General features: G+C 31.4%; 1 protein-coding gene across 1 annotated transcript; it reads left to right on the forward strand.

Annotated features, from left to right (window-relative positions):
• Positions 1-21,119: 21,119 nt before the first annotated feature.
• LOC147079015 (sodium- and chloride-dependent glycine transporter 1-like) lies at positions 21,120-80,570 on the forward strand. Its single transcript, XM_085948694.1, has 12 exons — positions 21,120-21,393; positions 23,264-23,389; positions 25,436-25,588; positions 46,506-46,734; positions 52,780-52,894; positions 59,651-59,830; positions 60,075-60,264; positions 67,489-67,688; positions 74,221-74,352; positions 75,958-76,092; positions 77,593-77,748; positions 79,815-80,570. The coding sequence occupies exons 1-12, from the start codon at positions 21,270-21,272 to the stop codon at positions 79,947-79,949; spliced, it is 1,875 nt and encodes a 624-aa protein (XP_085804820.1). The 5' UTR covers positions 21,120-21,269; the 3' UTR covers positions 79,950-80,570.
• The last annotated feature ends 63,609 nt before the right edge of the window (positions 80,571-144,179 follow it).

Genomic DNA, 144,179 nt, shown 5'->3' on the forward strand with positions numbered 1-144,179 from the left:
TAGGCATTAAGCAATTGGATACCTATCTATAAAATAGATACATACATTGAATGCAAAAAGCATGCCAAATATACTACAATAAAAAAATATGAGGCGTAGTTCGTGGTGTCAAGTAATTACCTAAAGAAATAAGTAGATATTTAGAGATAAAATCATCAATTTGAAATTGAAAGTGATCTCGATATTCACTAATATGTCTAATTTTGATCTAAGCGTTATACCCCGATTACACGTGCATGGATTAATTTACTGCTGACAGTATGTATTAAAGCGGCCATAACAAGTATTATCGTGCAAGTTCCAATATTGTATGCATGAATCTAAAAAGTTCAGAATATTCTGAATTTTCACGCAAAAATTGGAACCTGTGAGATATCTGCGCTTGCGCAGTAGAACAATACTGGCAAACCTGTCGGAAAATAAAACAAACTACACCGCGTAGAGCATTTTTCACATTTATCAATTTTCATACCAGTCAAATAGCACTATAAAACAACAATAACACGTTTCGCGTACGCTTAAAGAATGAGATTGGCGAGACAGTTAGCACTTTTACGTGAAAACAGTTATTATCACAATAGTTGAATTTACACACTATTGGTACCAGTAGCAAGTGTAAATGGGTTATAAGTATAAAAAGTTTTATTATGATTTCACGAAATATTCTGAATGTAGACATTGCAAAATTTATACACGTCTGAAAGTTTTACTACATAGAGTATTTTTTATAAATATTATTGACATAAATCTTTAAGATTTAGCTTTCAAAACATAACGCTGTGAAAGAGGAAGTGAAAATATATTGATAATAATAATGTATAAAATGATTCATATTGGAACATAATACGTATATAGCACTGTATTGTTTATATATTTGTATCTTTACCTTTGTATTGAATACCAAAAGTCAAGCTAAGATAAAAGTTTAAAAGGTTTTTCTCTGATCACAACAGTTTCACATAGACGTAATGTTTCTCTGGAATGAGCGACTGAGTCATTTTAAAAATAATTTTGATGCAATTGTCATGGTTATCTTGATAACAATTTAATGTGTATGTTATATTAATTATTGTTAATATTTTTTCCACATTTTTTTTTATTTCATCCAAGATTTATCATAACGGATATTTTCAATATAAAAGTGACCTTTTAAAAATAATACCTGTGAAAGAAAGCGTTTTTTTCAACTTCAATTGGACGGTATTATGCAACAAGGAACCAACCTTCAACATGTTAAAATATGAGTTAGTGCTATAATGTGCTTCTCATAAGAGGTAATTTATTAAGAAAAAAATGCCACGTATGTAAATGAACGTTACTACCATCCACCATTGTAAAAACCAACCAACATTTATCTATGGAATATTTGAATTTTGCAACAAAGAACCAATCAACTTTTTGTTAAAAATGCATTACTTTTTTCAGATAAAGCAAAAGTTAAGTAGTCAATATACATAAATAGTTAATTTCAATATTTTTGAACACTATATTCATGAATACCATATTGTTTACAAACACATAAAACTTAAAGGCATTTATCTCAGAAGTCGATTTTTGTGGATTGGTTCTTTGTTGCATAATACCGTCCAATATAATGTTACTTCATAATTAACATATCTGACGGCTTGATTAGATAAAAGTTTAAAAGAAATATTCGTAAGTAATGTCACTAGTACAAAATCCATCAAGTTGAAATTCCCACGTTTCATACGAAACAGGTGGGTTTTATATGAAATGTTGAACTATGTAACTGTATGATTTTGCGAGCATAACTATACATATATTATATATGAAAGCCGATGTTCAGTTGTCGGTCTCACGTTTCGGTGGTGTTTGTTTGCATGCTGGTCGGTATTATTTACATTCGGGGAATCCCGCGGGACGGTCACCTAATCTCTGAGAGCGGCTATGATTACTCCTGGGAGAAGCTTTATTTAATAATATGAGACGGGGATGTCCGGCCGACGCCGACGCCCTGTGGGGAGCATCGCGACGCCGCATGCGGGAGCTTGCGTATACATGACTCACCGGCAACTACATATTATATTATTATTTTGAATATAATGTTTTCTTAAACACAATGTTTTTAATTTTTTTTTATAAAGCTACGAAGTCTCAATTGAGTCTTATTTAGCTTTACGTTTACACATACACTGTTAATACATATTATTACAATTACTCATACAGTTATTACAATAAAAATTTACAGGAGAGAAAAAAAAAACAATAAAAATTTACACTTGTAGGCCACACTCCCTCAAAAACACTTGGACAAACTGGAACGCTTTAATATTCGACCGAGCCAAAAATATTGCAAGATCCAGTGTCAATTGGTACTTTAAGCCACTGTATCTGGGTATCATACAGAGGACATTGCCAAACAACGTGATTAACATCTTCAATCTCACTTCCGCAACGGCACCTAGGGTCATTTATTATAACCAAGCGAGCCAGGGATGTGGCAAGATTATAATGGTCTGCTCTACAGCGATTAATTGTGACAATTATTGTTTCCCTATTTAGCATTTTATTGGTATACCATATTTTGGTTTCAGAACTGTAATATATTTGAAAGTACATTTTCCTTTTTGTTAGACCTTGTTTTGTTTTTACTGTATTATATGTTTCAGTTTTGGTTATTTTCTTGAATGTTTCAAACAGTCTGTATTCGGTATGGGGTTTTAATATTATAAAAGTAATTAATTTTATTATTTTATGTAGAATATTACGGATCTTAAACGTCGTCAGTTTTAAAATTTAACCATAAATAAAATGAACGATATATTGTGTAACATATTTAAAAAAAATTAATAGTAAAACCAGACCATGAGGCCTAATGACAGTAGTGTAGTGACTAGGAAATGGTAGTTTAGTAATAGCATTAAGAAAATCACAGAAACACTATAGTTTTGAGAAAATCACTATTATATAATATGTATTGTGACTTCACCAGAACCGAATCGGGAGTCTCGGGATGAAACGCCAGTGACTTACGCATTGGGTTACTAAGACCGCTTCAATGGTTTTTATATTGAATGTGTCAATTGAATAAATTATTACATAAAATGCCAAGAAATATATACATAAGTTGTGTAAACAAAGCAACAGACTTCAAATCAGAACACAATCAGCCATTTTATTTTCGGCGCTGCCAATTGAAGAAGAAAAAATAATGATTTTGTTACTAGTATAACTATACGTAAAATCGTTAATATTTTTATTACGGAATACGTATGAGAGTCAGAAAGGACTTTCGATTGAACATCTAATAGATTTTACTAAAACGTAATTTTTATTTCAATATAATATTTACAGAAATTTATTTTTTATGCTTATTACTAAAAGCATAATTTATTTGTATGTAGGTACATAACTAAATGAAAATCACTTGATGACATTTTTTCATACAAGTTTTATGATATTCATCTAAAACCTTACTTTATATTTGTTTATACAAAAATACAATATACTTATTATAATACTGTATAAAAATATACAAATAATACTGTGTGTATGGTGTATCTCCCAACAAAAGCTTTTTCAAATAAAATAAGAATACAAGGTTTTCCATAGAAGTACTATTCATAAAATGTTTACACTGCTCAAAAGGGCAAACTGGAAAAACCTGTTTACGTTCCGTTTGAGGTACAAGATATGGAAGTAAATCAATAAGCTTAGAAACGCAAAGCCTTGTCGATGGGCAGGATTATACATGCGGTCAGTAGAAGCAAGATACATAACGTAGACCGTCTCCCTGGGGACATTCAACGCAAGGAGTCAGAGATGACAAATTATATTTCGCTCCCAATACAATACAGTGTTACCGCAGCGAAATATTGTGCCAAGTGAAAAAGATCTTTATTGGTGACCATACTAACAGTGATAGATAAATCGTTATGTAGAACTTCATTATGTAAATACAGTAATATAAATGAAACAAAATATATAATATAATAAAATACATGGTAGGGATGTTCGATTGAAATCGATTTTTTTGAAAATAGAGTTATTTCTATGGATATAATCATTTTTTTGTAGATTCTTTCCATAATGATCTTTTTTACAACGTTTTTATTAGCTCGTATTCTTGTTTATCCGGTGGTTGTTTGTCCAGTACAAATCTTGCAATCTATTTTTAACTAACTTCCTGATTAGCTAGATATTTGAAACTTTTAGAATATATCAGAACACGATGCCAATGCATTCTTTTAATACTTTTAGAATTGAATTCATTTTCAGTTAATTCTGTTTTGTATGGAAAGTTATTTCAGAAAAATCCGTAAAAAGTACAAGGTTGCTAAGGGGGTGGTCCTACCAACTAAATTATTTATATATACGTGCGTTACAATGGAAATCAAAATGAAATGTCAAAATGACATTTCAGTATTCTGTATTTGTTTGTTTGTTTTTTATTTGCTACATATCAAGTACAAGTTTGAGCATAATAATTCAACAGAAAATTTAAAAACGTTGTATATAAAAAGTTATTTTTATTTTGTAATTTTTTAAGTGATTTTTATGATAGTAGTAGATTTTATAGTTATTATTGAAAAAAAAACTTCATTTTTCTGCTAATGGTTTTTGTAGAATCATGTTTTTAAGTGAAACTTTATACCCGTGACACGGGAAGATTGATGATATAGTGAAATTGCTTGATGTGTAACAAAAAACCATTATTAAAAACGAAAATGTGTCTGATTCTGTAACAACAACTTAAAAGTCACGATTACTGTCAAAAATTCCGTCGTTTGGTACATTATTGTGCCTCTCGTTGCTACGATTTAAAGCGACAGAGCTACAATCCCAACTATACTCGATTAAAAGTTTAACTATATAATTTAATACTTTATAAGTTTTTTATTACTTAAATTGAATCGATTCTAAGAATCGATATTTTTGCAAGCATCGAACATCCCTAAGGCATTTAAATTATAATTTTTCAATTACTTTGTACGATACCACAATTATCATCGTGCATATATTATTCATGTGAAAAATTAACCTTTAATGCAAGATAAAACTAAAAAATGGATAGCGAAGGTTGGAATGGAAATGTGCAAGTTGGTCACGACGTGAAAAGACAATAAATAAACCAATGGAGAAGCAGATAGACAGGAGTGCGAGTCACTCAGCGAGTAAACAAATGCCGTCATGAAGTGGTATCCAAGGGGCACTATATGACAACAAGGACGTCCTAAAACCCACAGAATAGACGAACTTATAAAGTTCGGTGGATGTACCTGGCAACGAAAAACTATGGGCCAAGAAGAGTGTAGGGAGCTCCGGGAGGTCTTCATAAAGCAGCGAATTGAATACGGATGATGATGATATAAATCAAATTGTTATCGTCAGGTATCCATGCATGACTTGTATACTAGAATGTTTAGAAAAATAAATAGGAATTCGATAAATATATTACCAATACATTTTCTCTCAGAGACATTTAATTCTCCATCGCGTATAATTGTTTGAGTAAGAACGGACGCACATTGGTTGTAATGTTTACATACTCCAAGAAAGCACTCATGCATTTTTCATATTCCTTCATAAACACGTTTTGTTTGCTTACTGGATGCCATATTCGGGTTCACGAGCGTGCGTTTTAATATCAAGCATTACCAAGACAATAATTCATAGCAACGTTACTATCTTCCTAGTCATAAAAAACGTTGCGATTCAATTAGATAATTGATACAATCGAGTAAGTAACCTTTATGTGGGTTAAGTATTTTATTGTGGTATAATAATTGTATTATGAAATAAGTGGGTTTTCTACTTTTGAGTATGTGATTTGTGAAACGTATTTTATAATTTGAATTGTAATAATATTAATAATATATCATTATTATTACAAGTAGAAACAAGTGGGGTTATTAATTGAAAATTTGTTTTTATTATCTTATCTCATTCAGACAGCGACTGTCGTTAAATGAACTCTGGTATTTTACGTCTCAATAGCGATCGTCCGAGACTTCATCTGCGTGAAATACAGAATGAGTAAATAGATAGATACGCCCACGATGGCCGAGCGCTAACGTGGCGGCTTATAATGTTATGGGTCCCGACTCCCGAGATCGAATCCCGGGTTGGTAAATTCACACGTTGTTTGTTTAGACCTAGAGTACGGTCCTAATAGCTTGAGTAAGTGACTGACATATATTTTTCCAAAAAACAATTATTAGTAAGTACAACATGGTCATATAATGTGTGTGAAAACAGTTGGATTTAAGTGCGCGTCCCTTTAACCAGAACTTCAATTCCAGTTAGTGCCTTTAAACACACATAATGTCAGTATAACAACAAAGATAAACCGCGCGGTCGACAACGGTTAGTTGTAGGTGCGGTCGCTCTACTTGTACCTCACCTCACCAATTCACCGTTGCTATCTGGTCACTTTACTAACTCGGTATGAATTGTTGTAAATGTGTTATTTGTAAAAAGTTTTATCTTAACTTCGGAACCTTTGAAATATCAAGATGATAATTGATACTAGCAATAGCTGTGCAAGGTTTATCAATATGGGTGCGGTAGTTTTTGAGTTATAATGGTACAGACAGACCAAAAACAATAAAAAAAAACACTATATTTTGTGCGTGGGTTTCATGGAAATATTTAAAATGATGATCAAAGGGCAAATATTTCGAAATCACAGTCATACATTTCATATTTTGAGAACATGTTAATTATTGAATTCCTACTGAAAAAGCATAATATTATTATTATTAATATAATAAAATAAATAAATAAAATCAGATATTATCAGTAGTTTCTAAGGAAAGAGAAATTTTATTCATTCAATTAATGGATACGATTACGATCTCAAAATAAGATAAAGATTACATTTAAATTCAAATATATGATTGTAAATACATAATCGTCAAAGATAATGATTGTTTACTAACGCCGTGTTCTCACGACGTGTCGATTTTTGTTGCTCAACTGTGTGTAGGTACATGTTGAAAAATAAATTGAAAAGAATTTCACTACAGGCATTGATAGTATGAAAATAGGTAAAGGAATGTGCATATTTAGGCAACATATATGTGTAGGGTTTCAACGTCATTATTTGCTATTTATTTTATCTACAAAATGATCAAAATGCATCCAAACATAATTATAATTACACGAGTATATCTATAAATTCATTCGGCGCGTTTTGACTCGCGAGCATTCCAGGTACATGTGACCTCATTGAGTCTTCCACAAGTACTCGCGCCGTGACGACTGTTGCGCGCGGTCGAGGTACAGGCGACTTCATTGAGGTGTCCACATTCACTAGCGGCGAATCGCGGCAAGACACGCACCATGTGGAAAAGGCCTTACAGCCAACAAGTCGTCATAATATAATGACCTCACTCCTTACTTCCATAGTATCTTTTTCTCACAGTTGAGTTGTCTCTCTTTGTCGCATATAGTTTTAGATTTATCATATTGTTCGTAATATAATACGACGCTCTATTTGCAATGTGCATTTAAGACAGGTAAATGAAATTGAACAGATATCTATCAATTATAGTATACCTATGTACCAGATAATGCTATCGATTTTAAAGATTCTGGAAATGGTCGAAATATGAAAATGACGAAGTGCATATTAACTGAAATATTTGCAGTTTAATGGGCTGGGTAACCTAAGGTGACATTACCGTAACGGGAGTGTTAACGTTATTTTATCTAATCACCTAAATTATTTCTCGAATGAAGACGAAGTAATTAATTCAGAAGATAAAACAATAACACTCTCTGGCACATGAAAATTATCTATGTAATCGTATTAAGTCGAAACAAATTTTTCGTGCCGATGCAAGTTGGTATCACCTTTGTTGTTGTACGAAACTTGATGGACAACCAAATGATGATTCACTGTTGAATCAACTAAAGTAGAAAAAATTTAAACTTAGCTCAATTCAACTTGGTTGATATTTATGAAATAACATTCAACTGTCGTTCAACATACAGTTGAATGACAAAAATCGCCACGTCGTGGGAACGCGACATTACTCGTTGCATCACTATCGAATATTCCAATCGAAATTTATCTATGCACAGGTAAGTAAAGAGAAAAATTGATTCGATGTTTATTAATTGTATCGGTAGCTAAATTGGTAAAGCTCACCACCCAGAAAGTAATGGATGTAGGATTAAGTCTCATTTGGAAAATTTATTGGTAGATTTTTATCTAAAAGGTTGTTTTGAGATCGTTTCAAACTGTGTTTGTATATTCAATTAAGAATTTTGCGTGCATTATTCATTTAGTAAAAAATACAATAAGTATATTTATTGAATAAAAAAACAAAATATTTATTTATAGGTACCAACAAAGGATCTTAGAAAAATGAGTGACTATTTATAATAGGATTTATTTTGTAGAATGCTTTATCTATATATATAAAAGAAATTCGAGTTAGTTACACCATTTATAACTCGAGAACGGCTGGACCGATTTTTACGATCTTTGATTTGTTGGATTTGTCTCAGCCCCGAATAGCAGAATAACTATTAAAACATCGGAAAAATTCACGGAAAAGAAAATTATGAATAAAATTAATTTTCTCATACATTTTGATATTTTGAACAATGAACCATTCGCGCATTCGAAAATAAAAGAACATCACAAAAAAATTAAATCCGTATACAACGCCATCTCTGATACATGACAGAAACAATAAACAAGAAACAAACAAACAAAAGAAAGAATAATAGTCGAAATGTCTAACTGTCAATGGTGTAGTGTGCCCAACATTTCGTGCTTCATGTCAACAGCTCAATTTGCTTGAAAACGATACTCATTGCGATATGACAATCGCTGAAGCAATTGTTTCTGCATCTCTAAGTTAGATATGCACTTTATTTACTATCATTATTTCGACATGCTTCCCATCGAATCCACCTGAACTGTAGAAAAAATACAAGGATAACATGTCAGAAGACATTTTACATCGAATTTGTGTCAGTTCAGGGAATCCCGATCTCGAGGTGAATGAGGAGATACATAACCAGGCTTTGCTTTTGATCGAAGACATGTGTTACCTCACGTGCAGCAATTTGTTAGTTAGGAATGCCAACGCCACATCGTGGAATGTACGACGCTTTCAATCGAGAATTGGTACATGAATGTGAATATTATGATCGAGATGCATTGAACCAATCAGTTCGAACGAATGTACCACTGTTGAACCCCCAACAGAAAGAAGTGTACGATACATCAATGAAGGCAAATAATGGTGAAAATGGTGGCTTATTTTTCCTCGAGGCACCCGGTGGAAGTATGAAGACATTCCTCATGTCATTGATTTTGGATACTGTGAGTGCGAGATCTGAAAATGCTGTAGCACATGCTTCTTCTTAGATAGCGGCCACGTTGCTAGAAGGGTGCCGAACGCCTCATTCAAAGTTGAAATTGCCCTTAAACCTGAAAACGACTGAAAAACCGACATGCAACATTGCGAAACACTCAGTAATGGCCGAAGTTTTGTTAGCAAGTAAAATCATCACCTGGGATGAATGCACAATGGCGCATTGAAAGCACTTAATCGAACTATGAAAGATCTGCGTAACGACTCAAGAAGTTTTGGAGGTGCAATGATTCTACTATCTGGCCAATTTCCGCCAAACACTACTAGTCATTCCAAGATCGGCCGCTGCCGATGAAATAAATGCTTGCCTCAAATCATCGACTCTGTGGCGCTATGTGAAGAAACTTCAGCTGACGACAAACATGCGAATTGCTTTGCTAAACAATCCATCTGCCGAAGATTTCTCCAAGCAATTGCTGACTATCGGTAACAGCCGTGTTCCTGTCGATGAGTCGAACTTTAATAAAAAACTGAATATAATTCAGCTAATAAGTTAACACAAGTATATTGATTCTGAGGCGGTACGAAGTTCGTCGGGTCAGCTAGTATAAAAATAAAACACGATATTTAATTTTTTGTAGCTTATTTCTTCCTGAGTTTTTTTAAAGATCAAGACCAAAGGTTTTTAAAGTCTATTGCGGTATTGATAACCTTCGGATGAGACTTATTTTTACATTTTTGATATGTGTTATTTATAATATGATGTATAAATTTATATTAAGACGTAGTATATGATAAATTTGTAACGTACATAATATGCGGTCAGTATCTCCATGAAAAAAATGGAGAAGACAGGTAAAAAGCAGGAGTTAATTTAATGTATTGTTTTTATTACGCCTGAAAGAAAATAAAATGAACCTGAAGTGTAATGCTACTTACTAATGGTGATACCTAGCTACAGAATACTAAACATGTAATTTGATACAATTTACTGATACTTTATATTAAAATGTATTTTAATTAAACAAAAGATAAATTTTAAATTTAAAAAATTTAAAAATTGAATTATCACTAGTTTTACAATTATTTTTTATCACTAAATTGTAGTTATTTCAAATATGCAGATAAAGATTTATTATAATTCATAATATTATTATATTATACTCGTACTATATTTATTTACATATATAAGAAACTGTGTTTTACTTGAAATCCCTTATATTTATTTCAATCCGAGCTTCAATATTTTGATAATATCAGTATTATTTGATGTAAATTTTTAGTAATTTGAATGTTTTGTATTTCATGATTTCATTTCGACTGACTTTCTGTTATGTATGCTTACATACTGTAGCTTAAAGTTTAGAAGGGATCTTTTATCAGCTACATATTTTTTCTGACTTATACGCGGCGTAAATGGAAACTATGCCAGTCTTGGTAGTATTGGCTTATGTGTCTCAGCTGATAATTATCTTAGAAATAAGGGCATCCGTTGTTTGTCCTCCCAAGGTGCAAATAGTAGGGTAGCCAATACCAATTGGTAGGGCAATAACTATGTTTAATCAAACAATTCGGGCATTTATAAATTCCACTTACGTGAGAGTAAAATTAGGTGGGTGTTATTTTATAAGTCTATAAACCTAGTTCTTGCTGAGTGCTTCCATGTACTTTTATTTTTATTATTTTATTTTTGTATTATTTACTCATATTACCCTGTATTTTAATTTGAAAATTATTAACACTTACTTTATGTCATGTTGTCAAGGCTTTGAATTTATAATTTGTCATGTTCATTATAGGTATGTAAAAGAAATAAATTTGAATTTAAATGACTAGATGCGTATGATAGTAACTACTACACATTCCCCTTATTATTCATAATAAACCCGTTAATATGATTATTGAAAATTTTCAAAATGCATCTCGGAACAGTGACGTGTAGTATTTTCCAAATACATTGTAGATTTTTGATAATGAAACAATATTTTCATTGACGCATGTTTGGGTAAAATGCATTTTTGTGTTTGTGCTGTGATCAAATTAATGATAAATGTCCATCGCGTATGAATGCGTAGAATATTAAGATGTCAATAATGATAAAAATATTTATGAGATCTGTATGTACGATAAAACACGTTGACAGGAGACTATAATAAATTCACTCCATTCATAGTTAATACGAGGGGCTATAGACATACAGTAGGTACCTATATCTTAAAAAAAACTGTGTAAGATTATACGGTTGTATTGAACATAGCCTTTTGTACTGCACTACGAGAGCTGTCCGATTAGGTTAGGTTACATTATCCTTGATTTCATTAATTTTGCCGAAACCGGCTATGAAAATTGCCGCTGTTCCCGCCTGACTTCCAGTAAACATGGGTACTTGTACCGTAATCAATTTATCAATAAAACCATCCACTAGCATCAAGACTTTTATGAATAATTTAGAAGGAATGGATTCACATCATTCATTATAGGAACCACCATGCTTGAAGTACCGGTGGAATTTTGCATAAGGTCAAGTATGCCGCTTTATTAAACGATTGAAAAATACTGCATTGGGTGATTAAAATGAAATTATAGTTGATTTTTCGAATATTGTTACTTCGAATATGTGCCCAAAGGATGAGCATATATTATAATAGTTAACAATACCTCGTAACAAAAAGTCTGTTAATACCTTCATGTATGAGCCCCACATCGTGAAGAGGGCCCCCAGGCTAGGATCTTTGGCGGGCCTCACTCCCTATCGCTTAAAGATAAAGGCAGTGTGACGCTCTACAGTAGCGTTTTCCAAATGGTGTACGCGGTAAAATTAATGTGTGGATGTATCTTTAGTATTTTATTGTATATTTTAATACATCCATTTGAATAATGGAGTTGTCGAGTATTGATACACAATTAAAAATTGTATCGTACAACCACATAACTTTAAATAATAATATAATTGAAGGAAAATAGCGCCGCAGGTGATTTTTTTAGTATTAAAGCAAATTTGTGATGTGTGTTTATCTCACTTATTTGGTCGATTCGCCTCGCCGGGCCCCTCCTGAGCCCGGGCCCTCAGGGTAGAGCCCTGTCAGCCCCCCCTATGTGGGGGCCATGCCTTCATGCTGCGATGGTATATGATTCTATTGAAATGTTTTTTACATATTTTATTTTACTGATAAAGAGTTTTAGCATATTAAAATCAAAACAGTCGTATTAGTAATAGAAATTGTAAACACACCAAAGTTCGTTCTGATACATTATATTATTATAGAGGATTGCAAGTTATGTCATAAATTCATATTGCTATTGAATTGTTATTTTGTTGTTGAGCTATTACAATACTTCTACTTCTCTGTTTACCATAATTCATTATGCAACAGACGTGTGTAATGATATCCGTAATTTTCATTATCCTTAAAAGATTATTATCCATCGGTTTCCTAACATCCTGAAAGAATATCTATTGAATTTCCAGTCATGTAGCTCTCTTAAACATTACTCCCCTAGTTAATGTTACCTATTTAGTTAAATCAACAAAACAAACCTCTTAGTTTTATTAAATAATATAATCTACTGATGGTATTCGCACAAATAAACCCTTTATGAGATCATTACGATAAACTGATTGTAATCAATTCTTTTACGTGGTTATACATGAAAATGTTTTTCTTTGCTTAGCAGTCTTGTTGAACCAGTTTTGTCTAGGAAATTTCTACTTAGGAAATTAGACCGATGAGATTTGAATGTAATTTATCGATATATATATATATAATTGTTAGATCTATTCACGTCAGCTCGTTAATAATTCATCTATTACTTTCCGAAGCTAGCACTATCAACAACGGTCAGATGTACACGCCTCTCTACTTTAATCATACCTTACCATTCCACCGCTGCTTACTAGTGATTAACTATTGCAAGTATATTGTTCGACAACGGTTGGGTGTAGGTGCGTGCCCCTCTACTCGCTCCTCACCTCACCTGGATTGGTGCAAAAAACTTACAAAAACTAAGACAGTTCAAACGGAAAGTCATGACACATCATTCATAATGATGTCCGAAGAGACCTTCATTTATTATAAGCTCAAAATTGACAGAATTCTATGGCTAATAAATTGAAAAATTACGAGCGAGATGGGAATAAATTTTGAATAATCATGGAAAGTAGGTATATATAGGAGATAAGTATATATCACTCGGCGAGTGGACAACCGTAGGATAAAATGCCGACATACAGTGGTACCAAACGGGTACACAAAAGATCACAGGGACTACCTAAAACTCATAAAGATTGCTGGATGTAAATGGAAACGAAGAGTAAAAGACCGTGAAGAGTGGAGGGAACTAAGGAAGACTACTGCATTATTTATGGGCTAACCCTGTATTATTATAGCCAATTGACTGCTTGATTGTGCATTGCAAGTTAATTACAAATACGTGAGAAAATTGTAATGGTAAGATTAATAATTTATTAGTTTAGGTAACATAACATCTTCACATCCAATATATTAGATAAGTACTACGCAGCAATGTCTGTCAATACGAATACAGGCTGAATTAATACTCCAAGTATTGGGTAGTTCCTGTTATATCGATTGCAGATTACGTATGTCAAGTATTAACAATAGTCAATAGATTCAAGCTGCACGTTCAATTATAAGGCTTTCATCTCAAGCTTTAAGAGGGGTGGTGTTCGGTGCTTCATCGACGATTGGAAATACTCATTTCAAATCAAATTTCGAAAATTTTGTGTAACCTTTCACTAATTATTATAGCATTTTATTGCATGTTAAAATAAGTAAAGATAATAAAATATTTGAAATCATCTAATATATTAAAACTTCTTCTTTAGAAAGGCTTAGCGATTGTATTTAAAAAAATGTTGAGTTTAAATTAAATATATAATGGACGTGTTGACATAAAAATATTTCACAATTATGCATTTCTTACGGATATTTAATATACCAAAATATAATAAAAATGTTTATAATAAAATTATTCCTATCGTAGGGTGAGAAGAGATCGGGCATCATTCATACAAAAGTTTATAGATTGTTCTGGTATAAACCATTGATAATAATTAATGTTACACGGTTATTAATTATCGACTTATTAGCAGTACTACCCCCCTTAAGCTAAATGCTTTGCTAAGGGATTGTATGGAAATCGGTGTTGTTAAACGATTAATGATAATATAATATCTAGTATCGATTGAGGGTTTTGCATTTAACTTCTAATTGACGAGATGTCTTTAAGTAATCCAGGTGACGCTTTTGGGCATCTTTGAGTTTTATGTATGTCTAACAATGGTAAGTGTGTTACGTATACAAATAGTGAAGTTTTAAATAATCAAAATCGATTACAATGGTATATTACAAATTTATGACCGGTTGTAAACATTGCATGTAGTCAAGTTGTTATCTTGAATGATCATGACATGTCATAGTAAAGCAAGTCAGACAAGCAGTCAAGACAGCAATGTTCAGAAAATAGGTTTTAGGGTATTGGAGAAGAGCCAGGTTAAAAATATGATGGCTGAATGGAATACGTGACGACCGATAGGCGTAGAACGGCAGAATAATCGGGAGTTATAGCGATGGTTTAATTATGTATCTACCTAATTAGCTATAAGTTAGAAACCAATTCCTGTCAAGGACGTTCAGTTGACAGGATTAATTGTATATACAAAGTGGACATCAAAATGTACAATAATTCTGGAGTGTGGATAAATATGGGCTAAAACTAAACTAGGTATTCCAATAGTTACCCCAGTATAATAATATGCATTAAAGTTTGTGAAGCGAACAAAAAGCGCATAAAATATTGGTAATAGTTTAGGATTTTCACGCGTTTCATGCCCTGTCTGTCAGTAAGTCATAAACCAAAACTGCATTAAAAGTCTTGGTACATCGCAACAGGCTTTCTCATTATCTATTCTGTGGATTGGATATAGGCGCGCGCCCCTCTACCCGCACCTCACTCCATCAATCCATCGCTGCTATCTACCCACTCAACCTACCTGTATTCTTAATTTTGAGATGAAAAAAAATATAATAATATTTTTGTATATAATACAGACAGACAAATGTGCTCAGGTATTAAGAAAATAGCGCTGATTAAAAGGCATATTTATATATATCAAAATTACAGAGAGATATTACTTAAATATTATTATTATAGTTTCCACTACCTAGCTAGTCACTTCGTGAAGACGAATATCATTGTCGCTTTCCCTCCACGGATTGTTTAATATAACATTTTGTGGACAGAAAAATAGGGTCTACATCAAGGGTAGTCAACCTTTTTATACCTACCGCCCACTTTTGTATCTCTGTTAGTAGTAAAGTTTTCTAACCAACTACCGGTTCCACAGTAATGGTGATTTATAAAATAGGGAAGTACTTTACTTCATAAAATTTATAATTTATAAGTTAAAGCATATAATAATAAAGACAGCCATTTTTTTTATTTTTCTGTAGGTTTTGATATCCACTACTATCGTATTTATGTTTACTTTCTTCATCATATCTAATTTTTAACAGTTCTTCTTGGCAAATTGTATCAGCCTCTTTAATATTTGCGGTACAAGGATTTTTCATACAGTCATACACCTTCAAATGTTTTTAAAACCCCTACCACCCACCATGAAAGTTGGAACGTCCACTAGGTTGATGGCCCCTGGTCTACATTGATTAAAAGAACTGTTTTATCATTTATAGATGCTCTCATCATTTCAACCAGAGATAAAAAACATTCATTGCGGCAAGTGACATGCTATAAAAATTTGACTATAGTTTATATATTATATTATACGTTTAAGGCGCACATCAAATATTATCCGCATGTTTGACGCGCGTTGTAAAGACTGGAAACTTTACCCTCTTGCCGTGATGAAAAGAGCGAATTTTGTCGATATCTAATTAAAATGAGTGATGTAAATATTAAAAAAACCGTTGCCTTACGCCTGTCGTAAAATATAACGTAATTTCAAAGTTCAGCCTCCCGTTCGCTTGGATGATTTTCTTCCGGCGGAGTGGATGGTGGGCAGGGGGAGGGAGTAGAAAAAAGGCGAAAAGGCGAAATGATGATAACTCCACTTATACGCTGTGTTTGTGGAGAAGCGCTTTATTATACGCTAACGTTATCGCAAGCACCGGGGGATGTGAACCAATGATTCAACTCAACCACTTGTATTACTGCCCCATTAATGATTTTCTGATTACGACGCGAGCTTGATTAGCTCCCATCATAAACGGTGAACATTCCGTGAACGCGAATGAAAAATAACGGCAATCCAGATAAGCGACGAAATGGCGGAGTCAGGAGATTTTTCCGAAACGAACAATGACATTTATTTGTTGGTATATAGCTTATTTCAGTTATCAAAACAACGATTCCGCCTCCAAGAAAAAAGTTTCTATGCTAAAAGAAGTATTTAAGATTTTTATACTATGCAGCGTATTGTGGTTATAAAATAAGATGGCCAATTATTGTTTTATCTCAGAACATGTAATCGTAAAATAATATAGTAGATACTTAATACTTTTTCAATTTATTTATTTATTATTAACAACTAATATAAAATAAAAAACTCTCTTTTGTTTAAGATGACAACGAATTTTTTGTACCTTTTTCACATTTATATATTATATTCAGATAATGATTGATCAATTTTTCACGCTTAAATTTGACAATATATTTATATACTTTTCCCCTTTAAGGGCCGGAGCAATGTGTGAAGGTCTAGCAGCGTTTCTCAACCTTATTTGTGCCATAACCCATTTCAACGATTTAAAAATCTCCATACCCCTCTATCAACATTATATAGTTACCTAACAAATTCTGAAAAAAAATAATTACTCCAAATAAAAAATGCATATAAGCAATACTATTTTAATTTAAATTTCGTACAACTCGGAAGAAAATTAGTAAATTAGTGCGATCCTTGTGCTTAATGTGAGCTGCAAAGAGATTTTTTATGTGAGGTACTATTTTGGTCAATTTTAATCTTAAATCTCCATGGTTTGTGATATAAAAATAATTTTGTTTTCAATTTCAAATCATTTACAGTGCTAAAGTCGCATTCAACTAAATTATGATGATGGGATTGGCAACAAATTTTTATTGTTAAATTTGTCATAATTAGATATTTTGCTTGTGTTTTGACACAAAGTCACGGCATTTTATTTTTAATGTTGAATAGTGTTTTAAAAAAATCATCATTTTTCCAAAACCCTTTTGAAAAAACCGATATATCTGGCTTAATTAAATCCTACCTTACAGTATGATTTTTTTCTGGACTTAGCTATGAGCAGAGAAATTTCATAACTAGCTTCAAAAGTACGACTGTTGTTAGCATTTTGCCCAGAGAATAATGAATTTTAATTATTATCAATATTTTTTCAAACTTTTCTTTCATATTCGTTTTTTAACAATAAAAATGTAACACATACTAATGATTTGCGCATAAACGCCCCCTGATGGGGCGTAAACCCTACGTTGGTTCACTAGTCTAGATAATCTGTAAATTTAACTAAACTGTAAATTGTTGGAAAACTTATGATAACTTGTCTTTTTTATCTTAAAAAATAACATTTAATGACCACATAAAATATATTAATGCCATACAAGAATATTGTTTTAAACGTATTAAAACTGAGAACAAAGCCATATTTGATGCATCAGATGTCAGTGGTTATAATGCCTTTTCAAATTATTATTTTGTGAACAAACGCAGTAAAATTTCAATTTTCATCAACGTCATCAAACAGATAATAGTCAAATATATTCGATAAAATATTTAGTTTGATTCAAACCATTAATTATGAGATTTCTCTCTTCTGTGCTAATTCTCGATTTTCACCTGACGATGAGCCCAATATAACTTCAAACTATTGCAGAATTTTCTTGAGACATATTTTGAAGAGCTGGTGTTATATTTTTTAGTAGGGAGACAATCGTCGTTTTATTATTTTTACTATGTGGCCCAGTTTTCAACATCATAGAGAACGATCGAAAAGACTAGAGGCTAGGCGAACTTTGTAGTGTAAATTAATATAATTTACATTTGGATATTTATTATGTTTGATAATAAAGCGAACATGACGTATTTGTATATCTGTCCTTTGATATGATATGAATTGAATTTTTTGGTTGATTAGTAACAACCCGATCTACGGTCGTGTTTACTAATAAAGATATCAATCGTATTTCAATCAAAATTATCAGATAAACGATCAAAAAAAGTTTTACCTGAGTATATAAATAAAAAATATAATATAAATTATTACAGTCCCTTAAACATCATTTGTGAGAAATATTCAAACTTCCATTGTTCATTAATTAAATCCTGATGCTTGAAAGTTATTATTTCACAAATACACCTTTAAATTGTTTTATTTGACAGTAACTGAAGAAACTTGAGTAAGACTTATTATATTATTTTAAACTTTAGATTATTCTTTGATAATGATAATAATAATTGAAAATGTGAAATCTTTTAGTTATAATTAAACGATGAAATTATTTATTAGCTTTGAAATTTTATATTAAATTATTGAACCATGAAATATGAATTTAAATATTTTAGAATAATTGAATTAAGAGCTGACTTCATGAATTTTGTCAAAGATAACATCCGGCCTGGAGAATTTAAAGTCAATGTTTATTTAAAACTTGTTATAGTATTATAAAAGGCAAGGCCACTTTAGGATAATTATTGTAATATTTCAGACAGAATTTTTAAAAGACAAGGAAATTATTAACATAAATTAAAAACATATTTGTAAGTGTTTGATACTTTAAATTACTGGCTCGCAACCCGTGGGGGTTACGAGGTGTTTTTCTTTTTTTTATTCACTCTAAATAATGAAAAAGTCAATAATAAATTAATTTTTAATATCGAACTTCTTTGGATGGAATTTAAGCTTTATGTGTGTGTTTAATTATGTAACACTAACCTAATTTAATCAAACCTCGTCAACCGAGATAAATGAGAATGATCAATAAATATATTATTATACTTGCACAAATAAAACTAGGTGAAAAATATCTTGAAGTGATTAAAAAAAGTTTAGTACTTGACTGTAAACGAAGAAACCAGATGAAATATTTGATTTTAATGTAGAAACAAATTTAGTGTGAAAAAGTGTAATGTTTGACAGTTAACACCGTGTAGTCAAGTGAATAAGAATTTGATTGTTGCTTACCCACAAGTAGCATGACATAAAATGTGATGATTGTGGATTTAGATATAAATGTATACAAAGTGAGTGAAAATATAGTTCAAATGAAAAAATAACAGTAATATGAAAGAACGTGTATGTGATAATCTACACATAAGATATTATTTCAATGTGTTTTATTCATAATATTGAAAATGTGGTGTGAAGTCGCAAGTTAATTAAATATTATAAAAAGTGCTTAAAACGAAAATCTAAATCTATATAAAGAGAGTTTTATAAAATCCGTTTTAATATTAAATCGATTGCCGATATGTGATGGAAATTGAATCGCTTTAGTTGAGTTAATTTTATTAACTCCATTCATATTTTTTGTTGACCATAATCGAAATGTAAGCCAGATTTTCATGAACGTTTATCAATTTTAAACCAGTTAAATTTAGTGAATACAATTCAATTATTGTATTGCTTGTTTAAATTAAATATAAACCAAATTTTATTCGTTACATGATACAAATTGTCTAATAATATATAAAAGTAATGTAGGCAGTGATTACAAAAGAAAGGGTAGATTACAATTTCGCTCTTAGACAATACGATGGTCAGTGGCTAAGGGTGGAGTTAGGCTGTTAAGATCTGACATAAATATTGCACATAAAACTATGTCAGTCATGTGTATCTGTTATTATTGAACCAATACTACAATTAGTATGATTAGTTAGATGGTGGTAGTTAGTTTTGAAACATTAATTTAGCCCTGCCTAAACCAAACCATAATAGTTTTGGTATGTCATAGGCGATCCGACAATTCATCGTGTTTATCATATTTATTTCTTTTCGTTGAATTAAGAATATATTTTATTTTGCATTTATTAAGTCTTGCCTAAACCAAACCATAATCGATAAAATATATTCTCCTATTTATAAAATATTTAAAATGGTGTAATGGCATATTTTTAGATATTTTATTGACAAACGAGTTTGTTTTACTATTATCTACTTTGGTTTGAATTAGACAGGGTTTAATTGAATTTAAAAAATGAACAGACAATATCTACCCACTGTAGTCTAAGTTAAATGAAAACAAATACGTTTGACTGAAAAAGTTTAGTGTGCACATTTATGCCGGACCTTAGCAGCCCATCTCCGCTCTTCGTCACTGTGGCATAGTAATAGACCTTTTTTATTAAATTTTGTATGGCTGGTCCTAGTGGTATTCAAAAATGTGATCGGGGGGGATTGCAAGCACAATAATAACCACTGTTAAGGTTGGCCTCTGTTTATCAATACAAATTATATCTTATAATTTCATAAGGGGTAGAGCAGTGCGATATTATATAATAATTGGATAGACCGATAAGATAATTATTATGTTGATAAAAGACTTCATTTGAGCTGTTTTCAGTTCAACAATATGAAGCTATTAACAAAAAGAGACCATTCGATACAACACATTTCAATAGAAACATGAATTCTTTCCTTTCCATGCAAAAATGTCTTTTTATCAACAGATCTTATGATCTTAGAATCAACATTTATTCATAAATTTACTGAAAAAAACAAATATTACTTAACTTTATAATGATAAGAAATACGACAGATTTTTTATCTCGATAACTTTGTACTTAACTGTTTTACGTCAGTAAAATAAAACGATTTCACTGTTTATGAGCACGCTTGTATATAACTGTTCCACTGTGTGTCGGTTGAATAAATAACTAAATTATTGATGTGTTTCTAGGAGACTGAAAGCGCTGGCAGGTTTGCAGTCAGTGTGTCAGAAAGTTCAACGAAAACAATGGAAACCGTGGACAGGGGTGGATGGGGAAATCCACTTGAGTTTGTCCTCGCGTGTTTGGGTTACGCGGTCGGACTTGGCAACGTTTGGAGATTTCCATACCTCTGCTACAGAAATGGGGGAGGTAAGAAAACAACAATTCGATTAGATCTAGCGAATACTGATATGCGATGTCATCATCTGCAATGCTTTCCCTTAATCTTACTATGCTCTATTGATTATTTATAAATTATAACGTAAAACCATCTTATTGTAGAAAAAAATTACGATACCCGTCGGGATTTGAACATGTATCCGCTGGATTCATGCCAGTATATTTTTTCAATTACGCTACGAGCATCCTACGTAATTACGATAATTTTAACTAGTATTTGTTACATGAAATGCTTACCGAATTGCGTTATACTCGTAATATTGGCTATCGGTTTTGATACATTAAATTAAGGTAGGTATCAATCGATTCCTTAATTACTTAATCTTGCGGATATACGTTCAAGTCCCGTCGGATATATTCGTTGAATAAAAGAAATAGTTTATATTTCTAAATTATAATTATAACGTTAATAAGTATTTTTAAAAACCACATAATTGTTATTGTCTTAAGTTTAAAATACTTATGTTATTAACTATTTTATTGTTTAATGAGATTGAAGAATTTCCATACACTATTATCAGTAGTTTTTCAATTTATGACTAAATTATTGTGAAACGTAAATATAACGTTAAAGCTATGTCATATTTTATCTGAAATACTACCATGGTAACCAATAGATTTATTTTTTTTAAATTAAGGTATTTACGTACTATTTATTATTTATGACCATATGCGATTGTAATTAAAAATATTGATTAATTGTATAAATGCAAAGTATTTTTAACTTATCCAGAAAGGTTTCTTTTATACATTTATGTAAGTCTGTTCAATAATTTCAATAACTAATAGAGTCAAAAATAAAATATAGGTACATTGAAGTACTTGTTGAATATAGGTGTAAAAATATATAAAACTCGTGGAGTAGGTAATTATAATTATTTTTGAATTGGAATATATTGCGGTGTATTTTGTTTTTATTAAAATCTATCTTGATGGTAATAAGTAATGACATATTACCTTCAATGTTAAAATTATGATAACCCACGCACGGCAGCTATGTTCAGCCTTCAAACGAAAAAGCAAATGAAAATCTAATACATTTTCCTCTTTGAGAAAAACAAATGTTTTTCTTGCTAAAAAGTTCTTAACCTTGTTCGTTGAAATAATATATATATATATATTTTCTTATTAATCAAACATCTCAGTTGATAAATAAAATAGTAAAAGAAATATTTTGTTTTTAATTTAATTGTTATAAAGTTATAAAAAAAACAAATAACAATGTTCGCTTTTCGTCTGAGTTCAGATTATTTGACATAAATGAGATAATAGTAATTTACGGATAATCCAGAACTATTGAAAACACGTCATTAAGTATTGAAACATGTTATTTTATAATTTAATAGTTTACAACCAGTCCTCAAGAAAAATAGTTACAAGATAAAAAGGACTATTTACTACTAAAAGTTTCAAATGTCTAGCTAGTCGGGAAGTTAGTTAAAAATCGATTACAAGATTTGTACTGGACAAACAAGCACCGGACAAACAAGAATACGAGGTAATAAAAACGTTGTAATTAACAAAAGGTTCATAAGGATCACTTCCCAAATTATGTACTCTGCTTAAAATTATGAAATTGTGAAAAAAATAATAAGAATTACTTTGATAATAGTAAATTTAATTATCACTTAGGTATTTTTGTCCAACCCATTTGGTCGTTGCACTGGATCAAATAATATTGAAAAAAGCATATTGCCAATATATACGGCTCACGGCTTCTAAGACGGCCGATTTATCAACTTGGCTACCGTGGGAATGCTTCCATGGCCATAAAAATGGTTGTGAGTATCAATTTATTATCTTTACTTATCGACTAAAATAATGTGTTTTATATTCACAGGTGCTTTCCTGATCCCGTACTTAATTATGTTGTTCATGATAGGACTTCCCATATTTTACTTGGAACTATACCTAGGACAGTATACAGCTATTGGACCTATAGAAGTCTTTTATCGAATAGCTCCAGGTAAGAATGCTCTGTTATAGTTGATGTGTTTAATAATAAAAATGTTTAACAATTATATTTTGTGAGCGTGCATAGTGTCCGACGATGCCGAAAGGTGAAACCCGGGTTGTAAACTTACTATTAAAACGAAAAAGTACAAAATTTAAATCGATTGTAACTGTAATTAATACAATATATCCACTTTATCCAGTAATATTGTGAATTCGTATGCGAGTATGATATTATATTATTTACTTACACTATACCTCAGTTGAGGCATGGTCTAAAAAGGTCATGGCTAGGCGATGCGCGGATTGTGCAAATGACGCGTGCGAACGAAATATAATTTGTCATATAAATCCAACATGCGTACATTTAATGTTCTGTTTATTGTTCTATTTGTAACAATAATAATATATTAATTGACATGTTTTCTTTTTCAAGTAAATGGGTAACGTTTTTTAGTCATCTATACACGATTTAAGAATTAATACCCCCGTCGCCATCACAAAACAAATTTACGTGTTCACAGCTTTTGCTCACCGATTGCCAGCGAGTCCAAAATTTCGTCACACCTATAGTTGAAAATTAATTCAATTCAAAAATAATTAAATATACTGAATGATGTTTATTATATTCATATATGTAAGTATCTAATTAATTTACTATTAATCCTTGGTGAAAACAATAATTAAAAAAGCATCACATTTTTTTTATTTAATCTACTTCTCTAGTGGTTTATGTTATCTTTATCTGATTTGTGTGGAATTAATGAGCGATGAAACCAGTATTCAATTACGTACGTACTTTAAAAATAAAATGGAAACAGTTTAAAAATAGATATATTGTACTCGTATCCTAACGACATAATAGGTTCTAAGTAGTACCTCCCACACGTCTTTTTTTATTCTAGACGTTTTCGCCTGTCATTTTCAATTAATTAATGCCTGCGTTACAGGGAAAACCTCTTAAATATAAATTAAACCACCAGAAACAATAGGTACTGAAATGTTCCATTAAGAATAAAGAAAATAAAATAGTTTAGATTAATTCAAATAAATACATAATTTAAATTTAAACGAGGTATTTGATACATATTTTTTATTACCAATTTCAAAGATTATTAGGCAATATTTTCAATAATTGATATTTATAATTGACAACTGGTTTGTTTTTTTTTTTTTTTAAATTAATATCCCCCGAATTCGTGTTTCATTCACCTAGTAAACATTATCCCGGCGTATTATACCGTGTGTTTGCGTCCAGGATTCAAATCATGGGCCAGGCAAAATTCAGTTTTCAACGTGTATTTGAAGTCAGAGTATTAATATAATAGGTTTAGCAAGGGACTTACAACCATTTCTCAAAAGAACAAAAATCTGTTTATACAACCTCTACTCTGCGAAGGCGTATATGATCATTTAAGGATCGGATATGGTGATGTAATGTAATATATTTTCAAAATTTGACAACTCTCTCATCGAAAATAGCCATAATTCCATAATACCAAATTTAAAAAAAAACATTATCATGCAAAGAAAGTGGGGTTCAAAATTAATTGTTCAAAATGAAAACAATTAAATTTTCTTACTCTCACTTCCATATATATTGCGAACTACTTATATATTTGATAGAGTATGCTAAGTAAACAAAAGTAGTGTTGAATAAAATATTTTTCTATGTGGCGAATACGAAACGATGCATTTTATGTAGTTATCATACGAAGTAAATAAGATCAATCTTCTAAAGTCTATGAAAAAAATAATTTTCTACATTATTTAAAATCATGGAATATTATTCAATTAGCACAATGTTATATTAAGAAATTTAGTATGGAACTTCATTTATATCTAATTTAAGCACAATAGCAAAAAAATCATAGTATTATTGAATGTCCACAGAATTATTAACTCTTCATAATATGTACATAGAAAATAGTCATTGTAGTCCAATATGTTCTGGTTTCTCATGCCGTTGATTCCAGATTCTGTTCCCGGTGAGATAATCTGCATCATGGTCTGTTGAAGTGTTAAAAATACTACAAATATTATTATTGTATACTTGTAGCATTCTGGGGTCTTGGATACTGCACGTTGATGGTGATAACGTTGATTATCATTTACTTCATGATCATAGTCGCCTGGACGCTGTACTACACCCTGATGTCTTTCAATCCTAACCTTGGGTGGGGGTCTTGCGATAACAGCTTCAATACAGAACGTAAGAAGATTTGTTTATATTTTTTTATTACATACATAGTCTTAATTAGTTTATAATTATGTTGAAAACTTTTTACTTGTAACAACTGTGAGTTTATTTAATTTAAAATTAGCAATGGCTAATGACATAATGCACAGCTACCTATATATACTTATAAGTATTATTAGTTTTTTTTTCATTATAATTGAACTGTATTTGATTATTTAACCGGGTTTTATCTCACATAATCGCAAATGTCTTATGTCCGAGAAGTTTCATTTGAGATACCGACAATCAAAATTATGTCAAATAGCTGCGTACTGACTGAGCGAGCAGCCTCATGCCTTGGGCATTTGTTTCGCAAAAATTGCTGCGCGAGGTAGCTTGCAACAAAATTAACGTTACGCGAGGCAGCCGCGCGCAGCACCCTTGAGCATCGATAAACCGACAACGATTAAATCGGTCGCGGCAACGCTCGGACGAGGCGGCGCGTGCCTTTGTGTCGGGCGAATCGCGTACTGGCTGACTGAGGATTTTGCCTCGCGAGGCTTTTATGTATATTATCCATGGCGAGGCAGCTCGCTCAGTCAGTACGCGCCTATTTAATAATGTAAGGTTTGTAAGATTGGTCAACATTCTGTGGCCGGGGTGTAAAACTACATAAGTCAAAAAACAACATTTTTCAGGAGAGTGTTTTTTGTGAATATCTTTTTTTTTTTCAAGAAAGCTTTGCTATTCAATTATTTTTTTTTCAGTTTATAGTTATTTTATATGTAATGAATTCATAAGATAGTATGAAATATTTAAAATAAAGTAAATAGCTGACTTATGTGTATCTACACATGAGTTTTTTTCTTGTTTGGCTGACTTATGTGATTATGGCTAATTATTAGAACATTAAAAAAAATCATATTAATAATGAAAACATTTGATTTTTATCAAGGAATACCAGATTTATTAAATATAATTAATTATTACAAAGAGGAACCTAATTTATTATAACGAATGAGAGAGAAAAAAGAACCATCAGACATAAAAAACAAAATTTTAATTCAAAAATCCACCAAGATACAAATGAAAACCAAAAAATACATACATCATTGAAAATTAAATATAATTAATATTTCTTATAGTTTTCATGTTTCCACTAAATCTGGATGAATATCAGGTATGTTCCTGGAGGGCAGTTGATGATAAAAGTCATGAGATATACCTAGTTGGAATTAGCGGAAATAGAGATATAAGGGCATTCTTTTTTCTTGGCTTATAGGTAAAGGTGCGTTGGTTATCTGAAATAAAGTTAGATCAGTTGTTTCCATCCTTTCTGGAACACCTCGCCGTCTTAAACACAGTGTTTTGAAAGATTCTTCTGCTTCTAGGCTTGGTTTGAAATAAACAATTCCGATTTTTTTTTATATGGGTATCTCATCTATATCTACATCTATAGGAAACCAATCGTACGGGTGGTTAATTTGACTAATAATTTTCTTTTTTTTTTGTTCAATCATGGTCCGAATCAACTTCCGAAGTCTGTGAAATTCCTCCCTGTAGAGAATAGATACATAATTCTCAGTTTCCGCTTTGTTCATATTGAACATTTTTTAATGGTTAAATGTGATGACAACAGTATAGTGGCTTTCATAAGGTGGAAATTTATTTATGTGTTCAGAAACTTTCATCAAATTTTCATCGCTCCATTTATTTGAAAGGATATACTGATCTAGATTGGCAGTGGTTTGTGTGCCACCTACAGTTGCTTATTTTTTTATGGTGACAAGATTAACAAAATTGTCTGTTTCACCAAACGTTTTTGGAAAACAACCCTTGCATACTTTAATTTTCTTCTTCTTATTGTACCATCCCCTAGCGGAGGTCGGCCACCATCAAGGCGTTCTTATCTTTGTCGTCACTACCGCTCGTCGCTACCCGAAACAGTTCTGTGGAGCTGCACTCGTACCAATCACGGAGGTTCTTAAGCCACTAAATGCGGCGCCGTTCTCTGCTACGCTTCCCATTGATCTTTCCTTGAATGACGAGTTGGGGAATGCTGTATTTTTCTCCTCTCATAATGTGGCCGAAGTATTGTAGTTTCTTGGTTTTGATACTACGTAGAACTTCTCGGTCCTTCCCCATTCGATTGAGAACTTCAACATTTGTCACTCGGTCAGTCCAAGGAATTTTGAGGATGCGTCTATACAGCCACATCTCGAAAGCTTCAAGTCTCCGTTACATCTCTTGGTTTAGCGCCCATACTTTCATACCATAGAAAAGAATTGAGAGCACAACAACGTACCATACGCAGTCTCAGACCTAGGTTAAGATCTCGATTGCTAAGGTGGCGTCTCATTTTGAGAAAGGCGCTCCTTGCGATCTCAATTCTAGTTTTTATTTCCTGAGACTGGTCCCATTTCTCATTGACCCATGTACCTAAATATTTATAATGGGTCACGCGTTCGATTGGTTCGCTGTTAATGACAAAATTTGTGTTGGTGTTTACTTTACTTTACTTTAATTTTACTACCTTCAATATCCAAAGAATAATTATAGGATTTTAACCTAAATTTTTCCTTACTGGGATCATGAAATCTAGGTCGGTGAATGGCCATATTTTGAATGGAAATTAATGACGATATGTAAGCACTCCTTTTGTCATACTGTGTAAGATTCAAATATTCTTCACAAAGCTTGATGCGATGATTTTCCATGATTCGATCTTGGCACAACATTCTGCGTTTAGATAAAAGGAGTTGAATACGTTTTCTAATTAACTTCCCAGCCTATGAATGGTATTCTTGGCCACTGTTCCTTTTGCGTTTTTTTTCTTCACGTATACTTATTGTGTCTTTTTTTGATTGCGGAGACTTTTGTGAAACTATTACTTCAATTTCATTATGTTCCAAACCTGGTGCTATAGTGTCAGTTATAATAATGGCCTGGAGGAATATATGACGGGTCAATGACAGAGTCATCAGAGCTAGAGCCTTGTACTATACTTTCATTTTGGGCATACAAATAATTAAGTTCATGTGTTGAAGCCAAACATTGAAGATTCTGGCTCGATGTATCCGGATTAATGTCATTTCTGCAGTTATTGATATGGTTAGTATCACTAGAGATAAAAGCTCGATCTTGATCCAAAAACTCATATGCGGAGTCAAATGGCAACGTTTTTGCTTGTGCTGAAATTTCACAATCACATTAATATGTTGTTAACGTTAACAAGTGAAACTTAAATTCAAATTGTATATTGTGTGAAATTAAAAGCACACCCCAATAAAATTATGTTTATAAAAAAAAAACATAAAGTTACTTAAGTGTGGTAAACTTACCTTGCAACTTTATCAATGATGTTTCATTGGATAATGATAATGCAAGTATTTTTTTTTTTGATCTCTGACATTTTGTATTTAAGTATAACGTATTAATCAATTTAAATAGTTTACACGCCTTTCATGAGTTCAGAACATCAATACTACACTCAACTAAATGAACTGTCTAACGGCGACTAACACCATAAGTCATCCGTTGTTGCCACTTAAAATTTTAAATTTTGTGCATAATCACATAAGTCAGACTTATGTGTTTTTACACCCCGCTTTTCAGAGGGAAATAACTTATGTGGTTTTGTTTTTTTGTATTATAACGCCATACTAACAGAATTTGACTTATGTGTTTATACACAAGTGTGCAGAATCACTTGGACTTATAGAATCAGTAAAAACCGAAAAATGGAATTTTTTGACTTATGTAGTTTTACACCCCGGCCATAGCATTAGTCTAGTAGTTTTTGAGTAATAACCAGACAAATACTATTATTTATTGTTAGTCTCATTGATTTACCATATAGGATAGGTCTTTATCTAAATTAACATACATTTGACTCGTACATAAATTCTGTCAGTTTGTAACGCATTAGGAGCTATACATTGGTCGGCGTATTGTTATTAAAAAGTATGTAGGCAATGTAAAATTTTCATTTATATGAACATCTCTATAAAAGCAATTAAATCGTTAATTAAATTGATTGGTCTAGATTTTGATTTTCATATGACATAAAAACGTCGCTAAACTGAAATAGTTAACATGCAGTGGTTAAATGTAGGTTACACACATTTTTCATTGTATTAATAATTATTAACATCTAATAGTAATTTATGTAACAGCTATGTACTAAAATTAGTGAAATAGATATGTCTATGTAATTACGATTATAATGAGGCATATCTTGTATTATTCAGAGTACCTACCGTTTTATTGTGGCAATAGTTATGGTTTATCGTTTATTACTGAAGCCACTGGATTATATTAATTTTCATTTTTTTACAGAAACTCGTTTACTTATAATTTGTTATTAATTCGTATTTGAAATTGATTGTTTTCAAATTAAGAAATATATTGCCGTTGCTTATTGACGTGTTTAATGCTCTGGGTATAATACATTTATTGCCTTGAATAATACTAGTGGGTCGTTCGTTTTTTTACGACCAAAATGATTTTTAGTGTTAGATAAAGTCACCTTGAAATAAATATATTATATAAAGGGTATCCGAATAATATGTACCCCAGGGTTATATTAAGTTGTACGTATGCAGTCGTGGGACACTTATTCGTGCACCGCAGTACGTGAAACATGAGATCGTATAACATTTTATCAAATGACGAGTTCTTCGTTGAACATTTCACCGTGGAATACATTTATACGTATCTTACAAAATGCGGCGATAGTTTGCATATAGTACTGTTCCAATTAGATTAACCCTAACCTAACCTAACCTAACCTAGTAAAGACATCTCATAAAATTCGCCACATATTGTAGCATACGTACAAATATACTCCACGGTGAAATGTTCAAGGAAGAACTCGTCATTTGATTAAATGTTACACGAACTCATGTTTCACGTACTACGGCGCACGAATAAGTGTTCTGAGGTGAACTGTTTACGTACAAATTTCTGGATACGGTACCCCAGCACCCAGTGGTTCGTAAATAGTTGAATTGCTATTTAGTCGTTTTACACAATCTACAATCTTCTTATCAACTGAACTGGCATAGATTATATTTTATTCATTGTTCCTAAACATGAAAAAAAAAATCAAGCCTCCCTAAAATATGTAAAATGTACAAATTATTTATTTGATTATAAAGTATAAAGTAATGCATTTTTTATCGACTTAAAATATGAAGTTTATTTGACCATAATTATTTTAATATTATTTACATTATACATAGAGCACGCACAAGGTTGCAATACTGCTCTCGGTCTATCGCTACATCTCGCACCTCCTGCTATGTGAGACCTTAGCGAATATCGTCGGTGTTTTGTAAAAAGGGCGAATTAACCAAAATGCTACTTTACAGGAGGAGGATTTTTAACTTTTGACATTTATTTGTTTTTTACCTGTATATGATTATAAATATCTAACAAGTTTATAATAAAGCTTAGAAAGAATACTGTCATTATAATAGGTATGATTACATAATATTTTATATAATATGTCACATTTGCTTTTTATTTCGTAATTTTAATTAATTTAATTTTAGTCAATTATCATTTTTAAGTACTTTCTTGTGGAGATAAAAATTTGCCGTTTTACACAACAAAGCTAGTGGGGTACATATTGAATTTTCATTAAAATCTCGATTTCGCCAAAATGGTTGATTCGCCTTTTTTACAAAACACCGACGATATGAGGGTTGGCTACGGCGACGAAATAATTGAGGGCGTGCCACAAGATACTGAACAGAATTGCGCCGCAAGGGAATATACCATTCTTGTATTTAAATATTGTAATAAATACACACAAAAATTAAGCTATGAAATTTGAAATGCATAACTACATATTATATAATAATATAGATTGATACCGTGTGTTAATTGTGCGGTATTTTGAAAAAAAATATTACTTAGTTTTTTTTGTTGTTGCAAATACTGAAATATTTCATGGCTCCCAAAGGGCTGTGTTCTATAGCTTTAGAATCACTGTTCTAGATATTTCGATGTTGACCTTTCTCTCTACAAGGAAACAAATACATTTTTCGTATCCTTTAATAGACTGTTCGCCTATTTCTTGCCTGAGCCGCTCAAGTATCGAGTGCCTGTCAGACGGATCCTGTAAAAAGCGGTGAACCTAGAACATTTAGAAGCTTTACAAAATGCACCGCACTATCTTTCTTCTTCGATGGCGCTACAGTTCAAGTCGAGCCGTGGCCTCCTCCACCGCCGTCCTCCAGCCGGAACGGTCCTCCGCACGTCTTTTCCAGTTCCTGATTTTTAGCAGCTGGTTGGCATCTTTTGTAATATCCCCATCGTGTGCGTGGCTTTCCCACTGGCCTTTTCCCCCTGGGCTTCCTTCGAGGATCTTCTTCGGTACCCGTGACTCAGGCATGCGCTGGACATGGCCTGCCTAGTTTAGCCTCTGGAGTTTTATGAAGGTGGATAGTTTTGAATCTTGGTATAAGCGGTATAGTTCCGTGCTGTACCTAATTCTTCACTCCCCACCATCATTCATGGGTCCGTATATCAGCTTCAAGATATTTCTCTCAAAGCAGTCCACCATTTCAGTTGCTTTCATATTTAGCGTCCATGACTCGCACCCATATGCAACGACTGTGCGTATGACGGTTTTATAGAGCCGGATCTTAGTTTTCTGTGGACATTTCTGGATTTGAATATGGGCAGCAATGAGAAGTACGATTTCTTTGCATATGCACCGCACTCACATTGGTTTTTATTATTCGGTTTTAACGTTTCAAAGTTAGTCATTATATTTTTATATTTAATAATTTTGATGGTCAGCTATTGTGCCATGTGGTTTTAAAGCAAACGTAATGTATTTGCGTACCTGTCTGTTGACATGATGCCAATTATTGCATTTCTCTCGTTATCGTGAACATAAAATTCAAGTAGGTAGCAACAGGATTTATGTCCGTGTTTCTATGTTAATCGGTTTTGGCAATCAAAGTTATCAGGTAAAAAAAAAAACAAAACAGCACTGGTACTAAAATATTAATCGAACAGACCTCCGTAATATAATTGCCTATTGTTATTTTTTATCATGATAGATTATTATTAAGCACATGGTGTTTCAACCAAAATGTACTGACTCGTAACACAGATAAGTATGAATTTTTCATTTTTTTTCACATATATTGGATTTTTTAGGTTTACGCTTATCTGATTAATAATGCATTTGTGAAAATACCGAAAAATCAGATAATTGAGGCGTCTAATTACAAAAAGCGACAAGTCCACAATTGAATATTTTCGGAAAACAACGTTTTTATGTTTCAAGCTTCAATTATTTGGTTTAACGTGAGATAATTTTTTTCGTTGTATTCTATGTTGAAATTAGAACCAAATGGTAATTTGTTTCAGCCGATAAACTCTTAAATGTAATAAATATAGGCAAAATAAAATTGGACGTAGTGCTACTTGTACCTCACTTTGTAATTTATTCCGCATAAGGCACATGTTTCCGTGGCACTTTCATAAGTTTACCAAATGTTACAGCATGGAAGACGCCCTTTTCAATATTGAACGTTCCCTTATTGGTTGACTTAAACACGCGCGAATTCAACCAAGCTTTAAATATTATGAAACACGGACTTGGCGCTTTTTGTAATAAATCGAGACTTAAAATACTTTTTTCGTAGGGCTATGTCGCGTTTTGGAATTTATAGATCAATACATATTGTGTAAAATTATACAAAGAATACGTGCGTATTTTTTTCTCGATGTTGACCAAATGTGGACTTTTTGGAATTAGACGCCTCAATTAAAACCATTTTTATTAAATTTGATAGTTATAACAATATTCGAACAATATTTATGTTCTTTGTCCTGACCAGATTGATTATATGTATCACAAAAATAAGCGTATCCTATGAGGACCATTTTTTACGATTAGTTGTTATCCATTCTCTCAACCCGTTTAAAGGAAGTTAAAGGAGCAATCTTGTAGTGGCGAAGAGTGGAGGTAGGCTGTTAAGATCCAACATAAATAGTGAACACTAAACTTTGTCAGTCAGACATTTTCGTTTTCATTGACCTAAAACTGCAATGTGTAGATAGTTTGTGTTAATTTTTGAAATTCAATTAAACCCTGCCTAATCCAAGCCATAGTAGATAATAGTAAAAAAATATTCGTTTATAAATAATTTTAGATATTTTATAGATAGAAGATTTTTTTTATCGATTTTGGTTTAGTTTAGGCAGGGCTTAATAAATTAAAAAAAAAACTTATCAACACCATCTGTAAAAATATGTATTCTTATTTCGACAAAAAGAAATAATTATGACAGAAAAAGGAAATTAACTATTATGATTTTTTTAGGCAGGGTTTAATTGAATTTTTAAAACTAACCGGTACCATCTGATTTTTTTCTTATTTCAATGAAAACAAATAAGTAGGTATGACTGTCAAAGTTTAGTGTGCATTAATTACGTCGAATCTTAACAGCCTACCTCCACCCTTCGCCACTGCTGAATCTTGATGTAATATCACCGAATTACTCCTCTGCTTATATGTTGAATGTAGATATAATATTTAATGGGTCACGTCCTTAGGCCTAAGAAGAGAATGCATTGGAAGATAAAGTATTGTTTAGAATATGAAAAATTAAGCCCAAAGAAAAAATAATAGGTAGTCAACACGTGTTTGATACAAATAACAAATTAAAATAATTATAGAATTTTTCGTTTCCAATAATATGTGGAAATATATAAAATTTATACGTAATTACAATTTGAATGGAAAATCCTTATAACTGAAACATAGTCCAACTAAGTCCTACAGCATTTTAATATAACCAAGATTAACCTCCGTATGCTAGATTGCTAACGTCTAACACTGTCTGTAAACTATAAAGGTAAAAATCTGGTAAATTAACATATTCAATATGAATGATAAATAACACGCCATGATAATTAATTGTATTTTCATAGGCCAGGATTCATCAAAGAAATTACACCAATAATATTAAACTTACGCCTTCAATTACTGACGGCAAGAATGAAATGATTTTTATAAATTCCACAGACTAAGGCATCAGTTTTATTCAGCATATTCAAGGATTTTATGTTATACTTACAAGTAGTATACCGAGGTTTGAAGAATTGGCGATGCTTGGCTCACCATATAATAATATTATCTTAGAACAAACACCTACATTTAAAAAAATCCTTTCTGATCCTTTTTGTTATAAGATACTTCAAGCGACATGAAATTTGTTTTACTTAAATAAGTATGAAACTTATTAAATAAAAATAGTAACAAATATTTAGTTACGTCTTATAAATTTAAATATTGCACCGTGGGTGAGTGTAAAACCAAGGCATCTGCAAATTTTTAAATTTCGAGATTATATGCAAAACAACTGCAAAAGTAGTGAACCTGATAATATAAAAGTGAAGTAACTGAAAGAACATGCAATATAATGTAGATATAAACCAAATATTATGGTTTTTTTAGAAACTCTATTTCTCATAACACAACGAAGACTTCAAACCCTAATATATCCAAAATATGTCCTTTGCAGATGCCTTGGTTTTACATTCACGATGCGATATATTTCTCTGTGTTTAAATTTATCGTTTCTGATCATTGACGACACTGCAAAGGCAACAACTGACTATTCTGATGTAAAAAAACCTGCCATAAGATACTCAAAATGCCATGAAATTGGGTTACTACATTTCCTTAGACAAGTTAAATAGTATGACGGATGAAAAGATTCTTGCAAAGCGAGCCGTAAGCAAAAATTATATGAAATATTTCTTCAGTTGAGCCGAATCAAGTTCACCCGTTCACCCGTTCGCGGGGTGAAAGCGCCCCGAGGTTTTATCGGGCGGATTTACCACAATCAAATGTTTAACGACACAAAAGTGAAATATTTTCTCTTGTAAATATGACTGTGAGAAAAATATTTTTAGACTTCATTCTTTACCAAAAAAACGACAATGTGTTGAGAGTGATATTATTATTTGTATATCTGATTTCACTGAGGGATCAAAATGACGGGACCGAATATTTTGAAATCTCTCAATTTTGGTGGTGTAAATAAGCAGTGTATTGACACAGTGTATTGTTTATTATTGAATAAACAAAAATTGCTATAGGTACCATCTACAGTCCTACAACGATCAAATCAATTCTGTGATTTTGTATATCATTTTTGTCATCGTGTTTTTATGACATTATTTCTGTGTATTTTGACTACTTATACAGTGATTCCCAACAGGGTTCCACGGAATCACGAAATCGTTATCCTGCCCAAAAGTTTGGTACATCTTGAAACCGGTTCTTTGGTACATAATAAATAAAAAAATAAGGCTTAGTATTGGCCTACATTTAAGCAATGGAGTATATATTTAGAAAGTTGAAGTTGTTTAGGCATAGGCATCGCTTCTTAGTTATTATTGAACTAGAGAGAATTCTACTTGGTGAGAGAATTTTTCAAACAGCTATATGAAGGAATAAAAGTTAAGGAATTAAGTTGTTTAAAAAACTGTTATAATATTTTTTTTAATACCTTGGTATCTAGGTACTCATTATTATTTACTAGCCCTACTAATATGTCGGTAGGCAAATCTACCGTTGATGATAAATAACGTAAAGATTACTAAATTTCCACTTGCGGCGCTAATATCATGCTCTACAAGCTTCTAGAAATATAAATAATAATTTTTAACACTTTTTATGGATATATCTTTTTGGATACATATCTAACATAGTGAGAAACTGGATTTTGAGTCTGCTTATAGTCGCCTCCCTGCTTTGGTGCTTATGTCACTTCCTACTACTTAGAAATGTCATTTTGTAATTTATAACCTTAGACCTTGTCTCCTGTGTATCAACCAAGTAGGGTTCCGTGAGATTTTCAAAAAAATGTCTCAAAGGTTCTACCAAAAAAGCTTGGGAATCACTGATTACTAACATACTACTGACTAACTGAAAGATTCAACATATTTTTGAATAATTCTTAGTTTTAATGTATTATAATAATATATTCATTTTAAATAGCATCAGCTTGAAATCATTTTTATTTATATCGAATCTATTTTTTGAGCAGTCAGAATATAAAAGTATGATTTGATATAAAGAAAAAGGATTCGAAGTTTTACAAATTTTCATATATGATAATTAATAAATTGCCTCAAATTGCATGCTTCGTATTTTCCCGCTAGATGCCTTCTGGTAGGCGTTGAATTCACCGATACCATTTTACTTTATCGAAGTGATCCTTTCAAAAGATTTTGACGCAAAATTCAATACTGCATCTCTTACTAAAAATAATCAAAAATAATCCACTGATATACGTAACATTATTACAATAGTTGCTGCTAATATTATGTTTTTTAAAATGCTTGGTAAGAAAATACTCGTTAGAAACGAAATAACTATTAGCAAACACAATATTAAGATTATCTAAGCTTTCGTTTGAGAATAGATGATTACTTGTTAGAAGTTAAATCTAATTAGATGTACTAAATATAGATAAAGGTCGTTCAATGAAAATTAATCGACGAGTTTATAATTTTCTTGTTTTCCGCGAAGCTTCGCGCGCCGGCCGTACGATAACGCCAGCGATTCTTCAGATCGGCTTTGGTGTGATGAATTAATAGCGAGGTTCCGCACCATTATTGTCATAGAAATGTCAAACACTGACAAGAGACAAGAGTAATTTTCATCATAAATAACCGTTGAACGTGTGTGCTTACGCTCATCTATTTTGCGCGGAAAATGTTGTTATAATAATATATTCTTAGCCCGGAGAAATAGGATCATGCGTGAATACATGTAAATTTTGAGCACATACAATAATTTGTGAGAGAGAAATTAGAGGGAACTAAAGGAAGTCACCTTGAAACACATGCGCATAATTCTCTTCTAGGAATATAATATTATTATAATCTTAAGAAAATATAAATAAAAGTAGGTATGTTACGTCGATTACATTACGTAATAATTTTTTGCGACAAATGTCAGGCATTGAATTTGTAAAAATATATTTGCTATTATCTACGAACATAATAATATATTACACATGTGATTTAAAAACATCAAAAGATAAAATTGATCTCAGTAAATTTATCTGAAATTAAAAGAAAATTGAGATAAATAATTTGGTACTTATAACAAATTAATTGTATTATCTTACAAATAAATAATCAATAAATCAAATAAGTAATACAGTGAAAGGTAAAAAAGATAGCACAGATATATAATTCATTATCAATTTTAATAATTAAGATAATCCCTGCACATGTTTGAATAGATTAAATTTTTCTGTACTATCAGTCAAATAATTTAAATAGCACTATACAAACAAAATTTAATACATAAAGTATTCTAGTGCACTCTTCCTTCAAAATTTTTTTTGATATTTTTTCTTATTCTTCTTATTTATAAATGTAGCCCGGTTGTGGACTTTTGCTGCCATACGCAGCCTTCACAGTTCGTATCAGTTGTCCGCTCTCATTTTTAAGTTGATCACTCTTGCGTTCGTAACTTTTTCTGTAGGAGATCTCAGTACCTCAGTAGCTCTTCTTGTCCACTAAGCATTGAGCTCTTTGTTGGCTGTATATATGGCATATCACAGGTGTTGAGTTTGACCACATCTGACGAAGTCACACTCATGAATGAGTTTATAGAGTTTATGATAGTAGCGACTTCGCCAGATGACGTCTTCGCAGATAGGTCAAAAAATCTTTCGGAAGAGTACACACTCAACCATTAGCCATTGTTTCTGGGAACCACTTATTGTGAATGTTGTTGGATCTAAACCGTAGCACAATATTAGTTTCAACAATGCTTTAAAACGCTTCGTCTATTTTTTTACAATGATACCATTGGTATTGCAAAAAAAATAATTATAAAGTATACCAGTCCGAATAATAAATTTTTTAGCGAAAATATGACAGAAGTCAAATAAAATTGTTTTTTTTGTAGGTAGGTATTATCATCAAAATATAAAACAAAAATAATGACATATTTTATCCACTATATAATATAATATTCTGAGTTGTAATGTAAAGCGTCTTAAATGGATATACATTAATTTTATTTATAAAGAATATTTAATAATATTGCAAAAAAATGCGCTTTTTTTCTTCTCAAAATTCATTTATTGTAATCGAATAACATATGATTACACACCTCTAACATCCCCGCTTGGCGCGCCCCTGCTTATAACTTTCTTGTAACCACTCGGCGACGCATACATATTAGTGTAAAATGCGTGATATTATATTATATAAATACGATTTTTAATGTTTTTTTTCCTACTAATTTGAAATTATTTTGATTTCCTATTATTATTTTCGAGTTGGGACAAATTTTATTTAGACTTTTTTCTTTTTATATAAATATAATTTTTAAGTGATGTTATAGTAATTTTGTTAATTTAATCATAATTAGACGCTTGAAAATGTATCATGCAGATTTATCGCGTTGCCGCTTTGCTAGGCTTTCTGACGAATCTGACAGATGATTAGACAGACGTCTCACGTTAATATGTATCGGGGATTTAATATGTAAAGTAAATTTAATAAGATAAAAGTGATCTCAACAAAAATTGTTTAATATTTAAACGATTTTACAGGTAAAAAAACATAGCATTACTTATAAATTATTTATTGAATATTTCGACGCAAAGCAAAATGAAACAAAGCTTTTAAATAGCTTCTCAAAATTAAGCTTATTCACAAATATACTCACAATATATACCTACAACAACACGTATTAATTATACAATAATATTTTAAAGAAAAAAAAATGTCTACTAATAAATTTAGCATTATTTAAAGTCAATTTGAGTATTGACAATAAAAAGCTTAAGTTTTATAAATTTACTGATGGTTTATTTTATATATCGCTTTGGTAATTGAGTATGAATCAAATTTCAAGTAAAAACAGTGTTTATTCTCGTAGCTGAGCAAAAAGATTTTTTTTATATGGTGCCCGTAAATGATTTGTGTAAATATAAGCAGATAAATAAAATACTCAATGGAATAAAAAATCAAGATGCTGAAAAATTGCCGAAGTGGGATAAACACAGCATATATCAAGCAAAAGGATGTATGAAGATTTACTACGTTTTTATCCAAAGGGTTGTTACAAGTTTTGAAATGCATTGTGGAAACCAAAAAGAAACTTTGTATTCGGATGACATGACAAGAAAATGTATTATACCATAAGATATATGTTCAACAAAGAACACATACGTGTGTTGTGTCAATTTTTTTCAGTCTTCGGTATTATTATGTATCGTATTCACTTCGAAGAGGAAAACATATCATATAATCAAATATGTTGAAATTTTTTACTAGACAAAGCCAACATATACAAACGTGAAGTCGAAAAAAGAACTCACTATTAACTATTTAAATAAGCCTAAGTTTTTAAACCAATTTTCAATATAATTTTAAATAATTAACAGAAACAGCCTTTTCATTAAATTTATAAAATGCGTATAAAATTATTTGTCAAATGCGTGTAGATTAGTAAGTCCTGAAATGATTTTATTAGAAATGATCCGTGAAATGAATTCTCAGCATAGAATTGTATAGTAATCAATAATCATTCACATATTATTAGGTAAGATTTTGGTAGCCTAATGGTCTACAGAGATAGACGTGTGATCGCTAGGAGTGTTGGCGGAGAGGAGAGCCAATGTCCACCCCCGCCAATAGTGCCAGTGAGGAAACGGATTCAGCAAAACATGCATATTGCAAAGTTATTTATAGAATATTAAGATAAATTATTAAATATGTCAAATGCATATAATGTCACTAATATTGAAAAGTGAAAACAAATATGGTTGCCGTAATCAAGATACGATGTTTTTCTTCTGATCCGTGATTATTAAATATTAATCTTACCATAGTAACCGAATCTATCAGAGTAAAAAATGTTCTATAAATAATATCAAGACGTGTTTACGTACTAAAATTTCATAAAGTTTTCTCTTGTTATGACTTCTTAGAATAATATACCCGAAGCTTATTAATAGTTTCACTAAAATAACCTCTATTGTAGGTACATACATATTCTAGGATTACATAGCTACAGCTTCTGCTTATGTCATATTTTTGGTTAAGAAAGTATCTATTTACAGAGTTTTTAATATTTTTTTTACTTCTTACTGTTGTTGTTCTAGTTGTACTAGTTTACAGATTGCTGCAAATAATAATTTTGATAAAATAAACTTATTTATTTTTACTATTCAGAATGAAACTTGCTAAACTAATGATATATATTATAATATATATCTTATTCAATATTACTTGCACTGGGTTTCACGTAGTATAACTCCATTATGTTGGTTTTTAAACAACGTTATTTTTAAAACCGTTATATTTTGTTTATCTTCATAATATGATAACATTGCAAGGTTAATTGACTAACATTTATATCTTCATGAAAACGGAAGATGACTATTTTAATGTTGGTATTGTTTGGCATTTATTCAGTTGATATTCTCATGTCTAATTAATTGGCAATCTTCGTTAGCATACCTCTATATCGTATAACTATACCAAAATCGATTGTATTAATAAATCACACTTACATCAAGTTAGAACTCGGGTGATGAAATGTTAGGAGCGTACTTCAGTGAAACGGCAAATAATTTTCAACAGTAGGTGCACGTCAATTTGTTTTGTCATGGCGTCGGATAAAAATATTCTTAAATCGTGTAAAGATGACTAAAAACCTTTACGTATGTACTTAAAAAAGAAAACATGTCAATGAATACACTATTATTATTAGTAATATAACAATAAACTTAACATTAAATGGACGCATGTTGGATTTTTATGACAAATTATATTTCGTTCGGCACGCGTCATTTGCACAATCCGCGTATCGCCTAGCCACGATCTTTTTAGACCATGCCTCAACTGAAGTATAGCCTTAATAATAAAATTTCAATATATTTTGTCTTAACTGGTATTAAATATAATATATTATACAATTTTTTCTCGATGACACGTGTTTCGTTTACATAGTTAACTCCATCAAATATAAATACTGTGTTTATCTGCTATAACGGTTATTTGTATGAAGAAAGGGTAGGAGAGGGTACGTCATAATAGGAAAAAAAATAATATTCAAAATTGTTATATAGATCAATGTTTCCCAATCAGTATGTTTCGAAAAGATAGCTCAGGGGTGTCTCGATTTTTTATAGAATACTATAATCAGTGAAAATGTGTTATTATTTCAAGAATAATTTAATAATGTTGGTGTGTCGCGAAATCCTCATTAGTTTTAAATGTATCGAGCAAAATTATTGCTAGCTCAAAAAGGTTAAAATACACTGTAATTTTATAATAAATATATACGTGTATATCATACTATTTTAGCGTAAATAAGTTATATATGTAAATTAAATAATTCAATATATTATATTATTATACCTTGGTATAATTATCGATTTTGCTTTCAAATCCAATATTTAATTGCTTAACCAATATCTTTATATATATTATATTGTTCTATACAGGTACACTTTGTATTGATTGGGTATGTGAAAAGCAATGGTATATATTATAAAGCTTTTCCAAATAAAGGGGAGGAATGAATAAGAATAAGTGAGTGCCACTTACTTAACTAAATTATAGGAGTGACAAAGCAAAATATATTAAATGCGTGTACTGAAGTATTTTAGCACTGTACGATATTTGCAGTAGTCATCATAAAGCTCTCGTTAGTAGAATTATATGGATACAGAATAATTTAATAGATTAATTGTTGGACAGCTTCTATCTTAATCCAGCTAGTTTCTTAATAAGATTCAATATGGAATCGATTCAATTAATCACTGCTTATATCTGGAGCCCTTTCAAGCGTCTTACCATAGAGAAATCCTCGTAAACAATCATTCTTGAGGAAGTGTTTTCGCTACCTTCTGTATCTTGGCAGTGAATACTGGCTGACGAGGGTCACGTCATTTGTCACGCGGCGAGAAAGGCCATCGCCTCCCAGAGGTATAAGGGAAACGTAGCGTTGACAGAGCAACCCTCTCCGTTTCGGACCAGGTAACTGACTGATTTGGTGTCAATCTTTCCACCGGCACCAATCAACATTTAGTTATAAAATAAACCAATACCCACGGAAGTGCTATGACGTCATTTTGGGCCAAGCATGTAGTTGGAATAAACATAGTTGAGTAGAGAATTTAAATCAATATGATTTTCTGACCACGTGCATCAGGTCACCCCAACACTGATGGCCACTTTTGTAAAGGCTTTATTGTTCTATCCTACTTAACACAGGGAATTTAGTCTCCCAAAGCTTATCCAGTTGGTCATAGTTTTCAGCCGCGGGGTCTTACGGCTTGTGAATTTATCTTTGTCCTTTAATTTTGCTATGCAGGATTCTCTCAGGAGTATAGTATTATGGTATGCTATGGAGTAAGTATACTATAATATATCCTCTTCCACAGATTATTTGGTATATCCATCTTATATTAAGTGTTATACAGGTTTTTCACTCCCTAAAATTCATTTTATTATAATATTATCCTGTAGATTCGTTCAATTTTTTCTCTTATACTTAAATGTATTTTATTATATATTGTATAGTCAAGATATTGAGTCTTTTGGTACTTCACAATAAATCGAATGAATATTAATTTAAATTAAATTATAGTAGGTACACTTATCTAAATATTAAAAATATTATAAATGCGTATTTAGTATGTTTTTTTAGCTTACTAATGCTCTGCAGAGTATAACATATTATAATATAGTACATTTTTTTTCTTTTCTTTATTTGGAAGCAATTGAGCTCTTCTCTGAATGGAAGGCTATTCTGCTTTACAATGGTTTACAAAAGTATACATACATTTTTTTAACTACAGGCATAAATATGTAGTACAATTATAACAATCTGTAATTCATACCTTAATTTATATTAGATTTTGTATTAAAGGTACATTATATACTAAAATAATCATTATTTTAACAATGTAAGAATACAAAGTAACGCATTTTTGAAAACATATTTTATTTTTATAAAATGTAGTGTGATGAATTTAGTGTAAACAAAAAAAGTAATATTTTAATTATCAGATAAAATATTATTTTTATTATATCGGAAGGCTTACGGACTACAACTAATTTATAATAGCATCCCATACCTCCAAATGTGATGCTTTGGTTATCATAAAAATATCGTAAAATATAAGTACTTAATAGGTACAAATTATTATATAAATTCTTACCGTTTTTGCTAAAAAGCTGTAGCCAGTGATAAAACCTACCAGCTTTAGCCTGTTTTATTACGTAATAAAATAATTCCCTTCTACGGATCAAATTTAAGAATTTTCTTTTATGAGCTAAATCTTCAATGAAACTTTTTGATGAGGTTTGACAGCGAATTTATTTCAAATACTTAATCAATTTTAATTAGACTTAACTTTTGCTAAAGTTTCCTCAGGGATGCCATGTGTCATATTTTATATTTCGAGATAGTCTGTCAGGATTTCGGTAATTAAAAAAGGCTAAAGAATCATTCTCTAATAAAACGCCCAATATGCACATTTAAAAAATTATTCGTAAATTCATAGTAATCACGGAAAATCGATAATGCTTATTTAACAATTCAGTAGGTACGATACGTTATGTTAAAATGATGCCAGTAACGTTAAAAGTATTTGCTTTTATAAACAAAATATCAATCAAAAATGGAATTGATTTCTAAAATAAATTTTTGCTGGCATGAAAATAAATATAGATATGCGATTAATCGCATATAAAACGTTGCAATTTTACAATACAAAATATAGTTTTCAAAATAAATATAAACCGTTTTAACAAAAATACGCAAAGTATTGAATTATTAATTAATATAACAGATTTTCATTCGGTATCGTAATTAGGGATTGCAATACCGAATGAAAATACTAATACCGGTATTTTGGTATTTTCAACTGATTATCGGTATTCGTGAAATATATGAAAAAAACAGAAGTATCCACCAATAAAATATAGATATAAAAATCTCAATAAAATATTAATATTTTATAGCAAAAATATATAGCATAATTAATTATAAACACATATGCAAACCGTTGGTGAAGGTATGATAATAATAGCAGTGGTGAAAGGGTGGAGGTAGGCTGTTAAGATCCGACATAAATAGTGCACACTAAACTTTGTTAGTCATACATATTTTTTATCATTGAATCGCCTACACTTTTCAGTTAGTGTTTGTTGGTTTTTAAAATTCAATTAAACCCTACGTAAACCAAGCCATAATAGATAATAGGCAAAAATATTCGTCTATCTATAAAATATCTAAAATAATGCCATTAAAATCATACATCATCATATTATATGGAAGAATAGTTTTTATATATTGCGGTTAGTTTAGGCAGGGCTTAGTGATTTTAATTCTTAGGTACAAAACTATAACATCTCATTTCGTTTAGACTGCATTTTATGGTTTATTTGTTTCATATATGATGGTATCCTCTATTATTTTAATATAAGGAAATTATGTACAGCAAACGTTTAGTTTACGCCAGTTTTATATAGGGTTATTGTGTTTATATTATGATACAATAATATTGGCGTAATATATATTATATTGAAAATTAATATTGAATTTTAATAACGTGAATGATAACAAGATAATTTAATACAGAATTAATTTCAGTATAAAACAAAATCCATGTTTCATCGCAGGATATCGAGTTGAGAACAAATTAATGAGATTAATAACTTTTCAATTTCAATCAGCCTTATTGAATTACCTAAAAAGGGAATTAAATTGAACGGCAACGCTGGGATGAATTTTAGATTTTATCTGGATGATTTTTGAGTGAAATAGACTAAAAAAAATGTACAAAGATAAATTGATGAAAATTGAAAAAAAACGGGTGAAGAATAGATAAAGGTGATGGATTGAAAATTGATGAAATAATCTATGCCAATACAGAACATTCTTAGGTGCTATTTATGTTTCAGTTTTGTGGATTTATATGGTATGAACTAATTTCAAAATACTCGTACATTTTTTTCATGACAATTTGTTTTAGAAGTTACGTGAAAGATGTCTGAATGTCATGTTATTATTTGGCTTATAATGGCCTTTCCCAAAAATCCACAGCAAACAGTTTTATTCATATAATACACGTATTATTATTTATACTAAGACACTTATTGGAAATCTTTTATATAAGATGGATTATCTCATAAACAATATTATATTTTGATTATATAATAGATATATCTTGAATATTTACATGCATTTTAAGGGATTGATTTAATTTTTTTAGCCACCTAATTACACCAAAAATATCTGCTGAATATCATGATAAATAATAATATCTGTAGTTCAAGATCAAGTTGAGTGTCGTAAACGATAGTGACCGGCCGAACTGTCACATAGAGTTCTGCTAGGAATAATTACACTCTTACCATACTATTATCATATAAGTTACATCTATGGTTATTATATATCATTATTTTCATCGCTGGCCTAAATTAGATCACAGGTAGATGAATGTCTCTCCAAGCCAATTTCACTTCTCACGGTTCTATGAATTGAATTGTCTTCCGCAGACCAGAATTATTTCGTAAATCAAGCCGCTTCTAGATTTATGTTTTAGACGTTTGATAATTTTCTGACTGGATTTTTTTTAGCAATTGTCCCCTTTTCAACTTTCCATTTGGAGTTTTTAGCAAACTCTATTATATTTATTAATTAATTATTTCTATGTTTTCATATCTAATCATTTCGTAATTATATTATTAGGCTAGTAAGAGCAAGGGTTTTGAGTCAAACACAGATTTACTTATACGATCAAAGCTACTTATTTATTTTAGTGTTGTCAGTTCCAGTATCGTCAGAAAAAATAAAATCGTCCCGACTTGCCTCAATAATATATAATATGGATAAATAAGTATCGATTATTTTACTTTGCAGAATGCTACAGTGGAAGTTACGACCTGAGCTGCCGTGCCAATAATACGGGTGCTATTGACGATATGTATTACTACAAAAGAAACTGTACAACAGCCATGCAGATTTGCATTGACATTTTCCTCATACCATTCAATGGAACGCATTGTGCCAATGATTCAGCTTCAGATATGCCTTACCTCAAATGGAACCAGATGATCAACAGAACGCTGGCGTCTGAAGAATATTACAAGTGAGTATATAATTATAAAGTTGACTATATGAGATGAGTATCCTCTGTTTATTGTCATATGCTTATTAACCTGACACCTTAGTATTGATAGTAAATATATCGGTATTTGTATGAATCAACTGTAGGTTGTCTTCTTGTCCTGGTGCTGTTTTATAAGGAATATTGACGACATAATTGCAGTAAATTGGCCGTTGATTTGTGTCAATTTATCAGGTCACGTAGGTCATAACCTGAATCTGCATTTGGCTGTGCAATCTGTATAGATTATAGGATTATTAAATTAGTACTCGTAGTAGAGTAGCCATTTTTTTCCTGATTTCCACCAAAATTGACATTTGTGTTCAGCATTGTTTGGAAAATCATCATGGAAAAATACACTGTTGTACAGCGCATTAAATTGTTAAAAAAATACTACAACAATAATGAATCTATTTGAGCTACGTTTTTGGCATGATATGAAATTTATAATCAAAATAATCAACCTACAGAGTTTATTTGTAATTTATTTGGAAAATTAGAGTCAAATGATAATTTTTATGATGTTAAGAATCAAAGACATAATGTACTGCTGAAAATATTGATGGTGTGAATCAAAGTCTAGATGAAAATCCAGAACAATCAATTACACGTTGTTCTCAAGATTTTGGTTTGCATTAGAAAGTGTATAAAATACATTTAACACAAGAACTTAAAATGAATGACCGTTTGGTGCGCCGAAATTTTGATGAAGCTTTAGAGCAACTTGATACAGACCCATTATTTCATGAAAAAATCATCCTTAGCGACAAAGCTCTATTTTGGTTAAATGACTTTGTAAATAAGTAGAATTGTCACACTGGGAGTAATGAAAACCCACATACTGTTCTTAAAACACCTTTAATACTACACAAATTAACAGTTTGGTGTGGTTTATGTCTAGAGGATTGGATCATATTTTTTGAAAACTAAAATGGCAATGCAGTTACTGTCAATGGAGAATGGAACAGAAACATAATTATTCTGGCATGAATTTTATTATAATATGATTTAATCTGTAAGATATGTGGTTCCAACAAGATGGTGCAACATGTCATACAGCTCGTGACACAATCAACTTATTGAGAGAAGAAGTTCAGTATATATTATATTATCTCTAATTAGATAACCCCCTACCCCCTATGTTATGTATTCGTCATTCCTTATAAATATCATGTAGGTAGTACATGTACCATAACATTTAGTGGAGGAAAACGTTTTTTTTTTTTAATCTAATTATATATGTACACCAATATACTCATTAAAATAACGACATAAAATTATATAGAATTTAAAAATTAGACTTGTATTTTTGTTATAGGAAACCAATTAATAATACATAGTAATAATATATAATAGATACGTAGCTTGATTTATTACTAAAATGATTAGTAATTTTCCTAATGTAGTGTTTTTCAATCTGATATGTCATATAAAAGCTTCAGAATAATATTTTAATCCTCTTAACTTAGTCACGGATAACGATTAATGCACCATGATTGTATTATCTCTCCTTGGTCGTGCACTCATGGCTGAGGATCGTGACCACATTTAAATTTCGCCATACTTTGAGCGACCAAGACTTTCCATCCTTCTCGATCTTCCGCTTCTCTCAGGGCAGAATGGATGGTGAGTCAGCTCTTTCACTTAGTCGCTTCATCGCGCAGACGCTCTTCCTCTGCTTTGCCTTCCCTGGAGGCTACCCAAAACTACCAGTCTCTCCAGGTTGTCCGGTCCGCGCCTGACAATATGTCCAAAAAACTGCAGAATTCTTCTTAGACATATCGTCGAAAGCCGTTCCTTTATCTTCAGTCTCTGGATGATTGACTGGTTCGTCCTGTGCTCCGTCCAAGAAATGTGAAGCATTCGGCGCCAACACTACATCTCAAATGCAACAATTGCCTTCCGTTCTCTTGCCTTCAGGGTCCACGACTCGACTCCGTATAGAAATATCGAGAACACTAATGTTTGCACAATCATCATTTTTGTGGCAATCAAAATTCCCCGATCCTTCCATATAGTGGTAAGGCGTGTCATCGCATTTTTTGCAATCTGTGTGCGCCTTCTTATTTCCGCTTCGCATTCGCCCTTTCCACCGATGGTCGATCCAAGATATACAAACTCATCGACTGTTTCGAGGTTTTGGAGTGTACTTGGTGTTGGTAGAAGGTTGTATTATATTCATACAAATTACTTATTTATAATAAAGGAGATTTCATTATAATTTATATGTATAACAAACTATATGTAAATGTAATAAGAAGCGTGACTTTTATTTCTCGGTTGAATTAATGCAGGCAGCCACTGAGTACTAATTCAGTTGCAGCGCATTCTCCTGGAAGCACGACTGCATTTTTCTCGGATGCACATTTCTGCAGAGCGACACTCAAAATGCATTCCATATTTCTGAAATAAAGTTAATAATTTAAATTTAAATCATGAGAAAAAAACCTTCACCTTATAACTTAATTTAAACAAGCTGGAATTGCATTTGAATGTGACGATTACTTGAAGTATAATATGGTCGTTCTGTTTTGCAAGTATTTTCCAGTCGCCTATTATACAGTGATTTTTATAGTATACGTCGCGGAGTATTGTCTGGAAAAAATCAAAAAATCTTAATTTAATATACACACTAATGCATAAATCACAATGGAAAAGTGTAGCATATTTTCAGACTAAATTTTTTAAATCAGATATGACTGCAATAATTCCTCACCCTGTTTTCCGAATGGAAAAATATCTAAGAAAAAGTGTAAGAAAAGAAAACTATTTTTTGACAGTATATTAAACATAAAATTTGTCGATATGGCACTGGTAAAGTATAATATTATGATATTAGTAAGACCAGTATAAGACAATAAAAAAGCTTTGAAAAAAATCTTTGGTACAGTTCGGTTATGAGGAATACAGCGGCAAAAACATTTTGAAAATACCCGATATACTGGATTATTTGTTAGGTTAACCTAACCAAATCTAACCTAACCTAACCCAACCTAACCTAAACTTACAAATAATTCAGTATATCGGGTATTTTTAAAATGTGTTTTCCGCCGTATTCCTCAAAACCGAACTGTACCAAATCTTTTATGAAGAATATTTTTTTAAATCTTTTATGGTGTAATAGTTTATTTAGTTAGTTAAGATAAGTCAATGTTATGACCACTCATTGTAAAATGGAAGATGGCAAGAAATTAACAGACAAACAGTATTAATAAAAGATTATACTTTACGAAAAAATACGTTGTTCATCTTTTAAAAATAAATTTAATAAAATATTTTATCAAATATAATATACCTCTCATGTCAAAAATATTATAGTAGTCTAATAGCGGCCTAAAAGATAAACATAGTATTAGATATTAAACACAGTAGGTAATTAGCATTTCTGTGTAAAATTAAAATTTTAATGATTTTACAATATGAAACAAATGTGAGACGATTTGTGACTAATTGTTTTCTTTTCTTTTTATCAAAATTACAAATGGATTTCGAAATATTAAAAATTATATATCAGAGTTATTGGAGAGTCACAAATGGTGAAAACTTAGATTTTGAAAAAAAAATATATTATTATTTGAGAACATTGTTGTAACAAGGTGCAAAAAACAGCATAATTTTACTGCGTGCAGTGGAAAAAATCACGAAAAGAAAAAGAAACGCTACAAGAAACTCGGAATCGGTTATAAAAATGTAAATTAACAAAGTTGCCCCGCTTTCCTTTCGATGTGAACCGTTCGATGGCTCATATTTTATGCTTGGCACAGTGGCAACGGAAAATGCCCGTTTTACAACAGAGGATGCGTTTATAAGTTATAAAGTGTTCACCACAAATACACATTATTTAACACGATACGTATTTCAATAAAAGATTTATCAAATGCCTGTATGCACAAAAAGGTTACGTTTGAGTTATATATTTTTTATAAAATAATCACTAAGTACAACGTGAATCTATGAAAAAAAGATTCTAGCTTCTGAGCTAATATAAAAAAATCGATTGCAATGTTCAAGTTATCACAATATTTGAATTGAAATACGATTGAATTGTGAAGAAAATCCCTTGAAATTTAGTTTAATTTAAATACGAGAATATGTTAATCATAATCTTTAGCAGTTTGATTGTTTGATGTAGATTTTTGTTAGTTATTATTGCATACACGATTGCATTTTTTGATTGAAATCCGTGTTAAATGTGTGGTATTTTACAACGTTTTTATTAGCTCGTATTCTTGTTTGTCCGGTGGTTGTTTGTCCAGTACAAATCTTGCGATCGATTTTTAAATAACTTTCCAACTAGCTAGACATTTGAAACTTTATCAGAATACGATGCCAATGCATTCTTTTAATACTTTTAGCCATCTTTAAGCAGAATTGAATTCGTTTTCAGTTAATTCTGTTTTGTATGGAAAGTTATTTCAGAATAATCCGTAAAAAGTAAAAGACTATTATTAGTTGCTAAGGGGGTGGTCCTAGCAACTAAATAATAATATATACGTGCGTTACTATGGAAACAAAAATGAATAATGTCAAATTAACATTTCAGTATTCTATATTTGTTTGTTTGTTTTTTATTTACTTCATATCAGTACAAGTTTGAGCATATTAATTCAACAGAAAATTTAAAAACGTTTTATATAAAAAGTTCTTTTCATCTTGTAATTATTTTAATGTGTGTTTGATCCAGTATAGGTATCAAAAGGGTTGGGCGAATGGCTAGAAACCATTCTCTGTAAAAAAAAAATGTTAATATAACGTCCTCCATTCACACGTTCCGCATCAGAGCAAATATTTTAACTTACTTTACTATTAATATTACTTTAATTTGCACCCTCGTTGAAACAATGAATGAACTTTTTCAATATGTATTTCATCCAATGAAAGATGAGGATGGCTTGGGCGGGTGGATAACAACTAGTCCATTAATAATAAACAATCTTATAATATAATCTCTCTTTTAATTATAAGCACCTTATCTTCTGCTTCGGACCAAACCGGATTTACTATTACTAACATAATTTTTACTATTTTTTTCCCTAATAAATTTATAATTTATAAAGTAAGAGGCATTGATTGAGAGCCATTAAAAGAATAAATGTGTTTGGTAAATCAAAAAGCTATTTTATTTGGTTACCGGAAGTTTTTGCAAACCCGTTTAGGTCGGATAATAGAGACTCTACTTTATATTGAGTTGAATTATGTCGACCTGTGTAATATGGCCATAACGTGTGAGTTTTCTCTTTGTTGCTCAGATTGCTAAATTAATGAAAGAAATCTCAGCGGAGCTATTTATTGTTCAGCCAGACGGCGGACAAAATTTATGCGCATTACTCAAAAGCTGTAAAAGGGAACTATATTATGGTATGCATAGAGGTGTGTAATTTATTAAATAATGTTTTGGTACATGATACTTACCTACATATTAATAACTTAAATTAAAAAATACATAAGTTAACTTTTCAATGATATACGGCTAATTATAATTAAAGCAAGTTAAAATTTGAATACATTTTCTAAGCAACGTTGAGTAAAGGCGCATTTCTACGCTGTTATGCTGGTACGCATCACTACGTATTATGTATATGGCACAGCGTCTTTACTTTGATATTGTACTACTCCATACCATACGCTCTGTGATACCCTAACAAGTGTAATTAAAATTAATTCTTCATTTCTGTTCTGTGCCAAAGCGAACATGTTCGCGGATATGACCGGGCGTACAGCGCCGGCCATACGAAAAACGCGAACTTATTCGCCAGTATTTGAAGACAGAATGAAAGTCTCAGGCGTTTGATTTGAATAATTTAAAATTTGGAAGAAAAGTGGTCCAATAATGAGACATTTAGCATATGATTGGTGAGTGTTTATGATAGACTTTCAATATATAATAATATATCTAACGTTTATTTTGCTAAAAAATTCGCGGTCTCTCACTTGCCGCCATACAAAACCTCCCGACACAGATCATTTTTGAATGATTAGTGAGCCATAAATTATTTTAATTAATAATTTTTTAATTTTTGTTTGCAGTGAACAAGTACTCGGACGAAATGGAGCAACCTGGGAGAATTTTGGAGGAATTCAGTGGCATTTGGTTGGATGTCTTGCTTTAGCATGGATTATTGCTTTCTTCTGTGTTATAAAGGTAAAAATTGATTTATTTAAAATAAAAATAATATACCATTCATTTTGACTATATATTGACTAAACTGGCATGGAATACATTTAAACAGTTTTGTCATATGCAGTAATTATATATATTGAAAGTTCCTTCGGAAACTACAGTTATATTTATTAATTTATGTGTTAACTTCACTTTTGCTTTGTAACTGTCAACGGCTTGTTTGCTTGCTGACTTTTGGGATATTTGATCAGGTATATAAAATTTGGTAGGAAACAGGTGTACACATACATCATGAACGTATAATATTGTAAATATAAATTCTTATCTCTAATATAATTGAGAAAAATGTTGAAATGAAAACAAAATATGACTCTTTTCCAACACTTATGAATTTTCTTGAAAAAGAAATACGCTGGGAGACAAGTCTTTTTACCTATTATTTGGCGTATTTGTTTATATCCTAAATACATATTAAACTATTAATGGGGTTCCGTTATGTTGTATAACATAGAAAGGATTCTGTTATTATAATTAATTAGGATAAATACAGTCTCGAGTAACAAACTGCAAACAGCCATAAAAAGTGATAATATATTATATTATATATAGAATACTTAGTAGTATGCGGAAATGTGTATATATGTTGCGTTACAATAAGGGTAACCTACTAAGGGTAGTCATGTCAAATAAGGGTAACCCGCTAAGAGGTAGTAAAAAAGTATAGGATACTCAAGGATTTATTTTAAAAGTTCTGTCTTTATCTGAACAACCGCAGGAGTCTCCTTTGTACTTTATAAGGCTTCATTGCCCTCAGTGTTCATATTAAGTGTGATCTACTTTCAAATTTCACTTATCTCCCCGCAACACACTGCGCTGAACTTTTACAATTTATTTTCTTTCTAAACACAATTGCCTTTGAAGGGTTAAACTTTGCTTGATAGCGAAAAAAATACTTAGTGAGTAAATCAGAGTGTCACTTTGCATTCACATTTAAAAAGTTTATTTTAAATAACTCCCGTAGCTACAAAAGTATCTATTTATCACTTGTAATACAATCGACTAAAATGACATTCTAATGATAACGTTTGCACTAGAAGGACAAATTTAATATTACTTTAAATTATTTACGAGAAGGCTCACATTAATATAACATTCGATTAATTTAAAAAATTAGGAATAAAATATTTTCTTTACCATGTTCGATCCTAAGAGGATCATAAATGGGCCTCCACAGAGTAGAGATTGTATAAAAGAAATAGACGTATCTCGACCTATTATGTCTAAACTCTGGGTCTAAATACACACTGAAAAGCCAACATGTAAATTAACCAGACCTGGGATTCGAGCCCTGGACCCAAGTCATTATAAACTTGACGCGTAACAGCTTGTTTACTGTGGGCGTTATTATAATACATTATTATAATAATACAAAAAAATATATTATATAATATTAAAGTCTTAAATTATCTGTAACGCAAGAGAGAAAACTTAAAAAAGAAAAAGAAATTTGTAAGAGAGAGCAACACATGGGGGAAATGTATAAAACATACAAGGTCACATAAAAAGTAGACACTTCTATACTCCCCATGTTAGTGGCCAAGTAGTGAAATGTTTGCCTTTCATTATCTCCTCAAAAAGTAAATTGGCGATGTATTTCTTTTAAATTTTTATCTGGAAACCAACAACGAAGAATCGAATGACGAGAATTTTAGATCGATAGAACCAATAACAAAAAGATAAGCGAGATAAATCAGACTGCATAAACTAAACGGCATTTAGTGGGCTCTGCAGACACTGTATTTGGGTTGAGTGGTCGGGCCGATCGAAGAATTGTCACGCATGCAGACACTCCTTAAATGCCTGTGGGCTTTGCACCTAATAATTTGGGGTATCACCGCACATTGTATTTATAAATACTAAGTAAACGTATAATGTATAAAAGGTTGTTCAACTCCAGTATAGTTATTTATTGTGAATAAACGAGATTGCTTGATAAATTAGTTAGATTGGATGTGTACATAAGTAAAATATTTGCGTACCTACCTGTAACGTTTCTCACAGTTTGAAATAAACAGACTACTAATTTTATTAAGACGCCTCAAAATGTTGTTACATTTCATCTTTTCATTAAAAAAATGGGTAAATATTATTTTTGTAAACAAAAGTATGACTGTATAAAATTCCGTAAGATAAATACGCCGAAAATGGTTTGCGAGACAACGGAGAAATTCACAAAGACAAGGTATTTTCCACGAAAATATTTGGTGAAATTACACGGGGAGGCATCATTAAATTGTCAAGATAACAATGTGACGTATCACCTGACCCTCCCCTCTGTTGATAATAATTGTTGGATGATAGCAAACACAATAATAATTAGGGTTCGGGATATGATCGATTATTTCTCGATAACATGATTAATCGCTGTATCATAGGATTTAATCGCGTGATAGTATTTTGGATGCTTAAATAATCACAAATAATATGCAATATTTATAAAGCAATACGCAGTTTGTTACTAATGAGTCATTTAAAAATATATAATTTTGAAATACATCACAAACTGTATAATATTATTGGGTAGTTTTTTAAGTAGGTACCTACGTATTTCTTTTCTATTAAATATAATATTTTCACATTTTGACACAATACTATTGACTAGCTTTTTAACTAATACCTACTACAAATACAGATAAATCAATATGTTTTACAAAAGTTTTGTGATATAAACCATGCCATATCATCAGATCTTCATAAAAGAATTTTACAACAAGTATTATGAGCCTCTTATGCGTAAGAAAGAGCGCATGATACGTTGTTTATCTAGATATGACTATACTTTTTGGATATTTCTGTGAAAACAAATTTGTTCGATGCGATATGTTGATATATTACACCATCGTCGAAAACCTAACTTCGTCAATTTTTATGCTAGAGATCTGAAATTTTTACAGAATATGCAAAAAACAAATATCTATTATAAAAAACTAATAAAGTTTAAAACGCTATTTATAGACTTATGTCGGTTTTTCTGGAGTATCTTCGATATTGAAAAAAATCTACAAAATAATGGTCAAGTGGTAGAGTCAAATTCTATATGTTTCCACAGGCCGGGTGACTGCTCTATCACTTGAGCTACTGACCTAACTATGATTCATACGAATTAAATCTCATATATACGCACTCAAATATATTACAATATTTGCCATTGCAGCTGATTTTTTAATAAATTCTAGATAATTTGTTATTAAACGATTTGTTTCAGACCTTTTAATACTTATTTATTATTATTTTTTTTAAATTCATGAATTTTACTTTCATAAATCTTATGTCTATTCTAAAAAATAATTGAGTCATATATATATAACAAATATATTATTATGTTCAATACAAACTTAACAAAAGAATTAGGTGTTGGATAAATTATGATCTTAATATTATATAATAAACTTCCATCATAACGATACAAATTAAAGATGTTCAAGAAAACCTTCTTTAATAGAAATGTAACATATTACATATATTTTAATGATATATCTATATGTAATATACATTTATATTCTTCTTACCACTCTGATACGCCCAATGACAGTAGTGCAGTGAAGTAATAGTAACGTAGTAGAAGTGACACGATCACATAAACACTAAGGTTTTGAGAGAACCACATATATATATTGTGACCTCACCGGGAATCAAGCTGGAGCCCCCGGATGAAAAGCCAGTGCCATATGCACTAGACCACACGTGATGAAAGTGAAGTAGAAAGACCTAATGCCTACTAATTTTTATGTAAACCTACTCTGGAACATGATTCAGCAATTTAGAGAAACCACTGAATACTCCATTTTTTAAATTCATTCTTTGGTATGTGCACGTATTCTAGACAATACGATAGTTATTTTAATTAAGAATTAAAAGTGATAATAAAAAATAGCCAGTATCTGACTTAAACGTATGCCACGTGAGACTACAAATTGTAATATAATTTTTTAAAAAATCGAAGAAAATGATCCGTTGAAGAATATGTTTGGATTGTTTGACAATGATTCTCTATAGTAGAGTTAGTATTTACTTACAGCGATTTTTTTGTTAAGACATATAGAACATAAAGGAAACTACCACTAAACCACTTGGAAAATATTGAAGTGGCTTGTTCAGAAGTATTTGGATGATTCCACAGACGCATAGGGCTGCCAAAAAGTCATTCTAATATAATAATATGGAATAAATTTAAATAGCCGTAGGATAATTCAATGCTTACGAGCCCTTTTAATTAATTTTTTTTTTGCATTTTCAGTTATTTGCATTTGAAAATCAATTAGCAAAAACACAATTTCGTGCACCCCGTAATTATTTAACATCCGAAATTTAAGACAAAACATGTCAGGCATAGTCTGAGAGTGAAAGCCCATAGTCAGTGTGATCTAAGAAGGAAACATATATGGACGTACAATAAATTGAATACAATGATACGTCCAACGTCGTAAGGATCTAAAAAATAACTCAAATATCGATAATAATAATAATGTAAAATTTGATTTATTTTAGATAATAAATAGCTTCCAAGAAATAATGTCAATGAACAATATTAATATAATATATTGATTTATATAATATAAAAAATACTGCATTAAAAGATAGTCTAAGTAGATTTCATTCATAAACCCTAGTGATATGTAACTTTGAACAATGGGCTTAATATTGTAGGGTAGAGATTAAATGGTTTATTATGGGATCTCCTAATGATCTATGGTTTACGATCAGTTTCCGGTAGGATTAGAAAGTTTTTGAAAATTAGTGGTGGCACGGTAATCTGGGGCTTTGCGAATTTTATATCAAGGTTACCGAGCCTATAGGTTGTCCCGTCCACAACTTAAAATAGAACCAAAGGTCAGTGGTGGATTCGAATAACATTTTAAGTAATAATAATAACACAGTATTTAAACTCAGGTTTCATTAAAATGAGCTTGTTCAGAAATATACTGTCGCCACATTTTGCTTTTTCTTTTGTAAAAATATTTGATTTAAATCTAAGCACGAGTCCAAAGAGGTCCAAAAAAGTCTCATTAATAAAGTACCTGTCTCATAGATATGATTAATCACGAGAAATGAGCTATTATTATTTCCAAATAAGAAAATAATTGTAGTATTATAACATAACATTATTATTGTATTTAACAATAATTTCTATGTAAATTAATATAATATAAAGTCTTCCATATTATACAATAATTAATAAATCTTATCAAAATATCAGATTATTTGATGAAAAACATAGTAAATCATAGTATGTAATTGATATTGTTTGTTATATAAAAGTATTACATCTCCAATAGTCGAAGATTAAAAAATAATGGTATTTCAAACTTAAATGTATACTTATAATATAACATACACAATTTTGAAAAAAATTCTGAGAAAATATATTATAACCAACAGGAAAAATATTTTTGAAAACAGTAAGACATCCCGCAGAAATCGAACCTGCATCTATCGGGTTTCGCGCCCAAGCACATATACCACTATGCTACCGGTACTATACTTAATTACGACAAATTTTAACCAATGGCTCTTATAGTACTTTTTGAAGCGCTTTCTAAATTGAGCTACTATTGGCTATCGGCTTTTGTATTTTAAATCAAAGTAGGTATTACTTTAATTGCTAGCTGACGTGACGGATTACTTCAAGATTTTTTTGTTGTAGGTAAATTGAACTTGCTAAGTAATAATTTTTAGTAGGAAAACATCTGTATGCTTTCAAGAAATAAGTAAATTATGTTATTTAATTTTATGGTAAAGTTATCCGTTTTAAATCTCACATAGTTTTATATCAGCATTATTATTTTTAAATATACATATTCAATTTCGATGTAAATAATCGATTGCTAACGGGTGATTGATGCGATCTTTTTAAAAGCACTACTTGGATAATAATTATATAAACATATACTAAAATATATTATTACGTATGTAATATTCATTTCAATTTGTGACTATGGCATTATTATGAATATATTGTATACGATTAACGTATAACTTTGACAAGAGCTCACTACAGGAGGTTAGCTTTAATGTCTGCGTATCCCGTAGCACTGTAGCGTCGTAGCATCGTAGCTCGTAGCTCGTAGTCACTGAGCTCACTGTTACTGCGAGCTTTGTGTTTATCCAGCAGACTTTATAAAATCCTTTAGGTCAACTCATATCCCAAGATAGCCACTTCATGAAATTTCAGTTTATATTAAATTCAGAAAGTTTCTTATTCAATGTGGCAAGTGGCAGACTCATTAAGTACAATGTGTGAGGCAGCGTTTTTAATAATAAAGGTACCTCTGTCCAGTCATATAATATTTCAAAGAGGTCATCATAGACAATTTTGTACCATAAATGTTGGAATGAAAGTAGGATGAATATTAATAATGATAATAATGATATTCTGTATAATACTTATTAAACGAGTAGGCGTGTAATATTATAATATATTTGATATCGAAATTCCATAATACCATCTAAATTGTAATTTGAGTTTATGGAATTTCAATCAAGAAGAATTCTGATTTATCACTGTATTTAATTTTTTTCTAAAGAATATTGAATCAAAAAACACTTTTATATACATACCTAATAAATAAATTTTAGTGTCCATAATTAGTTAATACTTGACCAAAAATATACTTCTGATATTAATTGAAGAAAATAAATTATATTATAGTACTTGATTGTTATCTTTTTTTGAATTCAGGTAACTATAATAATAATTATTGTTTTTTTTTTAAACAGGGGGTGCAAAGTGCTGGTAAGGTGGTTTACTTTACAGCCCTGTTTCCTTATGTGATGCTCACAGCTCTTCTGGTGCGAGGAGTAACGCTTCCTGGAGCTAAAGAAGGAATCCTTTACTATGTCACACCCCAATGGGATCTGCTCATGAAAGCCAACGTGTGGGGCGATGCTGCATCCCAGGTAACTGGATCACAACGTCATTGACCAGATAACTTAGTTTTTATTACATGCACAGTTAAATGACATAATTACGGTGTGAAACTGAATTTTTATATCCAAAAAACTGGTGACATACAGATTATATAGCTAAGCGGATTATTATTGACCACGATATATTATTATTTTATCTGTAAATATTTTTTTGGAAATCAAACTATTGAGAAGTTATTTAAAATAATAATGTTGTTTTTTTATTATTATCTAGATATTCTACTCTTTTGGCGTTGGATGTGGATCTCTCATTACCTTGGCTTCATACAACAACTTCAAAAACAATTGTCACTTTGACGCTTGTATTGTGTCGTTCGCTAACTTCTTCACGTCGATCTTTGCTGGATTTGCCATTTTTTCAGTTCTTGGATTTCAAGCACAGTCCATGGATCTTTCTGTTAATGGTAAGTTGACATATTATATTGAACATTACAAATAAAATTCAAAATTATTTCAACTAATAAAAACAATAATAATCGAATTCTATATAGGCAATATATTATTACAAATAATTTCTTTAAAAATGCCACCTAGATAATAAAATATATTCTCACATTTACTCCAACTATTCTAACATTACACTGTACACCCACGGTGGCCGCGTGGCTTAAGCGTTGGACTATCATGCCGTGGGTCTCAGGTTCGAATCCTGGGTCTGGCTAATACACATATTGTTTTTCAATTTGTGTGTGAGTCAGGGTATGAACCTATTAGGTTGAGCAAGTGGCTGACATCCATTTCTCGTAAAAAACAAAATCTGTTAATACAAACCTCTACTCTGTGGAGGCCTATATGATCCTATTAAGATCGGACATGGTCGGGATTCTAACATTTGGGTATTTGGCAAGATAGGTTGCCAATCACTCAGCAACGATGTTGAAAAAAATAATAAATTTAAATCGAACTTAACTTTAAAAACTAGCGAAACAAAAATTATACCGCTGTGTAGATGATTGAGTCCCGTGGCTGTAATTATCATCTTTAAATTAGTCAAACCCTTAAAAATTGGTGAAGCAAGTGGGGAAAAATTGGACTCCTTAAATGAGTTCCGGCAGTCATTTTATGAGCATACTTCCGTAGTTTCACATTAATAAACTTTTTAAAAGAGCCGAAGAAGTTTGTAGTAATTAATTACAGTGAATTCAATTATACTTGAATATTTATAAAATGTGATTTTTTTATCGTATGAAAAAACTATGCAGGGCTACTGAGATAATTGTCACAGCTGCTATTGTCAAAAGTATTTAACTTACATTAATCCTATTGCATCGCTTTCGCTTTTACCTCGCCCGACTTTAAGACCATGTATTATTTTGTACAAAAACGAATGAGTGTCACTAGTCGCAATAATGTGGTGTCCGATTAATAGAAATCATACATTTGTATCCTAGAGTCAAATGTGTCGTGTTGGTACTATATCGATGTTAGAATATTTAAATAATATTTAATATTGAATCGCGTCGAAAAAAAAACTAAATTAAATGCTTTTTAGTATATAGATCACTTTTGAATTGCAAAACCCCACATTTAAACGTAACGACCTACACTAAACCTTGGACGAAAATACCTATTTATTAACTCTGTTTTAATAAGTCTGTTGAATCAAAATTATATTGCTAAAATAATATATGTAACAAAAATAAATGTCTAGCCAATTATGCTTAATATTCATCTATTCACTCTTTTGTACCATTGAAATTTTTGAGTCAATAAAAATGAAAATCGTTTTACACACATCTTCATCAGTAGTACATTTAAATTATTGCAGCTACATAAATATAAAACATTTAAAATATAATTCAAAAATAATATCTCCAAAATGATTCAATAGCCGATCTTTACGAAATGAAAATCTTTTGGAAATTCGTTTAAGAGATTTTAGTTTTTGAATTTCTTTCCCAGTGATATATCTTATGTAAGCGATTTATTTCGTGTCTAGACGATATGATGTACCTACATTTTTTTATTTATATTTCGCGTAAAAACTTTGGGCCTGACCGGAGAAAATTTCTGCCTGTGTTTGGGGGTCCATCACTCACTCGCCCGACCCACAAAGACAAAAGGTATCAAAAAAAATGATTGAGGACGAAGCGGTTGACCTAGATTTTCAATTACGTTTTTATTTTAACTAAACATCGCGTTTAATGACGGTGTTACACTTTTTTGGTCATATAAATTTATTTATAAAGAAAAAAATACGCGCTTTTATGAATTTACCAAAATATCAAATTCATCATATAAAGTAAACAGTTCAGATTTTTTTTTATATACAGCGTCACAAATTGATGTAACAAGGGAACAATATTTTAATAAAACAGTACCTAATGCTTGTTTTTGGTAGAGTACACTCACAAGGTTTATGTTTATTAATAACGGTTTCGTTTATTCAAAAGTAAAGTAGGTATTGAAATGAAAAACATATGTTGTTATTTAAAATAAACGGGTCTACCGTTAAAAGGAATAAACAGTTTACTGAATAATTTAAAACAATGCTTTGGTGAAACTAAAGCAACATTTAAATATAAAGCTTTTTAAAGTATATATAATATAAATTTCTCTTCTTCTTCTTAGTAATACGATCATTAACTGTTTAGGTCGGTGATAAGCAACCAGTGGCTCGCGGGCCGTATGTGTTTCCTGAGATGATTTTCTGCGGCCTTGCAAATATTTTTTGGTTATAATATGTTGAATAATAAATAAAACTTGATAGCTGTATTAAATAATCAGTTTCGGTCTTTACATAAAAAAATATAATATAAGTATGTATACAATAGCAGCTATCAAAAAGTTTTTGGAATTTAATTTAACCCTTGTGAAAAAATAAGTTGCTAATCACTGATTTAGGCCTCATTATTTAACATAAATAATCGTCTTTTAAAACTATTATTTTAAATGAAAACGAAAAATAAAATTGATAGTAGGTATGAAAGATTTGTATGTATACAGTAAAGTTTTATTCTAATTCCCACTTTTCCATATCTTTTGTTGAGATTCATCATTTGTAATAAATATAATATACACTTTTACAATAATTATTATTACTTACTGTAGCTTTTACTTGACAATTTTTTTTTTTAAGAAACATGTAATAAAATTAATTGTGAGATTTCATCCTTTATCTCTGTATTTATTCAGAATTATACGCTTAATAAATCGGTAAGTGAGTGGAAAACTTCATTATACCAATACTCGTAGAATTATTTAATGCTGTTATTGAAACGAAAAGCGATTGACGTTGGAAATAGATTTATGTTAATTTAAAATTTTGCTTACTTTATAAACAGTTTCTTGTAGAATTTTGCGAAACGTAATTTATTGTATTTAGAAGGAGGTTCTACGAAATAACTTCATCTACTGATTTATTGCTATACTATATCATTTAAAGAATAAAAACAATTATATTTACTTAAAAAAATAAAGCATTTAATATTATTTTGAATACAATTTTACTATAATTGAGCGCGACATTATTATTTGTTACTAATCGCATAAAAGAAATATTCGGAAACCAAAATTTCTTTCGAAGTATCCGAGTAACATAATGTGCGAGATGTGAGAAGATTTTTGATTCTTAGGTAAACGAACATAAAAAAAACAAGATTTTATTTTTAAATATTCATAGAACAATGAAAACAATTAATGAAATGAATTTTATTGTCAGATCAATGAATTGATAGTTGACACAAATCCTTATATTTTTTGAAAAAAAAAACAGTTTTCTAGTTCTGCCGCGCATGTAGCCCACATATTTTATTCAAAACAATAATAATATTATGTTTATAGTCTTTGGTTTTTTTTTAATATTAATAACCATGCCCTTGCTTTTTCGTACAAGGTGGTTTAGTCTTTGGTTGAGAGGTTGAATAATTATTGTAAAACATTTAATATTAAAGGCAGAATAATAGTTCGTTAAGGGGTACTAAAGATATACTTTTAACCAAAAATAATCCTTATTTTACCATGTTTAAAATCTATATTAGGTACGAGAATAAATAATATGTTTGAATAAATACATCAATACTATAACTACACGACAATAACTACTATATTATTATGTTTAGATTATTCGCCTTCGACAACTTATTACAACGGGTTAACGAATCTTCTAATATATAAAAATTAATATTTGTTTGTGTGTTTGTTTGTTTGTTCGTATTGAATGCACTGCCATACCGTTCATCCGATTGCAATAAAACTTTGTAAACGTATTGCTTGCACTTCCGTAAAGAGTATAGGCTATATCTTATATATAAAAATGAATGTCTGTCTGTCTGTATGCCTGTTTGTCTGTCTGTCTTTCTGTCTGTCCCATACGCGTTCCTATACCATTCATCCGATTGCGATGAAATTTTGGTAAGTGGTTGCATGCACACCCGCAAAGGTTTCTGAATTAGAAAAACCATCTTCTTCTACTTCTTCTTCATTATATCTTCTTTTATTCGTATGGTTCCTGTACCATTCATCCGATTGCGATGAAACCTTCGTCAGTTATTGTGGTAACACCCGCAAAGGTTTCTCAATAAGTACAACTATCTTCTTCTTTTTCTTCATCATTCTATCTTCTTTTATTTGTATGGTCCCTATACCATTCATCCGATTGCGATGAAACTTTCGTTAGTGGTTGTGCCAACACCTGCAAAGGTTTCTGAATTAGTACAACCATCTTCTTCTTCTTCATCATTATATATTATGGTTCCTATATCATTCATCCGATTGCGATGAAACCTTCGTCAGTTGTTGTGGTAACATCCGCAATGGTATCTGAATAAGTACAACCATTTTCTTCTTCTTCTTCTTCTTTATCATTCTATCTTCATTTATTTGTATGCTCCCTATACCATTCATCCGATTGCGATGAAACTTTCGTTAGTGGTTGTGCCAACACCTGCGAAGGTTTCTGAATTAGAACAACCATCTTCTTCTTCCTTATATCTTCTTTTATTCGTATGGTTCCTATACCATTCATTCGATTGCGATGAAACCTTCGTCAGTTGTTGTGGTAATACCCGCAAAGGTTTCTGAATAAGTACAACCATCTTCTTCTTCTTCTTCATCATTATATTTTCTTTTATTTGTATGGTCCCTATACCATTCATACGATTGCGATAAAACTGTCGTTAGTGGTTGTGCCCAACACCTGCAAAGGTTTCTGAATTAGTACAACCATCTTCTTCTTCTTCTTTATTATATCTTATGGTTCCTATACTTTATACATTATTCTTTATACATTATTCGTATGGTTCCTATACCATTCATCCGATTGCGATAAAACCTTCGTCAGTTGTTGTGGTAACACCCGCAAAGGTTTCTGAATAAGTACAACCATCTCTTTCTTTTTCTTCATCATTCTATCTTCTTTTATTTATATAGTCCTTATACCATTCATCCGATTGCGATGAAACTTTCGTTAGTGGTTGTGCCAACACCTGCAAAGGTTTCTGAATTAGTACAACCATTTTTTTCTTCTTCTTCATTATATCTTCTTTTATTCGTATGGTTCCTACACTAATCATCCGATTGCGATGAAACCTTCGTCAGTTGTTGTGGTAACACCCACAAAGGTTTCTGAATTAGTACAACCATCTTCTTCTTTTATTTTATATTCTTCTATTCCTATGCGTTTCTATTCCATTCATCCGATTGCAATAAAATTTTCGTCAATAATTGTGCCAAAACCCGCAAAGGTTTCTGAATTAGAATAACCATCTACTTCTTCTTCTATTTTATCTTCTTCTATTCGCAATGAAACTTTGGTGAGTTGTCGTGCGCATGCCCACAAAGATTTCTGAATTAGAAAATCATCTTCTTCTTCTATTCGTATGCGTTCCTATAACATTCATCCGATTGGGATGAAACTTTTGTCAGTTGTTATGCGCACACCCGCAAAAGTTTCTAAATTAGTATTGTATACAATACAACGTTTATTGTTTGTTTGTTCCATGCAATTTTGATTTTGTTTACTACATATTAATAACATTAATAACGTTTGCATATTTTGGATTCGATTTTAATTTAGTGGTCTTTTGTTTGACATTTACTGATATTAGAATTATTTTCATATTGCCATATTGTATAACACAGATATTTTAATATCAAAAAAATAATTACCTCTTATTATTTTTAAATATCTAAGATAAATATAACCACGAAGCGACCCTGTGCGAAGCCGGGTACTTCAGCTAGTATATAATATAAATAATCTATGTTAATATACTTATAATATTATAATATAAACAATAACATATAATCGATACGTCAATACGCAGTTAAAAGTTTTAATAATAAAAATGGTATTTTTTGGTTTAAGTAACAATTCGTCCCATAATTAACACAAAAACATATCTATAAAAAATCGATTTTTTAGGAGAGGCAAAACAAACTTTTTTTTGTTTAACCGGACCTTCAGTGAATTATCTCGCTCTATGAGGCCGTGGTCGACAAGCCACACATGCAAATTTCGCGAGTTATCTCGTCCGAATTTTAACTCTAACTGCTAGCCACTATCAATTGATTTGCATAATCTAAAAAATTAAGCACAGATTGAAAATTGTATGATTAATTATGAAATACTAAGCTACAAATTCAACAAGATTCCACAAGAGCTTCGCTCTACATTCAACGTGTATCGTTAAAAATCTGCGGCCTCTCAGATACTGCCATAGTAAAATCGTGAGATGATTACGAAGAAGATGAAGTTAGAAAAATAAAATTTTCAATTACTTAATGTATGATAATTTCTCTGCCAAATAAAAATAAATATACTTACTATATTATTAAAAAACATAGTTTTAAAAAAAGTATACTAACCCACTTCCATTTTAGTGTTGCCAACAAATATTCAATTGAAAATACATAATTCTGAAAACACTCGAATGAGAAAATATAGCCAATAGAAAAAATCTTTTTTTCGAAAAAAGTAAGACACCCGGCTGGAATCGAACCAGCGTGTCTTGGGTTTCGCGCCCTGTGCATTACCACTATGCTACGACTGCCATGCTTAATCGCGAAAAAAAGATTTCTTCTATTGGCTATATTTTCTCATGAGTGTTTTCAGAATTATGTATGTTCGATAATTAGAAAGATACATTCTTAAATCTTGTGAATTATTCTTTGAATGAAAGAAATAGTTAATTAAAAATTTTCGATTTATCACAGAATGAACACTTAAGTTTCATAAATAAATGTCATTATTTGTTAATATCATGTACCTACATTATAGTGTATTATCAATACATACTACTATATAATTTATTAATAAATTACTTAACTCTTTTTACTTGTTACTTAACTTTTAAAATAGCTTTTTTTATGGGTATATAGTGAAATAATTATTAGAAAAACGTAATTTTTAATATATTAAATATTCATAATATTATGAATAAAATTATAAATAATTAACTTCCATGACACCACAATTTTTTTTATACTCTACATACGTTTTCAAACGTTAAGTAGCACCAATATTTAGAATATCTCTCTCTATAAGTTCTATTATTACCGTCACTTAAAATAAGATGATCCCCATGGTCCAAACGTTTTAAAACTCAATAGGAAGAAAATATAATTGGGCGCAAGGGCCTCCTATTATTAATTAATTATTTTGAATATTTTAATTATTTAATTTGCAGAGGTGGCCAAAGACGGACCCGGACTCGCATTCGTCGCATATCCTGAAGCCATCCTTCAAATGCCGATTCCTCAGCTGTGGGCCATTTTATTCTTCTTTATGCTGTTCATCCTGGGACTTGGAAGTCAGTTTGCTGGAATAGAATCAGTCAACACCGCCATTATCGATCATTGGCCACAACTAAGAGCTCACAAATGGAAAGTAAGTATCGATTAAATAATATCACAATATTAAACATACTAAAAAATAACTACATAGTTTTTTTTTTAAAATATGACGTCCAGCGGGTCTTAAACCCACGTTCACTGGATTTGCGCCAGTTTTAATTGACATTTTTATAATTTTTAAGAAATTCACAAATTGTATTACTTTTGACAGTTGGATTTTTAAATCAAAATATCAAGTAATATCTTAATTACTAACCGATGTCTCTAAGTTATATAATCAATAAAAAATAGTTTATCACAATATCATATTTACTGTAATCGTAACATATGGAAATTTTTATATACCTACTTATCTTTGTTGTTAAAAATATTTAAAAAAAGTTTCACATTTATTATACCATGGTGAATATCCATGAAAAATATTGATGTATGGTGGATAATGGATGGTATGGCAGGCGAGAAAAGTTTTTCTATTCTTCACTCTACCTATATCATTTTAATTTTCTTTTGACTTTCAATTAGATGTGGGAAAACATTGTTTTAATTAAAATACATGTGAAATAATAATATATCATCTTGATTAATTTCAAATAATTAAATTAATTAAATTAAATAATAACTACCTAGACCGGTTTCACCTGATTAACGCGGCAACTGATTCATGAAATTATTTATAATAATCGGTCATCTCTTTCATCTCGGTCGTCATGGACAGTTCACTGTCTATAACTACGGTGAAATTGAATACCCACAACTTACACGTAACCATAGTGTCTTTATCAATATATCTGTGGATTAAAAAACAATATTAGCAGCCAAGGTATTCGCACATACAAAATCGTTTCACCTGAAACATAGCCATATAGCTATGCGACAATATCAACCTTTCGAAACGCCAACAAAAATTAAATTCGGTAGGAGATAATAATATGGCGATTGAGGAATTTGAGGGTTGGTTTAGAATTAACAGACTCACAGTGTTTGCGCATGCGTAACCGCAACACCAAAAACATTCGACGTGCAGTTCGTGTTGAGTAAAATTTGTTGCTTGCGACACTAACTATTTTTTAAAACTAAAATGTCGCATTCGATCAATGTGCGGAGGTACATTAGGTTACATGTGTGTCGTGAATACTAACAAAAATCATTGTTAATGTTAAGCAAATGTTCCGGTCGAGACGAGTTTAGATGTGCGACCCGGCTAAGAATTACTCACATACCTCGCAGCCTTCTCCCCGCGACACTTCCCCCAAATAATCATTCCGATAAGTAAGTATGACGTACTGGGTAATGCAGCCATTGACGCAGGAAAAGGCATGCGGAGATATGAGTTATTCGTAAAGTTGAGCGCCTCGCTTCGATACGTCTGACGCGCCGTCTGTTTCTACTTTATATTATATGAAAATAGATAGCTGTAATATACATGAAACATTTGACATTACGTTATTTAAAATTTTTGATTATAACGTTAAAATAAAATTATATTCGTAATTACGTTCGTGTGACCTAAGCTTTGGCGTCTTTTTTTGTTGGTTTGAATTTGGATACCGACGCCAGAGTGTCAGGGGCTGTTGTGTAAAATTAAAAAAAATTCTCACGTATCATATTACCTCAAGCCGAATGCTACTATGAGTTTTGCGGTTCGCTAACAAACGACAGCGTTATTCAAATGAGACATGTATTGTTGCTTGCTAAAATAATAGCCCCTCTTCATGCGAAATGTGACGAAAAAGAACATACTAAATAATAATATGACATTTGTTCATGCTAGACAGAGCATAATTAAATTTGAATACATAAATACACGCTGAAATACTATATAATTATATAATACTAACAATACAATTTAAGTGTCAGTGATTTTTAAACATTTGCTTGAGTACATATTTGATCAGTGTGTTGAGTAGCTATGTATTTACAAAAGCATAAAATAAATTTTCCCTATATCTGTCTGTCTGCTGTATTGGCTTAGCATATAAGATAGACCTTTAGCAAAATTCACACAGTTTTGATGCATACACAATTTCTGACAGTTTGCAAAGCGTCCGGGGCCATTCATTGGTCGTTGAAGTAGTATTAGACGGAGTGCAGCCAACGAGGTTATGATGCAGGTTCTCCCAAACTGAAGGTGGATAATGTGCGATTTTTTCAAATCTCATTGATCTGCTATCTGTGGGCTTCGTTATAGCTAATAAACTACTGAATAAACCGAATTGAATAATTTGTTGTCGAAAATGAGGCACTGACAGTAATCATTACGAGTAGCTAAAGTCAGATAGCAGCGGTGGATTGGTGAGGTAAAGAGGCTGAATGAGCTATATCACAGAGCTTCAGAAATGGTGAAGGAGTCAGAACCCAAAAAATAAAGTTAAAATAATGCTGTTTTTATATCCCGTAATAACACGGTCAAACAGATGCAAATTTGTAGGTGCGTCAAATAATATAGAAGTAATTGTATTTCTTTTTATAGCTTAAAAATACGTAATACAAAATACGGTTCAGAAAATATATCAACATTATTTTCAATTATGTTTTAATATGTTAAAATTTTGGGCCCCCTATAAGCATGAACAAAGCCCCCCTTCCAAGTGTTAAACTAGAATCTCATATTTTATTAATATTTGCTGTAGAAATGCAAGAATTTTCGTTGGTTTTTACAGTATTATATCTCATAGATGACGTAAGAATAAAAACATTATTATTTTAATAAGATTGATTATTATAGCTTCAATACAAATATAATATAATAATTTGATCGGTTAGAAATGAGGTTTAATCTACTGACACGACTTTAACATAAGTATTGATCAATGATTTTGATATTAGATTGTATTGTTGTGTGAATACTTGGTAAGCTTATGGTATTAAAGTCTTATTAGCAAAATAAAGGGAATAGCATATTTTAATGTTTAAAAATCACTCCTGTAATACTGAACTTAGTCGCGTATATATTTCGTGTATTAAATTGTTGGCAGTGTGTGCTCAGGGAATTAGTGAGCCTTTGTTGATAAATCTTTCCTCTGATTACACATTTTCGTATTAAACACACATTTTTAATTACGCTTGACGTAAAATATCCTAGATACATTTATTCTTAATGTTATACATTATTATATAAACAAATACTTAATTACATTTTTGTATACGCGGTTAATTTGATGATAATAAAAAAACCATTATTATTTAAAAAAAAAATCAACTGATTATAGTCGGCTAGTAAAAATACGCTAAATACATTAACTATTTTTATTTAAATAAAATTATTCTTAAAAGTAATCATCTTCGTGACTGACACGTAGGGTTAACTTTAATTTTTCATATGTAAATTACGTTGAAAGAAGTGCCATCTATGTTTTTTTTGCGTGAATGATCAGACGGATGTGTTATTACCGTGAATCATAGGCGTACCAAAAAAAATAACTTATACTCAGGCGGCATAGTTCGGAAAATCCAACGAATTGTGAAGAATTAATCTAGGCATGATGGATATGCAGGCATATATTCTAAGGGTCATTTTTATATGTAGGTATGATTTAAATAAAAAACCAAATAGCCGTCATCTTGGTATTTCATGGCCATTCAAAATATACATACATAAACTATGAATCAATAAATTAGACGCTAATTTTGGAAAATTAAACTATTCTCCGCAATTTTGAAATTTAGGTATTCTTGGAAACAAAGGATTCAACTCAATATTTTAAAATGATACTTATTCTATTCCATTCATCGTATTAATGGTTTTATTTTTTAGCTATACCGATAGAGCAGATACGGCTTTATAATAACAAATGATAACGTAGAAATTGTTTTAAGGGATAATTTAATATTCTTCAATGTTTCACTACATGAAGGAGATTGAATACGGTAGTAATTATTGTCCAGGGTACGGCATCTATTGATACTGAATTCAAAGCTGGCTTGAGAGTGGGTCGATTGACTGGAGCCCGTATTATTTCAAGTACTGCTTTGTGCTGGGGATGGGTCAAAAGATATTTTTGAGAATTCTTTCCTTGATTTTGTATGGGTATTGTCATTGACTTTAACCAACTGTTATTCTTTTAAACATGGTTGCATACTATAGTTGAAAATGTATAATATATTATATACATATATATTTGGTTACGTATTTTTTTCAAATTGTATTATAAATAAAAACTCTGCCATTATGACATAATATAGTGTTTGTGACCTTAGAAATCTGGACCATTAGTTGTTTGTTCTAATAAAACATAGAACTAATCTGCAATTCATAATCCCAATTGAAAGGACGATAGTTCAGTCAAATTAATTTGAATCTGATTATATTAATTTTCGTTATGGTGAATTTAGATAGATGTTGTTTTAATATTTCTAAAAATGGGATCTTATTTTATGAACTCTTCGCCATGCTCTGTTTTTTTATATGCACTGGTATTTTAAAATTATGTGTGTATAATGGTTTAATTATTTTTTTTTTCCAATTCTTCAGAACAACATTAAAATAATTGATTTCCTAAACTTATAATTATTGTAACTAACAATATAATATGTTAGAGAGAGAACGTGCATTATGTGTATCTCTCATGTCATATGAGCTACAATTGTTTAGTTTTATGATTTGAAATCAGTTATCTTAGCTGTTCTCTATTATTGTAAAATTGTCAAAAAACTTTCTTTTAAAACCATATACTCAAGCTTTACCATATAACCGTTTATTCAATTAATATTTTCATATATTTTTAATATTTGTATTACCATTACATTACACAAAAATGGCACCAATTACAGTACTAAAACGATCACAGGAATACCTCGGGTTCGGAAAATTATATAAATATATTGTAATTTTACCAGAAATCGAACCCAGAACCTCTGGTATGAAAAGAAAGTGTTTACATATTGGATTACGAAAGATGAGATTCTTGATATTTTACTTAAGTAGGTACTTGCTTAGTGCCTCTAGCCATATGATAATGCCAGCACGTAAATCGTTTTTGTAGTACTGCTGAAGAGTGAGGGAGGGTTGGCCAACGGCGATAGAATCCTTAAAGATGTCAATAGGTCAAAAAAATATTACATTTTGTCGATTTTGAAGACGCAATAACAATACGTTTATTATGTTTTTCTTTTGTTGAATAAATAAACATATTAAATGTGAAAACAAAAATTACAAACACATGATACGATGTATTTAAGTTGAAGCGTTTAGTGATACGGTAGAGTGATAAATGTATGGCCAAGCCGCATCATCACTCATAAGACAAATTATTGTTATTAAGATATTACATAAATCACGCGAGTTTGTACGCCACTGTTCAGAAGTTCGCAAGAAAAGTAATATGTCTGCGAAGGGGAGAGGGATATTTCAAGTGGGACAGGCTGTCATTCAATTGCCTCTTATATATTCGTGAGCCTGCCCCTGACAGCATGTGTCCAATATTGAAGTTTGGATAGCGCCTCCAGAAGCTCTTTTCGGCGCGCACAAAAAAATCGCCCGGCCAAAGTTAAACTCGGTTATGAGATCGCCCCACGAGCTTTTTCGAAGTTTCCTCGAATGAAACTTGCGCCAACAATATTTGATTTCAATTTTACGTTAGCCTTTTTTATGGGCGCAATGATTACGATCAGCAGAGGGTCTGGTAAGGGTTAACTACAAACGATTTCGGTATGATTACTATTTTTGTGTAAGCTGCCCTATCAAGATTATACCGTCTTTAAAATTGAAATATCTTGATTGCTCACAACTGAAAATTTGCGAAACTGAACAAAGGTTTTCGGAAAACGGCTTTCAAATAATCTATTTGATTTATCAGATATGAGTACAGCTATAAAAGGAATGTTCTTTAAGATCTTGTATTTGATTGCTTTTTTATCATATCAGATTGAAAATGGTAATTGAAGTACATAATATTATTACAAACCTACTTGTACATATTTCACAACTCTTTTATATTTTATTATAATTTTGTTTCATTAAAATAAACACAATTTATTATATTAGACAAAAGTTGGAAAAATACGACTGATGTACTTGATACATATTTTTTCGCTGGTTGTCAGTAAACATTGATATCAGTAAAAGGTCAGCGAATAATTTTATGTCTTGAGCATAAATATTTCAGTAAAAGAATTGACAGTCGTGGAAAATGTAAACAATTTATCAATTGTATATATTTTTACAAATTCACATTGGTACATTTTTCAAGTACTTATACCAGACGCAGCGCGTGCATAGAAAATGGTACAGGGGAGGAAATCAATTTAAAAAAAAACATCGATAACAATTTATTATTACCATGTATAGCTGTCATCGCTTCAATGTCAAAAAATACAGTCCCCATATAGCATTTTTTTTAAATAACTTAGTTTTTTATATGGATATTAATGATTTGAAACATTTACTAATAAATTCCTCATTAAAAAAAATCATAAGAATTTTAAAATTGTCTGCCATCAATTTATTTTTCGAGATAATCGAACTTAGATACTGCATTAGTCGTCGTTTTGTGCATGTAATACCCACATGGAGAATAGGGGCGAATCCATATTATTCACAATTTTACTAATTATATGTTTTTTTGTAGGTAACTGCAGGAACTTGTTTCGTGTGCTTCCTTCTTGGAATTCCTATGTGCTTCAGTGGAGGAGTATATTTGTTCTCAATCCTTGACTGGAATACTGCGTCTTGGGCTATTCTACTTATTGGTTCAGCTCAGGTAAAAAAATATAAATAGTAATTTTAACAAGGCATAATCCTGATTATCATATCAATAGTATGCGTTGAATAAATAAATAAATGAATGTATGATGTAACTGGAATATGAAGGTTTCACTGTATGCGTTTGGATATTCCTGCAGCAAGTTGGTAGACGGTTAATGTCGTATTTTGACAGTTAAGATTACGACCACATTATGCTGATGATTTATTTAAGGAAAGCTCTGTATACCTACACTAGCAACGTGTATAAATTAAAATATATTTTTTTGTTTATTTTAATTTATAGTAAGACAATTAATTAAATGACATGACAGTTAAGTACCAAGGCCCACTAAATTCAGGCCGCAAGTAGGATTTTTTTTTACCGTAGTGCTAGTTATTGCTCATACTTCAAATGCAATATGGTAAACTGTTTGTAGAAAATAATGATTAATTAGTATTTAAAAAATACGTTAATTAATATGAACGAAATATGTAATATTGTTTTTCTTTACAGCAAACAAGTTAGTGCATTACTTTCGAAGTTAAACAATAACTAGCAATGCCGTCGGAAATTACGAAACTGTAATTTCCGACAAATCACAGTTTCGTACCACGGCCAGAATATAGTAGGCCTTATAGAAAATGAAATATTGTTATTATTTTAATTTTGACGGTCTTGGTAGTGTACCTATTATAAGAATGCAACTATAGTAATAAAATCTATAAAAATAATGACAGCATGAAATTGTGCCAAAGCATGTGGATAGATTTTCTCCACAGGGCATCCCTAGAAAAGGGTAAATGGAGTAAGTCTATTCTACCATCCCCCACGTTCGGTGCCCTGGTTTGTAGAGTCTCATTTGAAGAAAAATGAGCTTAAGCTGATACTGAGGCTAATAACAGGACACACAATGAATAAAAGATTTGATGTCCTCATGGGAAGAAGCGATTTGCTGCTCTGCGATGAATGTGATGTTCTGGAGGACATTGTACATATAGCAGTATAATGCCTTAAATATGAACGATACAGAATATAGCTGCAAATTGCGCATATCCTTGAGTCTCGACAAATTGAAAGGTGCGCTGGTGGTGGGTAGAACGGAAGAGCTTGTCAAAATTGGAGTTAAAGCCTGATTGGCTGAATAATAAGAAGCGATATGATAGCAAGTCGCAGTCAAAGCCTCGGTAAAATCATATAATAAAAAAAGTTATATAGAATTTCTCATATCAACTAATCCCGCTTGCTAGTTGGAACTATAGTGTATATATAGGGACGTCATATCGAAAGAGATATCGATACCTGTTATTGGTATCGTATTGGAAGAAAGTATAGATACCAAAGTATTAAAATATCGGTCAAAAAATATAGATAATTTTTTGACATCCCTATTTATACTTACTTATCTGATGTATACCTTGTATTTGTACTTTATTTGTTGTTTTATTACATATTTTACTGCAAAGATTTCTATTGAGTGGAAATATCTTTGGGTACCTAACAGTTTTTTGAGAGAACTACTAAACAAGTTACCATCTACAGTATAAAAAACACCATCCCGATGTGAGATTCTACATATTATTATTATGGTCAATTAAATACATTTTTTTTTTAAATTTTCAGTGTATATCCGTTGCATGGTGTTATGGAACTAAACGAGCACTAAAAGATCTGTCTTATATGGGAATGAAGTTGAATATAGTTCTCTACAGTTACTGGTGGCTCGTATGGACAATTGTGTCACCCATCGTATGCGTGGTAAGTAAAAAATAAAAGAAATATTACAATTACAAAATAAAGGCTTATAATTAAAGCTTTCAGGGTGTGTGTATACCGAAAAACGTGTAACTATTTAGAATATATTTAAAAATGCGTTTATATCAGAGAAATATATTATTTTTTGTGAAGAAACAATAACTTAAATATTTTTTTTTGCATCCTGGGAAATGACGATTATACATTTTAGTATGCTATTTATTATAGAGAGTTCCAAGAAGATGCATTTGTTAACTAAGGATTTTAAGCCAGTATTTCAATCAAAGTAGTCATTTATTCAGTTAAGGCTATACCTCATTTGAGGCATGGTCCAAAAAGATCGTGGCTAGGCGATGCGCGGATTGCGGGTCGCGGGTGCAAATGACGCATGCCGAATGAAATATAATTTATCATATAAATCCAACATGCGTCCATTTAATGTTCTGTTTATTGTTCTATTAGTAACAATAATAATATATTCATTGACATGTTTTCTTTTTCAAGTAAATGGGTAACGTTTTTAGTAATCTTTACACGATTTAAGAATTAATACCCCCGTCGCCATCACGAAACAAATTGAAGTATTCACACTTCGACGTTCGCTCTCCGATTGCCAGCGAGTCCAAAATTTCGTCGCGCCTATAGTTGACAATTATTTGCCGTTTCACTGAAGTATCGTCTTAAGACTAAAACCATGGTATCAATACTTTGTTTGGACGACGGTACATAAAATAAGAGGAAAAAGACATAGTAGCCATAAAACGCAACCATCAGGTCACAAGTATTGGAAATGTTCTAAAAATTTATTATTGAATACATGATAACGTAAAAAAATAGTAAAACTAATAATTAAGGAAGACCTTTTTCCGGATATAATTTTTGATTGTTTAAATAATTAATAGAGAATTAGTTTCCAACCGTTATTTGAAACATATGAGTCAAATCTTTTAACTTCGCTGGGATGCATTGAGTGAAAAGGAATACTTTCTCTTCTTATAGAATATTATTCCCCTGCGACTCAAATAAAAACGAGTCTAGTAGTTGTTTTAGCTCCTGTCAAAATCTTCTTCTATCAGGAATCTAAGTAAACTGATTTTTTACTCACGAAATGTATGATTTTAAAAATAAAGAACAAAATTGGAGTTTGACGCTTAGGCTGAGGGTTTGATAGTGATGATTTAGAGCATTTGACCGGTGATATCTACAATGATGATGCAAATTATATTAAACAAAAAATGTTGGCATCACGTCATGTGACTGTATAGAGTACTCACTTAATTGCTACATAATAATATTAACTATCAATTTTTGATGGCCTCTAGATATAATATTATGTAAAGTAAATCTAAATACGCAGTAGGTACTTCAATCTGCGTACCTATTAATTTAGCACAATGATATTTTATGTTGCTTTAAATAACTTTATGAAATGCTTTAAGTAATTTGATGTCGTCAATAATTCTGTAAGTATCTAAATTTAATCTGATAGTTTGTTTTTTTAAGGTGGTGTTTATATTCATAATGGCGAACTGGGTGTCTCCTAAATACGAGGGATATGAGTTCCCACATTGGGCGGAGTCTCTTGGATGGTTGGTGGGCCTGTCAACAATCATTCCATTTCCGCTAGGATTCTTATGGATATATTTTAAAACAGGACTTGTAAGTGGAATTATGTTTTCGTGTTAGAATGAGTGATATTTTTATTTGATGGCTTTCTAGAAAATTAGAATTCATATATGACATTGAATATGTCCGTTCATCAATGTATCCGATTATAGATATTCTGTTCAAGTGCAGATTTTTTTAGTAGCAATAAAATGTTATGAAATTACAACGTAAATTTATGGATGAATTATATATATAAGTATGTATCGTTACCTTAATACTACAACTAGATAACTTAATTTTCACTGTTTTTGATATAGCTATTGAATATGACAATACATTTCCATCCATATGGAATGATAAAACCAGGTAAGTCGTAAATTAATGGGAACTGTATTAATTTTGTGTTTGAAAATATAAGATAACTTTAAAACCACAAATGCATTAAATACATAAAATAATATATCTACAATATTTTTCATACAATTTAACATTATTTAGTTCTTCCCAATTAAACAAGCACAATTTTCCATTTTTATTTTAAATAAAAATTATAGCCTAGATTTATGCAAATTAAGTATAGTTAAAATTTTATTCCCAACAATGACCAAATCAGAGCTATCTAGTTGTAGTATTGAGGTGACGATATATTAATAGCATACGGTCCGTAGATGCATTGGATACATCCCCAGAACTAAGGGATGTAGTATCTATTCAATTATTATATATTCATTGTGCAATAAGTGAATGAAGATTTTTGTCTTATTATGTTTCTTCTAAAGGTTCTGTATAATTATTATTAATATTACGTACATATTATAAGAATATTGCAAAACTACCATTTTTTAATACCACATATCATTTATTACTCCATTGGCGAAGATAAAAACAGTTACAATGGTTACTTAAAGTGGATAATAATAACATGTAGCACATACTAGGTAAGCTTAAGTCACCGCACGCTACATATATGTATATTAATTGATATAATATAAGATATTCTGCGTTTATTTGATAGTAGAGTATACGTTTTATAGCTTTGAAATTTTTTTGCACTTTTTACCACACTGATACGCCTCTTTGTCTGATTACCTCGCATAAAATTAGATCAAATAATATTCACTTGTATTAATATATTATATAGTAATAAATAAATAAATAGATAATATATGTAAATAAATAAATTAGAATATATTACATCATTTTCATCCTAGAGCCGGCTCAAAGCATATACTCTAATTTATTATACTTTATAAAATGGGTTATAACTTGGTACCTATTACACGGTTACGAGAATATTTGAAAAACCACTCTTTGCGAGTAAAACATGTACTATAAAAACAATATTATTTATGTATGGCGAATGCTAAGTGATATAAATACCTTTGAACTAGAATAAGGTAACATTTAAAAAAAGAGCGTTGTAGTCATACAATTATATAAGATTAGATTCTTGGAGAAGTATAATTTCTATCTGATAAATAGAAAGATGACAATAATCTAAGAAATACATAACGTAATTACATATACATACGTACCCCCAACCACAAGTACCCTCCCCTCGGTCGATGGTATTAATATAATAATTATTATGTGAAATACACACATCAACATGTTAGAACCTATGATGATTATGTGCCTCCACCTGTGGAGGTTGTATTACGATTTTTTTTTTACAAAAAATAGAGGTTAGCCACTTGCTCTACCTATTTGGTCCACAGTCTGGGTTTAAACATATCTTGAAAAACTACTCGTGAATTTGTCAGATCCAAGACCCATGATACTATAGGCCGACATACTGCTCCTATATGAAAGTTGAGGATAAATATTCCACAAAGGCGGAAAGCCGTAAAATAGGAGATATACCTACTTTACCTTTCTTGAATTTGTTATTAATTCAAGATAGATTATTAATAAAATTATAAATATTTCTTATAATAATGTATAAATATTATGAAACATAATAACTATAATATGTTAGATATTTGAGAATTTATCTCACCTGTTTACGCTATAAATTTTTCAATCGGTACCTATGTTAATAAATCTTAACAAATTATGCATATTAACATTTTATTGTTTTAAAATACAATATATTGACAATTCATTTTATTTTTCAGAGAGGAAAAGATCTGATAACTCCAACTGTAGAATGGGGACCTGCTGAAGACATCACCGAAGAAATCACCGCTGAAGATGGAATAACCAATAAAGAAGAATGTGATAAAGGCGAAATTAATCATGGATTTATCTAGTATAGTTGCATGTTATGAAATAATATGTAACAGAATTTCTCAACGATAATTTATATAGGCACTAGTTGGAGTCGTGTGCAAATGTGAAAATGCTCTATGTTTATTATAGTTCTGTCAATGACACCTGTCTTTGTCATGACCGAATAAAAAGCTGTATTATAAATGTATTTGTATTTTCCCCCATCGAAATTATGTTTGCGGTAATTAATCAGTGCTCGAAACGGAATATTTCGTGGATTAGTACTCTCTGAAATGGTCAGAAACAGTACTATTGATGGTTTGTAATTCGAGCGCCGATCATTATAGAAAGCATTGAAATGACGAATTCACCGAAGATTTATCTGTTCTTGAAGGGTACAGGAGAAAACATAAATGTCACGATAGACAAAGGAATCAGTGATACTCTATTTTAAAGATTCATTTATACCCCTTAAGTCTCAATGAGATTGACATTATTAAAATAGGTAAAGGAATTTGGGTCGCAAGTGGTGACATTTACGTTTTTTCCTGCATCGTTCATATTTTTAATGAAAACATTCCGCAGAAAATAATATTTGATGTTGCCGCACTTTTTAGCTATAATCAACAAATTAATATTGATAGTGTATGATTGAGATAATTTTGGTAAAGAATAAATACAAATTTAATGACAATTGGTTATACAACAATCTTATAAGGTAAATGTAAGAAAACAAGGATATTATTTGAATGTCACTACGGTAAATAAATAGTAAATAAGTTTTTTCGTATGAAAATAGTTTTATTTTAAATGCATATTCATGACAATGTTTGTAAGATTTGAAAATATGAAAAAATAAAGTAAAATAAAAAATGATAACGTAAGCCAAAATACTGTGTTTTTATTTAGTTGACAAATTCTTCATGGCACATACATTTAAAATATCGACATTTTCGCATTATGAAAATGCAGTATTTTGTCAACATTGTGTGATGTAGAACAGTGCTTCTCAAACTTTTTTATACTACGGCCCCTGAAATCTGAAAATAAAAATCCAAGGCTCCCCTCCCCAAAAATTGTCGTTTTTAGTAACCAACAGTATTTTATTTACCATTAATTATTATTATAGGTAAATTTTTGTTAAAAATAATAGAACATTTCATTTATTTGCTTGTAAAGCAAAAATTAAAAAAAAAACTCAAAATTTATTACAGCTACAGCCTACAAACACAATTTAATGAAAAGGGAATGATTGCACATTTTTATATAATATATCAAAATCCGGTACAATGTTTGAAATGATTATTAGCAGGATCGCAGGGTTGCTCCAAAGTCACCGTTGAAAGACACGACCTGTGTTTATTTGTTATTACCAGTAATGATGAAAATGCTGTTTCGCATAGGTATGTTGTCGCAATTAGGTCAATATAAATAATTTTGTCTAATATTTCGTTTAACTAAAAAAACTAAATAATTAGTATCAGGTATTTTATGATTTTTTTTATCAAAAACTGAAATATTTCGCGGCTCCCTCGGGGTTTGAGAAGTACTGATGTAGAAGATAACATACAAATACATACATAATCACAACCACAGGCCCTTGATTTAATTATTTATTTATATATTTGAAAAAGACATGTTGAGTACATAACAAATTATTAATTCAGGACGTTCACAACATGACATTCAGAATAATAATTACAAGTAATCAGTTCGGAAAATCAGAAAAAACAAAGTGAAGGAAAAAAAGAAAGCAAAAATAGTTTTATACAAAAGAAATAAAATTTAAAAAAACAACAATGATTCAAAAAGTACAAATTAAACAATAAAATAGAATTTAAAAAACAGAATATATAATGGATCGCCAAAAATATCTACATCTCTAGGGAGTGCATTGACCAACCGCACAGCCCTCGCTATTGGTGCCTGGTGAGCCTGACATGAGGAAACAGCTTTCACCCAAAATAGGTCATGGCTGCGACCACGCATGTAATTGACGGGTGCGTAAAAATTTAAATTTTCTAGAATATTGGGATTGAAAATGATACCACGTGAGAGCAGGGAAAATGCTTTAAGAGCAGAAGTGACCTACGAGCTTCAAGAGAATGAAAAGCGTGCATGCCTTGAAGAAAGTTAGTCGGAAAATACTCGTTTGAGAAGGTGTCAAAAGGAAAATAATTATAAACTTTAAAATAGAGATGACGAAAATTTTTTTTATGAACACGCTCTAAAACAAGCTTTAGCTTGAAGGATGACAGAAAGTCTCCCAAGGAAGGCATACAGGACCAGTGACTGATCTCAGGATATGCTTAGTGGTTGAGATTATAACACACTCACAACAAGTGAGATGGTTCAAATTGGCACTCATGCAATGTCGGGTATGTTTGTATCATGTTCGATTGAAACCCAAGATCTGTTTGGAATTGGGTGACTCGGAGCTTTGCCATTGGGTCTATCATCAGTCCCTCATAGAGATCCATGAAAATCATAACGCTAAACTTCTTCAAGCTAATCGTTCCTCTGTTCTCTTGGTGAAATAGTCCTGATTTTATAAAGTTTAACGCAACTTTCTTCAAAAGGATTAAATAAGTGGCTCCTAAATATAGTAGAAAAGGCTCATTTACCATTTTCATTAACAGATTTTAATGAAAATTGATTGTTATTCATTCGCACAAATTATTGGGATCTTGTACTGGATCAAACACATTCTGAAAAAAAAACAACGCAAACACGCGCGTTAACATAATTTTAATCCCTACTTTAATTATAATTTGTCAATTTATGGCTACGGCCGTATGTTGTAGCTTAGCCACTGGGGAATACCAAAAGAAATGGCGTATTTCAAAAAAACACTACCTTATTCTTAGGTCAATAATTATTATAAAGCAATCATTATTCATAAGATGTTTATCACACTTGAATGGACAAAAACATAGCTTATATAAATATCTTTAGAATCATCTTCAAATGTGTTAATCTTGCCGATTTTTTGAATAATAAAATTCCTAATTCTTGTCAAATTTGGGATCACAGAGATTATCATTATAATTTTTTATTGTGAATATTTTATAAAAATTATCTCGTAATAAATTATACTAATGGTTTTATAAATGCGTTTAAAAATTAATAAATGTAAAAAATCTTAAAACCACTGCACAGTTATGTACCGAAATATGACTATATTCTAAAACATTAGAGCGAGAGGTTTAAAAGAACACTATTTTATGTAACAAAAATACTTTATGCAGTCATCAAATGTTTAAAATAACTATAAAAGATAATAAGGCTTCAAAATTATATAAATAGATTATCTACAACGTTTAAAGAGTGTCCAGGATCATGGTTTGAAAATACAATGAAAACTCAATTTTGACCTTCGACGAGCATGTCCCCCCTTAAGCAGAAAATAAGTAATTTTTATAATAAGTAAATAGTCAGATTTTTGTAATTTTAAAATTGGAATTATTGGAATAACGAAAACGGAATAATATGGGAAAAAAATCCTTTACAGTTTAATATGTATGATAATCAGCGACGTCATAACGTAAATATATCGAAAGTTTGTGAATTATCTTGAATATAATATCGAAGGTATATACCTATATAAAGTTTTCATTTAAAATACCTGTTCTGTATTTTGTATAAGCATATAGTGATATAAATTATAATATGGATGTAGTAATTTTGGCAAACATTCAACAAAGTGCGTGAGATATTATTAATATTCAAATGTTCTGAAACAATAATGCTTATTCAAGACACGCCAGTTTTGATTGTTCCTGGTAAATCTGAACGTATAAGTAATTGCAGCCATAATTTCAAAAACAATATGCGAATATTAACTTGATAAATAGCAGCTGTCACCGCATTCACCGTGCCTCATAATTGGTAGGATCACAACAATATGACATCTTGCGAATGGGTAATTAGCAAAATGGGAACATTTTGGCCATACGACTTGAAATAACAGGAGATTATTCACCGTCAGTAAAGATCTTGCACCAGGAGATCGCTAAATAAACATTAAATGAGTAATATAAAATAAATATAGCGATATTTGCATATGTGTAGACGTCACGCAATTTCCATTATGCGATATCGCGCATCGGGAATTTATAGCAATATCACCTTTATTGTAATGGCGTTAGAATAGTGTTTCTAGTGTCATTTGAGCGAACCCATTCAAACCAAACCATTCGGCAGACCCGACAAAAAGCATCGGGAATTTATAGCAATATCACCTTTATTGTAATGGCGTTAGAACAGATTATGTCATTCGGCAGACCCGACAAAAAAGTGTGTGTCATTTTTCTTTCCAGATGCTTCGTCCATATTAATATCATTGACTGGCAGTGATCTACATAACAGTAGATTTCATTTAACGCGGACGACGTAATCGATTCTTCAAACGATGTAATAGATCTCTAAATAGTTCAAATCAATCATAAAGCTATTAAATTTATAAATTATACCCAAATCTTAAAAATATACGTGTTTCTTACAAATATTACATACAAAATAAAAAAAAACACTGCAATTAACATCAGAAGATCCTATACATAACCACTCAAACATATACTGCCCCCATAAGCAAAAAAACAGCTAATGGGAAAAAGTCAATTTTGAGAAAAGAGCGGTTATCATTTTTTCATTGCTGCTTCATTAAAAGTTAATCAATTTTAATAAATGTTTCGGTTTATAATAGATTATTTAAAAATTGATATTTTGATTACATAAAAATTGCAAAATTACAAAAATATTGATTATAAAACTTCACTATTGTCTTTTTATTTATGATTTCAAATGGAATAATGTCAGTTTCATAAGGAAAAAAACAGTAAATATGTTTTTCTGCTTATAATTTAAATTGTAATGGATATTTTTGAAAAATGAAATACTTATTTTTTAATGTAATGGTATTTTATTTATTAAATAATATTGGAATGACAATACTTGTCCTTCACGTAGGGTCTACACCAGTGGTTTTTTGGTATTTATAAAATTGGTTGAATACACATGAATTGTCTTAAATTTCTTTCCACCCTCAAAAATTATCCATAATGTGTTTTTCTGATGAGATCATATGTGAAATAGTCCGTTTCTGAGAATAAAGTCAATTTAAAGAGTTGGCAACAATCACTGCTGACCTGTTAATTAATATTTAATTACCACATTTAAATATCGTGTTAATTATATCTAATGGCCAGTCGCAGTGTCAGCACTAAATGAGTTAATATTGTCAATTTTTCCTACTACTGTATGCTGTGAAAGATTATTCAGTGTAATGCACTTCATAAAAAACGAATATCGAAGCCAGTTGACAGATGTAAACTTAGAAGCAGCCATACGGCTCGCATTGGAAAAAAGAATATTGAGGAATTTCCATTTGCATTATTTTTAAATATCAAATGTTCAGAGACATAAGTACAAATATCATTAATTTAATAAGACCGGATAGTTAGAAATGTGTTTTATGATGGATTAAGATTAAAAAACTAATTTACTGCTAACAACGGGACTGGCGCGTTTTCAGTAGTTGGCCATTAGATATAATTAACATGATATTTAAATGTTGTAATTAAAAAGCAATTAACTAGTCATTAACATTTTACTTGCCATCATAATTTTATTGGATTTTGCAGCATTTTGATCAAGTTAATCCAATTGCATACTCTCCAAAACAAGGTTGAGAATCTTTTTTTCACGATTCTTAGTCCAATTTCGAACTTAATCACCTTTGAATCTTCAAAATATCGTTAAAATGTAAGGCGATATGAAATTAGTGAAAGATTAATTTGAGGTTATCTCACTATTACCAGTTACATGCGGTATTACGTTTGTGTAAAAATTCTAGAATCATAAACAAAAAAACAGTAAGCCAGCGTTTTTAAGCAAAAAAACGCAGCAAATCGATAGATGTGCTGTGTTTTTGCTTATGAATCATTATTTACTGTTTTGTTGCTTCGAAAAGCCTAACATTTTTGCAAAAGTGACGAACACAATATTATGATGATTTGTATATTAAAATAAATATATTTCTGTTTATTTTGTGATGTAATTATGTTCAGAATTTTATCTAGTATGTCACCTCATACTTACTTTAATTTTTCATTTTTTCCCATTAGCTGTGTTTTTGCTTATGGGGGCAGTATACTACGTGTACGTACGCAAAAAAATCACTAATACTACTATGTATCATCAGTCATGACTCGATAATAATTGTATAGGGAATATATGCATTGTAATTTTTAATAGGTATCTACTTTAGTAGTTTTGGCTTCAAAATCTCTTAGTGCCTCGGACCTCCGACTTCCTAATCCAGCCACTAGATCTAACACACTCCCCCATTGTTATTCTCCAACTTAAATAAACGTATTATAATTATCTGAGAATAATAAATTAAGCAACGACATTGTCGTTCTCACATCTTCTCTTTCTGTCACTCCTGTAGCAATACGACGAAGTCACGCGGGATTTCTTATTGTTAATTTGAAAACGAGTTCCATTTAAAATAACAAAGGGAAAAAATAGGATTGAGTAAAAATTTCATTGGAATCATATTTTATTACCGGTGTACATGTTTCCACGACTCGATATCTATGAGTTTATGGTGTGATCGATCAAAATCCATTCCGTGACTATTGATCACGATCGACGCGTTGAACATGCCTGCTATATATAGCAAAAAGGTTACATGTAAATCGTTCATATTATATTTTGTCGTTTAACAGTTAATTGCGAACTGTCGTTTCGGAAAGAGGTGGGTGCTTATAGCATTGAGATCAAGAAATGACGTGTTGTACGTGGAGCATTGCAGACAGTAATGTTCCAATTTTATTAGATTAAATAAAAACATGAATTTGTTTGGTATTAAATATGACTTAATAATTACACCTACTAGTCAACCTACTTTTGAATTATATACTGAATATATACGATATTATTGTATTTCTAATTTACTAACATATCAATATTCCTCTGTCTATCCCTTGTATTTCTGTGCTTTTATTACGTATTTTTAAGTGTTTTATTTTGACATGAATTTGATCTCAATGATATACGGTCATATACCGACAATAGGAGTTGCGGTAAACTGTGATACGGCCAACTGCAAAAGTACAAATTTCCGGACACGAGCAAGCAAGCAGAGCGTGCGAATAAATTTTCTACTGCGCAGTTTTGAAATAATACATTAAGTATTATTATAATATTATTAATTTTAATAAAACGCAATTTTTGTCGTACTGATTCTAGTTTTACTAGATAACTGGACCGGTTTCGTCCACATCAGAGGAACATTTTCAACAGTGCGATAACATTTGCGTTTTATTTATATTAATAGTGCAATGCATTATCACCACGAATTGACAGTTAGCACAATAAAAGACATTATTTTTTGTAATAAATTAATCTTGATGAAAGATTTACAAAACAAATAAAAATATTATTGGTTTCATTAATATTCGGAAAAAAAGATAGTTAAGCACGCAAATATATTTGAGTTGAATAATTAATATATATAATAATATTTGAGTATCGAATTAATTGATGTATTTAGTAACACGTGTTTATATTTTTGTTCCACGTAATTGTATAGACTTAAACAGTAATATTATAATATTTACAATATAATATATTAAAGTTTTGAAATTAGGTACTGAGTCAATAGTTATTTTGGTATTTAAAATATTTTGCAGACTAAAAACAAGAGAAATATAATACATTTTATGTCGAAATTATTATTTTAACACTTCAGTGGAAAAGATTAAGTTGTAATCAACATTTAGCAACATTAATCTACATTAATTATATTATATTATTATTAATTATATTAATTATACACCCACGATGGCCGAGCAGCTTAAGTGTTGGCCTATTGCGTCGTAGGTCCCAGGTTTGCATCTTGGGTCTGACAAGTACAAATATTATTTTTCAATTTGTGTACGAGTCAGAGTATGGACCTAATAGGTTGAGCAAGTGGCTGACATCCATTTCTCGTAAAAACAAAATCTGTCAATACAAACCTCCACTCTGTGGAGGCCCATATGATCCTATTAAAATCGGACGTGGTCGAAAAAAAAATTATATTATTTTATTGCTCATAGGGAAAAGTATATATGCTAGATTTTAACCGGTTGTCTATTGTTACCAACTCAATAGAAACCGATTGATATTTGGATTTAATGCCCTGATGCCGAATTCTTTGGAATTAGTTTTTGTTATCAAATTTCAAGTCGGTCGGCACATCGGGCCGTACGACTTGGTCACCACAAAGACCAATTTTGTTGTGTTTAAAAAGCTTGCGGACATGTAAATCTCTTCACATAGTTTTGCGTGTGTGTGTGATTTTTTTTGTTTTTACTATATATTTATAATTAGAATCTTTTATTTTTGGCAACTCACCGTGCTGATTTTTTCAATGGGCACTTTTCATTAAAACGTCTCTATAAACTCAGTCAAAGCACACTTGAGAAGGTGGCGACGTCAGTCTTGGGTATCTGGTGCTGAGAAATTCATAGGCGTAAAAAACTGCTGATACTTCACGTCAAAATGTAGGGCCTCATAATAGCTCGATTAAGACTGAGTGTGGCGTCTATGTTAGTCTTGTCAAATTTGAAATTTCTTTCTATGCCTTCATCATATTCAGAAATTTACATGTACATGTAACATAACAATTTGTTACAGGTTGAAACTACACATTATTTTTTTACAATATGGGCACAATATAATAAATGTTGCCAAACATAATATGATATCCTTCAAAACCATAAATCTGATGAAGCCACATGGTAAGTATATAACGATTGTTAAAGACTTATTCAAGTAAATCGACCACTTCGCTTATCTACGCTACATAGTCACCGATAACGGTGATATGAGAACAGAAGCCAAAAGAAGAATACAAAAAAACAAAAATGTTACTTCACAATCCGTAGATATCTGAAATTCAAAGTACCATCTTGGAACACAAAATCCAGACATACAAAATACTGCTGAAGCCAGTCCTCACAAGATCTCTAATTATAGTCGTTATATTATAACTATATAATCTCAAACTGCTTACTGAAGATCTGATATAAGATCTTGGCATATCGATTGTAATCTTGCTTAGATCACTTAATACAGATCTGCATGCAAGCATGTTATAGTATTCATCACGCGACTAGCTAAGCCATTCAAGAATCAATTCAAATGTCTTACGTACTCTCTACGATTCGTTAGTACGGAGTATTTTAAAATATATGTGCATTATCTGGAGTTCTTAAAGGTTTCCTACAAGCTTATATTGGAGCTTGTTACTCTCGAATGGTATAGTTTCCAATCCTAATGTTTTTGAAAGTTTGAACTTATATGCATTCGTCAATTACATGCGTCGTCACAGCCATGACATATTTTGGATGAAAACTGTTTCCACGTGTGAGACTTATCATTCACCAATAACGAAGACGGTGCGGTTGGTCAATGCGCCTTCTAGAGATGTACCTAGACATTTTTAGTGATGCGTTATCTATTTTGTTTTTCAAATTATGTTTCATCGTTTTTTTTTGTTTAGAAAAATTCTTTATTTTTCAATAAAAATATTCTTTTGGTTATTTTTATATTATAACATGATTTACCTGTTTTTTTATTCTATATAATATTATCATGTTGTAGATGTCTAATCTTAATCTACAGTAGGTATTGAATTATTATTGTTGGGCTTTGTCTTGCGTACTTCCCGGGTCTTTTCGGATGTTAAGGTACTAAAAATTCTCTATAACTCCTTAGTTAGAAGCAGACTTGAGAGTGGGTTCATCGTTTGGGCCCCGCATCAGTTGAAGTACGGCCTTATGGTGGAGAGAGTCCGAAAGAAATTTTTGAGACTCCTTTACTTTCGGCTGTATGGATATTATCCATGGCTCTATCCGACTGACTTTCTCTTAGGTATGCTTACATACTGTAGCTTAAAATTTATAAATGATCTTTATTTAGCTACATATTTTTTCCGACTTAAAACGCGGCGTAAATGTGAACTCTGCCATTCTTGGTGGTGTTGGCTTGAGTGTCTCTGATAATTACCTTAGTAATCGAGGGCATCCGTTGTTTGTTCTCCCAAGATGCAGAACTAACCTGCCATTAGTGATACCAATCGGGAGGGCAATAACTTTACTATGTTGAATGAAATCGATACGGATATTGATATATTCTACTTACGTGACAGTGAATTAAGGTGGACGTTGTTTTATAAGTTTTTAAGATAGGGTCTATCGATAGTTCACTCTGTGTGCTTCCATATACTTTTATTTTTGTTGCTTTATTTTATTTCTTTTCTTATTTTGTTTCTTATTTTATTACTTATTGTATTAAGTCACATTTCTCTGTATTTTTATTTAAAAAAATGTTAACACTTATTTTATGTCATATCGTGAACGCTTTGAATTTGTAATTTGTTATGTACATATGTAAAATAAATTAATTTGATTTGATTATTTTGTAATGTATGTAAAGTAGTTGGCAAAACGATAATTATTTAGGAATTTGGAGTTAACAACGGATTCTATGTCTATATTATATATATAGGTATTCTAGAAAAAAATGATAGTCATCCGATGTATAGAACATGCACACGAAGTACAAAGAAATTAACATTATGCCTGATTTTTGAGGGCATGTCAAACTTCAAAGTTGAAATTACTCCATAACATGATTTCGAGACTTACTAACTTTTGGCAGCAAACCCACGACATGTTTTAAATAAATAAATAAGAATGTTTGATTATCAGCAACAAGGAATTTGGGGAAACCAATATAATCCAAATATTAAAAATTTCTGAACTAAGATGGCTAGGTTCATACGCAGAAATTTATGAACTTGCGCCGATCAGTCCGAGAAGTTTTTGATACAAAACCATGTTGGGAAACCCAAATCTCGTTGTTCTTAAAGAGCTTTCTTAACAGTTTTAGAACCACATAGTACCCTCAAATGGATTGTAATTCCCTATTACCTCTTTTGTTGTTCTTTTTTTAATTAATAAAAAATTAATATTCGCGTAGCTTAAAAAAAGCTGTATATCAAATACGTTGCAGATATATCAAATAAATTAGATTAATAAATGTTGCGGAGTTTTTGAAATTAAAATTGATGCTTGTTGTTTCACAGCTTCATTTGAGCTGGAGTAATGGCATAAGCGCTTCGTTTTTTACTGCTAGACAGATCGCCATTAAATATTAAATAACTCGTTATCTAGCCAATTAAAAATATTCATAAAATGATGAGCTTACCCGTCTACATTAAAAAAATGTACGCACAAAGTTTGAAATATATTAATAATGGTCGAAATGAACTTTAAAAACTAAAATATTTCATTGTAGGCTTTCCCACAAATCATAAATGTCATAATAGACACCGAATGTGTAATCATGTTCAGTAAATTAATTTTAATTAATTAAAAAGATAGTGTAATGCAATTATTAACTATTAATTAATAATTTTTTTATTCAACAAATAATTCACAAGATTTAGGGTATCGCGCCCATGCACATATACCACTATGCATAACGTATCATACTTAATTGCGACAAATTTTAGCTAATGGTTTTTAATACTTTCTGAAGCGTTTTCTAAATTGAGCTACTATTGGCGATTGGATTTTTCAATTTCAATCAAAGTAGGTATTACTTTAATTACTAACCGACGTCACGGATCAATCCAAGATTTTTGGATTAAGTCAAGATAGATTGTATGAGTGTATTTTGATAGAATGAGTTATTGTAAGGTTTTCGGAGACGAGGAAAGTGCAATCGTGAACTATTATTAAATTTATTGCTTAAACATGTTGTACAGAACTCGTTAAAAAGTTAATCGTACATAAAATAAAGTAAGCTAAAAATGAACAGTGTAGAATAAATAAATTAACAAAATTTGAAAACCTAATAGGTCTATACTTCTTTTTCACTAAAAAAAATTAACACAACCTTTTTTATACTCTTATTTAGCAGTATGGTGTTTTGGATTAAATTAGTACCTAAAGGTGACATTTAATTAAAAAATGAGTTAGGAGCAGTTTCAACATCATCATATTATGATACTCATGAATATATAAAACAAGATTTAATTATAAGATTTTTATAAAAAGTTCTACGCATTATGTATGTATAAAGGGTACACGAAGATTCAAGCCGTGACTTGTTATGACTTTTCATCATAGTAATCTATCCCTGTCTCTTCAAAGACACAAGAGCGGATACACAAGGCCAATTAAAATCGACGCAGACTACAGTTACATGTGTTTAGATTGTAGTTTTCATACTTGCTTTCTTCCCGGCAATCAGATGCATTCCTCATCGCGGTCGAGATATTAATCTGCTCGCTGGCTAGGTACATAAATACTTTCTCGCTGTATAAACTGATTACCTTTATAAGTTTTGTCACTTTCAATAATTATAATGTTTGAATAAACGTGAGCTGCACCCACCAAATCATTAATCCGTGTTATTATGAGACCTTACGTTTGGTTGACACTACACACTGAAGTGTGTTTTGACTGAATTTACTTAGATCAAAGTGTCCATGAGAGAGAGGAGCATGGAAAATTAATAAAAATAAAAGATTGCAATTATTGTATTATTTACGTTGGCTGCACAGCGTATTTCCGTATTTTTACGTCACAATTAATAGTACATGCCTTCCGAATGTTTCTCTCATGTGCCCATTTACTCGGTAAAGATATACCACCATGCCCCCACATCTTGAAGCGGGCTCCCAGCCCAGAATCTTTGGTGGGCCCCGCTACTCATCGCTAGGGTTAAAAACAGTGGTACTGTTTACAGAAACGTTTTCTAAATGTTGTTTTAGGTAAAATTAATGATATTCCGTGGATTTTTAGCATTTTTTTGTATTATTGAATAAATCCATTTGAATTACTACACACAGTAATCAAAAATTGCATCACACATACATGTAGACACTTTAAAATGTTAAGACTTTACAAATAAAACAGCACCGCAGGCGACTTTTTTCTCCATTAGGGGAAATTTGTGATGTGTGTTTATCTCACTTATAAGGTCAACCCGCCATGCCAGGCTCCCAGGCTAGAGCCCTGTCAGCCCCACCCCCCTTGTGAAGGCCGTGTATACCACCACTCGGCCTTTATCTTCAAGTAATGCCGAAGAGAAAAATTAACAAAAATTACGTAATACTAAAGAGCTTACAATTCTATGATAATTTAAAAATCAATTGCTAAACCGTGAATGAATGAGTTAGTGATTATATTATTGATGTCGAAACATAATTTATTTACAATCAATATTTTAGAGCAATGTGGGAAATTTAGATGATAATTGGAATGTGTACATAATTATCATTTATATAAGCAAATACGCTGATTATTCCGAATAAAACAATATAAAGTACACGTTAATGCCATTTCAAACATATCCGTATCAATCAAACATCACGTACTGTGGTTCAAACGAGCTTGGTGTGTTCGCAAATGCAAGTGCGGTCGGTCACCATCAACGCCTGTAATACTTCACATTACTGATAAATCATCAGGTACAGAATTTTCTGCACCTATTATCTGCGGTGGGCTGTTGTTTTAGAGAGTCATATTAATTCCGTATTGTATTGTTTTGGTCAGGCTTAATTTGTGAACATGGGAGATTAACAAAAGCTTAGTTACGCACTCTATATTACAAAATACAATCCTATATAATATAATGGTACATGCCATTTTTGTATAAATTTGAAATGTCAACACTTGTTATCATGTACAGTTCGATCAGAAAACGACCCTCCGCATAATACTAGGTTTTAATTGAGTGTATCATGAGGATACATTGTTTACCCAACGTTTGGATGTGAAGCATAGACATTTTTTTGCCTGTGAATATCTCAGGAGGAAACACGTAAGACTAAGGTCACTATACACTCACGTATTCTTTGACTGATTTTACTATGACTCATTCTAACGAAAGGTGACCTTGAGAGAGATGAGCACGGTAAACTAAAAAAATATTGTTGCCTCCATTTAATAAATATAAATTATAAAAAAAAACAAAACTAAAACAATACCATGGATCACAGAACAAATAAATAACATGGAGATTTTGGTAGTCCGTCAACATGGACCAAGGTTTTAAAGCCAGCTTCAATTTATTACTTTAGAGATCGAGAGGGAGAAGGTGATGAAGTGATACATGCAGCAGTAGTGGAGATGGATGTAGCGTTTATTATCTTGATGAAGAGTTACAAAGGGTTATAATGGCAGGAGTAAAGATTAACGGTGCAAAGTCATCATGGTGAGCTCGTGCTCAGACCGAGCCACGATCCGTTGGCGATGACTACCGATTGAGAGGTGCTGATCAAGCGCTTCCGCAACTTTGCGCAACTATGTTGTAAACAAAACATGAATATCGAAGTGTATCATATTTGTAATGCTGAGAGATGTGCTCACCATATTACTTTACAATTTACTACTTCAGACATTTGCATTAGATATATTCGCGGGCAAGTACGTGGGGTCGTAGTGAAAAGGACAAGACTCGGTATGGTAGTAGGCGCAAGATAAGAGCATGGATAACTTACAACGCTTATCCGGGGATTTTAGAATTTAACAATGAGGTATGTATATGCATTATAAATACGTCATGCAACGTGTGCTAACGTAAAATACAAATAGTATAGAAAATCCAATCGGTTATATTATCTTCACAAATATTTGTATCAATAAACTTACCGCTTTAAACTATTTGTACAAATTGATTTTTTATGGTAAAGTAAAGATATGACATGTATAGAAGATGGAACCTTCATAGGCTTTCCTATAAAAATCAATTAATCTAATTTCAGCGGTAGCTAAAAAATATATCTCGAATTTATTTGGAAGTTTCAGTTTTCAATGAAGATCAGTAATAGGACCGAATTTACATATTTAGAAACCATTTTATTTGAACTTGAAAATTCAAAAAGATATTCGTATAACTGACATGTTCCATTAGTACAATCAAACTATTTCGATATAGCCAATGCCATATGTGTAAATTATCAAATAATATCCTTTTTCGATGCCTAGAAAACTGTTTTACCATAAACATCCTACTTTACCGATTTTGTTTGGACATTTCAAGAAATAAAGAATTTCTGCATTATAGTCTCTGCATTTCTGCTTTGACAGTTCGTATGTACGCGAAAATCCGCATTTGTAAATAAATTAAAAAAAATGTACAGAAGATTGAAATTGGTTGAATAAAAATATCTACACATCAAATAAGGTGTGTACATTAGTATTTTTATAATTATTGTTATCATTTGGTTTTGTATTTTGTCATACTGAAACGTAAGATTTCCTAATGTCGTAAATCTGCGACACCACGCAGTAACATGCAAAATTTAATGGAATTATCGAAAAACTTTTTTTTATTATTTTCCTTCATTTACAAGGCATTTTGACACAAATAAAAAATAAATTTTTTCAAAAAAAAAAAATTATGCAGTGAAGGGTTAAATAAAAATTTTACATTTATTTTTTATAATCTGTCAATAAATTAAAATAACACTTACTATTCATACTAATTCAATGAATTATTATTAAAATACAAATGAGTTTAGTAAATAAAGTGAAAATGAGTCATAAGATTACTAAAAATGTTTTAACGTGACAATTTTCAGTAAACATGTATAAATATGTATACAGAAAAAATAGCGCGGTATATTTAGGAATACAGATCTAAATATCTACTTGAGGCGGAAGATTGGTAGATGCCCACTTAAATCGGTTCTTACGTAAAACTTTGATAACAATACTTTACTTCCTTGTATTTGTATATATGATAACATGAAGGCCCTATTTCGTATGTAGAGTATCCGAAAGGAATCATCAACATTCACTTGTAACTCGTAATCTCTCCGAGATGGCTTTCTGCGAAAATACAAAGTGGAAAACTATGTTTTTCCTACGTTGAATTGGAATAATAAAGGGAATGAAAAAGATCACTGTTTATTGTGTAGTGTTTTCGTTATTCGCGATACATGTTCTTGCCATTTTCGAGAAAGAATTCCCATTTTCAAACGGGGGAGGCTCAGAAACGGTTTTGATGAATGTACACTTTAAGATTTACCCATTTTGCAGAGATACACAAAATTACACGTTTTTGAATTTGAATAATACTTTCACTCTGTGCGAGGCGTACGCACATTTCGTTTTGTATATTTTCTCAATGAAAAATAAGATGAAATTTGTTTGGTAAAATCGGTAAAAATCATATCTACTTATATTTTTATACGGGAAAAAATGTAGGTCATGTGAAATATAAGTTAAATAACGATAAATTTTAGGTTATCTGAAAATTACACACTTTTTTATATTATGTAGATCGTTATTCGTGACACAGATTTCGCCTTTCGGTATTTTAAACGTATATTAAATTCAATACATATATGTAAAGATGTTTGATTCATATCGGCTGAAAAGATATAGTTACAAATTCTTATTTTTTCATGTCCGATCCTAATAGAATCATATTATGGGCCTCCACAGAGTAGAGGTGTGTATAAGCAGATTTTTTTGTTTTTACGAGAAAATAATGTTAGCCACTTGCTCAGCCTATTAGGTCCATACTCTCACTAGTTACAAATATCGAGGTAATATCGAGGACCAAAAAGAGAAAAGTTGATATAGGTACTGTAGCCATATAATGCAGAATTCTGAGAGATACCAACTTCTGCATCTTAATATCATTCAATGGACGATATCTTGTAAGCGAGGCCATGATAGAAAAAGAATGCCTTGGCTCAAGAGCATCTGAGATTGATTTGAGCTCAGCACTTCACCCATATTTAGAGCAACGACAGATAAGGGAAAATTAGTAAAAATCATCGTCCATGTCTGATAATGAATATGGCTCAGAAATAAGAAGAATATTAATACAAAGATATGCATGCAACCAACAAAAAAACGTTCCAATGTTTATTTATTGATAAGATGATTATAATTGATATCAATGGCTTAGTCATGTATATGCATTTCGCTCATGCACTCATGAAACCCACATACAATAAACCGGCTTTATTGAAATATATATCTACCAATATAATATTGGTATTGAAATCAATGTAATCTTTAGCAATGCATATTGTTATAGTGAAACAACTTAATCTTGAAATTGCGCAGATTGCAATATCTTCTTCTGCGCACGAAATACATAGGGTAAATTTAATTATTATCCGCGTCGCGTTAACTACGTCATATTTTCTGTCAAAACTGTCGAACTTTTGTGTGGTATGTTTATATCATATATTGGTATGCTTATGATATTATTTTTAGCTAAATAGTATTTATTGAGCGCATCGATAAGAATGTTGACAGATAGAACTGACATCTGTTATTTTTTCTAGTTAATTACATTGAACTGTTTAAATACTTTCACCATTCTTATTAATTTAAAAACAATTACATTAAAATTAAAAATAAATGCATCAATAATGCGATATGATGTCACTAATAATTAGGAGTTTAAATAAGGCTATACTTCCGTTGAGGTATGGTGTAAAAAGACCGTGGCTGGATTGTGCAAATGACGCGTGCCGGACGAAATATAATTTGTCATAAAAATTCAACATGCATCCATTTAATGTTATGTTTATTGATATATTACTAATAATAATAGTATATTCATTGACATGTTTTCTTTTTCAAGTACATGCGTAAAGTTTTTTAGTCATCTTTACACGATAAAAAATATATTCATCTGACGCCATGACAAAATAAATCGACGTGCGCACACTTCAACTGTTGGTCTCCGATTGGCGACTAGTGCGAAATTTAGTCGCACCTACTGTTGAAAATTATTTGCCGTACGCTCTTAATAAATGTCATTGTATTTTTTTCGATTTTTGACATTTAATGAATATCGGTCTAAGTTATTATATATATTGTACCGTTCACTCTTACTAGAGTCTGAATAAATAACAGATAATTGAAGTAGCCGCCTCGCTCGAATCTTCGCCCGACACTTTGTAAGCAAATTCCATTATTTTACTCCTAGCTGCTCATATTTCCATCACCGATGCCACCGTCTATTGTTTTTGACACTTTATTAGCGGTGTTCGCTCCCTTATATTCTCGCGACAATTTCTACTCAACGATCCCCTCTCTCGACTGCGCGGCGCAAGTTAAATTTTCAATCAAAATTCACGCCTTCGCAGTGCAGCGAGATATTTCTCATTTTGTTCTAATAAATCATAGACTAAAGAGCACTTACCCGTGTCTTTGATGTCTGATAAAATATAGAAAAATTTTCTATTAACTTGTCAATGAAGGTTTAATTCAATATTAAGAGTGTTCCATGCAGTATTACATGCATATTATTCATATATTATACAAGGCTAATGTAGAAGTAATTTCTCATTTTGTATAAATATGAATTTAAATTTCAATTTGCTCACACAAACAACGAACGTATTGAAATAATTGATTAGTATGTACTGCCTTATAAATGACGGCTAGTGATAACCAATTTTATTTATGACGTCTTGCACTTGCGAATATATCTAATAGTTGACTATAAAAGCACAACATTGAAAATAATAAACATCTCTTAATTACAGATTAAAAAAATATATTATTATAGTTTTTCTACTTGTTCTTTCAAATTATAACACACGTATAATATTTATTCGTACATTTATATTTATTTATGTGGCGCCTAGTTAATAAAATTAATGAAAATAATAATTGCCCAAGGCAATTATTGTTCTACTACCAAAATGTACGTGGCTTAAAGACAAAAGCTGTCGATTTTTTGAGAAATGTTTTGGCTGACGACTATTATGTCGTAAGCCTCAATTACATTGAGCTTCTTTACGAGCTGTTTATTGACGAATTTAAAAGCGGGCGATTCAGCTACTGCGATTTGATGATTACACACAAAACTTTCCATTCGCTGAGAAGCCACAAGCCAGCGACTATTTTGACGAAACGTAGTTCGTTTTTTTACTGGAAGGTTGGTACTGCGCTCTACTGCGCAGACGCAGTAGGCCCACACGCCGGCGTGTAGCGTATAAAGTTGACCGGCTTTCAACTTTTCTCGGTAGAGTGTTTACAACCTGCTTGTTAGCTTGTTCGATGATTACACTGGGCAACTTTACAGGCAGATTATACATTCGCCAATAAACAGCTCGTAAAGAAGCTCAATGTAATTGACGCTTTAGGGCTAACTGAAACATGGCTCAATGACAGTGTTTTTAATCGCGAATATTTTGGAAGTGAGTACTTAGTCTTTAGGAGGAATCGAGACCACAGGCAGGGTGGAGGCTGTCTTTTGCGGGTTAAAAGCATGGAAGGGTTAAAGGCCGAACGTGTCCATGCTTTAGAGACTCCAAATAAGGACCTTCGGGTGAAACTAATCTGTGATGGAGTCACTATTTACGTTTGTGTTGTATATTTTCCTCCAGCCAGTGACGTGGAGGTGTATAAATGTTTTGTTGAGAATATGCTATCTAGCGTCAACTTGATTGGAGACAGAAGTATTATTGTGATAAGAGACTTTAATCTAACTTCAGCGCGCAACGGTGAAAGGGTCAACAGTGACCTGGAATTTATGTGCGCTGTTTTTGGATTTTCTCAGTACAATGATATTTATAACTCTAGTAATGGGCTTCTGGGTAGAGTATTCAGCAACATTAATTTGTTAGTTTCCCGATGCATATCCCCTCTTGTACGAGAGGATGGCTATCATCCTACTTTGGTTTTTATGCTCAGGTTTCGGTCGACTCGCCCGATACGAACTGAAATACCCTCACATGAAATTGATCGGTGCAGGGGATGGAAGTTTGAAGATGGAAACTTCAAGCTACTTTACTTAATAATGAGTGAAGTGGATTGGAGTGATTTGCTCGGGATTTTTGATGTGAATGAGGTGGTACAATTCTTTTATAATAATGTGTTTGATGAATGTTTTTCAAAGAGGTCGCCTTGTCGTTATGGAAAGCGATACCCGAGGTGATTTTCTCGAGAGATTATTGGGGACATTCCGATCAAGCATTGCTATCACAAAGCTTGGAAGGCTGAGCATAGTCAACGTGACTATGAAATATATAGCTTTTATCGCTTGAGAGTGAGGCAAGCTGTTCGAATGGCCTATCGAATATATATGGAATCGGTAGAAGATTGCATTCGTAGGGTTAAGATCACAGGTCAATACCAATAATAGTTATGAGCGACGAATTAAAATAAGTATTATAATCGATAGTAGATGGTTGAAGATATTGGTTTCAAAGAAACCTCCATTTTAACTTTTTTTAATATTCCCTTTGATTCTGATTCTGTAAGTACTTTTTACCTTTTTTATTTTCTATTGACCATGTCCGATCCTAATAAGATCATAATGTACCTACCTCCATAGAGTGTATGATTGTATTAAAAGATTTTTGTTTTTACGATAAATAGATGCTATCCACTTGCTCAACCTATTAGTTCCATATTATGATTCCAAACACAAATTGATGAACAATATGTATATTTTCCAAACCAAGTATTCGAAACTGGGACCCACGATATTATAAGCCGAAGTGTATATTGTATATTCATAAAATATCAAACCTAGCTCCGTTTGCCCGTTAACTGGCGGTTGATTGCAAAGTCGATTGTATTCATCAGATGCTATTTTTTATATTTTACGACTAACTTTTACGACTAATTTTGCAAAATATGCATGACACTATCTTTAAAACAAAGAGTTTTAAAATAATGATCTTTATAATATGCACCTTAAAATTTATCATTATCGAGAAAATTAAAAGCTCATCAATATAAAACCAGCATTTTGAACTTCAAGTAGGGTGTGATTTACTATCCAATGTCAAAATTAGTAGTGATTATCCATACTCTTCCATCCATAGTCAAATAAACGTATTTTATTTGGCTGAGGACAATTAAACATTAATATTAATTGTTAATATAACTATTTTTTTATTCAAAGAATAATTCACAATAACATGCACAATATGCATATTATGTGCACGGGCGCGAGACCCAAGAGATGCAGGTTTGATTCCTGCTGGGTGTCTTAATTTTTTCGAAAAAGATTTTCTCTATTGGTTATAATTTATTTTCTCAGAAGTGTTTTCAAAATTATCTATGTTCAATATTAATTGTCTTTCACCATTACAAAGTAATAATCAGTTTCCATTCGTCGTCATAATTATGTTTTGGTCTTCATTTGGACACCCATTGCCCTCTTCCTATAGCCTACTGTCGACGAAAAGAACAAAATACGCATCAGTTTAAATCACGGGCATTCGTATTTTCTCCTTCTCTCACTCCGATGGCAGACCATGAGTGATACAATGCAAATTAAGTGTACGACAAGTTCACGTGGGCTTTGTCACAGTTAATTTAAAAAACATTTTTTAAGTAATGTAGAGACCTTCACTCATAACAAGATACCTCATAGAAAGCAGCCGACAAAGAAAATTATTACCTACTTTCACCGCCGCAAGTGACCAGCCAAGATACCTACCCGCTACCAACAGCGATTCATCCACACGCCAACCAAGCAACATACCTACTTGCCACCAACAGAGCAAATGTATAGACGACCATCCACCGACTTCACAATGGAGCAAATCTCCAGCAAGATCACCAAACTCGATGCATACAAACCCACCAGACTACGCGACTTCATGACACTACACTTCCTGCTCTTGACGGCGTATCAAGACGAAGCCGCGGCAACTATCCATGCCGAGTCGCCCGCCCGACCTCACACCTGGAGGACAAACAACACCAGCACCATATCATCACACACATGGACCAACAAGAGCAGGAAATACCAATACAGACCACCATCCCGCTACTACAGATCTCCATCACACCCGCCGATCAAGGAGGCAGACCCCGTCATATACACAGAACAAGAAAGCGACCAGATATCCGTCGTTCTCAGGGGCCTCCCGATCGGCGTACACACGGAGGACATCACCAACGACCTCCTCCACAGAGGCTTCCCGATCATCAGCGTCAGAAGAATGACCCGGGGCAGGAGCCAACACCCGATGCCTCTTGTCCTGGTCAGTCTCCTCGACAACGACCGAGGGAGGCTGATATGCACTCTACACCACGCACTTCACCGCAGAATTATGATAGAACCACCGAGAGGGAGCAGCAACACACAGACTGAGCTCCCGACGCAAAACCACGGACAGGACCACATACGGAGCACCACAGTCTTCTCAGATACTCACTCACCAACCAGACCACAAAAAGCCAGTGAGCCCAAGGAAACACAGGACGCCAACATCCCGGCGCCAACTGCATCCCCACAGACCGCCAACAATGAAACACAGACGGATGTACTTCCGCCGGACTCTAACAACAAGCTCAACACAGACAAACCCACGGCTGTGCCACCCTCGCCCATTCAACAACACGATGACGACCCTAGCAGCAACGAAGGGGAGACCTTGTTCACTCCAGCGAGCTCCCCTATTACGTCGCCTACCGGAACAACCCAAAATACCGAAGAGACCTCAGACACAGACGAAATCAAGGAGTGCTGTGACGTCATGTTGGAACTAAAGAAAAAACACGAACTCTCAATAAAACACAATCCCTCACAATCAGAAGCTCTTACAAATCAATTTCTCCAGGATGTATACGATATCACAAACAAATGCGTGACCGAACACAACATCAGCATCCAGACCAGCCCCGTACCGATCAATCCAACACAAAACAAAAGAAAACCAAGAAGAAGGACAAATCGACGATAACCAGATAACCAGACGACAACCACGAAGCTCACGATCACCGCCCATACCATAACTGACCACGGAAATAGACGACACACCAACCAATCCAGATTCGGATCCAGAAACAGACGCTGATCCGGATCTACACTCCGCAACCAGGAAACAAAGAAGAACGAAGAGAAGATAGAAGAAGCCGACAGGACAGAAAAGGTCGCGAAGCAAAAGAAGCGAACGAGGTGCCGAATGGATTGCCGAGATCGAGGTCCGAATGGATTGCCGAGATCGCAAGAATTAAAATTAAATTAAACTAAACTCAATCAAATCAACAACACTTGACCTTGGAGGCGTACAGCCTCTCCTGGTCCTCATCAAGAACCGGGAGCAAATAACATCACCACGTAGAAGCAGCCAAAATCAACAACACTTGACCTTGGAGGCGTACAGCCTCTCCTGGTCCTCATCAAGAACCGGGAACAAATAACATCACCACGTAAAAACAGCCAAAACCAGCCTACAAGATATAATTACAAGATGAAGGGGATGTGGGATTATCCCGGGTGCCCCGAATCCATGGAATATCAAAAGTCAAAGCCTTTAAAAAAATCAAAAAATTATATTATTATAATTATTGAATATATATGATTTTATATATTTTCCGACTCAATTCCTATGGGTCTATTGTATGATCGACTGGTAGATGGTAATCGATGTATTCGACATGCCTGAAAGCATTGTGGAGAATAGTATTGTTCTGAGATTCAGAGACGCTAAGAAGAAATTCCGCACAAACTGTAAAATCAAAAAATTAACAATAAACAATTGAAATACGGCAATATTAAAAATAGTTTACACATACCCATATGATATCTAAAATAAGGAGATATACATTGAGAAAGTAAAAAAACTCATTGATATAGATGTTTCGTCGCTTAAATTCCTTTATTAGAGCGATGTTTGTGGAATAGCGCATTGCTTTTGATTGCGGCATTGCTTCAATGCGTGTATACGCACCGTTACATACACAGACGTCCCTTTTCTCAAGACATTAGAATTTAGGGCGACTACAAAGAAATGTTAGTTTTTCAAAATATTATTTTATATTTATGAAGCGAAGTCATTTTGCTTGTGATTTTTTATTACTTCTTCTTGATCGTTCCTTCATGACTGAGGATTGTGACCACCTTAACGTCATCTTCTGAGCGACCAAGACTTTCTACATCTCTCAATCATCGAGTATAAGGCTGTCCCTAGTAAACTCTTTCACTTGGTCGCTCCAGTACGCATCAACGATTTTACTCTGCTTTGCCTTCCCTAGAAGCTACCCAAAACTACCAATTTCTTCACCGAAAAATATGTGCAAAAATTGCAGAATGCATCTCAAAACATATTGTTGAGAGTTATTCTTTTATCTGTAGTCTTTCGCTGATTGACCAGTTCACCACATTTTATGACATCAATTGCCTTCCGCTCTTTTGCCTTCAGGGTTATTGGCTCGACACTGTATAAAAATATGGAGAACTCTAGAATCACTACTAATATTAGTCATAATATGATATATATATATAGTCATATATAATATGTCATAATTTTCAGAATTAATTTGAGATGGGAAGAAAATTTAATCCGCAGTTGTATTTTATAATATGTGTGTGAGCAAAATTTATTCAAATGAACGTGTTATAAATAATGTAGTATTAATATATGTATATATATGAGAAAAGGTTATTATATGCTTCAATTAAATGTTGTACCATCATAGGAAAACAAGAAAAAAAAAGTAAAATAAAGAATATTCACTGAATTAGTCACCTTTCTCGTTGCCATCGATCTGTCTACAGAATTCTCTACAGGAATAAAAATATTTATCTTTATGAAACGGTTATACGCACTGTGATGAGATATACAAGCGATTCATGTACCTTAATTATTATGTAAGTGGACGGACTAATTGATATTTTTTAATTAAAGATACTGCCGTGGATATACCTACGTATTTATGAGCGGTACCGAGGTGTGAACAATCAAGCATAATGTTAAGTCGTCTTGCATCTTCGCTGATTAAAAGCTCATCTTTACAAAAGGCATGACGTTGAGATAGGCGACATTATCTGCATACTAAAAGGTATCTTTATTGGTAGTAAAAAGTCAATGATTTGAGTTTTTCCATATCCTTTCGTTATACAGAGTCGCGAATTGTACACCGCTGTTTTCCAACACGTTATAAACGTACCTGAATGAAAGAATTTTAGTGCCACATTTCCTTGTTCCGTAAAAAAAACCCACACAGAACTGGAAAAAAATAAAAAAAACCAACAGTGATTTCCTATACCGACATTAAACTTTAATGACATTAAGTGTACACATCATATGAGTAATGAATTTGCCAAAGCAGATTAGCCAAAATTTGAAAGTGATGAATTAATGGAAGCATCGATATTTTTTCCATTTTACATGCAGTGAAACCGAAATTTTAAACGTCTTAAAATTGACTATGGTTGATGGTAAGTTACCGTAGCCAATTGGGTCCAAGTGAAGACAGATTATAGCAAACAAATCCGTTCTTTCGGACCCACTCAGAAGACATATTTAGCGTCTCGATGGTCATGTCTACATATGATTTTTGTTCCCATGTTATTGGAAAAACGGCAATCAGGAGGCCACAGAAAAGTTGGGAGGAGAGAATGAAATGTAACACAAGACCCCTCCTCATCGCCAATGGCTGTGTAAGATTTGAAAGGGGAGCAAAGGGGTGTAGGTGGCTAAGTCTCTTGTTGAACAGTAGCGCCATTAAAAGAAGCAGACGTATATTAGATGAATATGTAGTGCTTTTACTCTAATTACAAATGTTGATTGGGTTGTTTTGTGTTTAGCAGGGGTGTCCAACCCACAGTTTGTACTTTGTTTATAAATCGTATGTTATCGTAAATAATGCTTTCGATAAGATTCTGGGTGAGAATTTGGACTATTTGGACTAGATTTATTTTGAAAGAGCTGAAAAAAGATGATTGTGCAGCTTAAGCGTTGGCTTATAATGTTGTAAATACCAGGTTCAAATCCTGGGTCTGGCAAACAGATATACTGTTTTCAAATTTGTGTTTGGAGTCAGATTATAGACCTTATAGGCTGAGCAAGTGCCTAAATCCATTGTGTACCATCCGTGTAAAAAGAAAATCTGTTAATATAACCTTCAGTCCGTGAAGGCCTACCATAATATCGTCTCTGTTATGGCAGAACACACTAACTGGAGAATACTAGTTTTGAGTAATTTGACTTTGAAGTTGTTAAAATGTTTGAAATGGTCTATCATGTGAGTTTATTAAGTAATCGTAAAAAGGATAACTTTAAAATAAAGACTGTTTGTTTATTAAGAAGGTTTCCAGACGGTAAAGTTTGAAATAAGGAACATTTTGGTCTAACTAACTAAATAATATGTCATTTTTTCGAATTAGTGTCTTCTGCCAGAACAGTAACGATATGATCTTATTAGGATCAAACATGGTGATGTAGTAGTACTAAATCTTGGACGAAAAGACTATTTGACAAGAAAATCTAAAACAAAAAACTACAAAACTTAGATTCTGGACAAAAAATATTTAGCAGGAAGAGCTAAAAATGATGATTTTTTAATGTATGACCTAAATCAAATGGTTGAACACATATGGTGTAGAATGTAGATTATATTATACTTAACTGTGTTTCAATTCACAAAGGCATAAATTAAACCAGTTTCTCTGACGAGTTATTATTACGCAAAGAAACATAATCGGATTTTAGTTTCGCTGATAAGTTAAGTTAGTTTGTTAACGAAAATAATTTGGTTGAAACGAAAACTGTTTGTCACTGGCAGTTGTTATAATTAAAACGTTACTTCCGTTCTCTGGCCTCGCGAAGACTCTAATTGAATCACATGATGGTGAACATCTCCCGGGACTTGAAAATTGTTATAACATTTTACGGAACACGTCAAGCCGGACCGGAGATGACACAGAGCTGCATTGGAAAATTAAATAATGTATCAAGATTTTTTTTGTGTACATTTTTTGTTATGCCTAGTCCAGACCAAAATACATCGACAAGTTAAGAAATAAAAAAAAATATATACAATCGAAAGTTAAATCAAACATCATTATCATCATCATCAACCGGGGTCCATCCATTGCCGGATGGAGGCATTTCCCAGATTCTTCCATTATTCTTGGTCTCTACTTTTTTTATGCATTCGTTGATCACTGGCGGCACAGTGATCGTTTAGTGCCGTAGTTACTAAGGTATTACTGTGTGACTGTATTTGTACAGGAACGACCATTTACTATTTAATCTGCATTGCGTATTATTGTGACCAGGGATTGCAATACCGGTATTCATCAATACCCAATTGCCCAATTAGCGCATGTCACTTCAATTACGGTCAGCACATTTTACAAATGTGACATATTACATCAGTGAGGGTCGATAACCCCAAGCCTTGCAAAATGCTACGAGCTAGCAGCAATACGACAGTCAGCATATTACCCAATTATGACCAAAATCAATAGTAGCTGGCCGCAATTTATCACATTTGATGGGATATGGCATTCTAACAACACGCCTCGGACGATGGTACTCACTATTAGAACGCCTCGGACTGAACATTGCTCACCGAGTGTTACTTTGCACAGTTAACTTCATATCTGTTATTGTATTTATTTATCAGTAAATAAACACTCACTCCAATTCACTCGAGTAACCTACAACCAGATGTCTTCCTACTCAACACCATCGCGCAAAAAGTAGTGACCCCGATGTGATCTTCCCCCCCAAATATCGTACAGTGAATAATTAAATTCGTCCTTAATTTTATATTACATGCATAAATAATGTGAAAAGATACTTCCTCAACAATTGTAATATGTAGATAGCTAATAGCAATGTATTGGCGATTAAGTTAAATAATAATGTAATGCATATGTAGGTTATATTAAAAAAAGAACTAGCGACAGAACGCGAGCTGCCATTTTGCTTTTGGGGCTGACAGTAGAAGAAGGACATAGTGAACTTGTTACCAATTCAACCATACGTAGAATCGTTCGATTCAAAAATCGAACTGCTTTCATAATTCCTAAGAATAATACTCCTTTTTTCCATAGAGAATTATTATAATAAAAATTCTTATCGCAGGTGGCGTCGAGTCGTTTCCTTAATTTTACGTCGACGATAATATAGTTTAATATAACAATACCGTGATCCGGCTCTCGACGGAGCCAATTCACCCCTGCCGGGTCTTTACCGTTAAAGCTGTATGAAAATGTAGAAAAAAGGGAATTTCCCGCTAAGCTTTCACGATAGTGACGCGACATTTTCTCGCGTAATGTCTTTCGCATATTAATGGCAACTCAAGTGAAAACATTAAGCCGGAGATATCTACTGAGCTGAATGCCTGGGGAAAAATTCGTCACGTCTGTTGGGGAAATAATAATTTGAAGGGTGAGATGCACATATTAATGCAGTCCAATTTATTTTGAATATGCAATTTGGCGGTTAGATAATGAACAATGGATACTTTTATGAGATTTAATTAAAAATAACACATTTAATTAATATACATTAGATGTATTCTGCACTTAAATATTTCAAGAGATTAATGGTTGATTTATTATATTTTTATTAGCATATTTAACTTATATGAAGCAGCTATCGTATAATACAAACATAGACACTTCCAAACCAACCAACCCGCTCCACACCCGGTATTAGTCAGGCGATTATAAAGCCCTACGTTTGGTGTGAAGCATCACCAGTTGTTTATACACGTGAATGCCTCAAGAGCAGTTACCCAAGACTGAAGTCACCACACACTTGAGTATACAATGATTGAGTTTAGATGGTTTTAAGAGTACCTACTCACGAGAGAGTGGAGCACGGAGAACAGGCAAAAATGGATAATAAAATATAAATCAAACGCTAATATAAAACTACCAAATGATATAAGCAATAGAATTGGCTTTTGTGGTGACCAGGTCGGACTCTAATCTGCTAATAAATATTTATATAGTATAACTGTAGAAAAAATATGTTTTAATAATAAATTTGTTAGCCGAATGAAGAACTATTCTAACTCACGTTTGAAATATCTTAAAAGAGAGTTCGTTGAAACAATCTACTTAAGTAATTTATTATTTGTACAGATAAATGTATACATCATATTTTAGTAGAACCATTGATGAAAATAATTATGCATACATGTGTCTATATAAATAAGGCGTGTATTTTTGAAGTAAGTATTAATAGACAATTTTGAAAAGCTTTTAAATTTAAAAAAAAATCAGAATCTTTAATCATTGGTAAGTATTTATTTCGAAGCGTCAGCATAATGTCGCCAATTTCAATGTGGAGGGTAAAATAATGTTTGAGCAAGTGATAATAATAAAAAATCGGTTGTAAAACTAAATAATCATTATTTAAATTACGTGTGTCAGTAGATAAAACATAAATCCATTATTATTATGATAGTTTGACAAATAAACAACTTTATTTGTGACGCAGAGCAATTTGGGGTCACCATCTTAGACAATAGATACAGGTCACCATCCTTGCACGTTAAGGATATTAATGTATGGTCGCTGAATATTCGGTACAAAAATAACCAATGTGATGATTAAAAGAACATCAACTCAGATACTTACCAATGATCATTTTTTTGCTTGCTGTTTATTTTAAATTATTCCCAACTTTTAATAAACTACTTAATAAGATACTTCCTGTTTCTGCGTATTTATACTTACCGAATAATTAGAAGCCTATAAATAATACCTAACTTAATAGGATGTTTCAAAGAACACTTTAATTGTTTTGGTATATTTTATTTATTAATTTGATATAATTTTTATTAAAAGATAGATCATCATTTTTTTAAATTTAAATACATTATATAGGTACCTACTACGATATTTTCATAAACGGAATTTAAAAATATATATTGTAAGTTATAAATGAATAATGTATTTGACTGTATCACAAATAAAGTTAATGGCGCCACGGGGTCGATAGCAAAAAAGCTTAGTATTATACATTTTTTGATTGATTTCGGAGAAAATGTGGAAAAACTCGCAGCCCGTATGCCTACAGCTTCAAAAGTCTTACATTCTGATCACGGCCCGGTCTACTTTGAGCGTAAAACTCAACATGTTACGTTACGTAGTTTTTTTTGCTTCAAAAAATATGTACGTGCTTGTATTGAAAATGGAAACAGCATAAAATTGGCGCTAAACATTTTTTAAAAAAATGTAATTAATAATATTTAACAATATAGATGTATTCATAATAATACTTTAGTACGAGTATTATTTTTTGTTTCCTGTCAATGTTGCATAAAGTGTGGTGGCGGTTTTTGTTCGTTCACACACTCACGCACTGGTAAGCGTACGGTTCGGAATGTCACCATCACGGTTTCACTTGTATTTTTGGTGATAAATGATGGTGGAAAGTTCAGGATAGATGATAGATGCGACGTTCGCTTAAACCGTATCAGATTTAGCGCAACGAAAGTCAAACATACGCGTTTTGAGTCACTGTGTGGTTAACGATGGCTAATCTGTAACAAGCCCGCACGCGGCCGCTCTTTTGATGTCACTCGAGATAATTAAATGTTATTCGCGATCACGGTCGTTTAATGACCCGTAACTGCTGGTCGCCATGGTTTTGCGACAATAATAAATAAGAATTTAAGGTAAGTGGGTAAATAAGGAATGACGGCCAATATAATTGGCCCCACCAAAGTGATTTAACGTTCATAAAAAAATGTTCTTAGAAAGTAGAAATTAAATTCAGAACACATGAATCAAAATAACGGATGTTACTGTTTTTAATATCTTTTTTATATAATAAGTTTTTGCACTTATTATATTGAGCTTAGTTCTGATTATGCTAGTATTTTAATCGAGTGAGGAATAATTTAGTAACTAAATATGTATGGACAGACAAATTTAGTCGAGTAATTTTGTGAAATCATTTAGTTTAGTTAATCTATTTTTTTCTAATTTTTCGTTTGATTGGCAAACCCCACCATCTCTAAGCAAAATAGGTACTAAATAAGTCGCGAAACAATTAGTTTGAACACGTTATCTTTAACTTTTACTAAATCTATGTTATTTAATCGTAACTCAGCATCTTGAAAATGTGAATGAGTATGTGGTAAACTCATCTATATAATCGTTTAGTAAAATCTAAACAAAAATATACAGTTATATAATGTTTGAAACTTTTACGGTCGTTTGTTACCGTAATAGGTTTTTAAGTTTTCACCGAGTGTTTTTCTTCCATCTTTCCTAGACGTTTTAAGCTCATTGCAAAAGCCATTATTAAGAGATAAAATGTTGATAAAGTGTACTGCAGATGTATAAATGCGATGGGTATTGGCGACGTCGTAAACCCAAAAATCTATTACTATAACAAATACACAGCATCCTCGAAACTATATGGTAAAAATGGGTGTTCTATGACGACATGAAAACATGAAATAGATATTTTAATGTAATGCCTACTAAAATGTAATTTTAACAAGATATTACAAATTTAAGAAAATAGTGTTAACTTTGCTATCTTTTGGAGTGACACCTTGTAGCTATTGTAGATCTGACATGACGAAGAAGACGATAAAAATATACAAATTACTGTAGACTATAATATATTACGTTCGACTGCCATTAGTTTTGAAGCAATGTCGCGGGGTGCATGAGCGGAAGCCCGAAGGACATACATACATACTACTCTACTGCAGAAAGCCATAGCGAAAATCAAGATAAAAATAAATTAATCGTTATTTGAAAGTTATGTCCCCTTAGTAAGTGCTGTGTACTTTATTGGAGAATAATGGATGTTCGAAATGGCATTACAATTGTATAATGTTTAACCGATGTAAAGATACTGGCTATAATATACGATATCGTATACATATATAGTAATTGTTGAATTGATGATTATAAAATAAAAAATGTAGAGTCTGTATTCTATAAACTGGCGTACACGTCACACGGTAAGCATTGTGCCATCGCGTTCAACTGTTGCAAGTTTTTAATGGGAGGGAACGAGATGGATGCTGAAGCGGGGGGTAACCGGCACGCCAGCTTATAGAAGACAGATTCTAGTACGACAATGGTAAGTTTTGCGTGAAATAGATTATCATTGTGTTATTTGCTGTCACAGTGAGCTGCCACTACAGGAAAAAAGTGAGTAATGTTGTTTTTATTGACATTTAAAATGCTATTAGACTGATGTTCCCATCTCGTAGTACATTTTGAACCTTTAAACGAACATTGTCAGTAAGGAAAATCTGCCAAAATTGCCAGAACAACAATGGAGACACTTCACGCGTACCGCGCTACATCGGCAACTGCATGACTCAATGAGTTTTTTTTATTATGTTTTGCACGGCTCACGTCAACATGCGGGCTATTTGTTTTTTTTTCTCTATGTATTTTTTATTAACGCTTTCGCTGCTGAAGAGATAATGAGATTTTAATTGCCCCCTTTAAAATGCACGTTAATTACATCGATCGGCCGCCTGGTCATTACGCGCCGTGTGCGTCTTCCGCGTCCAAAGTATTAAATTGTTATCTATGTCTGGTGTTTATGTCTATTATCTATGAACTGATGGTTGAGTTTTAATAAAAATATTATCTATGAATGCAATATTGCAAGTAATTTTAACGTTAGCACACGTAAAAACTTTTAAAATTAATTGAAATTAGCATGAATAATGAATAATGATTTAAAATACGAATACATTTGAGTTGGCATTTTTCATAATTGAATTTATAAAGATAGTGATAATTCAAAATATTCTGCGGAATGACGAAACCATAGACTAAATTTATCGCCGTACCAGCATGCAACAGCTTGTGACGTGATCATAATGTAATCGCAGTGTTAGGGGGACATAAGTAATCTAATGTGTAATCGAACAAAAGTATCAGAACATAATATGAGAACATAAGGATATTATGCGGGACGTGAGGTCGAATTAAGTTTCATCCTCTATATTTCACTGTTACAATTGATTGAACATAAATATATTTTATTTGATTTTTTTGAAATTGGTATGTATTTTAAGTAAACATATAATTTTACATGACCAGCCGCGGGATAGAACATGTGATTTACAAGTTCATACAAGACCATTTTACAACTTGCCAACGCCCAACTCAACAACAACAAAAAATGAGTAAGATAAATATATTCACAACTAACTTGATATTATTTTTTGATAAAGATACTATAAGCTTGTCAAACACTACTTATCTCACTCTATATAATTTTGAATACTATTTTTGATGTCATCGAAGCGTTTGTTTAGATTTTGTATATGTGAAGTAGGCTGCAATAATCGTAAAATGGCTACGATTCCGGCAGGTGTTACCACCTAATTTGAATAATAACACAATAAATGTAGTTTTTATATTGTTAATTACAATTTTAGACCAATGATAGCTGAGTGGTAACATGTCGGCTTATAATGTCGTGGGTCTCGGGTTTGAATGCAGGGTCTAAATTTACAGAATATTTATGATAAACAGTAAATGATAAATAATTGAATATTCACCATATGTGATTTTAGGACGAATACTAAATAATTGCTTTGTAAGAAGTCTTTAATAACGTATTATACAATTGCTTTATAAGTCAAACATGTATGTTGACATATGATATTTATTTATTTAGTTCATAGCTAATGTTATAAATAAGCAACATTTCGTTTATTTACTATATAACGAGGCTTTACGTAGTGAGTTGAATGAAAGTTTAAAATAATAAAACGTTAAACCTTATAAATGGACTACAGCGTCAGAAAATAAAAACATGTTCAACTAAAAGTAACCATTACCCATTGAATTAATGGGTACAATTAGCATAACAGAATATGTAGAATTTACCACGCAAAATTGTAATATATATGGTCAATTCTTTTCGGGTTGCATAAGTGTAAATTTAACTGTATTCCTCATTTTTAAACCTAAAAGAACTCGAGCCAAATTTTATAAAATGTAGTGTCACCGCATTAGTATCTATATACCAAATCTCAAGTTTCTGCGTAATATATAAAAAAAAATCGGTGTGTGTCTACGCGGGTTAGAAGTTATACATCTTTGGCGTAACAAAACAAAAACAAAACTTGTGATAAACTAGATTCTTCGACTAGCTCTTAATTATCTTGTTAAATTACACACTCAAGAAAAAGGATCGCTTATTGGAATGCTGTTGGTTTATTTCTATACACTTTAATTTATATTACTAAATTATATAATTATTTATCATTGTTTTTATTTTTAAAGTAACAACTGCCACTATGACGTTTAATAGTTTTTTTACGTAAGGACTTGCAAATGGCCGACAATAATAAATTCGCTGCCTAGCAACGGAACAATTCTAAACTATACTATTAGACTGTATAATCGTCACGATTGCAGTATCATTCTGTGGCGTAATGGTTGTGCGTTCGGCTGTTAACCGAACAATCGTTGGTTCGAATCAAATCGAGTATGTTTTTTTGTGTGAAAAGATAAATTATGTGTTACATGTCACATGTCAAAAATACACTCTGATCTGATTTTACAAACGCGCCTAAAGAAGTAAAACTTCAAAAAGTCTTTCAAGAATTTATACATATGAAACAAGTATGCATGCAAATAAATCAAATATGTTAAAACATTAAATATGTTATATTTACTACCCTTTTATGTTACAACATGAGACTACTCTGGTATAATACAGGTAACAAGTTTAGAAGTTTTAGAAATTAGATTTCAAAAGATTGAAAGTAGTGACAGCACTTTGTATGATTTCTATATCAGTCATTCAGTCAATAGAAACATATTTATGAATGAATTTTTCACCAAAAAAGATTACAAAATTTATGGATTTACGTGGGTACATATATTATATTATTAACTGCTTGCATGTTTCCTGAGAAACCCCAGATTTTCAGATAATACAATACCTTTGTCAAAGTGATTTTATAATATTATTATCTACGTTATAATAATCGTAGATCAAGTTGTAAACTTATAAGCCCTAAGAATTACATGACCCCGTAAATCCATATCCCCCATGACTTACAGCCAGTATGTGGCTTGGCCTCTTCTAATAATAGCTTCAATGCTTTTGGCCCATATTTAGATTGTTGAAAATCAAAAATGATTGAATTTAATATGAAAATTCTGATATTTTAAATCAATAGTATTTGGTGAGGTCTTGATTTTTTTGTAATTTTGACCTCCATTTTTCTCATAATCATACTTCATCAGAACCTATTTTACTGCTTACTCTGCATAATGAACGAGTCCGTTGAAAACAATCGATTAAAGTACCACGTTCCGACGTAACGCGGCTGGCTTTGTAATTAAATCGAGGTAATGATATTACTAAGTGCTAGGAGCAGTTACCCGGATTATGAAAAAAAATGTGAGGTTCAAATCATACTTGGTCTACCATTTTAATAGATTTTTTTCAAGTAGATATTATGTAGTTTAAAGTTTTTAATAATTATGTATGTTTAACAAGAAGAATTTTACATTTGAAAATTCCTGAAAAAATATACACACCTGACAATTTTCAATATCATGTAAATAATGTATTGTTTTGTAATACGAGTACATAATCCATTAATTACCATTATAAATGTTTTTATATTTATATTTATTAAGAAGCTGATTCGACCAATACTGACGTACGGGTCAGAGTGTTAGACTCTTACCAATATCGATGAGTGTGCGCTTGATGTTTTCAAAAGGAAGGTGTGTGGAGGTTTTACCCAATTCTACAACTGCAACGCCATTGTCTATACTCATGTTTGGGGCTAGACAGCGGCAAAGCGGAAATAAGAATCTGACTAGTTTAGAGACCTCGTTCCTGTGTAGAGGTTATAAGGACGCTCCAGTCCTTCGCTGAATAATTATCAAGTTAAAAAAATCATGTTCAACCTTAGTAATATAATAAATAGTTTAACACCATGTTATTTGCCGTGTTATAAACAAACAATTTAATGTGCACCGTAATATAAACGATATAAAACACCATTTTGTGTATTATTCAACTCTGCCCGAACACTTGTCACACACACACGTGCAACCTATTTGATGTAAAAAGAATAACGGATGTAGTTGAAATAAAATAAGTAACGACAACATCCCTAATAGGTGCTGCATAGGATATGTGGACCCATACTAGAAGGAGAAGAATGAAAACTTGCTAAATTCTTATGGGCAGACTATGTAGAAAAAATGAAGAAGGCTCAACTGGTGAAGAGAATTCTGGATACCAGACCGGACAGTTGGATGACGATTGGTAGGGTCAGACTCCGGTGGTTGGAAGGTGTCAACAAAAAAGCTAGAGCGGCTGACACAGGCATCTGGAAGATACTGGTCCAGGATAGGGAGATACGAAGAAAGAGGCTAGAACCCGCCCTGGTTTGTTGCTCTACTGGTTGTTAATATTTGAAGAAGGACAAATAATACCAAAATATTGAAAGTTTTCTATAATAATAATAACACTGTTTTGTATTATATAGAAATCAATCAATTATACTTGTCTTGTTAGGAAGCAAATGCATACAAATTTATATTCAACGTTGCATAGGTATCTGAATTCTGTTTCATGAATGAAGTGATGATGCGAAAATTTGTTATAGCAATTTTTTACCCATATGCTACTTGTACTCCTTTAATTCTAATTGCTTCAAAATTATTATATAAAAATCTAAAATTTATTCCGGTTACAGTTAATTTAGTTTAAAGTTTTACTTTAAAATTTCGTTCAAATAATAGAAGCTAGCGTTACTTAGTTGAGTCGGTGCCAGATGAAAAGGATTGAGGAGTAAAGGGTAAGACAACATACGTTATTGTTACATAGAAAATGGCCAACTGCAGACCTTTTAATCCTATCACTGAACATTGAAAAAAAATCTCGTATATGAAGTTCTGCAAGGCGATGGATTAAAAATATATATGTAATCGTTATCTTAAAAATAATTAGTAGACATTTGTAACTAGTTATCTGGGTTTCCAAATTATGCGTTACTTAACTGACCTAACGATTCCAGGTTTTTTTATAATGCCTAATTACATTTAAATTAACGAACGTTTTATAGTACCTACACACCTATTCGAAAAGATACAGCTTTAGCGACCTCAGAATTTGACATATTATCCAGGCAATGTACCCAAGTAAATTCAATTGCTTTTTAAAAATACAAGTAGATTTATTTTCTTTCATACACATAACTTTTATTTTGTGTTTCACTTTTTTTCCGACCATGTCCGATATGCTAGAATATAATATAAATAAGTATATAATAATATAAATATATTAAAAACAACTGTTAACTTTAATATTTAGTTAATCCGTGGACTATATTTCAATATTTATAGAAAATTTATGATATTTTCTTTGAATCTAAAAATTTTACCATGACAGGTAAAGTCAGCGATTAGAATGTATTTAAAGGTGGAATTGTTTTGCGATGCGTCGTCAATACACACACGCATGACCAGTGTTGTCATCGTAGTCGTACTGTGAGTAGGGTTGCCAACTTTTTCTGTGACGATTCCGGGACAAATAGCTCAAAACTGAACATCATCATCATTATAAGTCAGCCATTACCTAGTTTTCTGAATAAATTTTTTATGTTCGATAAAATTTAAATATTTTTTAATTTTTTTTATATATTTCTTATTTTAACTATTATAGAAACTTTTGAATTATTACATATATATATAAATATATATATTATATTACATAATAATAATAATAATAATAAAAACTAAAAATTTAAAATTTTATAATAACAAATTTAACGTTATATTTTTATGAGTTTTTCCAATAATATTTTTTCTCATTTTTTGCACACGATTCACTATTAAGTCGTACTTGCAATTCCACCTTTACTAGGTCGATATTTCTGTTATATCCTCCTGGTCTTCGTCCGCACACTGTTCATGTGACTAAATACTCTTTCTGGGTAAGCATCACTCGCAGGGATGGACAAAATCTTCTACAATCTGATTTCATCAGCTCGACCGATTTTGCATGCTTTTTGAAATACTCTGCCCATCGTTTGTCATCGTTTTGCTTTTTGTTCAGAGCAAGAAAAACCAATCGAAGATCTGTATACCTATTCATTATTATAACGCACCGATGTCAATTATGATTTGTAATATATTAGGGAAAACGGAGAATTGCTCCCATGTCAATTCAAAACATTCTTTATTTCTTATTTTAACGTAGGTACGTTGGAAGAACGTTCAACGGATTTACACGATGTCAATTTTGGAATAGTTTTCTATAATTTTCCGGGACAATTTAGCATTCATCCGGGATCAGGGACAGCGATTAAAATTCCGGGACAATCTAACTGTGAGCAAAATATGAATGGTAGGTATTCCCAATTTGCTATATCAGTAACAGTAAATAAAATTGTATTAATTTTCTTTTGCCAATTGAGCGATGTTTTAGAGATAGCCATGATTAACCCAGAAAACTTTTTAATACGTAATTAAATGGTATAAATCTTAATTTATCAACGCTCTTCTTTTGATAATCAGAGTACTTATATAAATTTTATTATTAGTGCAAAAAAGATGATCTATAAAGAAATTCCGTATGTTAGGAAGAGACAGAGATAAAATTAAATATATAAGTCAGACTTGACTTTATCGTAATGGTATTGGCAACTTGACTATGTGTACCACTCGTCACTAGTATTGTCCGGCAACTTTATCTTGGCTACGTGGCAAATCTGTGAACTACGTACAGCTAATCGAATTTCCGGTTTCAAATTAGGAACGCCCCCAAATTTTTCATTACATTTTTGACACTTCGTATTGGACGCATCTATCAATTTACGTAATTTGAAGCTTTTTATATTCAAAAGATGTCTAAAACAATACGAAATGATATTCGAATTATTATCAGTAAACTTTTGATTTATTGCGAAGAAGAAAAAGAGTCGTATTTAAAAGGCGAGCTTATACAATACTTTCAACAAGCCCATTTTACGGGTTCCTGTCATGTCAGGTATGTCAAAATTCTGTGTTGTAATACTAGAAATATTTCCCCAAATACTGGAAATTATGTTTGTATATTATAAAGTTATGTGTATCGTAATCTATTTTATTAATATTTTTAGACGTATAATAATTAAGTATAAATGATCATTAGTTAGTTAATGAATTATCCTATTTTTTCCTAATTATTTTCCTAATTTTTAAACCGATAAGTAGGTACATATTGTTTTAAAATTTATGTAAGGTGGATATAATTTAATTTATAGAAAATTATTTTCACAGTATGTGTTTCTACAACAATTTTACTAAAAATACGATATGAAGACATCATTTGTAAATTATAAAACATGTGATTGGGTCATCAATATAATATTGAATATGTTATATCTTTCACTTCTACTTTTTTACTCATAATTTGTGTTCTAGTTATTTAATTAATAAATACCTGCAGCAATATTATCAGTTAATGTGGGTTCAATGATACATTTCCTTCCAAATTCAATAATTACGCTGTATTAATTAACCTAATATAATAGTAATAATTAAGAGGTGAAATTATTTGAAAAAAAAATTCTATTGATATTTATTGAACAATAATTAGACTTATAAATTAATGTACTTATAAACTTACTGAGAATAGAATTGATATAAACCTAAAACCTAATTTCGCGGGATATGTTTTCTCAAAAAATGACAAAAACATGACAAAAATATTCTATACGCGATAAGAGCGACTTCCTGTTGTTGCCTAAATAATGTTGTCGTACAGTAGTTTGCAATAACTTACTAGTAAAAGGTTTAAGTAATTATTATATCATATTATTATATAGTATAAAATATTACAAAAAACAGTGATCGACAAATGTATAGAAAATTATTCAGGTTTCTAAAGGTTCTTGGACTTGGCATGTCAAAATACTATACAGACAAATTTGTTTGTTTGAAAAGCGACCAGACATATGATTAAATTGAGAAAAGTTAAAACGATTTACAAATAGAATCAGACGTTTTTATGGTTGCAAACAATATTTTTTTAAATCGTATTTTTCAAGGATATTTTGAGTTTTTTTAAAAATCATGTCATGTCACGATGGTCGTGTAATTTTCACTACGTAATGATAAAAAAAAATATTATCACACAGATTTTGGCAATTTATCGTTGTAGTAATAATATACATAGTAAAAAAAAATACCTGAAGCTTATTTTACTGTGGTTTTTTTATCGTCAAAAATTTGTTCCATTGATAAAAGGTGAATTTGAATTTTAATAATGTTTCAGGACACAGCTGTTATTTTGTTAATACTGATTCTTGATTAAAATATTGAGAATAATGCCAAGCGTGAAAATATATATATCTGTTAATTAAAATTATCATTTTACTGTTTCAATTTTAATTTATTGATGTCGCTGGCAAAAATATATTCGTTATGAATAATAATGAATAACTAGCGCACTTTTTATGATTCAGTGACATTTTAGCGTACATATGGAAAGATTCAATTAATATTTTTAAATTTACAGTCCAATAAATGTCTGATGGACTTTTTTCCATTATTAAAATGCTCGTTCTCCCATTTATGTTATGCACGTTTGCGCGAATTAAATGCATTGCAGCGGAAAACGAAAAAGGTGTGAATTTAATGAAATAAAATATATCGACGATAAATCCTTAGTTTTCCTCCAGAGACCAATTATTTATATAATATATTTATAATGTACGTATACAGTGTAAACATATTTTAAAATAAATGTGGCATTAATGTAAGGCTATACCTCAGCAGAAGCATGGTCTAAAAATATCGTGACTAGGCGATGCGCGGATTGTGCAAATGACACGAGCCGAACAAAATATAATTTGTCATAAAAATCCAACATGTGTCCATTTAATGTTATGTTTATTGTTATATTACTAATAATAATAGTATATTCATTGACATGTTTTCTTTTTCAAGTACATGCGGAACGTTTTTTAGTCATCTTTACACGATTTAAGAATATATTCCTCCGACGCCATCACAAAACGAATTGACGTGCTCATAGGTCGACTATCGCTCTCCGACTGGCAACGCGGCCGAAATTACGTCCCACATACTGTTGAAAATTATTTGCCGTTTCACTTATGTACGCTCTTAATGTCATCGCAATTTACACAAATTCGTTGCTACATAATATAATATTTTTTTTAAAATGGTGGGAGCAATTAAATTTTCTTATATTAGAAGACTGGATAGAGATTCCGGTTTTATAATATTTAATTGGTGACTTTGTGTTGATAGCGTTAAATGCATTAGTTACATATCCTTGTCCACCCGAAGAGTGATTGCACTTTTAAAGCATTTCTATTTCCTTCTTAGTGGGTTAATTTACAATAATTTGTCTATACTGGAAAATATTCATTTTCATGTTCCCACCAATATTAATTCTGTAGATTTCATGATACTCCGTAGCAAGATGGATGTGATATTCCATGATGCTGTCCATCGTGCGGTTAACCTGTATGATGGCACCATAAAAGATGATTTTTTTGAACTATATAAAATTCGTGGAATTGTTAAATAGGTTAATTTTATATTTATTTTTACCATTTTATTTTAATATTTACAACATACTTTCCTTTATATTTTATTGTTAATTTTTTTTTATTTGTAAAAATCATTTTTACGTTTTGTATGTATATGTATGGCGCTTATGCCAATATCTATAATGCCATAATACTCTCTTTTTCTATATAAATAAAAAATGGTTTGCTCAAGACTGCTGTTCACGACCTATCTTAATTAAGTGATTATTTACGTATTTACGAATTTATGTGCTTGTTAATCTAAATAAGGATGGTTTCGTATATAACAAAAATGCCTTGTGCCAATGCAGAGTGTTTTTATCTAGCATAATTATTATTATGATGTAAAAAAATATCTACGGTATCTAGATTTCATTTGCAGATAAACTAATATAATATATTATCAGAGATGTAGTTACTTAGTAGCTATTTTTGATGGATATAATACATTAAATTATACGCACAAAAATGATAACGGTTGTATTTTTTTGCGTCGATTGCTATTTATTTTGTACGGAATATAACGGAACATAATAATTATATTACATAGAGAAATACAGGATAATTTATAGACAGTAATAATAAAAGAGTAAAACAAAATAACAATTAGAAATGTATTACTAATATTTATAAAATTATTATATATTATATAGATCTAGTATTTATTAAAAAAATATCTCTTTCAGTCCTCTGGATACTTCAAGAATACAAAAACAGCGACATTACCTCTTTAGATGTTTATATTTATTCGCTGTCTCAGGTGCTTAGTTAAATGGTATTCACTGTAGTAAAATATAAAAAATTGACCTTTTAAATTATTATATAAAATAATGATTATTAATTCACCTTATCAAAAATTTATATAAAGATACAACTTCATTACTCTTATCGTACTTTTTATATTTTTGAAATGATGATATGCATATTTTTTATTTAAATATAATATAACTAATCGTAGTATTATATTATTATTGTCTCTGGTTTACAAATAAATAAAAAGGTTTTCAATACTTGAGTTTTTTTTTAGAATTATTATTAACCATGTCCTGGTTTTTTCGTACAAGGTGGTTGTTAGTAATTTTGAATAATCACAAACACCCAGGCTTTGAGAAAAACACATAAATATCGTGTCCTCATCGGGAATCGAACCCAGAACTCTCCGGCGGAAGGCCAGCGCCTTACCCACTGCACCACGAGAGTCGCCAATACTTGAGATCGAGATTACATCATTTCACAACGTTTTTATTAGGTCGTATTCTTATTTGTCCGGTACAAACCTCGCAATCGATTTTTAACTAACTTCCTGACTAGCTAGATATTTGAAACTTTTAGAATATATCAGAACACGATGCCAATGCATTCTTTAATACCTTTAGCCATCTTTTAGCCAAGTAGAATTGAATTCATTTTTAGTTAATTCTGTTTTGTATGAAAAGTTATTTCGATACTATTATTGGTTGCTAGAGGGTCCTAGCAACGAAATTATTAAATAATATATACGTACGTTACTACGGAAATTAATATGAAATGACATTTCATTATTCAGAATTTCTATCAAGTACAAATTTTTTGATCGTTTAAGCTAGTCAAGTCAAGTTTATATGATTCAACAGAAAATTTTAAAACGTTGTATATAAAAAAGTTCTTTTTATCTTGTAATCATTTAATAAATTATTATTAACGCTAGTAATAATATATTTACATTACGTAAATACGTATGTATTATAAGAATGGCGTATAGCATGTAATACGGTTTAATTTAATGTTGTGATATTTGCTATTAAATGTTAATTTAATTGAGGCGGACATGGAATTAAGACTAAAAGGAGTTACGGTTTTGTAACAGAGAGCAAAAAGTACACAGGAATTAATTTAATTGAGTACGTTGTTAACACTAGACTTCATAGAGCTTGCGGCCTTTAATCATCTTCCTGAGTTAACAATTTTACTTTAATAAACCCTTTGAGCACCACGAATGTGAACATAATTTTCACGAAATAGTTCTGTATGAATTTAGATTTGAATGATTAAATAATAATATTAGGCAATTATATTTTATTTTTACATCTTATTAATATTTTAAAAAGGTTTTAATATTACTTTACGCCACATACTTTGTGATAACTATTATTGTAGATAGTATAATTACTATTTTAATGTCAACATACATACATAAATTACCTATTACCGACTGTAAGTGGCTATAGACACCCCTCACTCATTTTATATGTATATATATTTATATCCGACCACATTTAGCGGCTCATGTGTGAATAGATGACCTTCGTCGATCACTATTTCACATGTCATATATAATGACATGGATGAGGTAGCAACTTGCTGTCTTTTTCGTTATATTTAAAACATGGTCAGCTATCACTTAACTATAAATATTATGTTTATACCCAAAAAAATATCATCTATTTTTAATGTCTCTACATTGATCATTTTGATCAACACACTTGTTCGTTCATGCAACGTTGCCAAATTATCTTGAATTCTGAATACACAGAACTGAGAGCTAGCTTAGTTCAACTAATGTTTACAGCTGTTGTATTGTTATGATGAGAGTTTGTAAGACCATTTTATATTTGAATGTAAATTACAAGATAATAATATTAGAAAAATAAATAAAATTAAAATTTGTGTACTAACATTATAAGTATTTTGACAATTACAAAAAAAATCAAGTTGATATATTATTTTGGAATGAGTGTGTTGCTTTGAAAAATGAAATTTGACTATCGATAATATTATATAAGTGTGAATTGTAATAATTCTAATTAGTTTTTCCGCAATTATAAATATGTCTCCAGTGCCAGTGGCACCCATACTACCAAATAATATTTTGTATGAATAAAATTATCTTGTGAAGTGCATGTAAAAACAATACATAGCATTATGACCACTGTACTGCTTGGGCTTATTTTTTTTCCACTAAACAATGGCTACCTTTTTTTGTTTACTAATAATTGAAAAATTACTCATTTTACGAGATTCTCATTTTATGCCGTGTTTATTCATAAAAACTTTTTAGATTTTAGAACAGTATTAAATTGTATATTTGGCGTATTTTAAATCATTCTGTTATTATGCCTACTGTTAATCTTTTCGATGCACCCCAACTATTTTATAACTTATTAATATAAATTCTCCACCTAAAAGGTACATATTAATAAAATAACTATACAATTTGAATTTGTGAAATGATACCATCTTATTATTAATTTTTATTTTATGGTTATGTTTTTCACCCTATGATTATTGGTTTTTCTCTTGTGCAGCACAAATTCAAATGATTTTGAATAATTCATTTTTTTGATTTTTTAGATAAATAAAAATGTGTATAACGCGAAATCCAAATCTGTACCTTAGCGTCAACTTGACCCAAGATTTTATAATATTTGTATGTATGTGATGCAATTTTATGTGATATAATAAATTATCTAGATTTGATGATAATTCACATTTGGAATTTTATTTTATAATTATCTGTAGTGTGTTTCCTGACTAATATAAATGGCTATTTATCCAATATGTAGAAGGGTCGCATGTTAATATGTTACCATGAAAGGGGGTCGCGATCAATGGTTCATAATAAGCCAACAACTCAATAATTCAAGTGGATTTATTTGAAAATTACAAAAAATACACAGAATACCATTCATTTTACCTCGCCAAACCCAGGGATTCTACGGAATATCATTTGGGGATAATATGGGGAATACTACCGTAGAACATCATACTGCCCTTAACCTGATAGGTAAAGGGGCACGCCAAACATCCTGGCATGGGGCCCCGGTTCGGGATGTGGGGACCATGGCCAAAGCATAATAAAGCAAAAAAAAAACTGTCTACGATGAGAATTTTCACATTCAATGACTGGTGTAATTTTGTCAAAGAATGCGGAAATTCATTGTATCAATGACGTTTCAGGTTTTTAAATCATTCGCATCTAAATATGATAACCCAACGCACCATTTAATTTATATTACAAAAAAACATTGTGTGGTAAAATAGTTCCCATATACAATATGGCGTGGTTTCACGTTTGAAGAGATGATTTTGAGAGACTCTTTTTATATAAACATCATTTGAAGAAAATGATTTTATGGTAGTTGGTTAACGACGAAATATAGAAAGAATTCCTGTTATTGTTCCAGATATACTTATAATAATTAAGAATCCAAAGAAATCATATTTCTAAATTAAAATATCGTGATTTAGTGACAACGCTAAATACATACCAGAGGAATACCAAGAGTATTTTCGTGGGCTTTCCAGACAGTGAAGATTATGCCTGTTTTGTACTATTATTTTGTTGATAAATGCAAACCTAAAAAACAACGAAGATCTTAATGTTATCTAGCTTATGTATCTACCTACAGAACCCAAATCATTAAAAACAAGAGATTATAATATTATTTATCAATAGTTATATTTTTTGTTATTTTAACCAATATGCAATATTTGAAAAAACATGAGAGCCAAAATCTCTTAAAAACCCTAAATACAGTCAAATTTACAGGTACCAAAACAAAACATTTTTCACATCATTTTTCAATAGTGCACGAACTGTAAAATTTTTGTTTTTTCAAGTGAAAAACAAAATACCTTTTTAGTGATGCGTGTGTGTAAGTAAAGTGATTGGTATTATTTTGATTACATATATGTAATTATTTTCTTCGGAAATAATTTTCGAAATTTCCATATCGCGCCAAGTTGCATTAAATGCATTAACCAATGGTTATACGGGTTCAAATCTCGTCGAGTTTCGTATTTGTTTTCAAATATAATTTTTTCTAGTGGGTATATATCTGAGGTGTTTTCAAGTTATGTATGTTCAATATATGGAATGTTACATTCTCAAAATCTTGTGAATTATTCATTGAATAAAAGAAATGGTTAATTCAAAGATGTTTATTTATTGAGTGTATTTATGTATTCATATTGGATCAATACAAGCAAGCAAAAAATAAAACATCTGGTAGGTCGTGCCATTTATTTCAACTTTAATAGTATGCTTATAGTTAAGCACATATCTACTAAAATGTAGTCTATACAATTATTACGTACTTTTTTTGCTATTCAAATCATTTGACGACCTCCGTGGACGAACGGTTAAGATTCTCGTCTACGAATCCGGAGATCGCGTGTTCGAACGCGGCGTGCTAAGTCAATTTTATTTGATTCATATGTGTTATTTTACGTTTAATTACTATAAAATAATATAGTATAGTATACTTGCGGCAAGTTCCGGAGCGGTGGATACTCTCAATATCGTGAAAGACAACAATTCAGAATCGAAACGTTGCTTGAAATGACTTCTAGTCCAAATACTAAACAAAAAAGTATCAAAATACTAAAAGTATTTTGATATCCATTAAAAACCCACTTAGGGTTTTCAAAGTATTTATAATATTACAATTAATAATAAGTATACAAAGTCATAATATTGTTTCAACGAATAAGAAAATGTATTCTGTCTTCATCTATACGTATAGTATTTAAGCAAAGGCAAACGGCCTATCTGAATAGTCTTGATAATGGTGTCACTTCATTCAGGTGTAAACAATGGACCCGTCTCCAGTACCTGTACCTACAGTAAAAAATATTTCTTATGCAGTTTACGCAAAGGATATTTTCGCATATCATTGAAATTATAAAATTTCACGCACGTCTCACCTTCCTATCACCTCTTCCTTGCAGTGGCAACGTCGCACTCTCCGATCAGCTAAAGGCGATTAATAATGAACGGAAATAATCAACGAAGTCACGTTCTATATTCAGGGATAAAAAAGTATATAGGAGCCTATTTACTGCCTTCGAAATTATCACTTACCTTATCAAATTGAGTTATAGGTACCTACGGTACCAGCTCGTCGAGCTGGTCACAACTGCATATAAATCTATACCTGACAATGATCAAGTAAGTGACAAATGAGCCAATAAGTCGAAATGATCAGGTAACTCCGGTAATTTGTGGACGGTTTGATTCACTAACTGCCCTTAGACATACTTATATATATATATTTGTGTTTTATTATGTTCCACGGCTACGCTGCTACGGTCTACGGTTCTATGATGCTACGATGCTACGGTGGTGCTACGTCATTATTACTACGAAATTATTTTCTTTAAAATCACATTAAGATTTTATTACTACCTTTCCACTAATGTGTCATAAATTAACTGTAATGTCATTTAATACTTTCCATATACTCAATATACAGTAATGCATTGCCAGTCCCTGTCAAACTATTAAGAGAGTAATACAAGATTACTTAATTTTCGTGTCAGCTTAATTTTCAATTTGCGTTTACTAGAATTTTTTCTTTCATTTTACCCCATTTAATACGTCTTCTCCCTATCTCATTCTCTCCTAGACATTAACATATTTTTTCTCTCGTGCGTTACAGATACACCAAGTTCCAGATATGTATAATATATTATAATAATTGTTTTATTAACGACAGTGACGTCCCTAGATAAAATGCCGCCCCTAGGCAGCGCCAAAATGCCGTTCCATTTTTTTATATAGTATTTTTTATCATCCATTCGTGACTCCAATGTCTAAGAAATGTGTTGTGTGGATACATTACTAACAAAATATATAGGTACCACTAAAACATACAAAATTTAATTTAGGTATACAAAGCGAATAAATATAATACTTATATGTAATTAAGTTAGACACCCAAATCACCAGTCTGAGGTTTTATTTGGTTGATATTTCTGACACATTTGGTTTGTACCATTTAGCAATACAGAGCTATATTTTCATACCATTTTTACTATGTTATTATTGTACAACATGTAAACAAAACATTTTTAGCTATTTCTATTTAAGTATGTTTCATATTTCTATATATTCCAAATGATTCTCCTCGATTTGCCGCCCTTCGAGTAACTGTCGCCCCCAAGCGACACTCAATCTGCCTACCCCCACGGGACGTCACTGATTAACAACATGCATACAGAACCCTTGTCTACGCAGCGTAGCTGTTACCTTGCTACGTTACCGCCTTCATCGAAGGAATATTTTATTCCTATATAAAGAAGGTACAAGCACTTTGGTGGGAAGGCTGTCTCCACTGTCTCAGGCAGTTGAATAATAACACAACCACCGATGGTAAACATACGATACATTCTGACCTTCCCATAATATTTGTATGGACTTCCGTACATGGCATGATTCGATGTTCAGAATGGCCATAGCTTTACAAGCAATAAAATATTTAGGCAATTGGAATATTACTTCTTCTTATTATTTGTCAGGACTCCATGACTGAGAGTCGAGGTCCGGATGATGTAAAAGGTTGCCCCAACTCTCTCGGTGTTTTATCACACGCAAGATCCGTGGCACTCTCTCGTGAAAGTGTATTGGAAAACTAATATTATTTGCTTTAATATTGCGATACGGAATGTCTGAAAGACAAAACAGCACAAACAACACAAACAGACATGACATCACGGTCCTAATAATTGTCACCACGCACATTCCATAACCACTTATGGATCTGACTGCTTGCAATAACTTGTATGTAAACACCCTTAGTTATACCCGAAGGCCAAGTGTTTATCGCTAGAATCAAGGAGCGGAGTATCTGAGTATGGCAAATGTATCTGAAAAGCGTGATATTCCACGGCTTAGGCGACGAGAGCTACGAGTATAAGGCCGGTTTCAGACGGGACACCGGTGTCGCGCTCGTATATAATAAGGAGGCATTTGTATTCGAATACAAGGGTCTTTGTATTATGTTTATGAACGCCCCGAACTAATGAGTCAAAGCGTGTATGGTACACTTTTCCGTCGGCCGCTACATTTTCAAGCCGCCGATACACATGTTCTTATGACCGCAGCCAGTTTTATGTTCTAATTCATATCGCAAAATTATGCGTTGACTCATTAGCTCTAGGCGTTCATAAACATAATACAAAGGCCCCTTTATTCGAATACAAAGGCCTCCTTATTATATACGAGCGCGACACCGGTGTCCCGTCTGAAACGGGGGTAAGTAGTAATCGGAGGAAATGTGGAAGTCAGTGGCACCTGCTAGATTTCTTTAACTCCCGTCGCCTTAAAAATGAATGTCACATTTACTTTAAAAAAATAAAACTTAAATTAACCAATTTTTGAAGTTAGATTCTGTACCGTGGTGTAAGGGTTGAAATGAACTGACTGTAGAAACAGGTGGAGGTACACTGCAAATTAAATCCCAGAAATGTAGTTGTACGTTAACGTTAGTAGGTTGGCTTAGATAATAGCTTTCTTACACTCTGGCCGCAGATATTGCAGTGATTACGAGACTAAATTGCAACACATTCATTCCGGGAATAAAAAATGAATACCAGCAGAAGGCTCGGGAGAGAAATAAAACCAAGAGACAGTTTATTTATGTAGGCTTTATTCAAAAGATAAAAAAGGATGTTTTCGCCGGAGTTTAGTTGAGATTGCATATTACATACTACATATAGCGTTATTCTAGTAGATTTGTTTTGGTTAGTGATAAGTGTAAGTGATAATATATCTCTTTTTTTATGAAAATAAGGTTTATTTTAATATGTAAGTATTAAATTTTACTATTAATACTATCGACCGAAGGTACTTGATGGAATTTCAATTTAAATTGTAATTGATTTAAGTTTTATACTATTCCATTTGACTCGTTTTTTTACTACCCGGGTTTCGCCTTTCAGCATCTTCAGGCAGTATGTGCACTCACTAAAAGGTAAATACACACTGACAATGAATACAATTAATTCTAATTTATATAATAAATTAATACAATAAAGTTGGTAAAAACTTTATCACCCACCTGTTAAGTCAACAAATTATGAATAGTTGAAGTGTTTGTAAAAAACCCTTATCACTAAAAAATCAATAAGCGTATACACCGTCAAACCCTAATAATAGATCATTAAATAATAATCAATAAATTCAGCTGGTCTAAAATCGTCAATACTAGGAATTTAATGTAGTTAACTAATGAGATATATTAATAATACCTATCAGTCTAATGGTGAGTGCACATAGTACCTGAAGATGCCGAAAGGCGAAACCCGGGTCGCAAAAAACGACTTAATTGGAACAGTACAGAACTTAAATCCATTAGAAATTAAATTTTACACTACTATATTAGTGTTGTTGTAACCTACACCTAAGTATACCACTTTTACACACATCAATAAATTATTCCATTTACTGGATAATCTGAATTTTAGAAAAAAGAAATATTTATTAACATACATACTAGGTAGAATATGTATATAGCAAGCATATCCAATGCGTTGATCGCGAGATAAAATTTGGTCGATACCATAGGCCCACAGAAGTTAAGTCATAGTCAAGATGTAAAAAACGTTTACATTAAATTACTATTATACCATTTGCTTTTATCGAAACTTTGAAGCATTATTTTTTTCATTTTCCAGAGCAGCTAATTTAAAAGTTGTTTTCAAATTAACCACGAGAAAATAAGCGTGATATCGTCGTACCACTTACTTCGTATTGCATCAGTCACAGCCTGATATAGAAGTGAGAAAATAATATGTAAATTCCCGTGATTTAAACTAAGTCGTAGTTTTTAATACTGTCACACAGTAGACTCTTTTCACAATAGTTTGATAATGAGTGTAATGCCTGCCAAAAACTAAGTATTTCTTTGTAATTAGTGATGTTGTCTAATTCATAACGTCTCAATGTTTTCAGCCAAATATAATAAATTTTTCTTAAAGTTGACAAAGAATGACAATGGAAAAGTGTGACTTGATAATTGCAAGCTTTGTTACTGGATAATAGATCACACCGTACTTGAAGATGTATATAGATAGTGAATGAGCTTATTGGGGGTAATTTTCATTCTTCCCTAAAAGAAGCAAAAGACCATGAGGGGTGGAGTATTGGTCACATAGAAGATGGTTACATTCCAGGGTGATCACTTAAAGATTCTCAGTCATAAGGGAGCGACCGAGGCAAGAGACGTGTAGATATTAATATGAATACAATATGATTTTATATCAGTGGATTTATTGCATGATTGCAAGCCACTTTAATTTCATAATTAGTATAGATACACGTGGATATGTGTTTCGAATGATGCCACTGAGAGCAACATTCCGTAACCTCATGACACAGCCTTGAGGATTCTGTTTTTTATAGCGCTATTGCTGACACATTCTAACCTGCAACGGTGCTGTAAATGCGATCTACATGCTGCGGGTCTTACATGGTGAGAGGTGTGAAATTTAGCGTTAGACCGAAGAAAGTGGTGCAACCTTCTATTTGCCTTATAGCCATATGCTGGTGTGTAATATAGTGAAAGAAGAAGAAGATGTGTTTTTAATATATATTTGAATACAATTTTTAAAGAAATATTTTATATTGTATATGAATATATAAATAATGATACTTCGCATTTTATGCGGGTAATTTTTTAGAAATAAATCATGGAGACGACTTTATCATTTTTCAGGGAATTTTTCCCGCATAGAGGATTACTGGTAAGTCTACAAGATCAAAGACGCTGAGTGACAAGGCAACTTTAATTGCCAAGATTAAGTGGTTTGCTCCAAAGATAATATTTGCCGAGATCCGGACATACGGGTATAAAAGCGCTTAATAAAAATCCAAAACTTTCTTCGAGGAATGAGTGATTAATTTAGTCTTTTTCAGATAGTGAATTATTTATAGATTCGTAGAATGTTTTCATAGGGTTTCCAAATCATTATTTTTCTTTAAAAAAACATTTTCAAATTTAAAAGTCATTATTTTTTTTATGTTCACTACTTAGACAGAGAATATTGATACCACGCAACAAATCCGAGAATTCATATTATTCTCCAGTCGCCATCCGTTTTCCCATGTATAATATATATTTAGTATAATATTATTATTTTTGGAGAATCAAAATATTTGATCCCAATTTTGATGGCATGATATAGAAACTTTGTATAATTATCCATGTTTACAATAATACGCCCTCAAAACTAAAACGCTATCTAATACATGCCTATTTCAAACATCAGCTTGTAAATGAGATCTTGCTAAAATTATATTAAATGAAAATGAATCTTTCATTATTTTCGTAAAACGTCGCTATTTTTTGAATTCCTCCTACAGTTCTTTTTGTGTTAGAAACTCGTAACTCTTAGCATTGTTAACATAGCAGAGAGCGGCCTCCGTGGTTCAGTGCGTAATACGCTGTTCTTTTATCCAAAGAACCCGGGTTCCAATATAATTATGTATTTTTTTCAAAACCTGGGTTCTATTACTATACTACTGTTTTGATATTTTACTGTCATTGGGCTTCAAGGCCTGTTGTAGTGTTAAAAAGAAAATAATATAATATAAATATATTGTGTGGATGCCTGTGGGGTATTGACGTGGGTCAAGACTCTGCCATCCTCTCGTCCGTCTCAAAGGTTGAGGTCAGTTGAAAATGTCCCTTTGAGGCTCTAAGGTGGACGAAATCGATCCAAATTTATTAAATAATAATTTATTTTATTAATATTAATCAATATTAATCTTTGTCATTTATGGATGTATAATAGTAAATATTATATGCCAACAACACCATATTTAAATTTATCAGTTTTAAATAGTTTTTTTTTATAATTTACGGTCAAAGTCTCAACACCACAACAGAGACAGAGAAGACCTGAGTTTTAGCTAGGAAAACTTTAGTTCATTTTGATATGTCATTACTTTTACATATTCTTTCATACATCTCTGCCGTTACTCCCTTTGCAATGCGTATTCTGCGATTAATCTTCTTTTATAGACATACGTTATTTGTAATGGAAGAGCCAAGATAAATAAAATCGTCAACTATCTCTTGAATTACGTCATTATTGACAAAGTAACTGCTTTGATATATCACTTTGATTTGGTTTCAGATTAGTTTAGTCACAGTGCTATAAAAAAAAAATACAGAATATCAGTATTAACCATAAAAAATGAAATGTTAAAATGAATAGTATTTTTTAAATATCGCAGTTTTAACATAATATAAGAGATATTGCCCGAAGCAGTAGCGAGGGGTGGAGATAGGCTATTAAGATTCAACATAAATAGTACACAATAAACATTATCAGTGATACTTATTTGTTTTCATTGAACTAATAATACAATTTGCAGATGATGCTGGTTGGTTTTTTTTAAATTTATTTAAGCCCTGCCTAAGCCAAAGCAGAATAGTTTTGGTATGCTATGAGCGATTCAACAAATATATTGCACACCTTTTCAGTCATATTTGTATGTTTTAGTTAATTTAAGAATACATAATATTACAGATGGTGTTAGGTAGTTTTTTTTTGTAATTCATTAAGCCCTGCTAACCAAACCATAATCGATAAGAAATATTCTTCTATCTTTAAAATATCTAAAATTATGAATTGTTTAATAGCATAATTTTAGATATTTTATAGATAAACGAATATTTTTTGATATTATTTACTATGGCAGCGATAGCAAATACGTGGCACGCGTGCCCGATTCGGCATGCTAAAAGTTTTCTACAGCACGCCAAAAAAATAATTCCTTTTATCTTATAATATTGAAAACGTTTATAGCGGATAAATATAAATTCAAAGCGAAATCATGTTGAAATTATGTACTCAAATTATTGATTTGCAATCTAATCTTATTTGGACTGAAAAATTTGTAAACATGTGAAAATGTATTGAAAAATTGGAATGTCATCTGCTTTCTCAGATTGATGAATCGGCATGCTTTTCCATATTTTAATATTAACTGTTAAAAAAACTAGCAATCTAGTTGTTGACCATTTTTTCTTTCGCGTATTCATGTGAAAGTATTTTTTCTCTATTGAATCATGTACATTCAAAAACTAGAAATAGGTTGACAAATGAAGATTTAGCAGCATGCATTAATTTGCAATCAACGACTCAGCCTCATATAAAATGTCTTGGAAATAACATGAAACAAAAAAAAAAAGTTTGTTATTAAATGTTTTTATATTTCCTTATTTTCTTTTATTTTATGTATTATCTTTTTATATATTCAATAAAAAATATAGTTACCAATGTACCTAATTGTTTTTTATATTATATAAATATGATTTGGATTATATTATGTGTACATCTAAAAAGGAATGGCACGCGCCACGAATTTAAAAAAAAATGGCTTATTTTGGCACGCCGATCAAATTCTATTTGACACCTCTGTACTATGGCATAGGTCAGGAAGGGCTTAATTAAATTTTAAAAACTAATAAATACATTGTGGTCTAAGTTCAAAGAAAACAAAAACGCTTAACTGACAAAGTTTAGTGTGCACTATTTATGTCGGATCTTAACAGCCTACCTCCACTATTCGCCACTGGGTCGAAGTATAATAAAATAAATATCTTGAAAATTATTACTGTCGACCGAGGGTACTTGATAGACTTTGAATTTAAATTATAATTGATTTGAGTTTTGTACCTACTATTCTATTTGACTCAAAACTCTGGTCACAAAGAATGACTGGAATGGAAAAGTACAAAACTCAAATCAATTGGAAGTTAAATAAATAAACTTGAAAAAACCTTTGAAAAATATGTCCAGCGGGACTCGAATCCACATCTACTGAATTGGCATCAATATTTTTGCCAATCGAATTATTACTAAGTTAAGTGCAAGAACCTACGTTATAACTAAAGTTTGGAGAGATCCAGACGTCGATTAGTAATAATTACTAGCTTTAACCCACAAAAATAGTGCAATTTGTAGACACTTCAAGGGATAATTAAATAGGACGTACATGTCTCAATTGATAAAGCACATTAGTGGATGCTGGTTCGAGTCCTGTTTAGCTTCTATTTTATCCAAAGATTGTTTTTAGTATTTTTTTATTTCTAGTAATTATGTATGTTCAATAAAGAATGTTATATTTTCAAATCTTTTGAATTGTTCGTTAAATAAAAATGGTTTGTTTAATACTTACATTACTTACCTACTTAATTTATTTGTTTTATAAGAAAATCAATTCTCCGCTTGAGAGCAATGGCTGTCAAATATTAAAGTTTTTTTGATGGATTCGATTTATTTATCACAAATATGATTGATGCCTGTTACGAAATTCATAAATTCCCAAATAGAAAACAAAAGATTTAGTTTGAATGATAGATTATTACTTCCTATGCGAAGTGTTTTGGCTAATAATATTGTTTGTATCGAACATTATAAAAATGAAACCTAAAAAGCTGATCATATAAATGTCATGTTCTTTAACATAATTATAGGTGATTAACATTCTTTTTTTAAATTTAAATTTATTATTTAATATATTATTTATTTTTTTAACAGTTTTAATGTACCTTGATGTATAATACTATAGATACAGGGATATTAATTATTTAGTTCATAATTGCATTAATTACATTAAAAAAATATTATTGTGCATTTATTACGTATTCTTTTAGCTACGGAAAGAAAAGTCCAGATAGAAAACTAACCCATAAGAACGCGGTGTGCTATTTTCAAACACCCCATATGAAAAGCTATGGGAGACTCGATATCGGCTGATGATGATATTGATATTATATGTGTGCATAGCTATTTTTTTTTCACTGAACTATAAATATATTTTTTTAATTATTACCATTTTAAAGTGACTTGTAATTGTTAAACGAAAAACCAAAAGTTAATTTTTTAATAACGAAATAATTGATATTATCCAACTTAATGAGCGGGCAATTAATATTAATTAAAATTTCCTAATTAAAAAAGAAAACTCTTTGAGAATGTACTTGGCGTAGTTTCCTTTTTCCTTTATTTTGAGGGAAACCTTCTTATCTGCCGATCAAATGCTCATTTACTTGAGGCATTAACAGGCTACAGCCTGTCAAGCACTCATTCTATGCCCATTTGCCGCAGAGCCTTCTAGACAGGCTGGGGGTAGAAATCAGAAAAAGCTCGACGTACAAAAAAGCTTTGACCGTTTGGTTTCTATTCAAAGCAACTTTAGAAACTTTTCATAAATTAGTGTTGGCAAAGATGTTTAATGACACAAATTTATAATGAAATTATTTTTCTTCCATAATATTATGATTTCACTTGAGTGATTATTTAAAAATACAAATAATATATATATATATATATAAGTATTATATAATATAAAATTTATATACCATTTAGTATTATATGATTTATACAACTCTCATGATTAATTATTTACAAGTTAATAGTAAATTTATTGAATATAATAAAAAAACTAATATTTTTCCTACTCCACTTATAGATATTTTATATTATTGGCTTTAGTATGGCTATACCAAATCATGGCCCCCACAAAGGGGGGTCTGACAGGGCTCTAGCCTGGGGGCCCGGGCTCAGGAGGGGCCCGGCGAGGCGAGTCCAGCAGATAAGTGAGATAAACACACATCGCAAATTTGCTTTAATAGTAAAAAAAACGTCGCCTCCTTTCTTCAATAATGTTATTATTTAAAATTATGTGGTTGTACGATAAATTTTTTAATTGTGTATCAATACTCGACAACTTCATAATTCAAATAGATGTATTAAAATAAGCAAAAATACACATTAATTTTACCGCGTATAACATTTGGAAAACGCTATTGTAGAGCATCGCACCGCCTTTATCCTTAGCGATAGATAGGGGGGCCACCATAGATCCTAGCCTGGGGGCCTAGTTCAGGATGTGGGGTCAAGACCAAAATATAATGCATATAATATTCTATATGTCACCAGTTAAAAATAAAATTTTGTTGTTTTGTTAAAACTCATCAATCTGAAATGTTCCCAAAAAGATTTCTCATAGACAGTTGTCTTATAGAAATTACGTAACGTCGACCCACTCTTCGAGATAATGGAACCTTAATATTGTATTTGTCTGCGTCATCATTTAGCTAGTATACATGTAAGGAGGGTAGGTACTCTGATGGGTGGCTGAAAGCGGCAAGAAAACAGGGACCCCTAAGGAGATCAAATAGAAAAAAGCGATAAAGGAGACCAACGCTCGAATTAGCCGTTGAGCAATCAAAAGATAAAGGGATGATTGGATATACTGATATTGTGTATATTAATTCTTATTATATATCAGTAATTAATAGGCTTTTATATTTATCTTTAGTTCGATTTATTTATTGTTGCCCAGTCAGTTCTTAATACTTTGGACGCGGAAGACGCACACGGTGCGTAATGACCAGGCGGCCGATCGATGTAATTAACGTGCATTTTAAAGGGGGCCATTAAAATCTCATTATCTATTCAGCAGCGAAAGCGTTAATGAATTATTATGTAGCAGAGGCACCCAACCTTATTTTTCTAGGGTTCATTTGTGGCCGAAAATGGAATGGTGGGCATTCCCCCTCAATGAAACTTACATAATTTAGAAATACATGTATTTTTATATACTTTTGATTATAATAAATATAACTTCTATTCTTTTTAAATTTTTAGTCAATAACCAAGTATTACCGAAGTTTTAAATTATATGTAAATAGATTATCTAATACAATGAAAGAGGTAAATAATTATAAATACTTATTATGTATTTATTTTTTTATGTGTTTTATTAATAAACATATATAGAAAGTGTTATGCAAAAAAATTAAATTGAATTTATTTATAAGTGTGTTTTTTAGATTACTTATGTTTGGGCACGTCTTGAAAAAAATATTGTCAAGTACAAAAAACAGTGTATCATGATAACCTACAGATATCGCATAGGTATGTATAAAAATATCTGTATAACTATCGCGCTAGACGGAAGCATTGCTGGTTACACCTTAACAAAATTGTATACATTTTTTTTAAGTTTTTGTTCAACCATATATCGGCAATAAATTTATTATATACCCATACATTAAAATTCAATTAAAATTATTTAAAATAAGAAAAAAAATATATTTTAGTTTTTCTTAAAAATATAAAATACACAAATGAGTTCGTTGGCGCAGGCAACGGTGGTCACGGGCACCCTAGTGGACGTTGAATATATTTTATTTAAAAAAAAAACTAGAACTGTGTATTTATAATGAAATTATATTACTAATAAGACAGAATAACATGTCATAAACATCTATGCTCTGTAGCGCGTACTAATCAAATAATTATTTTTTTTAAACAGACTAACATACCTACCTAGCTATATTTTAGATATTTAAAATTCATCTTTAAGTGTCAAATAGTTTATTTTAAAATACACAGATTACAGGCTTTTGCTTTACATTGTAAAGTACTTAAATATTGTTCGTAGTGTGACACCCCCGTATGGTCCCCATTTGGGGATGTCTTTGTGTATCTGGAGACGCCCAAATCGGTATCAAAGCCAACAAATAATAAAGCGCTGATTACGAAAATAAATAATGTTAAAAGTCGGCCGGCAACATTGTCTTTGACCGTTGGAGATATGCAACGTCGCCCAAGAAAAAAAACCGTTGGGAATGATTTTTCAAGATGGCGCGGAGATCGCGACAAGCAGCAAAATCGCGAACGCGTACATTTCGCCCTCCGTAGAATTAAATTATTAAAAATGTAACCATATAGTATAATAAACGTAAATAAACTCGCCGCTTCCATCATAATTCCGGTGTCTTAATTATCCACCTTCATCCCAAATACAGACGATAAAAAAAGAAAACAAAACACAAAGTGACAGTTGAGAAAAATTCTCTTACCGAAATGGAGGGAAATGATAGTAGGTAAGTACTAAACAGTTAATGTAAATCAATCAATATGAAATTCAAAATTTACAGAGCATGCGCTAGATTTATTTGCCATGAAGTGCCACTTAGATTGGTCATATTCTAGAAGAAGAAAAATTGCGTATACGACATGTTATAGGGTTTTTATACTTTTCCAAGAATAATGTAACTCCTGTCGTGGAACTTGGCAGACTGCGATGGGCTGGTCATGTCTCACGAATAGACAGTGCCCAACCGCCAAGGGACATCCTGAGCAGCAGACCGGACGGTTGGTGATCGGCGGGCAGGCGCAAACTTTGGTGGTTGGACGGTGCAGACACCCGGAGGACACTGGTCTGAAGTAGGCTACGATGAGAATATAATTTAATACAGGGTGTCATTAATCGATTTGGTATGCGATAGAAAGTTAATCAATTCTAAAATGTTTGAATCGCTATAAAAATAATACTTACTGTGAAATGTTTACTCCAAATCAAGTTACACGTACAATTTTGATATGCAGTATTGTAATAATTATCAAAAAATTAATTGGAAAACACATTTTCCAGCAGCTATTGTGCGAAGTCAATTGTTTCACCACAATCTGCATAAATGTGTTACATACAGTGTAGAACTAAGAACGATTTGTACTTGGACCGGTATGAATATAAGTTTATTTACTAATAATTATTGTTATATTTGTGATAATGTAGTTGTCTATTGTCTTTATTGTTTGTTTTTCGTATTTTTTTTTATTTATATTACTTACATACTATGATGATATTCGATTAAAAATCAGTTAACTCCATTAAAAATGAAGTACTTTTAAATTGTTTGTACCTATACTCATTTACTAACAAAACCAGTTACATGTGTTAAATAAAGTATTATTCAACTGGAAGGGATTTTTTTTAAATTTCTTAACCTTAAACATGGTTTTGTGTTAATTTTATTAAATTTTGGGTATTGTATTTGGCAATTGGTTTTACTATTTACTATCTATTTTGTAAAAAGATAATATTCTATTTGAATTATTCTAAATATCCTTAGTAGTTTTTTTGCTACTATTTTAAAATGACGGAATATGGGTGTAACCGATTTTATACACTCGTGATTTTCTTTCTTTCTGAATAGATTCGTTGGAATTTTAGTGACTGAAGTGGTAGTAAAATGAATGTCCGCCTCTAAATCCGTGAATCGCCAGTTTGAATCACTCGGCTTGATCAAATTCACATGCTGTGAGAACAGTTTATAAGGAAATGCGAGGCATTCAAAAGTTTTCATTAAACAAAAAGCACATTTTACATATTATGTCTTGTGCCTTGCATCGGATTGAATAAAATCCACCGAAATTACACTTTTAATAACATACCATAAAGTTTTTTTTTATTATAAATAACAAATACTATTTAGTTTTATTTATACTTATTCCTCTATATATCTACGACCGATTTTGATCTGACCAATATTCTTATTATGTATCTACATTAAAAAAACAGCTAATCTTTTTTCAGTACCTACTGACAGCTCTTCAAAGTTGGGTATGTCGCTTACGCTGTATGACAGTAGTATATTTCTAAGTGTGCTATCAAGCTTTATATCTGTCAACATGATATCATGTAAGCTCATGTGACGTGATAATAGTCTGCGTCTGACCTAAGTTTAATGTACGTAATATATTTGTGGTTTTTGATTATTATGTGTTATACGGAATAAAACTGATATTTTTAATTCGAAGAGTTTGAACTTAAAATTATCTCTGTAAACTGAAAATATATTATCTAAATTAAAAATAACACTGGATACTATCATTATTTGAATGGTTTATAATATTATGTTTCCCAAACTGTTTTGATTAGCGAAACCATTAAAATATTTTTTTAAACCTTGTGGAATCCCCACATAGCTGACACACGTCACGCTCCGTAAAACGGATTCTAGTTGTGCAACCTCTACAAGCTTTGCTTCCGAAATGCACAAAATTTCACGGAACCCTGGTTGAGAACCACTGGTTTAGATTAATAAAATGAAAAAGTTTAAAAAACTTAGTAACTAAGTATACTTCTTAATTATTAAATCTTGCATTTTCTATTATCTGCCAATGACAGATTGTAAGTAAGTACATACATTAAAAAAAAAGGTTATGATATAGGTAATTTATAAAAGAAAGTAAAGCCAGCTACCTAAGATTACTTTTTTAGATTAATTCTGACTGCTTAAATGTCACTCTAACTATAATTTGATACTTGAAGTAAGCCCGCCCCTTCTTAATCCAACTCTGATTGCATACATCGTATATTATAATTAAACTAGACGTGTTTCCTCTATGGCATTAATAAATCGAACTGTACTGAAGAATCTGATACGAGAGAGTATTGTTGCGGTTACCACTCAGCGAGCGATTGTTAATGATGTATTGTGTTCAATTTACTTCGTTCCAAGTTATATCGCACCGTGAAATCAATATCTACATATATGTGTAAAATATACGCGTGTTTTATACACGATCGTTATAAAGGAAAACTTATAACTACTCTACTGGGTTCATACACGAGAGGTTTATTTATATGATAGCAAACGGATTACAATTTATATATATATATTAAATAATATCTTATTTTAACTACAACATACTATAATTATTAATGATTTATTTTGAACAGAGAATTTAGAATTTAATTACTGTCCATATTTTCAATATATATTTTTATTTTAAATTTCTTAATTAAAATAGCTCAAAATTTGTGTACTTTGAATATGAAGACATTCTTTGAAATAGTTGAATCCGGTCCAGCGCATATATTCTATACACACGGCTGCTATCGAGGGTAGTTTATCATAATTATGTATTGAGGGAGCTAATTATTACGGGACGTTTTACGTGGGCGAAGTCGGTGAAGCGTAGAGCGGCACGCGCAACTCAAACGTCGCTCACGTAAGACGTAGTGTTACAATAAGTTAACCGTGTGAACTGTCAAAAAGTGCTATATTTTAACAGCACCTTTCTTGGTTGTGTTAACTTTTAGAGCGAAATAGACAGATTTGACGGCTAACTTATTATAACAATTATAATACCTCAATACATAAATATGATAAACCGCCGATAGCAGCCTTGTGTATAGAATAGATGCGCTGATGATGATTAAACTGTGTAGAATAAATATTGAGTTTAATTTTATTTAATAGTTATATAACTTAATAAACTATGTCTTTTATTCAACGAATGGTTTACAATATTTTAAGACTGTCTTTATATTGAATATACATAAATTGCACCTTAGATATATATAATATATTATATACCTATTAGAAAAAATCTAATACAGTATTTTTTTAATTTAAATTTTTGTGGTTTTGTTTGCTTATGTATTTTTTTTCGAACTAAATATTTTTTTATCGTCATATGATTACATAATATATTTATATAGTAATAGAATCGTCAAAAATGATTGCTTTTCAGTGCCATCTATGTCTCAGGCGAAAAAAAAAGAAAAACGGCGAGAGTCTAAATCAATATTGATCAGTGTATTTATGATTTTTATAATATGATGGATATCGTTTCGTACACATAAAATCATTTTTCAATATTTACAAAAAGATGTTTTGGAAATGATGTTAAAAATTTGGCGTATTACCTAACATGCACTAAATTTGTGAAAATTTTATGACAATATCCGATTTCGTAAATTTAAATTGACGGCTTTGAACGAAATTACGGATATTTTACGATACAAATAATATGTCTACCACCAACGATACGATATTGAAGGCACGTCAACATAGAATGGTTGTTAAGAATTATAACTGTAGCCAAGAATAATTTTTAGAAGTATTTTTTATTATAGAGCCTATAAACACGAGTTCTTCTGTGCAGTGTCAATTTAAAAATGTATTAAGTATTTAAAAATTTATGGCATGAACAAAACAAATAAATAATTACAAGATAAAAAGAACTTTTTATATACAACGTTTTTAAATTTTCTATTGAATCATATAAACTTGACTTGACTAGCGTAAACGATCAAAAAATTGTACTTTACTTGTCACTATTGTCAAAATGATATTTCATATTGATTTCCATAGTAACGCACGTATATATTAATAATTTAGTTGCTAGGACCCCAGACCCCCTAGTAACCAATAATAGTGGATTGGATTACGGATTTCTTCCGAAATAACTTTTCATACAAAATAGAATTAATTAAAAATGAATTCAATTCTACTTAAAGATGGTTAAAATATTAAAAGAATGCATTGGCATCGTGTTCTGATATATTCTAAAAGTTTGAAATGTCTAGCTAGTCGGGAAGTTATTTAAATATCGATTGTAAGATTTGTAATCGATAAACAACCACCAAACAAATAAGAATACGACCTAATAAAAACGTTGTAAAATAGCTAAAAACAGTTATTAATTGAATACGAGCATATTATATTATATCGTGACAGTTCATTAAAATAATGAGGAACATTTTGCAAAGCATGAAAAAGATTTATTGAAAGATAGAAGCCATTCTGGCTCTTTGGATGATTTCATTAATAATTAATTAAGAAAATAATACTTTTACAGTTGCAAGACACAAGTGTTGAAAAATATTATCATGGATCTGGATATCATCTTATTAGGAGGACTGTGGTAGGAAATCGTTATCTCTTATTTTACATGATGCACGTTTCTAAATTATATTGACAAAGAATTTATATATTTTTTTGTACATCATTGGATGGATTTTCCACTTAGTACTCGGTAATTATAAAACCTTTGGTAAGAATTACAGTAGTATAACTATTAAAAACTGGATATTATTATTGTTTTTATTAGTTTTAAACATATGTACGGAAGTATAGTTAAAACAACGTTTTCTACATTGGAACATTATTTTGGGAATTTTTCATCCACTTGGAAATGTGGCATTATCTGCCAAAAATAATGTTTGCATCTAGAGTATTTTACAACGTTTTTATTAGGTCGTATTCTTATTAGTCCGGTTGTTGTTTGTCCGGTACAAATCATGCAGTCAATTTTTAATTATCTTCCCGACTAGCTAGACATTTGGAACTTTTAGAATATATCAGAACACGAAGCCAATGCATTCTTTTAATACTTTTAGCCATCTTTAAGTATAATTAAATTCATTTTCAGTTAATTCTGTTTTGTATAAAAAGTTATTTCGGAAGAAATTCGTAATCCAATCCACTATTATTGGTTGCTAGGAAATTATTAATATATACGTGCGTTACTATGGAAATCAATATGAGTGTCAAAATGACATTTCAGTATTATTTCTATCAAATA

This window comes from Rhyacophila brunnea, unplaced genomic scaffold (genome assembly GCF_057557595.1).
Source record: "Rhyacophila brunnea isolate RB1 unplaced genomic scaffold, BYU_Rbru_1.0 scaffold_10, whole genome shotgun sequence".
In the NCBI taxonomy this organism is placed as follows: domain Eukaryota; kingdom Metazoa; phylum Arthropoda; class Insecta; order Trichoptera; family Rhyacophilidae; genus Rhyacophila; species Rhyacophila brunnea.

Bases quoted from the DNA above. Each gene is read 5' to 3' on its own strand.
- LOC147079015 (XM_085948694.1), top strand. From the start codon at position 21,270: ATGGAAACCGTGGACAGGGGTGGATGGGGAAATCCACTTGAGTTTGTC. The intron at 21,394-23,263 runs GTAAGAAAACAA...TTATATTCACAG, and splicing joins CTGCTACAGAAATGGGGGAG to GTGCTTTCCTGATCCCGTAC. The intron at 76,093-77,592 runs GTAAGTAAAAAA...TGTTTTTTTAAG, and splicing joins TGTCACCCATCGTATGCGTG to GTGGTGTTTATATTCATAAT.